Consider the following 133,833-nt stretch of genomic DNA (forward strand, 5'->3'; position numbering starts at 1 on the left):
CCATTTGCGAGGTTTGATTCTTAAACCGGATCGAGCAGGTGCCTAAGCTTTTAAACGCGCTTTTCTAGGGGTCCCATTCCATTCCTTTGGCAAAGGGCCTAACTACAGCTCTGAGTAACTCCTTGTCTCATTGATCCGAAAAGAAAGGCATAAGTCGAAAGAAATCCTCCCGTGGAGGACCTGGTTCGCTGGTGCCACGTGACACTCTTCTCGAGCTTCTAATATAGATGTTTATAATCTCATTAAAAAAAAAATTACAATCTGTAGTTATTAGGATTCGAACACAAGACCTTTGAAATGAAGTGTGAGTGTTAAACCACTAATTCCACTACAATTTTAATATTCAATATTTCAAAGTAAAATATAATAAAAGTCTTATAATTATATGTAATTATAAAGACATAGACAAACTTTTTGATCTCGAACATTTTTATCAAGTAATAACATTCTTTTACCCTAATTTCATTGAAAATGTTATTTTTATCCTCAACTCTTTAGAAGTTTTTTTTTAAAAAATAACTCATCATGCCATAATGTCCATTTTTCAATTTCGTACTAGACAAAATATTACGAAAAGCTAATAAAATCAATTATGAAATTTATGTACAATATTATATTTGATAATTGCAACTGACACGGGACATCGTCCGAGTCAAAATATTAGTTTTACTTGAAACAAAGGAATCTTTCACATTTTTAAAGTTGTGTTGGAATCTCCCCGATTCTAAATAGAAACAACAAAAGAAAACTGTAAGGGTAATAGTTAAAAATATGTAATAACTATCTCTCAAAAAAAAAACTTGTTTGGTTGGGAGAATTTAGCTGTTAAATAAAGAAATGAAAGTATTTAAAGAATTTTCACAAGTTTGGTTTTCTACATTCCTTTTCCTACCCTTTAAGATCAGATAAACTATAAAAAACTGACAATAGATAAAAAATACACTTAGTTAGGTTGCAGAAATCTATTAACTCTTATAAGCTATAACACACACAGTCAAACACTTACATTTCTTGCAACTTTTTTTTAACACCTCAAATTTTTTTTTTCTCAAATTTGTTTCTAAAATATCCTGCTATAACTTATAATAAAAATAAGGAAAAATTGACAATAGAGGTCTGAACTTTGGGCGATAATTTTTAAAAGGTTTAAACTATTGATTAACCTGTGTAGGTCCCAACTTTAAAAGGTCTTAACTTTTAGCGGGACTCGATGACTTAAAACTGACGATTTTTTTTAAAAATCTCACCTAGTTCTTACTTTCCTCCCTCAATTAACTCTTTTGGTGTGACCCAAGTTTTACAAGTTATGACCTATTAAGCTAGTTTCAAGTCACTAAGACCCGCTAAAAGTTAATACCCCTAAAGTTGGGACCTACACAGGTTAATCAATAGTTCAGACCTTTTAAAAATTATCACCCAAAGTTGAGACCTTTATCGTCAATTTTTCCTAAAAATAAAGTATATTATAACTCGTTTGGTTGGGAATATTTGAAAGAAAAAATAACGGAAATGAAACATTTACAGTCAGAAATTCGTTAACTCTTATGCACATAAATCGGACCAATCGGATCGGATTCGGACCGGACCAATTCAGATCGGACCGTTTTCGAATCAAGTTACATTCGGATTGGGATCGGACCGGATCGGAGCGTTTCGGATTGGGTCATCGTTCAAACTATTATTTCGGATCGGAATCGGACCAGACCAATTCAGATCAGACCGTTTTCGGATCAAGTTACATTCGGACCGTGATCGGATCGTTTCGGATTAGGTCATCGTTCGGACTATTATTTCAGATCGTTTCAGATCGGGTTTCGGATTATGGTTTCAGATCATCGTATCGGATTTCGGATTGGGCAAGAAAGATTTTGAGCTCTTTTAGTAGGAAAAGGGTTGTCCACTTGTCCTACGTAAATAAATTTTATTCTATACTAATCTTTTGAGTTATTAATTATATTAATTGTTTAGTAGTTAGTACTCTCTAGTCCCTACATTTTTTTAAATTATTCCGTTTAACTATTTGAGTATTCGTTACATATACTTACATGAAATTCTTCTAAAGTTTTGTTTATTTATTCATAGAAACGTTGTAATATAATTATATAAATTATAAGATTTTGAAAATATGAAGGAAAAATTATAAGATTTTGAAAATTATAAAAAAAAACGGGTAAGTTTCGGGTATTTCGGATCAAAGCCTAATCGAAACCAATAATTTCAGATCGGTTTACCTTCGGATCGGATCGGTTTTAGGTCGGGTCGGTTTCGGATCAGGTAAGATTATATCGGATCATTCGGATTTCGGATGAGTTTCGGATCAAGATTATTTCGGATCGGGATTCGAACCGGATCGGTACCGTTTCGGATTCGGATCAAGGTTCGGACCGTCTCGTTCGGACCCAGATCGGACCACGGATCGGATATTTCGGACCGGATTTTCGGATCAGGATCAACTTTGCCAGGTCTATGCACATACAAACTCCACTATTTTTTCTCAATTTTTTTCCAAAATCTCCAGCTATAACTTATTAAAGTTTAAAATAAATTATGTTATAACTTGTTTGGTTGGGAGCATTTGTATGAAAAAAAAGAAAATGAAAGCATTTAAATATTTTTTTCCCTCATCTTTGAATAAAAAAGAACGGATCCCCTTCGTCTTACATTGAATAAGCCAAAAAAAAAACGCCGTTGCCGGGGATCGAACCCGGGTCACCCGCGTGACAGGCGGGAATACTTACCACTATACTACAACGACTTTGTTGATAAAAAAGTCCTATTAAGTTATTTATTTTAGGCATAACTGGAAATTACGCTACGTCACTGATGACGTAACTCTAAAAGGCAAGGTAAGCATTGTCAACAAGAGAAATAAAATAGAGAATCCTGCCATGCAGATATGACATATCCCGAATGATTATTGACATGTTGAGATAAGAAAAAGGAGTTGCACTTCTATAACGGTATTTCCTTTGAAATTTGAATTACACCAAATTATTTACATGTATTTTTCCACACAGAATTTTGAGAATTAATTATGTCGCAAATTATTTATATGTAAATATAAAATAAGTTGATATTTCAAAGCTACCTATTGAGATAAATCAAACATGTAAACCTATATTACTATACTTTTTTCTTCATGTGAAAAGGACAATTCACAGTAAGAAAATGGTGTAGATAATAAGTAGTGCCAAAATATAAAATGTAATCATGTTTGTAAAACGGAAAGTGGATTAGAAGGTCAATTGCTTCACTCAAAGCCAAGCACAACTTATAAACTTTGTTTGAATCAACTTATTTTTACTTATTGTAGACACCAAATTTTAAACCATGTCGTGGATAAATTTTTTAAAAATCAAGATTTCTGAAAGTAAATAAAAATAACGAAGACTTCATGCATCATGGAGCGTACTCCCCGCCAAAGGCACGTTCCGTCTCAAAGCGTGAGCTTCATTCCTATGGTATTCCATTTTGCGCTTTAATCATATGGTTGTCTACTTGTCTAGCTAATTGAGTAGTAACGTAACGCCATATTAAGTTCTAAGTCATGAGTTCAAATCCGATAAGGTTCTTTTGAGATTTTCATAAAATTCCATTATGTTTGAACAGGAAATATAGAGATGTTTGTTACGTTGATATTTTGAAAGTACAAAGTGAGCAACTTTCCAAGTATAATAAGTTATACTATAGTAATTATAAAGTTGGAATACTATTCAACATATAATAATGATAAGAGAAGTCGTTTCTCGAATCAGCAACTATAACTATATCCCAATAACGAAAAGATCTGAAATCGACAAATGAAAAAGTAAGCGGACTTGTCCTATTGAATCGTGCGCAAAGTCTTATAAAAGACCGTCTCACGTTAACACTAACGTGAGACGAGTATGTTTTTCCTCCAATTCTTAGCCTAGGCCTTTATTTATGGTTTTATGGTTGATAATAATTGTGATTCTGGCTATCAGTTAATGTTTTTTGATAAATAGTTATGGTATTTGGGTATTTAGTTATTATTATTTTCTAAACAGAAAACGCACAAAACTCAGATTATCTCCTGCAATTTCACCACCTTGAATCTCTCTAATGGCGAAAATTTTGAATATGGCGAAAATTTTGAAGAAATTTCAACACTTCTCAAACACAACAATTGGAAAATTTTGATGGGTTCTTCAAACATCACTAAAAAGCTAAACCCATATATTATTCAATATGTTCTTCATCATAATCAGTTTTTTGATCCAACTAAACTTCTGGGTTTCTTCAACTGGTCACATTCTCAATTGGGTATTCATCAATATTTGTTTTCTTTCTCAATTTTGGTTGTTCTTCTTTGATAATAATCATCAATGTTTGTAAGAAAAATAGTTTCTTGATTGAAACTGCTAATGTGTTCTTGTGTGTTAAAGATGGTGATTTTTGCCCTAGTTTGGTTTGTTGCAATTCTTTGTTATTGGAGAAGAGCATGATGGATCTGTTTTGTAGGGTTTATGATAGAATTAGTGCATAAGTTTTTTTTAGAAATACATAATTATTTATGCGTGATATTGAAGTTATCGCCAACAAAATGCATTATAATTTGATTTTTATGATATAACTAATATACTTCATCGCTTAACTAATATGCTTCCGCGATTAACTAATATACTCCAGCGACTAGCTAATATATTTCAACGACTAACTAATATACTTCAATACTTAACTAATTCATCAAGAATCAATTAAGGCCATCATAACTAATAGGTGCAAACACTTAACTAATTCTACTGCTGGTTTGATGCACGCGTGTGATGTCAGCATGACATCACGATCTCAAATTAACACTAACGTGAGACCGTCTCTCCAAAAACGAACTCTGAATCGTGACTATACCTACTATTCTAATATTCAAATTTGATAAGTTTAAAATACCCTGACATTAAGGCGATAATCCAATCATGCTTTCATGGTGACCAAGAAATAAAAAAAGTTGGTTGTATAAATTGTAGTTGGAGCTAGTAAAATAGAGTTTTATCAATTTTCAGGTAAAAGAGTTGAATCTCCTCAATCCTAACACAACATGCTTATCAAACAAGTTATCAATTCTTGATCATAGCCTAACCTATTTATTAAACGAGATATTAGGTATTGTTTATCAAGCACACACATAAATATGAATCAAATAAATCAATCTCGTGTATTTTTAGCCTCTTTCTTTTACACTAATATCTTACCCAGATAAACCAAATAGAACAAAAAAGGTACATGGGTAAAGAAAATAGTTAAAGAATCAATTCACACGCCAAACTAATAATATTGATAGAAGTAAAAGAATTTAATGGAGTGGAAAACTAGATCTGATTATCATGTTTGATTCAAGTTATGAAATGAAAAATAAATTGAATCAAATAAAAGATGTTACCTTAATGAGGTGTCTGGTTTAAACTTAGGGGGGAAGAAAAGGAAATGATTACCATTATCACCAAAAAATAAATTTAGTTACTTGAAGGGGAACAAAATGTAACAAATTAAGAAAGTGTATTACAATTTACAAACAAGAAGAAATTGAATAAATATTTGATCTTTTTTTTTTAAAGGATTTTTGAAGAAGAATAAAACAAATCTTTTCCCGTTTTCTCGTAATAACACAAACTTTTGATTATTTTTTAATAATACAAATTTTTGATCAAAATTCCTCCAGTAGGCAAATACCGGTTGTTAATTTGTTGTAGGAGATAACAAGCTGAGGAAAAGTTCATTTTGTAATTTCTTTTGACTTGTTTTACCGGTTACAAGTCAACTTGACCTACTGTAGAAATTTTGTGTTATTAAAAAATAATCAAAAGTTTGTATTACTAATTACCGCGAGAGAGAAACAAAATTTTATATTATTGTAATTAATTTTTTTTAAAAGCCAATAATATTAAACCAGACATGCTGTAAACAAGTTAAAAAACCTTAAACCAAACCTACTCATTCTAATATCGAGTTTACCACTAGTTAGCAAGTTGTGTTTCGTAGTAGCTGCAGTAAAAATTAAACTTCCAAACATACTTCAATTTTTAGCAGGATGGAAATGGAATATTAGATTGAATTTCAAAAATCAAGTCGATGTGTTATTTCTTTTTGGGTCCCAAGGAAAAGCCAAAAAGAAAAAGTGGCATTTCCGTAATTTAAAAGAAGAAGAAGGGCAATCTAGTTCCCACCCTTGATATTATTTCACCAATTTCCAACCATTCACACCGCACAGAAGACGCGTATACCAATCGAGATACTTCTTTCTTGAGAAACAAACACACCCACTTTTCATCTTCACCACTCATTCCTCCACGTCATCAATCCGCTCCATCTAAATCCTACGGTCATCATTCCTCTACCCAAACCCTAACCCGGCCCGTCAATCCCTCCTCCCTCCCTCCTCCTGGGGTTTATCTCCTAGAGAGAGAGAAATATTTAGAGAGAGAAACTGAAAACAAAAACACAGATAAAACAAACGCATAAGAAATTAAGAACTACTATAGGAGAGAGAGAGAAAAACCAAAAAAAAACTCAAAAGAGGATCATCTTCTTCCCTTGAAAAACCTCTAATTCACAGAGTACGAAAGGTTAGGGTTTCGATTCCTGATTCTGAAACGAAAGAAAAGTTTGTATGAGAGTATTAAAATTGAAATTATAGTTGAATGGACGAGATCTGGGAAAGAGCGGTGGAAACGGCGTTGGACGGACAAACGGAAAACGATTCAATAAAAAGCCTAACCCTAGACGGCGCCGTTAAGTGTGTTCAAGGTCGTTTACCAGCTTCATCAGTGTTAGAGAAGTTCCAGAATCTTCACCATCTTTCTCTTGCAAATATTGGTGTTTCATCTCTTGAGCAATTTCCTAACCTTCCAAGTTTACAGAAGCTTATACTTTCAGACAATCGAATCGCTTCTGGTTTAGAGTATCTTGTTCAAGCGGGTCTTGATTCACTTCGAGACCTTGATTTATCTAATAATCGAATTCAGTTTATAGAGGATCTTGCACCTTTAGCTCAGCTTAAGCTTGTTTCGCTTGATTTGTATGAGTGTCCTGTTACTAGGGTTAAGGATTATAGAGCTAGGGTTTTTGGGTTGATTAAATCGTTGAAGTATTTGGATAAGATGGATGCTGAGGAGAATGAGCGTCCTGAGAGCGATGATGAGGAGGAGGAGGATGAGGATGAAGAGGAGGATGATGATCCTGGGAGTGGGGAAGTTGATGCCGATGCCGATGCTGAGGGTGCGGGTTATAGGATGCCGAATGGGCATAGTAGTGGTGGTGGTGCTGGTGGTGGTGATGGGATTGTAGATGTTGATGAGGATGAGGAGAGTGATGCTGATGAGGAGGAGACGGAGATTGAGGCGTCTAGGAGGAGAGAGAATGGAGGGATGTATCATGGGAGGGAGAACGGGTTTAGAGTTGAGGCGGCTGGGGAGGTGGATGGTGAGGATGAAGATGAGGATGAGAATGAGAATGATGATGGGGAGGAGGAAGAGGATGTGGAGGAGATTGATGAGGATGATGGTGAGGAGGAGGAGGATGTTGTTGAGGTTCATGATATTGTGGATAGTGATGATGATGAAGAGGGGGATGGAGATGAGGAGTTTGAGGATGATGATGATGACGACGATGATGATGAGGATGATGAGGTAGAGGAGGTTGATAATGATGATGTTGTTGATGCTGTGGAGCCAGAGAGTACTGGCAGATTGATTAGCACAGATGGAGAGATTGATGGCCATGAACAAGGGGAAGACGAGGACGATGAGGATGATAATGGTGAGACTGGAGAGGAAGAGCTGGGTGTTGAAGATGAGGGAGAATCAGATGAGGATGATGAGGGTGAGGATGAGGATGAGGTATAACAACACACTAAACCTTTATAATTTTGCTTCTATGCATGTGTTTTACTTATATACTACCTGGTTAGGTTAATTTTTTATGTGAATGTGTGCAAGTGGTTTTGGTTTTCTGATTAGATAAATAATCTGTAAGTAATTGCTTGCCTTTCAGCTGATTCTATTCGCTCTGTAATTTTGCTGGCTGTGTGGTTCTTTACTTTTGAGCAAGTAATTGCTGGTTTCTTTTGAGGGTTATGCATCTGGTGTCCTTTAATTATGGAGATATTGAGCTCCTTGTGTGTATTATGTTTGCAATCTGTCCCTTAAATGTTGTCGAATATGCAGTTTGATCTTGTCACTTCAGGGGCTATTTGGATTAAAGAGGAAAAAGCTATAATTAGCCAGAATGAGAGAATAAGAAAGTAGTATACTGTGGATTGTTCCCTCTCTCTGAAGTCAGTTGTTACTTTATGAACTGCAGGAAATTGTTTTGGTAATTTGTGGTAGAATATTACCCTCATTGTTTCTCTTGCATACTGTCTTGCACACTTGCATGCACTTTTCATTTCTGAAAGCTGACTGGAGTTGTCATATTGCTGAGCTTCGAATGTGGACTATAAAACTCTTTAGAGAAGCCTGACTTGGATGTTTTAGTTAGAATTGGGTTTTCTTTCTATTGATTCATCTGTATTCTCTTCATAGTGGTTCTATTTTTATCTTGTTTGGTAGTTCTCTGGAGGCTTGAGCATGTGTTTACTGGACTGGTAATTTTAGGCTGTATGATTCAGAGTTTTTACTGATGATGCTTTAAGTTTCTTTAGAGCGCTAATTCAGGAGTGCTGTTGGATTTTTAGAATCAGATTGCTGATTAAGGTTCAAGTTATGACTTCCTAGTTTTACATTTGGAGTAAATTTCTAGGTGGTGCTCCTCTTTGTGTTTTTGTGAGGTTACTTTTGGATTTATGCTTGAAAATGCTTAATAGTTTATATTTTTGCGTGGGCTAGTTGTGGCTCTTTGTTGCATCATTTCATCATTTGATCCTTGCTTGATGATGAACTAGTATCACTTATCTATGAACTAGTTGCAGTATTGCTCCTTGTGGTTTATGCTATTTCAGGCTCAGTGGGGAATGAAAAAGTTTGGAGTTACCCTTTATTCTGATTGATGGTTTTATATACTGGATGTCGTTATTGATGTAGCTTGGCCTTTTTTAAAAAAATTATAGATTTTAAAGGTGTGTGTCTTCCTGAGGAAAATTTCTCCTGTCTTGCTATTCTGATATGGTGTTTGGTCACTTTTCACTCTAGATATTACGTTTGCTTTCGTTCTGTGTGCCACATACATTACTGTGTAACCAAGTTGCTGGTATTTTAGTATTTATTGGTCCTTTCTCTGCTCATCCCTTTGAAACCTTGTTCTGGGTATTGATTGTTTTTTTCTTGCAAGGAAAAAGGGGGGGGGGGTATGGGGTTTGATTTTGCATTTTTCCTGTTCTATGGTGCTGGTTTATGTGGGGGAACTCTACTGTATCTTCTGGAAATGTAAAATGGTGGCTGTATATTTCACTTGTTGATTTTTATCTGTTCTTGCTGATAAACTTGTGTGTTACCATGGTCAGGAAGAAGATGGCGAAGAGGGGTACTTGGTTCAGCGGGTTAGACAATCAACAGAGGATGCAGAAGAAAGTGACATGGAGGCTGTAAATGATGCTGGAGAAGGTGAGGAAGTTGAAGATGATGAAGATGATCTTGGGGAAGGGCAGGTGATGGCTCCATCTTCTTCTGAATCAAAGAGGAAGAGAGATGATGCAGATGTAGATGATGAGGAAGATGCGGATGATGCAGAAAGACGGTCCTCAAAAAAGCGTCTGTGAGGAGGAAGAGATGCAGAGAGGAGGTGGGTCCTCGAAGAAGCGTCTGTGAAGAAGAAGATTTTGCTGTAAGGTTCTTCCATGGGTGTGACTGAGAGAAAGGAGATATGGAGAACCTGAATGTATATCTCTGATTGGTAGGCAGTTTTTAAGAGGGTTTTAGGATGTTGTTTTTTTTAGGAGGGAAAACTAACTCCAGATGATGGGTTTTTTTTAAATCTTGTTCAAAAAGTGGTTAGTAATGGTTTTGGCTCCTGCTCTTATAAAATAGCCGTTAGTTTGGTATTTAAATGACAGTTGAATGGAAGGGTTCATTGTCCTGGTGGTTTTCCCCCCAAAATTCCTCAGTATATATTTATTAGGAAAAAGAAAAAAAAAGGGGAAATTAAATTTTATAGTAGGAACTCCAACAGTCTTTGTTAGTTGGTTATACTACCCGGTACCCGCTCAATTGCTAGTTCAAGCAGTTTTCAATTGGAGATACTCAGATGTATAAAAAGGCTTTCTTTTAAGATGCTTTCTTTCTCTCTTTGTTAATGTCACTCTTATATATGGGCATTTTCGACTTTAAACTTTTTTTACTCTTTCTCTCTCTAAACTTGTTTAATTATCTTTTTGTTCATATTCATTATTCCCTGTGTCTGTGTGTGTGCTAGTGGCAATTTCCAACTATAACTCATCGCGTTCCCAGCAGGTATGATTTATCAATCATCATTGCCACATGGAGTTTTAATTTCTGTCTAAATAAAATTGGTGCTACATTTGGCTTCTTTATGCCTATTGCCTACACTACTTGTGGGTCGGACTCATTGGACGTTGTTTTTAATCTATTGCGGCCCATCTCACATGTACATTGATTATTGGGCTAATTAAAGTCTTGTTTTTTCACCAATCAAGGTGAGTGAATGTGATTGGATAAGGTTTTGCATCATACCAAAACTAGTGGATTTGGGAAAAGGAACATTATTCTCTCTCTTCGTTTCTCCCTCCCCTCTTTTTCTTAAGACTTAATAATACAACTATGTTGTTATCTCCATCTTTTACCACACTCATTAGTCCACTAAAAACTCGCAATGGTATTTTCAGAAGGAACCCCTCACCATACTCATCAACTCTCAAGGTGGTTGCCATGGCAAAGGGAACCAGCAACGACACCGAAGATGTCGGGATAGCCGAGAAAGCAGCCATAGTAGGAGGATTGATCTCGTCTCCGGTGATCGGGTGGTCCCTCTTCACCCTTAAGACCACTGGTTGTGGACTGCCTCCAGGGCCTGGTGGGTCCATTGGGGGTCTTGAGGGGGTGAGCTACTTAATTGTAATAGGCATAGTAGGCTGGTCTTTGTACACAAAAACGAAGACAGGTTCAGGCCTACCTAGTGGACCTTTTGGTTTACTGGGTGCTGTTGAAGGCTTATCCTACTTATGCTTGCTTGCCATTCTTCTAGTCTTCGGATTACAGTTTGTGGAGAAAGGTTCTATCCCTGGCCCTCTTCCAGACGACCAGTGTTTCGGCTAACTTTATATATGAATGTATCATGTATGTGGATCACTTTATAACTTTATATTAAGTAGAATCATCAGAAATCTTCCCTACTTTTGTCTCTGTAGGATTTACATTCGAGTTCTCAATTCTGATGCCCTTCAACTTCGGTTTTTGGGCAAATAAAAATCAACAAGTCCTTGAACATAGTATTAATATTTGGGTGATAATTCAATCTAAACAGCTTACAATCTAGTATTCAACATCAATTTAGTTTAAACTTGATTATTGTTCGACTTGGTTCAAACTCAGTCCTAAATCTACCTTGTGTTTACATTGTATTGGACCAATCTATCTTGAAACTTATTTGTCTAAGGTGAAGCGAATGCTCCTTTAACTAGAAGCTACAGAGTAGCAACAAGAACATATACTTCTTAGTTTTCATATAGTTTAACTGGTTAATCCTAAGTATTAACGATCTTTGTTACCAATATTAGCCAATGATTGTAGTAAAAATTGGGAGATATTACAAAATATGCTAATATATATACAACTTCCGAGACCAAACTTATACAAAGGTCTCTGATCAAAATATGATTTGAAAAAATTGTTTCAAGTCTCTAGTTCTACTTGTACGTCTGTTGGTGGCGTAAAGAAGTCAGGATCCAAACCCCAAATGTTAAAACCTACTTCATCAATCTTCCATGTTTCTTCAATCTCCCTTTGATGATTAGCTGAGTGTTCTCCATACCTAAATACTCTAACAGAGGTTTTACCACTGTGAGCTATATTAATCCCATCAACATACCTATAATCTTCTATTACTGATTCTGCACTTGTCTCCCAAAACACTCCATCTCCGTCATCATTTTCAACACTGTTCTTCAAACGCAGCATTCTTGAGTCCTCAAACTGGAGGAGTAGTCCAGATCTTTGGCTGAAGTAGCCCCATAAAGTGTGGTGAATGATTTCAAATTTTGCGCCACTTTGTGCATCTAGAGTTGCTTGGCTTGTCTCAAGCTTCAGGATGAAGCAATCCTCGTTGTTGATGACCTTCTCACCGATACATGTTGCATCTATGAATAAGTTGGCTGTAGCCCTTGGATCCAACCCCTGACAACATTACGGTTCAAACAAACTTCAAAACAACCAATTCATGATACTCCCAAGCTAAGGAAACTATGTACGTAGCACAAAAATAGTTGGTGTTTCGGGATCCAAAGGGGGAAACCTCAATCCCCAGCAAGTTTTGACGTAATTTGCATGAAATTGGTTGAGGTTTTGAAAATGGAGAAACCTGAAATCTCACCCGTTCTTGTGCTTCATAGAAGGATAAAAGAACAACTCCAACATTTTATAGCTTGAAACTATCATTCAACTCATTGATATACTGGTTAAAGCACAAATTTGAGACAGAGGTTTTATCTGAAGGATTGTTACCTCTTCTTTCACATATCAACATGCCTAAGCTAAAGTAAGTGCATATGGGCGACTGGCTCTTCTTAAAAATAAAAACTAGTTATATTTTCTAGTACATGATGATATAGATGCACCAAGTTTTAGACAGGATTGAAGCTACTAACTTACCTGTAGAAATCGGCGTAATGGTCTTGGGGAACCAGTAGTGACACAAGGTTGATTTGATGATTGCCTCCAAGAAAGCTTGCCATTGTTTCCAGAAAAAACTTTGCAGCCAGATACCACAAATTCCAAGCACCACAAGTTTGGATTCTTTTGCCACAGTACGAATCCCCCAGTTTCCTCGGTGTTCTTTCCCTTCACAGCTTGATCACCCAAATGAAAAGCAGTTGCGCCAATCTTAGCATGTCCTATGACACACATGCTTTGTATTGAGCTTATGGCTGCTTGGCCTCCTGTAGCTGCAATATACTGCTGTACGATATACTTTGCAGTCGATGTTTGCTGTATTTGAAACAACTAACTATTTAGCAACCAATCTGTGGGAGCTAGCCCAAGAAAAATATCTGACCATATATATGAAGTGTATATCCATTCTTCTATGAAGATTTTCTTACAAAAACATGCTTTCTTCAAACAGAGTTTTCAAGGCAGTAAATAGATTTCTTTTTTCATTTTTCACTATGTGTCTCAAATATCATAAATCCAAAATCATAATAAACACTGCAGAAAAGATCATGGATGTAATGCAAGTTGGGAAATTAGAGACATTAATGATTCATATATGCTGCCTGCTGATAGAGTTGGCAAACCCTGTTGATGTGTTTTACAGTTTAACCAAACAAATCATCCTGGTAATTTAATTAGCTAGCTCTTTTTGTAAGAAAATCAAATCCAAATAAAGCAGTTACTGCAATGGGTTGTTGACGTACATATTCATTCTTCTAAGTTATAATTGGGTTGGTGACTTGTTCTATGAGTCCGTATTTAATCCATTTAATCAATAGGTCGTGTCAGGTCAACTTAATTATGTTAAAATACCGAACACAAGCCTATTTCAATCTATGTGTCGAGTTGTGGGCTCGTATTTGTAGAATGGGACAAGAATGTGTCAACGAGAGTGTTTAAAACATATATGCATTACAAATTTAAAGGGAAGAATGTATTAAGCAACAACTCACAATGGAACTATCTCTAACAGGGCGATTGATGTTGTCAATATGGACCTGAAGAGGAATGAGAGGGGAGCCAACATGGTAAAGAAGGAAGCGAAGCTCGTTGATTCGGCCTAGTATAACAGGTGATGACCATTTATCCGATGTTTGAGCTTTCATCCATTGTTGCATATTCTGGCAACGCAATGCAACATTGTTGCCCATGTTGTTGAACATCTCCTCTGGAATTGGTACCTCGAGGATCGTCTCGAGGGCATCTTCCTTGTCCAAATTTGGGCATAGTTTCCTCATTCAGACTCACGGAAACAAGATATATAGTTTATATGCTAAACAAAACAAAGAGATAAACCCAAATATGGTGCAGTTTTGAACAATATATCATAAGAGTTTGAATACTACTTTTCAGTATTTGCCTAAATGAGAAATATCAGAAGAAGTGGCATGCACATAAAACTCTGTTTATACAAAGTCAAAATGAAAGATACATAATGTACAAAAACCAAAGAGGCGCAAAAGAGGATCGATGGGTAGGAGAAATAGTCCTACCATATAGAATCATAGTATAGTTGTTTTTGGGTGGGATTAATTTGCGGGAAAGTCAACCAATGAAAGGCTACCCTTGTTTTTAGATATTTCATGGATAGAAATTTTCTTTTGGCCTCCTTTTTTTCCTCATGGATGATCAACATGGAACAGTCAAGAGAAATGCAATAATAATCGTTTGAAATGGGATTATGAATCTATGACCATTTTTATAGTAGTATATATTAATCCCCACATTTCCAAACTTGAAAACCTCATTAAAGGAGACGATATAGCTACATACTATGTTGGTTAAAAATAGAAAAAATATATTTTTTTGAATGGAAGAAATCATGTACATTGATAGGGTTTGGGACTATTGGGAGTTACCAATTTCTTGTTTCTTTAGTCAAATTTTTCAATATGATTTATACTTTAACAACATAATAATAACATCGTGACAATAACTTTTTAAGGGTATGAGCAATGCCCCTCGTAATTAATACTAGCTAATATGCACGCTATGCGTACGGCAACATATCAACATCAATACTAACATTAGAAACGGTTAGAGGCGTTAATATTATTCCACAACAAGAATATCACCCTTTTTCGTCCGCCAAAATCGGACGCTAAAAACGCGAGATCGGACGCTAAAGAGATTAGCGTCCGTCAACAGACGCTAAAAAGCTGATGCAAAACCCCTGGTCGCTAATTCTTCAATTAGGGTCCGCTAAGCGGACGCTAAAAATTTAGCGTCTGAGATTTGAGATTTAGCGTCCGATTCTAAAATCGGACGTTAATTAGCGCCCGGTTAAAAGTCGGACAGTAATTACCGACTGACAAGTCGGTCGGTAATTATCGACTCCCTAAACGGTATGTAATTACCAACTGCCTAAACAGTCGGTTATGTGTATTAACAGTCGGTATTAATGTGTACAATACTTTTTTTTTCTCTTTTATATTCTGTCACTCGCAGTTAGAGGTGATCATGGGCCGGGCCGGGCCGCGGCCAAAAAAATTTGCCCATTGGCCGGGCCGGGCCTAAATTCGGGCCGAATTTTTGTGTCCAAAGCCCGCTATTTCGGGCCGGGCTTAGCGGGCTTTTGCGGGCCAAAACGGGCCGGGCCAAAAAATAGACTAAAAAGTCGTTTTTAGCTTGCCCAAAGCCCCCCAAAAACAAAAAAAAAATGACCGGGCCGGGCCCGGCCCGGCCCGCGGGCCGAAAAATTCTGCCCAAACCCGGCCCAAAAACGGGCCGGGCCAGCGGGCCGGGCCATGTTTGATCACCTCTACTCGCAGTGTAGTCTTTTGTCCTTTGTGTATTGTTTTTTACTTGGAAGATACTAGCAATACAAAAGTACGAAGGAAATGAAAGCACGAAATTACGGAGCAAAAGAAATATTTTTTATAGATTAAAAAAAGTTTTACATACTTTAACTTGCAAAAAATAAAAATTACAGTACATTGTTCCAAAAGAACACAAAAATTACGTTAAAACTACATAAAATTACAGTAAAACTACGCAAAATTACTTTAAAACTACACAAAATTACATAAAACTTCCATAAAATTAACTCGTTTAACTGCTAAGAACAAGTTAGATTTATTAATCACCTGCAAAATCAAACAAACAAAAACAAAATTAGAAATAAAATTAAACCAAAATTATAATTAAATATCACGTTATTAGCGCCCAAAAAAAAAAACAAACAAAACTAAAAAACAATATTATTAGTTTTATTAGAACCCGAAAACCCGATCCACCCGAAAACCTCACACACCACTGCCGAAACCCGCCCACCCCTGCCGCCGACACCCACCAACCCACCCATCCGAAACCCACCCGAAAACCCAACCAACCCGAAAACCTCACCCACCTGAAACAAAACTCATCCACCCACCCCTGCCGAAACCCACCCATCCGAAACATACCCGAAAACCTCACCAACCCCTGCCGAAACGCACCCGCGCACCCACCCCTGCCGAAACCCACCCACCCAAAACCCATCTGACCCACTAATCACTCCCGAAAACCCACCTGACCCACAAACCACCCCCGAAAACCTGAGCCCACAACCACCCCTGAATACCTTAGCCCACAACCACCCCCGAAAACACTGGCCCATAACCACCCCGCAACACCAAAACCCGAAGCTCCCCAAAACCCGCAACCCATCCCACCTGTAAACAGACTCAAAACCCTCAAAACCCGACCCAAAATTGTACCTTGAACAACCAAAATACCTCTAAAATCAAACAGAAAAAAATCCAAAATAAAGATAGATACACTTACTTGTTGAAAATTAGAGAGGATGAGAATTGGATTTAGAGGTTAAAGATGAGAGAAAGAGAGAGAAAGTGTAGAAGAGAAGAGAGAAGAGAGGAGAGAGAATAAGTGGGGGAAGGCGGGCAAAAGGAGAGAGAATTAGTAAGGAATGATTAACAATTTTTTTTAGCAAAATCTTTTTTCAGCGTCCGTTTGACAGACGTTAAATTTTAGATAGCAGACACTAATTAGCGTTCGTTCGAAAAACGGACGCTAATTTTAGAAAAGCGGACGCTAATTAGCGTCCGTTCCAAAAACGGACGCTAATTTTAGAAAAGTGGACACTACTTAGCATCCGTTCAAAACATGGACGCTAATTTTACAAAAACGGACGCCAATTTGCGTCTGATTGTGCCGGACGGTAAATTCAGACGCTAAAAACGCGGATTCTTGTTGTGTTTTATTGTAGATAATTTGATCATTCGCATCAATTTGATAAACAAACATATATCAGAATGTACGTACTATAGGTTGATATTATTAGATAATTTATACTAATATCTTTATATATGTATAATTTATTGCGTATCATCACATTGAGAAATTGGATGGTATAAGCCTATGTATTTTATATATTTAAATTACGAACATATTTTTAAATAATATATCTAATAATCATTTCATATTTCTACATAAAGATAAAATGATAAGGTGTATCATCCCCACTGACACAAACGACTAATACGAACATTTAAATAAATAAAATGATAAAATTATCTTAATCAACACATACGACAATTATAAAAAAAATGAGACTATCTTCTTATTTTTCTTGGTATGTTTATGGATGGTTATTGTATGTTCTTTGAAATTGTAATTGAAATTGGAAGTTTAGGTATATAAGTTCTTCTTTTGTACTACCTCCGTTTCCTAAAGATCTTCCTTGTTACTGTTACTACAAATACAAATGAGAATTAATTTGTGTGGGGTGTGGGGTGGATAAAGTAGGAGAGACAAAGGGGTTAAGATATAAAAACAAATAAAAAGAGGTTAAAGTAGGAGAGAGAAAGGGAGTAAAATTGAATTAATAATGTAATGGTGGACCATATGATAGGGACATGAGAGGGTAAAAAGGGGAAAAAAATTCCAAATAAGAAATAAAGTAAAAGAGGGAAGATCTTTGGGAAACGGAGGTAGTAATTATTTGGAATTGCTTTAGTTATATCAATTAATTTTCAATCGAATATTTCTCATTTTAAGCATTTTTTTTTCCGGAAAGGTATTATGTATGCATAAATTACATCTTACTATAAGTTAGACAATCTTAACTTTTCTTACTACACATAATTGTATATCAAAAAGAAATTGAATATTTTAAAATAAGCATTTAAGTGAAGGTTAGAAAAGTAATTTTATAGGAAGACACCATAGCTCCCTCTTTACTTATATAATACTAGTTGTATATGCACGCGATGCGTGCGTCGACAAACTTATGTAGTTATATACAAATTGACATTTTTTTTATTCAAAATTATTTTGAAGTGATGTAAATTATTGAGGTTCTTTTGTAGATGTTATTATCTTTTTAAATTAAAGGTGAATGATTTTTAACTGTTCAATACCGTCACTGTAAAATTTGGTAGATGATTTAATAATTTTCTTTTCAGCGACTTTAGTATAGTTCATTAACAATTATAGATGTTAATAAACCATGTTGTTTGAACTTTATAAATATGAAATATTATGTTATCACGATATGTTGCTAACTTTTTTTGGTTGAAGTTCTAATTGATTTCGTGAATTGATTGTGTCAATCTAGTTTGTTATTAATAATATTGCGTATTCCATTTTTGATCTACTCATATGGCAAGTTTCATTGATTCTCATTTTCAATTTTTTTATAAAAGAAAAACATTATCTCATATGACAAGTTCCATCATTGATTCTCATTTTCAATTTTTTAAAAAAGAAAAACATTATTTTAAATCACTATTAGAGGGTATTTTTGTCACTTCAAAAGATAATGTCACACCTCATCCATTGGCTTATATAATAGAGATATATAATAGAGATGATAGAAACATTTATCATTTAGAGTTAGGCCCTTATATTAGGACTGGGTTGTTAATACAAATTTACATTAGAAAATTCTCTTATTTGCCCCAAATCAATTCTTATTATATACTTTTTCTAACATATGAATGTATGAGTGTTTAACCCATGTAATGCAAGAAGACATGATATCGTGTGCATGACCTTAACGAGCCATCTATTGCCTATTGTCCCAAAAGTTTTGAAAAAACTCTGAAGTTCCAAAATTTTCTAGTTCAAACAAGCATATAATGACTCTTCTAATAAGAAAAATTTGATAAAAATGAATTATAAACTTTTACTTATACATGCAAATAATACAAACTAAACTACTTAACTATTTACTATTTCATAAATAATATGAACTTTACACTTAATTGTGTAGAATAATATGAGCACTTATTATTTGCATGTACGATGAGGCAGCTAACAACGATGAGGCAGTACGAGGCCAAATAGTGTGGCCTAGAGGAGTCATGAGCATCAAATTGTGAGATGCAAGTCTCGCGTTTAGCATCCAAATTAATTCCAAATACTCTCGCAATTGATCCAAAAAAAACTCAAATGGTAACCAAATGAACGAATGACTGACTAATAGTACTAAAAATATTATTAATTATCATTTGAACATCAATTAATTTATTTTATCTCATTAATATGAAGTGTTAAAGTATGTATAATGGTTTGGTTGGTCTTTGTTAGTCTTTAAGTTTTTGTTATTCTCTCTCCTTTCTTCTTAAACTCCTACCAACTCATCTTCCTTCTTAAACTCCTACCAAAGCTTTGTTCACCAAAAAAAAAAAACTCCTACCAACTCATCTTTTTTTTCTCACAATGGTTTGGTTGGTCTTACTTGATTTTTCTATTTCTTTCTCCTATTTTTAGTTTTTTACCATACTCCACATATACTCTTTCTCCTACGGTCCTACCCAATGTTAAATTTTTATATAAAATAGATGATATAATAAATAAAAATGAATTAGATTCCGTTAAATTAATTACTGTAAATTAAATTAGGATTATTTGAATCCATAATATTGAATTAGTATAATTAGAAAAAAATAAGTCGAGAAGAAGTGTGTTAAAATATATGAGATTTGGGCTCAATTCGTTTCACCAAGGGCCAACATTTCTCTTTGATTTCTCCCTTTTTCTTCAATGCGATGCGTTTTACATGGGTCCAACAAATTTATCTCGCTAGTTGGTTTGCCATGCGGCTGTTTGTCAATCGTCTTGTGCACTCTATCCGAGGTGCATATGGTCTGGAAATCCAGACCAACCAACCCCAACCCAAGAGCCAAGTGTTCCAACAATAAAATTAAGTAAAGCTAGCTTATTATTTGCTAGACCAACTAAAAACTAGACCATTGTACATAAGTTCTCTTCCGTTGGAATAAACTGAATTTAATTTAACTAAGCTGGTCTGAATTTAGTTTGTTAAAACTATACTGAAATAAACTTAATTTGTTAAACTTAACTAAATTGAACTGAATTAAAACTACAAGAGAAAATTAACCTAACTGAATTGAACTGAAGTTAAGTAAATTTTCGTTAATTCGATGTAAAACAACATAGCCTGATAGAGAGATGGCCATATATACAAGTTGTGCATCTCATCTCATGTATAGACGCGGGACTTTCTGCGTAGCCTATGAGCTACGGGTGTTGAGCACTTGAGCTTGTGGAAATTTTAGAAGCTTTAACTGTAGCTCTCTTTTAGTCTGTTATCTCTTAGCTACGAACTCAGAAATCTTTGTGAGTCTCCAATGTCACTCCATTCTTTTCTCACTCTCCCCCCATTTTCTCTCTCCTCTCCTTCATTCTTCCCTCACACCACTTCTTCTTCTTCTCCCCATTTCCCAAAACCCCTTCTTCTCCGCCATTCTCTCTCCTCTCTCCGCACTAAACCTCCTTCCGCCGCCGTCAATTCCTACCCAGACCCGTCCTCCGACGACCCACCTGAAGCTCCAGAAGACACCGCACATGGCGTCTCTAAATTCCGTCAAATCCAACGCCAAGCTGCGCGCGCACGCAAGCTCGAAGAAGAGGACTTCGAGAAGAACCGTTCTGTTTTTCTCGACGCCATTAAAGACGTCGAGGATGCTCCTGATAACGAGGATTATTCAACTGGAGTTAGCAATTCTGGGGATGATTTATTTGGGGATATTGATAAGGCAATTGCCCAGAAAAGGAAGGAGTTTGTCAAGCAAGGGTTGTTGAAACCCAACCCACCCAAAAAAATTGGGGTTGAGCTTCAAGAAGAGGTTGGAGGTGGTGAGTTGCAGCCTGAAGAAGTTGTTGATTTGGAGGAGATTGATGAATTGCAGGGTTTAAGGGCTGTGGATGAAGGCGAAGGCGAAGATGGTGAAGGTTCAGAGGTGGAAGATTATGTTGATGAGAGTGATGAGGTAAGTGAATTGAGTAAGAATGGTTCTAGTTTGTTTGATGATTCATTTGATATTAATTTTGATAGTTTTGGTAATAATAGTAAAGTTAGAATTGTGGAACCTAAGTTTAGAATGACATTAGCTGAGCTTTTAGATGAGTGTAAGGTAGTGCCGATTTCGGTTTATGGAAATTTAGAGGTTGAGATTAGTGGGATTGAGCATGATTCGAGGTTGGTTAATGCTGGGGATTTGTTTGTGTGTTGTGTTGGAAGTGAGAGTGAAAATGATGGACATTTGTATTTAAGTGAGGCTGATAAAAGAGGTGCTGTAGCTGTTGTTGCTAGCAAGGAGATTGATATTGAGGAGACTTTAGGTTGTAAAGCTTTGGTGCTTGTGGAGGATACTAATGCTGCTCTTCCTGCGCTAGCTGCAGCTTTTTTTAGGTGCCCGACGAAGAATATGTCGGTCATAGGGATTACGGGTACTCATGGGAAAACTACTACAGCTTATTTGATCAGGACTATGTATGAAGCCATGGGGTTGAGGACTGGGATGATGAGCTCGGTTGCATATTATGTACATGGTGATAACAAGTTGGAGTCCCCTGAAGCAAACCCAGATGCTGTTTTGGTGCAGAAGTTAATGGCTAAGATGCTTCATAATGGGACTGAAGCGGTTGTTATGGAGGCCTCTTCTAATGAGCTGGTTCATGGGCGTTGTGAGGAAGTTGATTTCGATATTGCTGTTTTCACTAATTTGTCAGGGGATCAATCGGATTTTCAAGGGTCGGAAGAAGAATATAGGCTTACTCAGGCTAAATTGTTCTCTAGGATGGTTGATCCAGACAGACACAGGAAGATTGTCAATATTGATGACCCTAATGCACCCTTCTTTATTGCACAAGGGAACCCAAATGTCCCTGTTTTAACTTTCTCCCTTGACAATAAGGATGCAGATGTTCATCCTTTGAAGTTTGAGCTTTCTCTCTTTGAGACCACAGTTCTAGTCAATACTCCTCAGGGAATATTGGAGATATCATCAGGGCTGCTTGGGAGGCATAACATATATAATATCCTTGCAGCCGTAACTGTAGGGATTGCAGTGGGGGCTCCTTTGGAAGATATTGTGAGGGGTATTGAAGAAGTGGATGCAGTTCCAGGGAGATGTGAGTTAATAGATGAAGAACAGGCTTTTGGGGTGATCGTGGATCATGCCTCTACTCCAGATGCCTTGTCTAGACTTCTTGATTCGGTAAGGGAGCTCAAACCAAGGAGAATAATTACTGGTATGCTTCTTTCCTTTCCAATATATTTTATCACACTAAAGGCATGTTTGGATTGGGGTATTGTATTAAGGGGGTAGTAAAAAAAATTTAATGAGATTGATGATAATGAGGTAATGATTGTGTAAGGACTAAGGATGGGTATGTGAATGTGAATATAACAAAAGTCATAGTGGAGCAATGAAATAAAATGGAGGAAGTATTAGCTAACAGGAGATTTAAAATTTTCAAGTATCTGTTGTTTGATTTTAATGCTATGTATGTTTAGCATGACTTCTCAATTGAGTGTTGTTGATACTAGGAGATACTCATTTACTTTAAGTTGTTGATACTAGGAGATACTCATTTACTTTACAGGAAATGCCGGTGAGTGACACATGTTTCTGTCATCTGACTTCTATTTGTTCATGAGCAGTTATCGGCTCTTGTGGTGAGAAAGAGAGGGGAAAGAGACCCATGCTGACCAAGATAGCAACAGATAAAAGCGACGTGACTATGCTGACATCAGATAATCCAGGAAAGGAAGATCCATGTGAGTATGTTGTAGGCCAAACTGTTTGATTTAAAGAGAGATCATTCTTGTTGAAGATTATTATTATAATACTGCAGGGTAATGCTTGTATTCTTGTATGTTTTATGGAATTTGCATGATGGTGTGAGATTCCCTGTTCAAACCATCACCACCTTGAGCAATTTTGACGTAAACGCATTTATTAGATGTAGATCTAATCATACCAAAAGGAAAGGGTGAAACACGCTACAATATTGAAAATTCTGTTGGCTGGGATCTTATACTTACCTGAAGAGTGGGTTACAAAGCCACTAGATTGCTGGATCTGTATGCATGTAGGATAATTTTGTATACTAACTGGCAGATAATAAAGCATTGTGTTTCTTGATGTATCCATGTATTTACCTAACACTTATGGTGCTTATGTTTCTCTTTGAGTAGTGGATGTATTGGACGACATGTTGACTGGAGTTGGATGGACAATGCAAGATTACCTGAAATATGGGGAGAATGATTATTATCCTCCTCTTTCAAATGGTCACAGACTCTTCCTGCATGATATTAGGCGTGTTGCCGTCCGTTGTGCTGTTGCGATGGGTGAGGAAGGTGATGTGGTGGTAAGTTTCAGTAATTGAGGATGCTTTCATAATCTTCTTTATGTGATTTGATATTCCTGATCTCATGCCTACTTATGTGCCCAAAATGCTGAGAGGGCTTCTCAAGTCATTGTTATACATTTATAAAAAAAAAATATGCTCATAAAGGAAATGATGGGGTTGTCCCAGATAGCTGTAATATTATTGGCTGCATGGCAGCATGGAGGATTTTGTAATTGGATATTTGGATTATGCAGAGGTCGACATGATTTCTGTCTGTCCTTTTGTAACTTCTCTAAGTAATTGGCTGTATCTTACAGGTAGTTGCTGGCAAGGGCCAGGAACCGTATCAGATTGAAGATGACAAAAAGGAGTTTTTTGATGATAGGGAGGAGTGCAGGGAAGCACTACAGTATGTTGATGAGCTTCACCAAGCTGGAATAGACACAAGTGAATTTCCGTGGCGGTATGATGTTCATGGTCATCTGTATTCTTCCTCCCACCCCTGATAAAACTAATCAATGCTATGCTGAAGATAATTATTCGAATCTCTCTCCATCATTGCAGGTTACCTGAGAGCCATTGATTTACGAATTGTGATACAATATCGAAAAAATAAAAACAGACTTCTTAGTGGGTTTTTGTGATGGTGCTTGGAAGTGAGCCTCTTCTGATGGAGTAAAGCGGTGACATTATCAATGATAGATTTCCATGTTACTCTCTGAAGTTAGAAGGGTTCAATGAGCATTCTCATATTTTATATGGAGCCAAGGCACAGTATCAATTTACTGAGGTTATTTTCTCTATTCATCATATTCTTAAAATCATAGCTCTTCTGTCCTTGGTTCTCTTCTGCCATCTGGAAGGTGTTATACAAGGAGATATTAACCCTCCAAGCTGCATAACTGTTTTCTTGTTATATATGTCCTTTGCTTTCCCTGACTCGCAACAGTTTCATTCTCTGAATTCTGTGTGTGGAAAAATATATATCTGTCCTCTCAACTATACCTTTTCTCCACTCCCTTTATAATCGGAGTGAGATGGGAATTGGTGTTAGGAATGAGATTATTGAAGTTAGGGAACACATGGTAATAATTTCTCTTTTGTTGTTTCGTGTTCAATAGATTAGGTGATATTGTCATTTTATCTAACTAGAATTACTTTCTCATTTCTATTCAAAAAAAAAAAAAAAAAGAATTACTTTCTCATTTGGAGAAGAGAGGGTATGGATTGAAAAGGTCTTTACCTAAGATGCTTGCTTTGTTCCAATGAACATTGAGTGAAGTCTATTTTCCATTTAGCCGATGTTATAAGAAAGTGAATTTCCTTTTCCTGATGTTAAGAAGAAAGTGAAAAATCAAAATTAAAACACAAACCTTTTATGTGTCTAGATAAAGATAAAGATAAAAAAGGGGTAAACTTAGTGATTAATGTAGCTCGATGGAACTCATATGCAATGCCTGCATGATGTGAGATATGATATATGCCTTTGCAGTTTCCAATTTGCTATTTTCTTCTTTTATAAACCTTTGCCCTTATTTTAACTTATACCGATATGCAGGCTGCAGGATTTTGCTTATACTTGGACTACGGCAATGCACTCTGCCGTACAGCAAGGCATTTTGCCCAATGCTCTAATACTTTAGGCAGCCATATGGAAACGTCAATTTTGTAACTGAATGACTATATAGGTGTCTGTTGATTGTAGAATGTACATATTGTAATTTATGCCTGCCTTTGGTGTTGGTCATCCTCTCTGTATACTTCAGTGTTTCAAAGTGAAAGTTATGTGATCAGATGCCTCATTTAGTTGGTCTTAAACTCACGTTTGCCTTTTCCTTTTAATCTAGAATAGTATCCCTTGCAGTTAGAATGAGATATGCTTGCTGATGTCGTAATAGACCAAATAAAGAAAATTGATTGCATTTTCTCTCAGGCCAGCAAAATCATATAGTAGCAAATCAGCTGTTGGCGAAGAATCGCAGGTTTGTGGTGTCAGACTACTGCTTTAATTTTTCTGTTCTATACTGCTAAAATCCATTCTCATAAGGTTGGTGCATTGAAGTTTCAGAATTCTTGGCTGAACCATGAAATCATCTGCAAAAGTTAGTATCAGATTTGCATGAAATATTTGCAATATTAGTGGATCAATCTAATGAGGAAGATAGAGGATAGTAACTAAGATTATCTCTTTTCCTACACATCTGTTTAAAAAGCTGAATGATGAGTGTTTGTTGTACATGCAATGTGTCATCTTAAAATGTACTGCTTGATTACATGAATCATTAATATTGTTTCTTCCTTTGTAACCAATTCATTTACTCCTTTATTTCCTTCCAATTATAAATCAAAAGGCTCTGATCCTGTATCCAAAATAAGTAGCAAGTTGCTCATTTTTCACAATTTCCACCCCAAATTACTGAGTATTCAGGTAACTATGATCTCGATAGTAATTACTTTGGCTAACCATAAATGGTTTTAATCCTATCCTTCCATTTGTGGTGAGGTTACATGAATAATTAGATAAATGCAGGGAGAGAGACAGACAGACTTGTCCAGTTTCTAGTGAGGAATGTCTGCTTTGTCTTTTTCATCAATTTTCTAATGGTAAGAAAGCAATCCATATTGCCTCTATTCTTTATTGCTTTTGTTTTGTTTTCTTTTCTTTTCTGCAAAGCATGCTATCAGATTTAGGCTCTCTAACAACTACTACTGATTTCAGGTACTCTTGTCAACAATTGCATTTTATAGAGAAATAAAAATCATGAAACTTATAAATCATGTAAATTGAATATGTATAGCACGGAGTTATACTATAGTAAATATTAGTTCATGATATTTACGCTGTTCTCCCATATATTGGAAGTAGTGTTTATTAAGGAATTCTTTTCAGCTTCAGAATTTAGTAGTTTTGAACTTGTTTCTTTTATTTATTTGTTACTGATGTTGATTAATGTTGAATCTCCATGCATTTTTGTGTCACATTGACAGAGAATAAGCTATGCGTTTTTTTAAGGTTTTCATGTGATCATTACTGATGGAGTGCTGGTAACCCATGTGCTAAGCAGATATAGAACTCATCGGGCATCTGGTTCAGGTAAATTTGGGTAAGAATGAGTACTCCGGATCAGCGGTTCCAGCACAGGTGGGAGTTCAGAAGGACTGAAAATGATTTTGATTCAAGTGATGATGATCACTCGAGACCCGCTTCTGCAAGTGAGCCGAAACTCATAAAGCACAAGCTGGTCACTTGTCTTTTTCCCGAGGAAAATGCCCAGACAACCATGCGAAGCCCTACATCATCACTTCCTAGAGGAGAAAAAGAAAATCACTCGAGTTTTGATGAGCCTAACCAAGCGGGAAAGATGCATGGGAGAGAAGCTAGATCAAGGAAAACTAAGAGAAAGACCTCTGATCATGAGCCTTCAAATGCTGCATTGATCGATTTGAGAGGGTATATGGAATCTTTGGTTGAAGGAATCAAAATCACTAGAGAAGACTTGCTCGCATGGATGAACAAGGAAATGAAACTGTCCTCCAAGGATGATGCCGTTTCCTCTAAGCCTAGTGGGACAAGAAAAGGCCAAAGACAGAGTGCAAAGAGAATCAAAACTCCGAGAAATAATCCAATCACTAGTAGAAAAAAAACAGCCATAGTGACTCAGAATTGTGAAGACGGGTCTTCAGGAAAAAAATCTCCTCAAACCAATGATGCTGATGAGAAAAAGAAGATTGAGAAACCAAAGGGCAAGGTTGCTAGATCGTCTACCAAGAAGCAAAAAATCGCAGGTGTTGTTGAAGCAGGTGAGCAGACTGATAAGGGAGGTAATCATATGACATTACCTACTGTCCTGCCTGAAAAACAGGTTGCAAACAGTGAGATTCCCTTGGAAAATGGTAATGAAAAAGATGTTGGAAAGAGAAATGCATTGAATTCAGGAGTTGATTTAAGCTCTCATCAGCTGAATTTTGATCCAAGATCCCTGCACAACGATGGAATCTTTGCTCAAAGTGGTCTGAGAAATTTGAGTGAATATGAACAGAACGCATGCCCATCTATGGGTAGTGGGATCGAAAATGGAAATGGGAATGGAAATGGAAATGCGTTTCCTTTTCCACTTGCTCCCCAAGTATCAAATGCTGGAATCGGTATGCGAAACATTCCTAGTCAATATGGGCTACAATATCTCACTCAGGGGAACCGGATGCCAGGAATGTATAGGGAACCTTTTAGATTTTCTAATGGAAACCATGCTTTCATGGAAAGCTATGGTTCTTTAAACCAACATCTGAAATTCAATGTTCAACAAGGTGGAGTCATGGCATTACAGTGTCCAGAGATTAGAAGAGGAGCCTTCAACCAGTCTAATATAACAACTCAACAAGTCTTCCATAAACAAGCGGAATAAGTCAGAAATAAAAAAGCATATGACATTGTTCCTTTTCTTTTTTCCAAGAGTGCAAGTTTAATTTTCGAGGTTTTTTTTTTTTTTTTTTTTTTTTTTTTTTTTTTTTATATCATGTTAGAGCAATATCTCATGAGTCATGACTATGAAAAAAAATAAAATAAGAAAGCATCTCATGACAATGCAACCTTCCAGTAGTAGTTGCACCAAGGTTAATCCTTGATAAATCTCTAATTTGATTTCACAATGGAATTGGGTTATTATTATTTGTTCCTTCTTTGGAGTTCATATGTGATGTCCTTATATTTGTCATTTTCATAAGGAAAAATTTCAAAAAACTATCTTTTATAATCAATTTTTTTTCAAAAAATTACCTTTTAAAATTTTTCTTTCAAAAAACTACCTTATACAACATAACCCTTTCCATATACTATCATGTTACGTGTATATTTAATACGAATCAATAAATGATAATCGCTTCAGGTGTTGTTGATGGAGTAGTGAAAAAAGAAGAGGGAAACAATAAGGGAGGAAATAATAGCAATTTACAGTGAGTCAATTATTAGTGATTATTAAACCACATTTATGGTAAAATGGTAACATAATTGAAACAAATTTGTTATATAAGGTAGTTTTCTGAAATAAATTTTTTAAAAGATAGTTTTTTGAAAAAAATAATAATTATAAAAGGTAGTTTTATGAAAATTTCCCGTTTCACAACATATCCTATGGATTGAGAATTGCTCCAGTGATGCACTTAACAGAATGGGTCAACTTAAATGCAATGCAAATTCTAAAACGGTTTAACCCAAATACAATGCAATTTAAAGAGACCAATTCCACCCCAAGTTATAAGAACCAAAAAAAGTTGTTTCTAGCTTATTTTAATTATAAGAACCCAAAGAAAAAAAAAATTGTTTCTAGCTTATTTTCCTGTTATAGTAATAAGTTCGTTGTCCCCTCCTTTCCTTTATTGTCGTGGATGTAACGATTCCTACATGTGAATAATAGGAGTATAAATTATGATTCAGATGCAAAAGCCTATAGTTTAGATAAATGGTGCTTAGCCTTACCTGATTGATTCTCTTTAGATAACATATCTTGTCTTCCTCTTGTCTTTATGGGAACAATATCTTGTCTTCCTTGCGTATGGGGAGGAAGGAAGGCCATCCCTTCAATAAAAAAAATTCTCAAATATTTTATTGCTACATTTTCATTTTAGGAAATCAAACTATCAACTTTGATCGTCTTTTTGATTTTTTTATAAGTAAAAATTATAGTTGTGTCTTCTCTTGTTAGATTCGTCTAGATGTGTTGATTCATAATATTAATTTTTTTTATAATTTTTAAGGGAATAAGAGATATTAAAGGTTTAAAAACATCTTGAAAATGTGTTCAAACAATATAGCAATTATAATAAACAAGAGGGAGTAGATTCCACAACTGAATATATTCACAACATATAGGAGAATTTTGCAATAGTCTATTAGGCCTCAACAAGTTATGCAAGAGTGTAAAGACTGAGATATACTAATCTATATAAAACTATTCACATATTATAGATACACAATATTTTTTCAAGAAATAGACACACCATGTTATGCAATAAAATAAAGTTTAGAAATTAGGTCCACATGCTTTTTTATAGTCTCTTTGTTTTACTATAATTGTTACACTAAGTATTTTGACACTTTTCACATACTCTACTTGACCATTATTTTTTTTATTATTATTATCTATATTTAACTAAAGATTTAAGTAGGTGAGATCCTATTAAATTCGTCTTAAAATATATTTGTAATATAGTTTTAGATTTTTTGAAAAATACAAAATTAAAAATATTAATTGTCAGAGATTTTTGTTAACAATCTTGAAAATATTATAAAGCATGAGTACTTCATTTTGACAGCCACATCTATACCATTTTTTTTTATAAAGAACAACTTATTATCTAACATTGCAAATTCATCGTGAACGTATTTCTAGCTCAAAATTTGGGAATCACTATCATGAAGATGACGTGAAAAACTGATAATAAGCTAAAATTACGAAACTACTATATGTTAATCCATATATTTAAAATATTGAAGTAAGTTGCTAGATAATATAAATTCTTTATGTCTTTGAAATTCTCTTTACTAGATACTATTACTAAAAGTATAGATTTATCTTCAATTGACGAATCCACTTATTTCGCAAAGAGGACAAAAGAAGGTGAAGTACACAACTTTCACAACCTCTATTCTATATTTTCCCCCATAATTAGGAATTTCAATTGCTTCTTTTCCTACATCAATAAAATAAAAAAGTTAAAAAAGATATGTTCTTTTCTCTACTTCAAGTTCAAGTCTTACCCACTTCTGAAAATTTGCTTCTGTTTCTTCATAACTTTGAAGGCTAAAGCTGCGCGCTTTCTGGAAGCATAAAATTAAAAGAGATGGATCTGCAAAGAGTGAGGTTGTTTCTCTTTCTGTGTGCTCTTATAGTGAGTGTTAAAGCTGGGGATATAGTTCACCATGATGATAAAGTTCCCAAGAAACCTGGTTGTGAAAATGATTTCATTCTTGTGAGTTTGAATTTCTTAACTTTCTCTTCTTCCCACTTCCTATTTTGAGTGTTTTTCATCTGGGTATTACTTAATTTTACTCTTTGATTTGTGTTTATTTGTAAGTAAGTAATGTTGTTAACTAAAATAGGTTTTAAATTGAGTATGATATTGTGATCAAATGATTGTATGTTAGTATATGATTTTGGCAGAGGTCAGAGTTATAAACCTTTTTTTTTTTTGCTTTGTTGTGATAAATGCTGGGTGATTATTGTATAATTAAGTCTCTTTTCCAAATTTTGTTGTTTGAGTTTTTTAGCCTATACTTTGGGAGAATTTGTTTTGAGTTTTGATTAATTATGATTGCCTGCTGGAGTGCTGTGTACTGTTTCCAAGGATGATAAGTAGGAGTTTTTTTTAGTGTATTGGCCTGTTTGCTCTAAAGTATGATTGATGGTTTGTGGTGATCACTCTTTGGTTAGGTGAAAGTGCAAACATGGATTGATGGCAAAGAAGATGTAGAATTTGTTGGTGTTGGTGCCAGATTTGGTACCAGGATCGTATCGAAGGAGAAGAATGCTAACTACTCACGTCTTACTCTTTCTGATCCTCGTGATTGTTGCAGTCAGCCAAGGAACAAGGTTGCATTCTATTACCCTATCTATGTTGAATTTGGTGATTACACTATCATTTAGCTCATTTCATGAGCTCTTGGTTAGCTTGCCGGAGATGTCATTATGGTACACCGAGGTCACTGCAGATTCACCACTAAAGCAAATGTTGCAGAAGCTGCTGGTGCTTCAGCAGTTCTCATCATAAATGACCAAAATGGTAATTATTTTCAGATTCAGTTCTTATTATAGGCTCTACAAAGTTAATTGGTGACTTGCACTTTTTCCCTGAATGTCTCAACTCTCAAGTGTTTACAGCTGCTAGAGGCTGCTTGTTAATACACTAGCAAGCCAACTGGAGGGAAGTTATATTAAAACTTTGCTGAAACTTATCAATTATGTAATGTTAGTTGTTTTTCTGATGAGGTCCATATTAAGAACCATATTATTCTTGAGCTCATTCATATTGAACCTGCCGGTTGCCAGTCCAATTCTTTAATAGTTTTACAACAAGATGTAGCAGATTTGGAGGAGCATTGGCATTTTGTAGGTACTTGCGTATATGATGTTAGCTCATAAGCAGCTTCATGTATGAAACCCTCATTCTCACATTGTTTCTGAGCTTTGGGATTTGTGACTTTTAACTTTGTAGGATGAAAGGAGTACTTTGTGGTAGCAACTGCTTCATAGCCCTAGGGGAAGAGAGAAGACATCTTGGCTAAAGAGTTTCTGCTTTAGAGTGACACTGTATGGTATCTAGGAGACATTTAATTACTGGTATTCTGACAGCGATTTAAATCTGCGTAGCATACCAGAATGGCAGAATGTTAGCTTTAAGGGCTCTGCCTATTGAGTTTATATTTTGGAATCTTATTGAATAGTGAGTTGGTAGCTTACAGGTTTTGAAGAGCATGGACTATGGATCTTTTAAGATGTACATTTTCTGGGACTTCACTGGGCACTGGCTAGTGCTGTCACTGGTTTCAGCTCAAGCTAACAAAACTTCATCTATTGTTTCTTATAGGATGTAGGGAATTCTGAGATGTTAGAGATTGTATCAGAAAATAGATACCAAGCTTTGAATTACTATTTGAGAAAGTTGCGATTCTTGACCAGTTAGCCAAATGCTTCTCAGAGACTGGAAAAGGCGACATAGATTAGGGACCTGAGGTTTAAATTATATGTTGAGTTGTTATGACGATTGCTTCTCAGAGACTGGAAAAGGCTCCTAGTCCATACATGTCTTGTCAGATTATATGTATCTGTCTTGCAATTAAGTCTGCTATGTGATTTTATTATTTGAAATTTTCCTCCTTAGTCGGTGTATCCTTTCTAAGAATTTTTTATATAGTTTATAGAACATTGGGTGAAGAAGGCGATATGGTGGTAAATTTCTGGCAGTTAGACATGACATTGAGAAGATGCTAAAGGAAGTAGGGGACATTGTATTTTATTGCTGTTGACCTGTTCTTCAAAGCTAGACCTGGACAACGGAAAGGAAAGAGGATTTACATATTGCAAATCAGATTTGTTTCTGTATTTAAGGACAATCTGTAGTATAAAATCGACTAGTGTTTGGCAATAGTATGTGTCCCATTTTCTACTTGGTTCAGTTACTTCCCTGGGAAAAACTTAATAAAGCAACGTCATATTAATGTATACTCTGGCATGTTGTGTCATAAGCGACCACTAGTTATTCCTCTGTGAGTTTATATGACACCATGAATCTTGAATTTGACCATTTGGGGCTGAAGCAAAAGATAATATTGCTGTGCATTTGGCATCACAAACTTCTTTCTACAGTGATGTACAAGCAGAATGTTTGGAAGCATTCACCTTTGACATGCCTACTTAGATACTTGTATATGTTCATACATACATATGATACAGACACACAAACACAAACATGTGCTCAAGTACATCAACATTCAACTAGATCCCAATATGTGTATACACATACATATGTATATGCAACTTTAATTGTTACAATTATTAAATAACTTGATGAACTATTTTATTTGCTTGTAGAACTTTACAAGATGGTCTGTGAACCAGATGAGACCGCTCTTGATATCCATATCCCTGCAGTTATGCTCCCTCAAGATGCTGGCAGAACGTTGGAGAAAATGCTATCAAATAGTTCTTCAGGTTATCTTTCCTAGTCAGGTTCCTACTACAATGATATTGTTTTTAGAATACTGCCTCTACCCTAAATTTCTGTGCTTACTTCACATTTTCTGTATTTATCAATGTCAACTTGAATTAAAGCCACTATCTGATGATTATGTAACGTGTTTCTAAAACTTGTTTCCCTTGTTCAGTATCTGTTCAGCTATACTCTCCACGGCGACCAGTCGTAGACATTGCCGAAGTATTTTTATGGCTTATGGCAGTCGGTACTATCCTGTGTGCGTCATTTTGGTCGGCCTCGGGTGCCAGAGAAGCAGCTGCTGAACATGAAAACCTATTAAAAGTAAGCGTCCCTTTCAATCTCCAATTAATGTATTAGTGGTATCTTTTATAGGGGATAGTCGGGGTGGGCTTGCACGTATTATTGTTCTGTTGGTCTGAATGATCCTTCTTTTACTTTAAATTGGCTGCTGACTGTTTATTGCAAACTTATTTTTTTAGGATGCTTCGGATGATCTCTCATATACAAGCTCTGGGGGTGTCGTGAACATCAGTACCACATCAGCACTATTGTTTGTTGTTGTAGCTTCATGCTTTCTTGTTATCCTTTACAAACTGATGTCAACTTGGCTCATTGAGCTTTTGGTGGTGCTTTTTTGCATTGGCGGTGCAGAGGTAAGACTTATACATACTCTAGTCGACAGCATCCTTTTTCTATCTTTAGGTTGAATATTATTTGAAATATGCTCGTCCACCTAATAGACGTGAACCACCCTTGTTGGCTTTTGGTGCCAGTACAAGTGAACAACTGTTTTCACAGCAAATCTGTTGGCTATATAATTGCAGTTCCTTTTCAAAAGGATTAGAAGCAGACCAGCCACTTCATCGCTCTAATTGCTGGTTTTGAGTCAGGCAGGCCATTCCCATGATTAAGTGTTAGAAAGAAGTAAGAATTTGCTGGGGATAGAAATTGCATTCCATCAACAAATCTTGCCAGCTACTTCCTGTTTAGTCTGTTCTTGGGAGTGGGATAGCAAAGCAATCTAAATTTTTTAATATATATAACAGAACTTGTGTATGTGCGCAACCTGATCTATGTTTGTGTATGCTTTTAGAAGTCTGAAAATTGTTTATGTCTAGCAAAATCAATTTCTCAAGTATTAACAAAGGCAAGTATTATTACTGTAAGTAGATTCCGATAGAATGGCATCTTCCCCTATTGTGTATTAGTCATTTAAAAAAATATATTGTTATATACTTCCCTTAATGGCGCGTTTGGTAGTTGGTTATAAATGGTGGTAATGGGAATGAATTTGTATGTAAATTTGTGGAGAAAATCATTGCTCATTCCCATGGTAATGCTAATTTATCCTAAATTGTCTATTTTTCTTCTAAAATTTTCATTCCCATACAATACCATCTTGTAGGTGGTAATGAGTGTTAATGAAAGTTGCTTCCCCTTGGAGAAAAAAACACAAGCTTAGGGGTGAAATTGCTTCCCCATGGAGAGGAAAACACAAACTTGGATTACACTTAAAATTCATTCTTACTACCACCAATTATAACGACTACCAAATGGGCCGTATGAGCTATTTCAGCTACCAGTTACACCTATATTTGCAGATATGTAGGCTTATTTGGCAATCCAATGTGGCTGCTAACTGGTTCACTTAAGTTCTTTGACTTGTCACGACTATCTAAATGAGCAGGCATCATTAACTGTTTATAAAATTGTTCTGTAAATCAGTTGCTCGCTTTTAGGCTTTTAGCTATTAGTATGCAAAGTAATACAAAAACTTTACTTTTGGGCAAAACTTTATCTATGAAAAGCCAACTGCCCATGATAATAAGTTTATTTGATTACCTTTTCTGTTTTTAACTGAAAATTAGGCTTTTGAAGCAACTGATATGGCGTTTATCGTGTAATTTTTGTTGATTGTTTGAACAATTTGAAAAACTAGCTGAAAGACATCTACCAAACCAGGCCGTTATGTATGGAGAAAATCCCCCCAATCACAGAAACAAGGAATCATTCCTTCCTAGTCCTTGTGTATACCGTTAAGTTAATAAGCCAGATTTTTCTTATTCGATACGTGGGTTGTGTGGAAAATCATTGTGTGTAATTAATTGATTTGTATGTGTTGATTCCTATCTTGTCATTCATACTTTAACATCATTTCTTACCTCTTATTCAGCCTTTTACCCATCCTTTGTGTTTTTCAGGGATTACAAACATGCTTGGTTGCTTTACTATCAAGGTACATATTCCTAGATGCTTCTAGTTCTGTTCCCAGTGTTAATTGCTGAATGTTACCAGATAATTTTCTGAGTGTTGGAATACTTTGAACATTACTCATGTTAACCTGTCCTTGTATAGTTTTTTTAATACATGGGAGGTTTCTATGGTAATTGTCGTCTATGCATGCTTAACTGATTCCTAATATCCATGAAAATCACGAGAACTATGCATTGATTTCACTGGAGATTATTTTGTTGCTAAGAATGTGCTTCTGTTGTACTTTGATGCTTCACAAATTTCTAATTATGTTCCAGAATAACGGGTCACCTTTCAAATTAGAGTTTAATTGACAGAGTCATATGAATTGAATCTCTTCTTATCACGTAAATTGTTTAACAGCTCTATGTTGCAGATGGTTCAAATTGTTTGCGCACTCATATGTAAAAGTACCTCTATTTGGAGCTGTCTCATACCTTACTATAGCTGTTTCACCATTCTGCATCACATTTGCCGTCCTCTGGGGAGTTTATCGAGATCTCCATTTTGCTTGGATTGGTCAAGATGTGCTTGTAAGGATGAATATTTGTCACATGTATCTTGTATTCAACTTTGCTGGCGTACTTCGGCCATTTGTAACTACTGATATTCACATTATGTATCTCTTTTTGGTGACTCAGGGAATTGCTTTGATAATGACAGTTATTCAGATCGTTCGGATTCCAAATCTTAAGGTAATGACTTCCACCCTCCCTCCCTGTCCAGTGTCCACTAAAAAAGACCATATGCTCTGGTTCAGGCAGATTTAGTGTAAAACTCGATGGGAAAAAAACAAAAAACCCCGAATTGAAGAAAATCGCTGTACTTCTAAACTGATTGTTTTGCTTGGGCTAAACTTCTCTTTGCTTGCTAAGTGAACAGCAAAAGAGGATATAGGGTGCTGTATTTCATGTGCAATATACGCCTCTGCCCCCGAACGGAATTAAGCAATATAGAGAGAGGGCTCACATTACATATGACTCCTAGCACCTCTCTCTCTCTCTCTCTCTACTTATAGAGGGGTCAGTGACCTGGCACATCCAGTGGTAATTACAAATGCCAGGAATCTTTTGTTGTCTCCCTCAAACTATGCATTTTAAGATAAAAAATTAGTTGTGCTTGAGATCATGTATAGTAATATATCAGATTTGCTCAACTTAACAGCTTTTTTTGTGTTGAATTCTATTCATGGCACATTTACCTAACGTAGTTGTCTGTTTTGCACACATGAAGTGCTTTCTTTGATAATTATGACCAATTGGTCTATTAGTGAAATCATTAATCCCTGCTCAAGTTTTATGTAATGTATATGTAACTTTTGCTATGTGAATCAGGTGGGTACAGTTCTTCTCTCTTGTGCCTTGTTGTATGACTTATTTTGGGTATTTCTTTCGAAGAAGCTATTCCATGAGAGTGTGATGATTGTGGTAAGTAAGCCATAGCTACCGCTGTTTAGCTAAAAGGTTCCATTGAAATGCTATATTATATCCATATATTAATGATGGATATCTTCATTTTTAGGTAGCCCGTGGTGATAAAAGTGGGGAGGATGGTATTCCAATGCTGCTAAAGATCCCACGCATGTTTGACCCGTGGGGTGGCTATAGCATCATTGGTTTTGGAGACATCCTTTTACCAGGATTACTAATAGCTTTTTCTCTCAGGTAGGTTTTTATCTTGTTCTTGTCTTAAGGTTTTCTGAGGCAATTTGAGCACTAGGAGAGAGAGGAGGGGGATGGTTGCTAATGTGAATTGATGTCATACATTCATATATGTTTGACAGGTATGACTGGTTAGCAAAGAAGAGTCTTCGAGCTGGATACTTTTTGTGGACAATGATTGCCTACGGATTAGGTATACAAACTCGTTTGCTTTATCTTCCAATTATTCAATCATCCTCTCAAGTTATGGTAGTTAAAGCACGATACATAAAGCTCTGCATTGTGAAATTCTGACAGTTTTGCATCCTTAAGTTCCTCGAGTTGCTGATTCTTGTACAATTTTTGAACATTGCTTACAGGTCTTTTCATTACTTATGTGGCACTAAATTTGATGGATGGACATGGCCAACCTGCCTTGCTTTACATTGTCCCTTTTACTTTAGGTACGTTTTCTGATGTACTCTAAGGGCTTACCTTAAAGACTTCTGCTCTGTTCGGGATTGAAGTAATTAATTTTTCAAAAGTTCGACTTCCTGAATCAGTTCAATTTAGCCATTAATGAAGATACTTTATGGCTGATGCTATAACCAAATGATCAACCCAGTGTGTAAAGCTCTCACTTGTAGAGATGTAAGACAGATCAAGTTCATGCAGTTATACCCCATTAATTTTTATCAAAAAAATGTTTTGCTCCTGCAATTCTAAGGAGGCTGTTATTGCAATTTGCAATAATTACTTGTCAACAAAGAACACGCGCACACACAAACATCAGTAATACATCTAGGAGTTCTTTTCATTATATGGGTTTGCATGAATGTCAGGCACATTATTTATGCTGGGAAGGAAGAGAGGCGATCTCAAGAAGTTATGGACAACGGGTGAACCCGATAGACCTTGCTCTCATATGCATCTGCAAATGTCTGATGAATGGAGTGAAGAAAGATAAACCCTTGATCATTAATTGAATATGAGAGAAAGAGACAATCTTAATATTATGTAATTGCACCATAGTATTATACAGTAAATCACTAATTGTTATAATATCCTTGAAATTCCAAATTCAACAGAGGTGTGATTAGGAGAACACCCTTTAATTTTCTATGGCCTAGGACCAGGAAAGAATGTAATGGTCTGCCTAATATGCTAGATTAGCTAATGTTTAATTTGTATATTTTTCACGATAAGCCGTGTGTAAGACCCCGCTATTGTGTGAGTAATAGAGATGAATTTATTCCTGTGATTCGTGTGAAGATATTATTCATGAATCGTGAGTTAATATCGACTATGTGCCTTTGTTGAACGATAACCTCGAGCAAGATTACAGTAACCAGGCTGCAGCCTAATGCAGTAGCATCATATTTGTCTGAAAAAAGTTTCTTAGCTGGTTTGATTCATATTCTGATAACTAATCTGAAAAGAAAAGAGAGAAGCATGGTGAAGGCAACAAAGTTCTGACCTCAATAACGGCATGGCTTCATCTAAAGATCTTAATAAAGGAGAATTTGGGGAGTTTTAGCCTAGAATCATTTTTTTTGAGGGGTAGCCTAGAATCATTATAGCACGTGATAAAGGTCTTTTCATCAAAATGGGTAGAGTTGTTCAAAAGATAATTTTGCAAAATAGAAAAGGTTACTTTTCCCAAGAGGTGATAAGGGATTCGGGATGCCACTCTAATATTTAAGACTTTTACATTCTAGAGAGAGTAAATAAAGAGGGTTTGGAATACTTTTCTTGATAGTTGTGAGGATGATCCCTTATTTATATAGATTTAAAGGCCGATTAGTTGGGAGACGAGAAAGAGAATAAGTAGACCTCCAATTTCTTAATGTTTCTTGGTTTCACAATGAATTGGAGAGGAAAGGAAAACCTACAATGATTCGGAGTTTAAACGGCCTAAGGATAACAAAAGAAAATAGCCTAAGGATACTACTTAAGAATCTTACTCCAACTTGCATAAATCAATCTACTAAATTACCTGTCTATATGGTATATATTTTTAAGTTAGTAAAGTTGACAAATATATGGATATCGGAGTAAAGTTTTAATATTAAAGTTATTTACACATTGCATTTCGCTCCGATTTACTCATATACTCTCTTCTTGCTATGACCCATTACATTGTGTTCATTGTTTCAACATCATGACCTCATTGCTAGCTTGTCTTTTCTTGCTAAACATCATCTCAATTTCTTCCAAAGATCTCCCCTTTGTCTCAGGCAAGAAGAAGTAGAAGAACAACCATGCCATTATAGCAATCCCACCAAACATTAAGAAAGCACCACCAATTGTAATTGCCTTATAAATGGATATAAAACTCATTGAAACAGCAGCATTCATGGACCTATTGACAGCTACAGCAACTCCTGCCCCAACTGCCCTAAATTTAAGAGGAAATATCTCTGAAGTATATACCCAAGTGATGGGAGAAATGCCAATTGAGAAGAAGGCCATATAGATGTAAGTGGCAGCAATAGATAGTGCTAAAGCCCATGATCCATGCTTCCTCGAATTTTCGCCAACAGAGAACCTACAAATTTTTTGATGCATCTTTGACACCGATGGTGTTGTGCTACCATGAGTGTAACAACTAGAAGCAGTTAGTCCAACTCCTAGCGCAACGAGTGCGCATATTACCCCAGTTGTGCTTGTCAATAACAAAGGTCGTCGACCCACTTTGTCTAACAAGAATGTAGCTACTAAAATGAAAAGGGTCTTAGTCACCCCTAGACCAACATTTGCTAGTAAGAGCTTGTTTTTGCTTGTGATCCCAACGGCCTCGAAAATCCGAGGGCTATAAAGTATGACAGCTTCTACCCCTGTTGCATGTTCAAAGAAATGTATGCCTATAGCAGCATATAGGGCTGGTTTACAAAAAAGTTGTTTCCACAATGAAACTTCATTTTGATCAAGGTTTGTGTTGCTATCTAATGTTATTATTCTTATATCGTCAAGCCTAGCTTCAGCTTCATGTTTAGAGTTGGATACCAAAAGAAGGACCCTTTTAGCATCCTCAAGGCGGCCTTTCATGACGAGCCACCTAGGAGACTCCGGCATCTTAAGGACCCCAAAGGTTAAAAATAGCGAGGGGATGGCCGCCACGCCGAGCATTAACCTCCACCCCAATCCTAAACTTAGTTTCCCGAACAAGTAATTGGAGACATAACCTAATAAAATGCCAAGACTAATGCAAAACTCAGGCAAAGATGCAAGTTTTCCTCTATGTGTTGCTGAAGCAATCTCAGCTGTGTAGATTGGAGCTATCATAAGGGCAAAGCCTACGCCAACCCCAGCAACACATCTCCCAGCCATTAACATGCCATAATTCAAGCTATAACCCATCAAGATTGAGCCCAACAAGAAGAGAATGGACGCTAGGACGATTGTATATCGTCGACCGATGTAGTCGGAAGTTCTCCCGGCTGTTAGGGAGCCAATCAATGCACATAAGTTGAGGACTCCGGCTAGTACTTCGATTTGGGTGTCATTGATCTTGAGGTCTTCTTTTATGAATATCATAGCTCCACTCATAACTCCAGTATCTGACAATAGTGAAATAATAGGCAAATTGTTAAAAATGATTCAATTTTGATACAATCTTTGTGCATAGCATTAATTCGACAATGCAATTTTATTTTTGTTTTGCAATTTGCAAACACTCATTTCCTGAAGTACACTTATGTTTAATGTTAGTTAATCATGTATCAATTTGCTTGAGAATCACTCACATGCTAGATTAACACATCTTTCGTCCTTTTTTTTTTTTAGTACCATGTTAACTTTTAACATTAGACACAAATTTTAATTTGACTCTCTTGTATTATTTCTATATGTTAGAAAATAAAGTAACATAGGATGACTAGGATCTTTATTCTTTATATATATAACCAATTTTCTAATATTAAGATCAAACAATAGCAATCGGAAGAAACATACTTTTTCCGTTTCTTTTTAAATGTAACAAAAGAATAGTTTGTATCTCACAAAAATACCCTTTTATTGTATTAAAAAAACGGAGGGAGTACTTTACGTAACATGAGCTTAGATAAATCAATCTGACATTTACCCCTAATCTTACAAAAACAAGGGAACTTTAAGGGTTTATGCTCAGCTTCTGGTCTTTATCACATGTGAATCACTCTTAAGAAAATGATGTAGAGTGATGCGTAGACTGTAAAGGCCCTAAGATTTTCGGGAAAGTGCTAAATATAGCCTATCAACGAGTATAATGAATCCAAAATCGAAACTATTAAAAAATATTTTTTGATAAGAACTGAATTCTGGTGTAAATAGAATTGATTAGTCTTTTAGGAAGTTACTAGTTTTTACCATAAAATCATTTTTATGGATCAAATCTGACGCCAATTATAAAATGATAATTTTTTATTATTTTTCAGCTGCAGAGAGTAGGGTCTAATTTGATGATGAACTTTTATGTTTAATCTAATGATGAAACTTAGCTTAAAATTACTATGAAAACATTTGCAAACAAAATCAAGCAATATAATTATTATAATTTTTGTCAACGGATTGTTATCTAAGAGTAGCATATAAGTCAAAGTAAGGCTTTATAAAGTAAAAACATCAAACATAAATAATATATGAAGAATTATATTAGTAATATTTTATGTCAATGTGACAATGTCCATACATGCTGCATGCATGTTGCAGAACTTCATCCCAATATGTGCTTTTCTTCAAGAATTTCTTGTATAATCACGGATCACCTAATAACACCTCTAAAACAGTAATGCTTGATAAACAAAATTTGTCATGTACTCATGTATGAGTGAGTCAGTGAGATATAAGAAGTAAACAAGCATTTACAATGGATATTAAATAATAAAAATTATTAAAAGAGATTGTCTAATTTTAATATAAAAGTAGACCTAGTAACTAAATGGATTAAACTAGTCACTGACATAAATTAACCTAGTCACTATTGGGCTTTAATATTGGGTTTACCATCGCCTAATTTTAATTTAAAAGTAGACGATCTCTTAAAAGATAAACTGATTAAATAAATACTTTTTCTTATTAGGAATATGCAATATGCAAATATATCATTATCGTATTACCATCATTTATTGCTACCTATTGAACATGTTAAAGGTCCTTAAGCAAAACTCATTCTTTAGAGTATTATATAAAAGTTGAGTAATTATATAATTGATATGATCTGAATTCCAAAAATTTACGAGAACTAGCTAATTTTAACGCTATACTATAAAAAAAAATAGAAATAGTGTGTTATAGAAAGTGGCATACCATAACCAAAGATGATAGAAATTGTAGAGGCAAGGATAGCAGAAGCACAAGCATATTGATTTAATTTCATCTGTTTTTCTCCTACAACTTTAACAGCGTCCTCCATCGTTCTGTTTTCAACTCTTGGAAAATCAATTATCCAGTCCTCCCTCATTTCTTATATATAGATAGTTAGAAACGGCCAACGGGTGTTTATAAGCCAACACATGGGGGACACCAAAAAATAGAAAAAATGAATAAAAGGGAAAAAAAATAGAGGATAACTAACTATTTTATTTGAATGAAAAGAGGGGGAAAGTAGGATATTTAAACTGAACATTAGTTTTTTGAAAAAACAAAATATAAAAACAGTTTTTCTACCCAATTAATTTATTTTCTACTTCATTTGTTGTCACACATTATCGCACGCATTGCGTGCATGTAAGACTAGTAAGACTTTAATATAACATTAAGGGCATGAAAAAAGAAGTGAAAGACTAAGAAAATTACTAAGATACAGTATTTGCCTATTTGGTAACTTTGCTTTTAATTTTTAATTTATTTTTAATCTATATCACATACATAAAAGTCATAATTTTATTCTTATCATATATAACAATTTCGTATCCTTATCCCATAATCTTTGCCTGATTCAGCATACCATACATTTTCAAAGCGTGGATTATGCACTAGGGTGCACAATGCTCATCGTGCATCCAAAAAGAATATAGCATTTATATAAAAGAACACGAACTTTTTTCAGCAACTTTTCTACTTTAAAAAAGAACACATGATTGAAAATTGAAGAACGTGTAAATTTATATTTATAAAAAAATAAAGGTTATAATGAAAAGAATATATAGAAAATGAACATCTACACTGAAGATACAAATACATATATACCTCTTAAATTTAAATTTGAAAAAGGAATCTTTAGTTGCAAAATTTAAGGAAGCAAATAACAATAACTTTTAAAATTATAGACTTCGAAAAATGATAAAACGACGTAGTTTAGACAAGATGCACCATGCTCTATATGAACTTGGGTGCATGTACTTATTAGCGGTAAATTTTCAACAAAAAGGTGCAAAAGGTAATATCTGATTGTCAAATATCTAAAAGTGAAATAAGAAACATACATAGTTTCATATCTAGTACATTTCCGAATATTTCAATATTTAGAGATCTAACAATCAACCATTTTGAATATATTAACAATAACATCGATACAATTTATATAATGCATTGGAGATCTTTGCAAAAAAGTGATCCAATTGCTCATATAAAATAAAGAGGATATGTATTAGCTTTTATAGTTAGAATATACAAAATGAAGAACATCACATATAAAATATTTGGAGCAGCAGGTGATAGCCTAGTGGTATTGGCATCACCACCGATCCCAGAGGTCACGAGGTCGAATCTCACCTCTTACAAGGATGAATCCCCAGACCCCAATTTCTTCCCTTCCTTGTAAGGGACTTCATCTTACTTTAAAAAAAACATACAAAATATTTGAACCTAAAGGAAATTAGGAACAAGTTTTTCTCTAATAAAGATCCTAATCTCCAAGTTGGTTGCGGAGCCCACGCAAAAGCTTGTAATTATCTGAAAAGCATGCATTTTTTGTAGTACCTGATCACTCGGTTAGGTGTGTGTGTCGACTAAAGAAAGATGTTAGTGGTGGATGCAAAGAAAAAGGGAAGTAAGGAAATTCTTTGGAGCTTCGCTTGTTCATAGAATAACGACGCCATACACAAACTTTACCTTTTGTTTCTTCTAGAGACAAAAGAAGCAAGAAAGTGTTTTGAAAATCGACGTACCTGTAAAGTATAAATGTAGAACTACTTGCATTTTTTGACTTTCGGTGAAGGTTGATCGATATCTAACACTTGGATATATCTAACTTTATTTATAACAAAACTTTAACATAAAACACACATTCATGCCTAAGATTTAACGTTGATTTCATTGAATGATGCATCTACAATTCTACTTTTACAAAGTGATGGTTGAGATGATTTTTTAAAGGAATTAGGATTATCGTTTATCAAGTTTCGTATAATTCTTTTCTTAATAGTAAGTAATTGTATCATTGTATGCACCTCGTCCACGCTAATAAGAACAAAGCTACATATGTGCCATATTGACCTCATTTCTTCTTCAAATAATCATCTTTTCCAACCTATACTTACTCTTATATACTCTCTTTATATATTTTTATATCTTACTCACTTAATCAAAGTTAGAAAGCTTTGATCATGCTAATTTAGTGCCTATTTATATATGAAAAAAATATAGCCATGTGAATCTTGTTAGATTTGTCTCGATATGTTGTTTACGAACATCAACTTCTTATATAAATTTTTACTAATACCTACTTAGAGATACTAATTAAATATGTACGCTGAATACTCTGCAAAATTAGGTAGGCAAGATATAGAAAAAAAAGTACAAGGGAAACACTATTTTCTTTTTTTTTGGACAAAAAGGGGAACACTATTTTCTAATATAGTGACACTTATTTTTCATAGTCACCATTTCTTGCATTAATTTTGCCATGATAAAACTAAACCCTTATAACATATTTTTTTCGTCATATAGTCATCCTCTACAACCTATAATTGCTTATCTTTTATTTTATATTACCTCCGTTTCTTAACAAGTGCGACACTTTTCTTATTTAGAATGAGGAATGATAAATGTCTAATTGGTAGACATTTATCAAACATCTAACATCCATGTGGTAGCACACAAGTGGGTGTAAAGGAATTTGTGGTAGCATACATGTCATGTTGTCATTTGTCCAAAAAATATTACTTTTGCAATTTTCAAATTTGTATATCTCAAATATTATATTTTTAAAAAATTTAAAAATTTAAAAATATACCAATATTCATATATTTTTATTCTCTACAAATAGACATTCATTTTGATATAATTTCATCATATTTTTATTTTTCCCTTCTCTAACTAATATTTAGATATATATAGAAAAAATAATATAAACATTATTTGTTTATACAGAAACAACATATGTTGTGTACACAAACAACATATAGTGTTTGTGTATAAATAGATAGTGTTTATATTATAATGGTTAGAACAGGGTAAAATAAAATTTGATGAAAAATTATATTAATATAGATGTCTATTTGTAGAGAATAAAAATATATAAATATTGATATATTTTTTATTTCCTTAAAAAATATATTTTTTGAGATATACAAATTTCAAATTGCAAAAGTAATATTTTCTGGACAAATAGCAGCATGACATGTGTGCTACTTGTGTGCTGCCACATGAATGTTAGATGTTTCTAAATCTCTACCGGTTAGAGATTTACCATGGCTCATTTAGAATAGTCACAATAAGTGCAACCAAGATTAAAGTGGTAAAAAAAAAGTAAAATATTATTACAAATACGCCACCAAAAAGCAAGAAGGGACCACAACTTTTTTGGTTAATCACTTGAATAACTCTACTTCATTGTGGCCTCAAGTCCCCAATTATCGCTCGCCACATTCCTTGGTATTCCACCACCCTCTCTATGTTGCACTTATTAAGAAACAAAGGACGTATATTTTTTTTTTTGACATAGTGACCCTTATTATAAGTCATATGTGCTATGATTAGGTCTACACTAAATTTTGTTTTTTTTTTCATATAAGTTGTTTTTGTTCTTATTTTTGTTGGTCACCAATAATTGAGTATCCAATGTTATATTTTATTTTTTAGATACTATTATCTTATCCTCGTATTATTTTTAATCGTTATGTTTTAACTTACTGATTATTAAATCATGTATTAAAAAATTTCAAATAAATGTTGTATATTAATTTCTAGATGATGTATAATAGTTTATAAATGTTGTATTAGAATACTTGAAATTTACATAAAAGGCTCGTGATATGCTTTTGATTAAGGTATATCAGTTTGAGATTGTGTAAAACTTTAGCCTAGCCAACCTCAACACCTAAACCAATGACGGCTTTTCGAACACAACAAGGTATTAGGCGTGGTGGTGTCCCAGACTATTAATATTTTCATGTTAAAATAATAGCATCTAAGGTTGTATTGTTTATTAGTTAGAAGTTAGAACTTTATTGTATTAACTTGAGGTCAAGTAGTCGAATCTTATACGGAACATGTTTCTAATTTTTAAAAATGTATGTTGATGACATGAAACGAAACAACTAAATGGATAGTACCGCATAATGTGCAAACTAAACTTGCTTAAAAACGATTTTTCATATATTTATATAGATTAGAGGTTAACACCCGCTACTCTGCAACATATATCCTGTCACAATGAACCCACTCTTATGAAAAGAACGTTGATAGGTCGAATTATAGGAAAAAAAAATCAATTGAAAGATTGTGGAAACGTAGGAATTTGAACAACTTTCTGTTGTTGGAACTTGGAACCCCCTCTCGCTATCAAAGAACCTATTAAAAGCTCTAAAATCCAGTCTTCAAGATTGATGCTTATGGGAATAATATATTTTTCTAGTATGATTATTGCCTTTTGGATTAGGTGAAGAAGAGTGAGGATAGGAGATTACAAGAAGCATATGGATCACTTTGCAATCCAAAATTCCAAATGGTTGGAATAAGATTAACGCTATAAGAGAGTGTGATTTGTCGTGTGATTAATGAACGTTCTTTTCGCAAAATTGTAAAAAACGATGAAATAAACAAAGACTGTATAAGAAAAATTTTTATGAGAAAAAGTTTTTTGGCCCAATAAAAAGAAAAATCTCAACTTTGCGCACTATAATAACCCAACAACTCTGTTAGAAACTACTATAAATAGCTCGAGTTCTCCAACAATAATTCTAATTGTTCTACTCAGATTTCACTTGGAGTTTCTTCTTTTCTCTCTTTGTTCACTCAAAGCCTCACTTACACAAGGATTCACTCAAACTTCCTTAACCCAAACCTGTAATGCAGAATAGTAGAATAGTACTAATTGGAATAAGAACAAGTATGGTAAAGGAATAATGGAACTACAACATTGAGGTGGTACTGACATTCTACTTAAGGATGACAATCCAATCCGGTTTCGACCCTCTCTAATATAAATTTTTTGAGTTGACTCTAACAAAAAAAACAATTTGAATCTAACTCCATTTAAAATGCCCGACTCCGAATTAGAGGAGCGTCGAAGTTGGATCTAATTACCCTCAATCCAATCCGATTCGAAAATTCATTTTTTCAAAAACCTCAATCCGAATCCAACCCAAACACATTTCGAATCCGATCTGAGTAACTGATTCGGATTGGATTAGATTGGATATCAGATTTTATTCGAATAACTTTCACCTATAATGATGGCTTGCTTGGATTTCTCATGTGAGGAGCTTGAAAGGAGGGGGGGGGGGAGATTTGGAGATGACGATTGGAATACTGGGGCAAGAGTTTTGGTTTTTCTTCTCTCTCTTTAGAATTCTCTTGCATCTTTTGTTTCTCTCGCATCTTATTTAGCAAGTTATTTAACATAGTTCTTGTGAGCAACAACTTTGTTGTTTTTCTTCTTTGTATAACGAAAATATATTTTGTACAACCTGTGCTTAAGTGTAGGGTCAGAATATTGCTTTTAAAAAAGTGCAAACACACTTATAATAACATTTTTGAGACCTTTATTATTATAAAGTTCTAATATAATTGAAATAATAGAAGATGAAAATATAACACACTCCCTTCAAAAAAAAAATAACACACATAAAATAAAGAAACCTATCCCTAAAAATTACATGAGAATTCACCCGGATCAAGAAAATAGTTTACAATTAATGAAATGGGAGAAAAGAGAGGCAAAACATGTTAATTAGTAAGTACTCCCTCCGTCTTTTATTAGTTTACCCCTTTCTTTGGGGCACATTTGCCGAGTAACTAATTTGAATCTTAATATCTCTAATTTTCGATAAGCAAAAATTACAAAAAGTTGATATTTGGATAATACACATTGAGACGAATCCAACAAGATCTCACATGACTATATTTTTCCTTAAATACAAATTACAAAAGATAGTCAAAGTCATGTATGTGAATAGTGTCAAAAGTCAAAAGGGGTAAACTAATAAAAGACGGAGGGAGTAGTAACTACTACTAATATCATTCGTATAAAAGAAGGGCAAGACATGTTATTTGAGAGAAGCAGCGAATCTACCCTAATTGTCTTTTTTTTTTTGCCTTCTATAATAAAGCAACCCTCACATTTGAAATTTTGAATCCCTTCCATTTTTTTTTTCTTTCTACAGAAAAGAATCTTTCAAGTTTCATATGTACAACTTCATCTTACCCTAATTGCACAACAAGAACTAATTCAACCCAACAAAGAAATCGAAACAACAATTCAAATTCTCACTGCAACTGAGAAAGAAATTCCCAGAAATTAAAAGTATAATAACATGAAGGATGAAGATTCTCTCCCACCAACAACGTCAAACACAACCTCATGAATAGCAACATCCGCTGCTTCATCAAATAAGAAAGACACCTCCAATGTGAGTCTTTTCGGTAAAGGGCGGTACAAATTCTGGGTATTGGAAGCCATTTTATTGCTCTCCGGTGGTTCGCCGGTAATCTTAACCGTCTTTCCGACGACTTCGACACTCCTTTGAGGGACGATCTCGATGTTATAGAACACCCTTTTCTCTCTCCTCGATTTCTGAATCTGGGTTGGTGTTAATTTTAGTGGGTTTTGATTATTGTAGGAGATGGAGGAGAGAGAAAAAGTGGTGAAGTATATGTGGGATGTTTACATTAATATGATGTAGAACTCAGGGAGCTAACTAGGTGAAGAATAGAAAGTAGCCTCGAGGGTTCAACATTCAACCATGGGAGATATAGAAAGATAAGAGAGATAGAGACAGAGAGAGATAATAGGAGATGATTGTGTTTGAGTTGTTATTAATTCCAGAATGATCCTTGTAATTGGATGTTTACAGCTATTTATAGACAATAGCAGATAACAACTATAACAACTTCTAACAACTTTAACAAACTCCAAACAACATTATGCTGTAACTAACTTTCCCGCCTAAAAATGGGTTTACAACAATCTCTTTATATTTCACACTATATCATATCTCCTCCCTTAAAACAGACTTGTCCTCAAGGCTGTACAGGAAAATCTGGAAATTGAGCTTCAAATATTGTAGCAAAAACCCAACTAGCATCACTGATGGGTTGTCCTTCCCACTGGACTAAGTATTGAACTTCTGCAACATTCTGCCTCTTTACAACTCTTCTATCCAGAATGGCCAAAGGAAGAAGGGTCTGGTCAGCTGCTGTACCTTGTAACCATGTAGGAATATGAGCTGAAGTAGGAAGAAGCCCCTTAAAGGCTTTGAGCTGGGAAACATGAAACACATTGTGGATTTTGACTGAAGTAGGGAAGTTCAACTTGTAAGCAACTGCCCCAACTGTATCTTCCACTTGAAATGGCCCATAATACTTGTGAGCTAACTTCTGATTAGCTCTATGATGAACTGAAGTCTGCCTATAGGGCTGTAACTTCAGCCAAACCCAATCACCCACAGCAAAACTTCTTTCAGATCTACCTTTATCAGCTAGCACCTTCATTCTATTTTGAGCTTGAGCCAAGTGTTGTTTCAAACTGGACATCATAGCATTTCTTCTTTGCATAGTTCTATCTACCACTTCATTGGTTGATTCCCCAGGTAAGTAAGGGAGATATATAGGTGCAGGTTGATTATAGACCACCTCATAAGGAGTCATTTGAGTGGCTGTGTGGTAGGTAGTATTATACCACCATTCTGCTAATGGCAACCAAATAGACCACTCTTTAGGATTAGCTCCACACATACAACGTAGATAAGCTTCCAAGCACCTATTTAAGACTTCAGTTTGACCATCAGTTTGGGATGGTAGGCTGAAGAGAGTAAGAGTTGAGTGCCTTGTAAAGTGAAAAGGGCTTGCCAGAATTGACTGATGAAGATCACATCTCTATCACTCACAATACTCTTTGGCCAACCATGGAGTCGAAACACCCCATCTAGGTAAACCTGAGCAACCTCCATAGCAGTGAAAGGATGACCAAGAGCAAAGAAGTGGGCATACTTGCTTAGCCTATCAACAACAACAAAAATGACTTCCTTGCCTTGAGATTTAGGAAGGCCTGTAATGAAATCCATGGAAATGTCAGCCCACACCTCATGAGGGATAGGAAGGGGTTGCAGAAGGCCAGGATAAGCTGAAGGATCATATTTGCTAGCTTGGCAGGTGATGCAATTTCTCACAAAGGAACTCACATCCTTGTGAAGACCTTTCCAAGTAAAGAAAGATTTAAGTCTCTTAATAGTAGCATCTCTCCCAGAATGTCCTCCTTCTGCTGAGCTATGCATCCAAGAGAGCAAGGTTTGTTTAAGCTGACTATCAGGACCAATCATGATTTTACCATGTTTCTTAAGTAATCCCTGATGCAAGGAATACTTAGCAGGTACTGCTTGTTGATTATGCAAAGCCTGCAGCATTGTAGTGAGTGTAGGATCCAACAAGTAGCTTTGTTGTATTAAAACAGGTAGTTCAGATTCAATTAGTTGACAAAGCCATACACATTATTTCACTCCCAGCCACCCTTGATAAAGCATCAGCCACAAGATTGTCTTTGCCAGCCTTATAGTGTATCTCATAATCAAATCCCATAAGCTTGGACAGCCAAAATTGCTGAAAAGGGTGCTAATCTTTTGCTGTAGTAACCACTTTAAACTCTTTTGATCAGTGTGGATAAAGAATTTATGGCCAGTGAGGTACTGTTCCCACTTCTGTACAGCAAAAACAATAGCAAGAAGCTCCTTCTCATAAACAGAGAGTTTCTGCCATTTAGGTCCCAAAGCCCTACTAATAAAAGCTAAGGAGTGTTGCTCTTGCATAAGAACTGCTCCAATTCCCAGATTGGAAGCATCAGTTTCTAAAACAAAAGTTTTAGAAAAATCTGGGACTCCTAGAACTGGTGCTGACACCATAGCTCTTTTCAAGGCTTCAAAGGCTAGCTGAGCATCTTTTGTCCATAAAAACTCCCCTTTTTAAGCAACTGAGTGAGAGGCTTGCTAATGACAGCATAGTTTCTTACAAACTTTCTGTAATATCCAGATAAGCCTAAGAAACTCCTCAGTTCTTTCACAGTTGTAGGAGTAGGCCATTTCTGAATTGCATCAATCTTAGAGGGATCAGTAGACACACCTGCAGCAGAAATAAAATGGCCAAGATATTCTACCTTAGGCACTGCAAATGCACACTTGCTTGGCTTAGCAAACAAATGGTGATGAGTCATCAACTGAAACACAGCCTCCAAATGTTTCCAATGCAGATCCATACTAGAACTGTACACTAGTATATCATCAAAGAAGACTAGAACACACTTTCTCAAGAGTGGTTTAAAAACATGATTCATCCAAGACTGAAATGAAGCAGGAGCATTTGTTAGCCCAAAGGGCATAACAAGGAATTCAAAATGGCCTGAATGTGTCTTAAAGGCTGTTTTATGTACATCATCAGCATGCATCCTAAGTTGGTGATAACCAGATCTTAAATCCAACTTAGTAAACACTACTGCACCTGCTAGTTCATCAATTAACTCCTCCACTACAGGTATAGGGAACTTATCTCTCACTGTTTTGTTGTTAAGTTCCCTATAATCAACACAAAGTCTCCATGTACCATCTTTCTTCCCCACTAGGATCACAGGGCTTGCAAAAGGGCTTGAACTGTCTTGGATAATGCCATTGTCTAACATTTCCTGGATAGTGTTTTCAATGATATCTTTTTGTTTAATTGGATATCTATAGGGCCTAATATTGACAGGTTGCACATTAGGCATCAAAGGAATTTTGTGATCAAAAAGAGGTCTGCTAGGAGGAAGTGCTTTTGGTTCATCAAAAAGAGGCTGGTATTTGGTTAAGAGGAGCTCTAACTCCGGGGGTTTAACTTCCACCTCATGAGCTAAACAAGATATTAAAGAAGTATCATCATTATTACCCAACTTCAAAAAACAAAGATGAATGGAACTTACACCTGTTTGCATGAGTTTTGTCATTGAAGCTCCTGAAACTGTGGCAGGTGCTTTAGGATGGATTCCCCTCAACACATGAAGTGCCCCATTATAAGTAAATTCCATCCTTAATTGCTGGAAATTCCACTTAACAGTTCCTAAAGACTGTAACCACTGCACACCCAAAACCATATCACACCCTCCCAAGGGAATTAACAAAGCATCAGTTTGAAAAGTGGTGTTCTGCAACCTCCACTGAAATCCTTTGCACATGGATTTGCAAGAGAGAGTGTTACCATCTGCCACAGAAACTGACTGACTGGGCATGGAATCAATTTTACACCCTAACTTCATAGCCAAGGATACATCTAAGAAATTATGTGTACTGCCTGAATCAATGAGTATATGAAGTGGTTTTTTCCCAATGTAACCAGTGACCCTCATTGTATTATAAGCTGTATTTCCAAACAAAGCACTCACAGAGATGTTTGGATCTTTTTGAAACATCTCTAATTCATCTTCTACTGTATTAGATAAATCCATAAGTTCCTCTTCTTCTTCTTCACCTAGAATCTCAATAGCAAACAATTAAGTTTGCTTCAGCTGGCATTTATGACCCATCTCATAAGGATTGAGCATCACAGAAGTAACATAGGCCTTTGGCTTGTTTTTCAGCTCTCTCTGCAGGTGTAAGATATCTAGTAGGTCTGTAATTTCTTGTGGAAGAATGATTGTGGGGGTTAGGGACAGAAGGGGTAGGAAGCAAGGCTGATTTGTTGTAGGTAGGATTAGGCAAATTTAAAGGTTTTTGTGGTTGGAAATTGGATTTGGGCTGAAATCTTGTGGTCTGAATGCTTTCATGTTGTAACCTGGCATACTCAACAGCAGCATTCAAGCTAGTAGGTTTAAAAGCTTTGACAAAAGGTTTCAGATTAGGCTTTAATCCTCCAATAAAACTATCAAGAAAATACTGTTCAGGCAATAGAGGGTTCCTTTGCAGCATCAACCCTTTCAAATTCTCAAAAGCATCTAAGTAATCATCAATAGTGCCAGTCTGATTCAATTTGTTAAATTCCTCAACTACATTACCACCAATTTCCTCCTTAAACCTAGCACATAAATCCACCACCAAATCCTCCCATTCTACACTTCTTCTAACAGCAATATAACTGTTAAACCATGATTCAGCTTTACCCACCAAATACAAACTAGCTAGATCAACTTTCTGGTTATCTAAAATTTTGCATAGTGAAAAATATTTCATGCATTTCTTGATCCAAATACGAGGATTTGCACCTCCAAAAACTGGAAACTCAATTTTAGGAACAAAACCCAATGATTTACCTCCATTAGAAACATTTGATTCTGTCGAATCTTCCTTCTCCTTGTCACGTTCTTGCAACAATTTCAACATTTCTTCCATTTGTGAAGATTGAGTGGCCATTCTTTGCTCCAATTCAAGAAGGCGAGTCTCCATAATTTGTAATTGAGGTACTGTAACTTTGCGAGGCGCCAGATTATCTCAGAATTGAGATAGAATGGTAGAAAATGGTTGAGGTTAGGAGCGTACAGCTCTGATACCAATGATGTAGAACTCAGGGAGCTAACTAGGTGAAGAATAGAAAGTAGCCTCGAGGGTTCAACATTCAACCATGGGAGATATAGAAAGATAAGAGAGATAGAGACAGAGAGAGATAATAGGAGATGATTGTGTTTGAGTTGTTATTAATTCCAGAATGATCCTTGTAATTGGATGTTTACAGCTATTTATATACAATAGCAGATAACAACTATAACAACTTCTAACAACTTTAACAAACTCCAAACAACATTATGCTGTAACTAACTTTCCCGCCTAAAAATGGGTTTACAACAATCTCTTTATATTTCACACTATATCATAATATTCACCGGATGAAATTGCCAAGGTTTCTGGGGTTCGTGAGGCTGCTATTAATGGGATTGCTAAGATGCATGTCGATTCGGTCTATTGATCTTGATCCACCTCCTATTCAGTTGACGGTTAGTATTTGCATCTTGATACTGTTATTGTGTGTTTTTCTCTGTTTTTCTTGTGTTGTTAGGCTAAGTATTATTACTAAATGGGTGACTGGAATATGGGTTGATGAATATTAAATCATTTATGGTAGTTCTTAGTTAAGATGTGTGTACAGTAAGAGGTGATAATCTATCCTAGAGTTGTCTAGTTGTATATGTTACTTATATTTGTGCTGTTGTGTGGAATTGTGGATTGGGAGTTTAGATAGTGGTGGGGGTTATGGCAGTGTAGGGTGGTTAATTCATTGAAATTTTGTATCAGGAAATTCACATTTTAATGGTACATATTATTGATGGTTACGTGGAACTGGATGTGGAAGAATTTAGCCTGAGATGTTCGCCACAAGGCAAATTTAATGAATTTTTTGAATAGTTAGGATGGAATCTCATGTGGGTTTAACCGTATAAGTCAATTTCAGGTTCAAATTAGGAAGTCGAAGAATTTTGCATGAGTTGTTTGCCACAAAACAAAGTTGACGAGTTTATTGAGTAGTTAGGATGAAATGTGATGTGGGTTTAAGTCAATTTTCATGCTCAAATTATTGGGTAAGTGCTGTGATCACCCTAAACCACCTGTGCTGGTGACTTACAAGCAAAAAGAAATGATGCTGAACTCAAATTATTGTGTTTTTCTCTGTTTTTCTTGTGTTGTTATGCTAAGTATTATTGCTTTTGATGACTTTCTCATCATTGCTTATGAAGGTCGGGGATGATAATGTATAAAGTAACTATATTGTGGCCTGCAGATCATTCTAGTAAATCAGATAGTTATCATTCATTAGTTGACGCTTAACAATTAAGTTAATTGTTTTAAGTTAAGCTATATAATCCACTTTGGCTCATGCAACCGACCGCATTTTATGGGATCTAGGTTGTGCTCTTTGGCGTATTGGATACAAAGGTCTACTGACCTATTTTCAATATCTTAGACTCTTGGAGAATCTTGTCCTTAATCTAATATTAAGGGCATGTGCCGTGAAGAATAATATGCAAATTTGGATTATGGATAATTTATGTGATTGCTATGCTTGGTGTGGGGGTGTAAGTTCCAGTAAATCCTGAAGCTTGATTTAACTGCATAATTCTTTAGTGGTGTCAAAATCTTGAATCATGACAAATTTGGTCATAAAGAAGGTTGATTTTGATAAATTCTAAATTTATCCTTTTTAGAGAACCCATTATATAGCCATGCTAAGAGAGGAATACTTTCGATGTGGGTGTATATGTAGGATGCCAGGATTTGAGAGTGCTATGTGCCTATGGCAACATTTTCTTGGGTTTATTAGGAGGAGTTGGTTATGTATTGGCCTCCATGTTCACGTCTTTTAGTCAATAATATGTTAAGGAGTCTACGTTTGTTTGGGGGGTAACTCCTATTTTCCATTAGTACCTTATTCATACGTTTATCAACCGCAGGAAAATGTAATTGGTCAAAGTAAGTGAAAGGATAAAATGATCTATTTAGGTAAACATCAATTCTTGGCAAGTTTAGGCTCTAAAAAGTAACATCAAAATCATAAAGAAAATAATATTGAGTGTCTGTACTATCTCTTAAACGTGAAGGCTCTTTTGTTGTTCCATCTGTTTTTCTGCTTGTACAACCTTGTTTCAAGGGGGGTTATAAGTTGTGGACATATCCTGATGGAAATTTTATTTGTTTGTCTATAATATAAAGGGTAACTCAGTGGCTTGTTATTGTTCATATCTTTCTCGTAGAGATAAGCTGTGCACTTGTACCTTTGTAGAGCACCTAGAAGATGAAAAGAAGTATCGAAAGCTACCTGATGCCATGGAAATAGTTGGATTGCTTTCCTTGAGCTTCTTTCTTCTGTAATACCATGTTTTCTATAGCTGCTTAATTATCAAATCAAGTTGAAAATAGATTTTAGCTTAAGCACGTTGATGATGGATTGATGATGATACTGCTCTTTTGGATGTGACTTGTTTCTCCTACAAATCTTCTGATGGATTAATCTGTTTGTGAAATTATCATCGCAGTTTATTGAAGAAAAGGGTGTCACCATCTGCCAGCAAAGCAGCTTGGGGGAGTGGATACCCGTGAAGTTTCTCGTGTTGCTCTTGAGCTTGGTTCATGAGCTTGAAATTGTGCAGCTAAGCACTGATAATTACTTTAAAGCAGAACTTAAAGCTGGTTCAAAAGCCGAGTTGAATGCCTTAGTACATACGATCTGTCATGTTGCTGAAAAATTTGCTAACGTTTTACTAATCATATTGGTAATAGATTCCATATTATTTTATGGACTATATGTACTGTTTGTGTTTGAGCACTACAATTCTACAAGTCATACCTAATATTGGATATCTCTGTCTTAAGTGCAGGATAAGTTGATCTCTTATTCTGAATCGTCTTGTTCAATATTCTGGTCTCATGCTGCAGTGGACACTAGACTACCTGGTTCTGTAACTGGAAAGTTAGGGGGCCCTAGTCGACGGAGACTATCTTCTCCTGTGACAGCTCTTGTCTTGCAAGCTGTATTCTCTCTTTGCTTTTGTACTCTCTTTATTTGTTGATAATTTTGCTTTTTATACTCTATGGTGCATATTTTCTATGCTTTTGCATTTGCACCCTCCCATGCTGTCTCCCCGTAGGGTGCGTGTTTTATCTACCCTGGAAAGTTTGTTTAGTAAGCTAGTTGTCAACCTTTTATTGCATGGATCTCGGCAATTAAACCCTTATCTGGCAAGTATCTTTGAGACTTTGACTACATGAGAAAAGAGATTAAAAGGACATGTGCTTGTTGTGCAATGTCAAAGTCTACCAAATGCAACTGATAGTTCTATCCACATCAGAGTAAGAGATTTATATGCAAATTCTGTTGGTAATTTGGGTTGTGGATACCGCAGCTCATGTTTGTCTATTATCTGGTCAAAGTGTGTGGTGATTATGTGCTTGTGCAGCTTAAGGTTTCATTGCTATTGCTTAACTCATCATAAGGTTCATAGTCTTGTGAAGGTTCAGCATCTAATTCCTTTTCTCGATGTGTTGACAAATTGTGTCTGTGAAAACTGTTGCAACTGTCTCATCATGGTGCAAACATCTCAAAGACAGTGCTAGACTCAATATTGCTTGCAGTTTCTTCTGGAAATTCTTTGACAAGGTTGTTTCCTCAGCCATCAGTGACTCTGAGGTATGGTAAAATTTCCAAAATAGTTTTCACAAGATGTGTTTTTCTTAAGTTTAATAGTTGGAGTGTTGACCTTAACTCGAACTCCAAGATTTCTATAAATTCTAGGAGGTGCTATATAACCATTAACCATATTTCTAAAGGGAATTGGATCCTCTCCTGTTCTTTAGTTGAGGGATGGTTGGCACCTGGCAATGTGGCATAGTTGGTTGTAAATAGGATGGTGATTTTGTTTCTCTCCTCTCTCCTCTCACCTTCTTTGTGAGGTACACAACAATCTTTGAACTTCATCGCTGCAACCGTCCCAAAATATATTCCTTTTCCATAGTCTTACCATAAAACCACCATTATCAACCAGCAAAGTAGTACCGTCACTGTCCATGGTGGCACAAAGCCGTTGCAATCTTATGAAAAACCCTAAAAAAATAGTGAACCTTTATGGATAATAGGTGAATTTTAGTTTTTAGAGCTGAAAACTATGTCCATTATAGTGAGTGAGATCGAATGAGGAGAGAGGAAAATAATCTTAAATAACTGAAGAGTCTGTATTTGAGTTATCACTGGATAGCATCAAAAGGTTTTCACTAGCTGGGCTGTTGGGAAAGGTGGACAAGGAAAAAGAGAAGAATTAAAACGTTGGATAGTACTGCCAAAGGATCTCTTATTCTTTGAAAACCAGTGCCAAAGCAGTATTACACTTATTGTTACAATTCTCAAATTAAATGTTTTAGCTTTTAGTGATAAATCTTTGTTGATTTCTTCAAAGATGGTTCGTTTACTAACATAAAGTTTTCCTATTTATTCAAGTAGAAAACATTACTTGAAATTGAGTGCAATATTATAGAAGCATCAGGCTAGATCCTTGTGATCAGGTATATAACTGATCGTCTGATGAATAATTCTTTAACGAAAGTTCTAAGTCTTACCATGCACTCTATCATATATGCCTTCTGTTTTTTTATTCCACTCACTACCTTTGATGTCTTCAATCAGACTAGTGCGGAGATTTATCTGGCTGCTTATGAAGCTCTGAGTTTTGCTCTTAAAGCTTCTGTCCCCATGATTTCTTCTTCAGCTGTCAATTGCATTCAAGACATGAGTAATTCGTCAGATCCAGTGGCGACAAATAGGCCTTTTCTTGATTCCATGACTATAAGATTTCTCAATCATATAAATGGTTTCCTTGCTGTCCAGCAATTAGCACGGACAAGGAGGGCGGCATCAATGACCTGGAAGGTATTCCCCTATGTACTTTGTACTTTTTGACTTTGCTACCTCTTCTTAGCCCCCTTTTTTTTTTGTCTTCAAAAGTAATAAAGAGGCATATAGAAAGACACCAAGGAGGGTAAAGGACAAAATCACATGCTGTTGAATACCAAGAGGAAATCTATCCACAAATACAAGAAAAGTCAAATTATCTCTTTGGCCTTTTCGATTTCTATACTTTGAAACTGCATTTCAGGCATGGGACTATTGTTTGAATAACCTTGTACTTATGGCCATAATCTCTGTATTTGCAGTCAAGTGAACAACTGACCATGGTCACAGTAACAGGACCAAAGTCCAACTCAAAGGCAAATATTTAAGTTGATTTATTTACGGACAAGCAACAACTGTTTGTTAGATGTAATTCACAATATTTGCACTTAGCCTTTTCAAAGAACCCATTATATAGCCATGCAAAAAGAGGAATACTTTCGATGTGGGTGAGAGTGCTATGTGCCTATGGTAACATTTTCTTGGGTTTATTAGGAGGAGTTGGTTATGTATTGGCCTCCATGTTCATGTCTTTTAGTCAATAATATGTTAAGGAGTCTACTTATTTGGGGGGTAACTCTTATTTTCCATTAGTACCTTATTTATACGTTTATCAACAGCAGGAAAATGTAATTGGTCAAAGTAAGTGAAAGGATAAAATGATCTATTTAAGTAAACATCAATTCTTGGCAAGTTTAGGCTCTAAAAAGTAACATCAAAATCATAAAGAAAATAATAATGAGTGTCAATACACCATCAAGGTTTTTGGAATGGATTATTGGTCAATATTATCTAAGATAAAAACATTGAGGCTTGAACTTAGATGGTTCACATAAACATATAGGAAAAGAAAGCCTCACAGTGACATCATGATTCTTCTACTTGCTTTATATGTTCTTTCTTTTTTGGGTCAATTGGAAGTTTTGGGTTTTCAACTTGCAAATTTATTGGGTAATTTGCACTTAGCAATTAATAGTTTGCACTTAGTAAAGGGTAGAGGGTAGAGGGGTAAGGGGGTAGGAGGTAAGGGTAGAGGGGGTAAGGAGGTAGGAGTGGGTAGGTGTTAGGGGTAGGAGGGTAGTAGAGGGGGTAGGAGGGTAAGGGATAGATGGTAGGGGGTACCAAGTAGAGGGTAGAAGTAGGTAGGGGTAGGGAGTAGGTGTTAGGGGTAGGAGGAAGGGGTAGGTAGGGGTAGAAGGAGGGTGGTTGGTAGTGTAGGGGGTGGGGGTAGGAGGGTAAGGGGTAGGAGGCAGAAGAGTAGGGGTAGGAGGAGGTAGGGGGTAGGAGGAGGTATGAGTAGGGGCGGGGTGTAGGAGGGTTAGGGGTAGGGTAGGGTAGGGTAGGGAGGGTTAGGGGGTAGGGGTAGGAGTAGGAGGAGGGGGTAGGGGTAGGAGGGTAGTGTAGGGGGTAGAGGGGGGTAGAGGGTATGGGGTAGGGTAGAGGGGGTAGGGAGGGTAGAAGGGTAGGAGGGTAGGGTAGGGGGTAGAGGGTAGGGGGAGGGTAGAGGGGAGGTAAGGAGGGTAGGGTAGGAGGGTAGAGGGGAGGTAAGGAGGGTAGGGTAGGAGGTAGGGTAGAGGGGAGGTAGAGGGGTAGGGTAGAGGGGAGGTAAGGAGGGTAGGGGGTAGGTAAGGAGGGTAGGTAGGGTAGGTGGGGTAGAGGGGTAGAAGGGGTAGGTAGGGTAGGTAGGGGTAGGAGGGTAGGGTAGGGGTAGAGGTAGGGTAGGTAGGGGGTAGAGGGGGGTAGGTAGGATAGAGGGTAGATGGGGTAGGAGAGTAGGGTAGGAGGGTAGGTGGTAGAGGGGTGGGGTAAGTGGGGGTAGGTCGGGAGGATAGGAGGGGGTAGGGGTAGGAGGGGGGGTATGTAGGTGGTAGGGTTAGGAGGTAGGTAGATAGGGTAAGGAGGGGGGTAGGTAGATAAGGTAGGTCGGGGTAGGTAGATAGGGTAGGTTGGGGGTAGGGTATGAGGGGGGTATGTAGGTGTAGGGGGTTAGGGGTACGTAGGGGGGTAGGTGGGGGTAGGAGGGGGTAGGGGTAGGTATAAGGGGAGTAGGTAGGGGTATGGGTAGTAGGAAGGGTATGTAGAAGGGGGGGTATGGGTGGGGGTAGGAGTTCGGGTGGGAGTAGGAGGGGTAGGGTAGGACGAGGGTAGGTAGGACCGTAGGAGGGGGGTATGGGTCGGGGTAGGGTAGGACGGGGGTAGGGGGTAGGAGGGGTAGGAAGGGGTATGTAGGTCGGGTAGGAGGTAGGAAGGGTAGGTAGTCGGGTGGGAGGTAGGGGTAGGGTAGGACGGGTAGAGGTAGGAGGGAGAAGGGGTGGGGTAGGGGTAGGGGTGGACATGGGTAGAGGGTAAGAGGGGGTAGTAGATAGGTAGGTCGGGGGTCGAGGGTAGGAGGGGGGTAGGGGTAAGGGGTAGGAGGGGAGAAGGGTAGAAGGGGTATGGGGTAGGGGTAAGGGAGATGGGTAGGGGTAGGACGGGGTAGAGGGTAAGGGGGTAGGTAGATAGAGTAGTCGGGGTAGGACGGGGTAGGAGAGGGTGAGATGGTGGGGGTAGGGGGTAGGACGGGTAGGAGGGGTAAAGGTAGGACGGGAGAAGGGTAGGAGGGGAGAAGGGGTAGGGGTAAAGGGTAGGAGGGTAGGGGTAGGGGTAGGACGGGGGTAGGACGGGTAGGGGAGGGTAGAGGAGAAAGGGAGGGGAGAAGTAGGGTAAAGGGTAGGAGGGAGAAGGGTAGGCGGGTAGAGGGTAAGGGGGGGTAGGTAGATAGGGTAGGTCGGGGTAAGACGGGGGTAGGGTAAGGAGGGGAGGGTAGGGGGTAAGAGGTTGGAGGGGGTAGAGGGTATGAGGGGAGAAGGGTAGAGGTAGGAGGGGAGAAGGGGTAGGACGGGGGTAGGGGTTGGAGGGGGTAGAGGGTAGGAGGGGTAGAGGGTAGGCGGGGAGAAGGGGAGTATGGGTAGGTAGGGGTAGGGGTAGGGAAGGGGTAGGTAGGTCGGTGGGAGGTAGGAGGGTAGGGTAGGACGAGGGTAGGTAGGAGGGGGGTATGAGTCGGGGGTGGGGGTAGGGAAGGGGTAGGTAGGTCGGGTGGGAGGTAGGAGGGGTAGGGTAGGGGTAGGGGTAGACGGGGAGTAGCGGGTAGGAGGGGGGTAGGTAAGTAAGGTAGGACGAGGGTAGGACGGGGAATAGAGGGTAGGACGGGGGGTAGGGGGTAGGAGGGTAGAAGGGGTAGAGGGTAAGAGGGGGTAGGCAGATAGGATAGGAGGAGGGTAGGGGGTAGGAGGGGTATGGGGTATGGGGTAGGGGGTAGGGGTAGGAGGGGAGAAGGGTAGAAGGGGTATGGGGTAGGGGTAGGAAGGGGGGTAGAGGGGGTAGGTAGATAGGGTAGGAGGGGGGTAGGAGGGCAACAGTGCCAAAATTTGGTAGGCGTGTCGTGCACCTATCAAAAGTATTACCTAACTAACTTCCTAACTATGTAGCAGGGCAAGTCAGGGTCGAATCCACAGGGACAAACAGTATCAAACACTAGGTATTTTGACTCAATCTAACTAAACAAGTGACAAACGATGATGAAAAGGATGTTGAACTAAGACTAATGCTAAACTATGACAATTACTAGAAACACACAAGGTATATCAATTAATTAAAACATCTAGAATTAAGCATCACCACTAGCATGACCAATACATGAATAATTTCAATCCCAAATAAACATAATCAACGGTTCAAGAGGAGTAATGCACCCAACAACTATCAAAGACCTCTCCTGAGTACCAATGGCTACTCTAAACAAGCAATCAAACCTACTCCCGTGGAATCATGCAAGAAAGAGACATTAAGCATAGCATTACAATTAAATTTCTAGCAATCCTATCTACTTATTCCCATAGAAATATTCACACCATTAATTGAATCAACAAAACCATCTAGATTCAATTCCCATTGAAAACAAGATATATGGAGTCAAATCAAAATCATATATCCCTAGTATGATAATGAATATAAGAACAATTCAATCAAACAAGAACAATTGATCACATAAACATGGGATTAATGGAGGAATTCATGTATTAAATCATTGTTAGGGTTTAACTTAACCCTAGATTAATAGACTACTCACTCATAATTGAAATAACAAAACAAATAATGAACAAATTAAAAGACATAATAATAATGAGGGAAAGAAGAGATTAAGAAAACTTAGTCTTTACTTGAAGAAATCAAAGCGTAGTAATCAATGTTCAACAATGGAGTATTAGCAAAAGCTCTCTAAAAAGTTATAAAATGTATTCTCTAGTAAAAAGGCGTAGTTTTTAACTCTAAGAAAATAGTATTTATATGTCTCGTAAAAGTGGCGCAACACGCGCTTAAAACGGCTCAAAGATCGTCTCGCCCGACCGGTCGGGCGGTTTTCGCCCGGTCGGGCGGTTGTCAGGTGTTCTTTTAACTTCGCCGCGCCTGACCGGGCGCCTTTCAGCAGTTCTTCGTTCGCCTTGCCCGACCAACCCGGGCGAATTTCGCCCGATCGGGCTCGCAAGTAAAATCTCCTTGGCTCTTTAAATCGTCTGAAATTGACTAAGTAGAACTCGCCCAGGCGGATCCCGCCCGGTCGGGCGGTTACCAGATTTTTGGAATCTCAACTCGTCATGACTTCCCTTTTCTTGCAGTAGTACCAAAGGGTAAGAAATGTACCAAAATATGGTTATTCCTACAAAAATCAATCTGAAAACACAAACAAACTACAAGACACACATTAGTACTAAAAAGGGCTCCGAAGAGCGCAATTAATACTAATAATTCATGGGCAACGGGGGTAAAATTCTATATAAAATAGACACATCAAACTCCCTCAAGCTAGACTTTTGCTTGTCTCTAAGCAAACCTGTCTGAAAATCAAGAGTTCAAGGCATCAATAGTGGTTTCACCCCATCATAAAATTCTTGAAATGACAATAGATCGAATCCAAACACACCACAAATCATAATCGGTAAAGGCCTACCAAAAAATACCAATCAGGGATAAGAATCAAGAGAGGCCACTAAATATCGCTGCAAATCAATGAGAAGGATCTCACAAGGGGACTCGCACTCATTTGTAAAGCACTCTCCAAGCAGTTAAAATGACTGCTTCTTTCCATCCCCAGTACCCGTCCCTATCTTACTCGTGTGTTTGAAGGGTGATATATGGCGCTCAATTGCTCCACTTCACCAAGTTAGTCCATAGGCTTGTATCATCTCTCCACATCAGGTAGTTATACATGCAAACAAATCATATGACTCAATTAAGGTTGTAATGGGGCTTAAGGTGGTAGGTGTGGCAAATATTTGGGAATGTGGTGCTTAAGGTAGTGAAGTATTACTACAACTTTTGTACGAAACATCCCACAAACATATAATTGCAACACAACTATAACCCATTTTTCTTTCATCTCATCTCCTTTATCTTTTCACATAACCCAAGTAATGACTTCCAATATGACATAATTCACAATGAGTCTTCTCTTAGAATTTTTTTTTTTTCAATTTGATTTTCATAATTGCTCTTGGAAACCTTACTTGTCTTGTTTTTAGGAGTTCTCTACTTTAGCTACTAGCTAATGAGGATAGAGAAGAATTTCTTTTGCACATGTAATCAATCATATTTGTTCTCTTTCTTGCAATCTTTTCATTCATACCAACAACCAATTTCATAATCCACAAGTTAGTCAACCAAAAATTCCTAAATACTTCACTACCAATGGTAAAGAGACGTATTTTTGGAAAATGAGGAGCTCATAATGTAGTTGTCAAAAGAAACAGGCTCAGCTCAGAGTGGTTAACTAGGGGAAATGAATGCAGGGAAGGTTATTTGGTCTTTTGGTGCAAATTCCTACGTGAGTCATAGACATTGTATAACTAATGCATCAATGGAGAGAAAACACAAGTTCTAGCATCCCTCATGAAGTGGGCATACACACAAGAAAAACATGACGTTAAGGCACAAAGCTCACAGTTAAGCCTAAACATGCTTGCAGGACATATAGAGTGCCACAATCTTGATTCTTATCATAGATCTAAGTACAGTTATGCCATGCCTTGGTGATCAATCATTGTTTCGTGTCCATCAACAATCCAAAGTCAAAACAGCATTATGATAGCATGGGGCACAGGGAAACAACTATTCAACCTTGACTTTGATTTTCTCTTCTTTTTTTCTTTTTTTTTTTTTTTTTTTTTTTCAGCAGCTTCACACATCATACACAGTGAAAACAAAACAAACCAAAAGAAAAGAAAGAAAAAGAAAGAAAAGAAAAAAAAACACACAAAACACACCAAACACATAAAAACTATGCTAAACTGAACTACAAAAGCTGTAAACTACCTAAGAAGTGATAGAAGATACCATATGTACAGTGAAGATCCTCCCCTAAGCTGAACTTGGCAATGTCCGCATTGCAACAAGGAGAAGGAAGGAACACGGCCCTCAGTCGGCCATAGAATCAGAAAATCATCAGCAGCAGGATCCTGAGTACCGGTGCCTGCGCCACTCCTCCAGCTCCACCATAGGCGGGGTTCCAGTGTACCAACTGGGTGGGGACCCGCCTGAGCGATCGTACCAAGCCTGCAATAATCATCATACATAGGGAACATAGCAAGGCGCTGGTCATCGTAGATGGTGTCTACGCGGCGCTCTAGGCGCTCTAGAGCTTGAGTGTTGGCAGTCATATTCAGTTCCATACGCTGCAGCACACTCATCATCCCCTCAAAGTCAGCAGTAGGGGGAGGGGGTTGGGTAGAGGGAGGGCATGGAAGAAGAGGAGGGCATGAAGGGGCGGGCTCTCGCCTACGGTATAATGTGGAGGCTCAGGAACGGGACCAGTCTCAGGTGGGTGCCGCATCTCCAACAGGAGGAGATAGGTAGGTGGGCGGCATTCCTGATCGGTATCCTATATAGGAGCGGGCTAATGCGGGTTAGGAGGAAGTATAGATTGCGAGTGGCAATCATCCACCTATAATTGCCTACCACTAGGACAATGTATCTGGCGCAAAGAAGTGGTCAAGGTCGAGGTAGAGGTCCCGGAACAGCATTGGCCCAATCTCAACATGGCCGAAATGACACGCGATGTGGGTGACTAGTCCCCAATGACAATAGGTACGGAGGAACGGACACTGCCGTCCTCCTCAAAAGTGGGTAAGTCGTAGAAATCTTATGCAGATGATGCATAAATGCATACGCAAGATCAAACTGCATAGTCATGGTGACGGGCCACAGATAAGTGCCAAGAGCACTTAGTTCCTCAGTCCTAGAGGTGTTGGGTTCCCACCTCCCAAAAATAGTACTCCCCAAGAATTTAACAGAATCGAATGCTAGGATGATGACGATTGATTGTAAGTGTTGACAGTTGGTGGTCTAACACCAGTGAGGGCTTCCCAAAGTTGGCCTAGCAGAAATGTTTCTGGTTTCTTCCTTTCCCCCCTAACGGTCATACCAAATAGTTGTGCAAATTGGCGAAGGGTCAGTCTCCTATCCACATTGGAAAGCGAAAATACAGACATGGTCATTTTGAGAGTGTTTTCGAATATCTAAGAACTTAGAAATTCTAGGGTGAGGTCCGCATATGTCCGTGGTACATGGTGAGGAATTGTTCTATGCCCATTCCAACAAATAATGTGCGGGTAATTTCAGCAATACCCAAAACATGCAAGAGGTCACATGAACAAATCGGGTAGGGGCAATCATACGATGCTTAAGTTTTTGAAAACGTCTTTTGAGCCTCATTCTTGAAAATTACATGAGGAAATTCAGGATCTACCTCAATTGCTGAGTGCCACGTGTACCTCGTCGACCCGCCATTAGAGAGATGAAAACCTGCAAAAACAGAGCAATGGTGGAGAAGTGAGAATTTCACAAAAATTTGAAGAAAATCATCTCATAATGCACCATAGAGTGTAAAAACACAATTTTCAAGGTTAATCTAGCAAGAATCTCCATAAAAATCAAACCTTTTTCCCCCTCACTCTCTTTCCTCTTCCTTCTTCTTCTCACTCCTCCTTTTTGGGTTTTCTTGAGTAAAGGTTTGATTTTTATGGAGATTCTTGCTAGATTAACCTTGAAAATTGCGTTTTTACACTCTATGGTGCATTATGAGATGATTTTTTTCAAATTTTTGTGAAATTCTCACTTTCTCCACCATTGCTCTGTTTTTGCAGGTTTTCATCTTCTCTAATGGCGGGTCGACGAGGTACACGTGGCACTCAGCAATTGAGGTAGATACTGACTTTCCTCATGTAATTTTCAAGGATGAGGCTCAAAAAGAACGTTTTCAAAAACTTAAGCATCGTATGATTGCCCCTACCCGATTTGTTCATCGTGACCTCTTGCATGTTTTGGGTATTACTGAAATTACCCCCGCACATTATTTGTTGGAATGGGAATAGAACAATTCCTCACCATGTACCATGGCACCTATGCGGACCTCACCCTAGAATTTCTAAGTTTCTTAGATATTCGAAAACACTCTCAGAATGACCGTCATGTATTTTCGCATTGCCAATGTGGATAGGAGACTAACCCTTCGCCAATTTGCACAACTATTTGGTATGACCGTTAGGGGGGAAAGGAAGAAACCAGAAACATTCCTGCTAGGCCAACTTTGGGAAGCCCTCATTGGTGTTAGACCACCAAACTGTCAACACCTACAAATCAAATCTGTGCATAATCCTAGCATTCGCTTTCTTCTGAAATTCTTGGGGAGTACTATTTTTGGGAGGTGGGAACCCAACACCTCTAGGACTGAGGAACTAAGTGCTCTTGGCACTTATATGTGGCCCGTCACCATGACTATGCAGTTTGATCTTGCGTATGCATTTATGCATCATCTGCATAAGATTTTTACGACTTACCCCACTTTTGAGGAGGACGGCAGTGTCCGTTCCTCCGTACCTATTGTCATAGGGGGACTAGTCACCCACATCGCGTGTCATTTCGGCCATGTTGAGAATCGGGCCAATGTTGTTCTTGGACCTACCTACCTCGACCTTGACCACTTCCTCTGCGCCAGATACATTGTGTCTAGCGGTAGGCAATATAGCTGGATGATTGCCACTCGGCAATCTATACTCCTCCCTAACCCCGCCTTAGTCCCGCTACCTATATAGGATACCGAGTCAGTGAATGCCGCCCCACCTACCTATCTCCTCCCTGTTGGAGATGCGGCAAACCCACCTGAGACTGGTCCCGTTCCTGAGCCTCCACATATATACCGTAGGCGAGAGCCCGCCCCCTTCATGCCCTCCTCTTCTTCCATGCCCTCTTCCTCTACCCAACCCCCTCCCCCTACTGCTGACTTTGAGGGGATGATGAGTGTGCTGCAGCGTATGGAACTGAATATGACTGCCAACACTCAAGCTCTAGAGCGCCTAAAGCGCCGCGTAGACACCATCTACGATGACCAGTGCCTTGCCATGTTCCCTATGTATGATGATTATTGCAGGCTTGGTACGATCGCTCAGGCGGGTCCCCACCCCAGTTGGTACAGCTGGAACCCCGCCTATGGTGGAGCTGGAGAGAGTGGCGCAAGCACCGGTACTCAGGATCCTGCTGCTGATGATTCTGATTCTATGGCTGACTGAGGGCCGTGTTCCTTTCCTTCTCCTTGTTGCAATGCGGACATTGCCAAGTTCAGCTTGGGGGAGGATTTTCACTGTACATATGGTATATTCTATCACTTCTTAGGTAGTTTACAGCTTTTGTAGTTCAGTTTAGCATAGATTTTTTTGTGTTTTGTGTGTTTTTTTCTTTTCTTTCTTTTTCTTTCTATTTCTTTTGGTTTGTTTTGTTTTCACTGTGTATGATGTGTGAAGCTTGCTGGAAAAAAAAATAAAAAAATAAAAAAATCTGAGAAAAAAAAGAAGAGAAAAATCAAAGTCAAGGTTGAATAGGTGTTTCCCTGTGCCCCATGCTATCATAATGTTGTTTTGACTTTGGATTGTTGATGGACACGAAACAATGATTGATCACCAAGGCATGGCATAACTGTATATAGATCTATGATAAGAATCAAGATTGTGGCACTCTAAATGTCCTGCAAGCATGTTCAGGCTTAACTGTGAGCTTTTGTGCCTTAACGTCATGTTTTTCTTGTGTGTATGCCCACTTCATGAGGGATGCTAGAACTTGTGTTTTCTCTCCATTGATGCATTAGCTATACAATGTCTGAACAAAAATGATTATGACTCACGTAGGAATTTGCACCAAAAGACCAAATAACATTCCCTGCATTCATTTCCCCTAGTTAACCACTCTGAGCTGAGCCTGTTTCTTTTGACAACTACATTATGAGCTCCTCATTTTCCCAAAAATATGTCTCTTTACCATTGGTAGTGAAGTATTTAGGAATTTTTGGTTGACTAACTTGTGGATTATGCAATTGGTTGTTGGTATGAATGAAAAGATTGCAAGAAAGAGAACAAATATGATTGATTATATGTGCAAAAGAAATTCTTCTCTATTCTCATTAGCTAGTAGCTAAAGTAGAGAACTCCTAAAAACAAGACAAGTAAGGTTTCCAAGAGCAAATATGAAAATCAAATTGAAAAAAAATTCTAAGAGAAAGAGATCTCATTGTGAATTATGTCATATTGGAAGTCATTGCTTGTGTTATGTGAAAAGATAAAGGAGATGAGATGAAAGAAAAATGGGTTATAGTTGTGTTGCAATTTATATGTCTTGTGGGATGTTTCGTACAAAAGTTGTAGTAATACTTCACTACCTTAAGCACCACATTCCCAAATATTTGCCACACCTACCATCTTAAGCCCCATTACAACCTTAATTGAGTCATATGATTTGTTTGCATGTATAACTACCTGATATGGAGAGATAATACAAGCATATGGACTAACATGGTGAAGTGGAGCAATTGAGCGCCATATATCACCCTTCAAACACACGAGTATGAGAGTAGGGACGGGTACTGGGGATGGAAAGAAGCAGTCATTTTAACTGCTTGGAGAGTGCTTTACAAATGAGTAGCGAGTCCCCTTGTGAGATCCTTCTCATTGATTTGCAGCGAATATTTAGTGGCCTCTCTTGATTCTTATCCCTGATTTGTACTTTTTGTCGAACTTTACCGATTATGATTTGTGGTGTGTTTGGATTCAATCTATTGTCATTACAAGAATTTTATGATGGGGTGAAACCACTATTGATGCCTTGAACTCTTGATTTTCAGACAGATTTTGCTTAGGGACAAGCAAAAGTCTAGCTTGGGGGAGTTTGATGTGTCTATTTTATATAAAATTTTACCTCCCCATATTAATTGCGCTAGGGTAGGAGGGGAGAAGGGGTAGAGGGTAGGACGGAGGGTAGAGGGTAAGAGGGGGTAGGTAGATAGGATAGGAGGGGGGTAGGAGGGTAGGGGTAGGAGGGGAGAAGGGTAGAAGGGGTAGGGGGTAGAGGGGAGAAGGGGTATGGGGTAGAGGGTAGGAAGGGGTAGGGGTAGGACGGGGGGTAGAGGGTAAGAGGGGGTAGGTAGATAGGGTAAGAGAGGGGTAGGTCGGGGGTAGGAGGGGGAGAGGTAGGGGGGTAGGATGGGGTAGAGGGACAGGGGTAGAAGGGTGTAGAGGGTATGACGGGGGTAGGGGGTAGGTAGATAGGGTAGGTCGGGGGTAAGAGGGGTAGGACGGGGGGAGAGGGTAGGGGGTAGGAGGTAGGATGTGGGTAGAGGGACGGGGGTAGGAGGGTGTAGAGGATAGGAGGGGAGAAGGGTCAGGACGGGGTAGGGGTAGGACGGGGGTAGAGGTTAAGAGGGGGTAGGAGGGTAGGACGGGGAGAAGGGTAGAGGGTAGGAAGGGGTAGGGGTAGGACGGGGGTAGAGGGTAAGTGGGGGTAGGTAGATTGGGTTGGTCGGGGGTAGGAGGGGGGTAGGAGGGTAGGGGGGTAGGAGGGGGGTAGGAGGGTAGGGGGGATAGGAGGGTAGGATGGGGTAGAGGGACAGGGGTAGAAGGGTGTAGAGGGTAGGACGGGGCAGGGGGTAGGGGGTAGGTAGATAGGGTAGGTCAGGGGTAGGAGGGGAGGAGAGGGTAGGGAGGGTAGGGGGTAGGACGGGGGTAGAGGGACAGGGGTAGGAGGGTGTAGAGGGTAGGACGGGGGCAGGGGGTAGGTGTAGAGAGTAGGAGGGAGTAGCCGAGTAGGTATTCTTCATCATTGAAAAAACGGATTAGTTTTTAATTGTTTGAAGATTGCTAGTTAATATTTTTTGGGGTTAATGATTAAAATTCATGGATTTTTTATTCAAATATTTATACATGAAAAATCGAGATTATCAAGAGATTTCCGTTATTTTTTAAAAATGTATCCCTGAATTTCCTCACTGGTATTGAGTTAAGTACAAGTTGGTGCATTTATCCATGAATTCTTCTATATTCATGTTTGGGGTTTTTCTATATCCACGTATTCTTAATCAGTGGTTGAATTCATCATTTTTTTTAACTTTCAATTTTCTAGAAATTTGCTATTGCATTACCTAAAAAATATTGGCAAGTTATTGATACGAGCATCACCTTATTTGTGACATTACATGATTTAGACATCAGCTAAACCCTCAAATCTTAAATCACCTATGTTTCTTCTCAAGTGGTGGTATATAGCTAATTCAAATCATTTCCTCATACTACTGCCAATTGTAAGGGGGTGGATACTACTCAATTCCTCTAATTTCATATTTGTTGCCCACCTATATGCACATAAAAACATGTATCAAAAAATATTTATTTATCTGATCAATTATATAGCATCCAATATTTAGCTAAATGAAGCACAAGCATACTCTCCCATTCTACCAATATACTTCCTCCGTAATAAAAGAATGCAACAATTTGGTATTATTTGTGAGGTATAAAATATTCAATTGTCGTATTCTTTATATTATGGAGGAAGTATACCACATACACCACATACAACAAAAGTACAAAAACGCTCGATTTTCATAGAACCAGACATCCCAATTTTGCAACCAAAATAAGAATCTGTGATTACTGCAAAATGTTTTGTGAGAGCTAAATTGATAAAACTCGATCAGATAAGAAATGAGATGTTCAACACTGCCATAGATTATCAAATACTTCCTCCGTCCTTTATTATTTACCTCTTTCTTTTGCAGAGAGCTTTAGAAGAAATAATGCTGAACATAAAAAAGAAAGAGAAACCATTATTTTATATTAAAGTTGTATATATGTGTGATAAAAGTTTGTGATCCCATTTCAAAAGCAGCAAAAAAAGAAAGATGTAAACTAATAAGAAACACCCTTAAAAGGAAGTAATTTCTAATAAAAATTAATTCTATAACATTGATCAAAAATCACAAAAGATTGCTCATAATTAAAGAAAAAATTCAATTAACACAAACAAAGATTAAGAATAGTCCTGAAATTTAGTTAGAAAAAAATAAGTAGGAAGAGAGAAAATATCAAAAAGAAAGTGTAAAGTTTCCTTTCAAACATCGAAAAAAAAAACTTCCACCAATTAGGGGACCGAACAGTAAGTATTGCTGTCTTCATGCTAAAAACTAATGTTAAAATTTGAACATATAACTCATCGAGGTTCACATACTACGCTAATTCATAATTTTTGTCAACAATAATTACCCATTTGTAGTCAGCAATATGCCCACAAAAAATCAACAAGGATTTATGATAAAATAAACAATAGCAATATGCCCACAAAAAATCCACAAGGATTTATCATCATTTCGCAATACCAACTATAATAAAGCACATACTTCGAAAACTAATTGTTTCCTAAAGAATTCTTTAACATGCTTACAATAAACCCTGAATACATTACTCCACTTATATCTTGATATAAGCACCTTCCTTTAACACATCACATGATAAACATATCACCAAAAAAGCCCTATACCTTGTATTACCTTTTTATCCCCAAGCTGTACACAATTAATCCAAAACATTTCCTCTGATTTCACTGCAAACCAGTACAGGGTGGACACAACTAAATTCCTTTAGAGTCATCATTATTTGTCACTTGTCAATGCTAATTTCACAATGTTGTCAGCTATATGCCCGTAAAAACATTTAAGATAGAGGCTATATGATGAAGAATTGAACAATGGCATCATTACACTTGCTTCAATATACTAGATCCAAAACCAAATATGATGCAGAGAAGCCAAGACAGAGGTAAACAATCTCTTCAACTACTTCCAGCATGACCATATTATTTCAAGGGAAGTTTTGCATCCGTTCAAAACTCGCATCAAATCACATTCCCACATACCCACAGGCCACATGTCCACAACATACAAAACACATCATCGTATAAACCTCCCTAAGTAAGCTAGTAGACAACAAGCATTGACATCAGCCCATACTTGGAAGTTATACAACACATGGTACCTACCTAACACTGATTTTTTTGGCTTTAAATACTGGAAAACAAAAATATTAGAGCAAAAATGAGTTGTGGAAGTTGTGAGCAAGAAGATTTTCAGTTTAGACTAACATATCTTAATACAATTATTAAGAAAATAAATACACCCACCATGCTACTTCCTATCTATCCTGAATCTTTATTCCAATCTCTCTTCTCTATTGCTATTGAGGACACCTCCAAGTAACTTTTCACGTCACAATACATATAATTCCATCTAAACAAGAATCTCTCTCACTCACTTCATCATACAAGAAACCATAGCCATTCGGTGCTCATCATACCCACTAATTAAACATTTATTCTGAACGAAATTTTCCCACCTCGAAATATCATTAATAACATTCGTGGTCAACCATATATATAAATCCGTCACAAATCTGTTACAGTTAGAGGTAAGTATCCAATTGGCCCAATGAAGTTAACATGACAACAAATCTCCTATTACAAAGTCTCACAAATCTCACTAACAATACCAACCATTATCAATCACATAAACTTGAGAACCCACATATCGCTTCATAAAAAATTCTTAACATGCTTACAATAAACCCTCCAAACTTACTCTGCTTATGCCTTGATTGCAACACCTTAGCCACCGTTTTTTTTTCCGCAAGTGGTATAAAATTAATTCATCACTTTTTTTTGCTAGAATCATAAACGGGGAACAAAACTTAGTTCCACTAAATTCATAATTGTTGTTTGCAGTATTTTCACATTTGTTATCAGCTTTATGCCCATAAAAACTTTTAACAAATAGGCCAATTGGTGAAGCTTAAAATTTAGCATCATTTCGCTTGCTTCATAATACTAGATCGCAAAGTCAATTATGATGCAAGAAGACCATACAAAAACAGCCAATCATACTCCTTCAAGAAGCTTTGTGTCCATTCCAAACTCACATCAAATCAAATACCCACGGACCCACAAGATTATACAAAACTCAGTTTATAAACAATGGTAGCCAGTAGGTTGAGCTATCCTATAGCAAGCATTCAGATTCCCAAATACTTCAGAAATTCACACATAATATGATTTTAGCTACAAAATCTGAACATTTTCATTGCCACAAAGCATCCATTGAAATATTGTTGCCATGTTGGTTTCTATATTTGGCGCATTTGTTGCCAACACTAGTAACGAGTTATAAATGATTGTTGCTAATATCACAACAAATTATTAATATTTTGTTGCTAGACATTACTAACACATTATTGATATTGGTTGCTAAAAATAGAAATAAATTTTTAATTGTTACAGAGTTATACTTTGACTAATGCACTATTCATACAACGTAAGGTTAACCTTATATTTTTTGTTAATTGTTTGATAATTTGATAAACACATTAATGTATATCAATAAAGAGAAGGAGAGTCAGTCCACTTACAATGAATGATATTTGCATACTGATACTAATAAAAATTAATAATAGTGTATGAAACTTCTTAACATATAAGGTGATAGTTTGGCTAAACTTTCTTCGATGTAGGACACATTTTAAGGAAAAACTGATGTTATTTCAGCAAAAAATAATAAAATATATTTTTTCCAACGATAACAAAAAAAAAATCCATATTTGTTTCTAAATAGCAAAAAAAATAAAAATATGATGTCAACTATCAACAAATCATAAAATTAATTATTTCTAATGTGATCAAGCAGATCAACGAATGAAATATTGGCTGTCATAATTTGTTTCTAAATGGCAACAAATTGGAAATATGATGTCATCTAGTAACAATTAGTAAAAATTAATTGTTCCTAATGTCAACATAACCCCAATTGGTTATCGTAGTTTGTTGCTAAATGACAACAAATCGCAAATATGATTCCATCTAGCAACAAATAGTAAAATTAATAGTTTCTAATGATAACAAACCAAATATTTGTTATCGTAGTTTGTTGTTATATGACAACCAATTGAAAATATCATGCTATCTAGCAACAAATAGTAAAACAAGTAGTTTCCGATAGCAACAAATAAAAAATATGTTGTTTTTATTTGTTGAAAAATTAGAGTAAAAAACGTCACTTTATAATAGGTAACAAAAAAATAATATATGCTGCTATCTATCAACAATTTAAAATTTTGTTGCCATAATTTGTTTCTATAATGCTCTAATTTTTGTAGTGATGAGAGTTAATCTTTAAAAATATCTTCACAATATAATCTTTGCGATTTGTCATTGCTACTTAGATGAGTGCATTCTAATTATACAACTTTTAATATGTAGCCCTTTGATTGTGAAATCTTCGTTATTTGCTTTATGACATAAGGCTCGTTTTTAACATTTGGTATAAATTATAAACGAGTCAATTTTAATTTTGTAATAATAGTGCGATAAAAATATTTTATTTTTTGATGGGCTTTGAGTCTAGATAAAGGTAACAACGGACTATATAACATAAATATGCATGGTTATAAAGTAAACTTAATTTTTTGTTACTATGAAAACGTACTAGCTCTATATGCACACCATGCTTGCGAAAGCAAATTTTAGCTTAGTTGCGTAATAATATTATGTGCTAAAAATATTGACATCTTATTTTATTAACATATTGTTACTTTAAGAATTTTTAAATATATTTCTTACAAATTTTTATTAGATATAAATATGTAACTAAATTAGCTGTGAAAACGAGTTCGCACCCATAGCGTGCATATAAGGCTTAGTTCTATATGCCAATGCCATAGCCCATAGGCCCATAATGTGAATACTAATAAGGTCTCGCTCGTCAAGACTGAAATGAACTGAACTAAATTTAATTCTTGTGGAGCTGTGGAGAGTACTCAGTAAAACAAAACTAAATTAAACTTAATGGAGGTGTGAAGGTAGTGATGGGGCGTGAACTCCAACAGGAAAGCACCCAAATATTCAAGGCGAGTTTTTCCTCTTTTAGAATCTAATAATGTTCGAATCTAATGACCATTATTAAAGGTCGGAAATTTGACTTTCTCATCGAAAATATAGTTTTTTGTATCTTTTAACAAAACTTAAATTTAAGGTTGTATATCGAGTTAAGCATACGTTTGCCCCCTAACGTTTGGGATTTTTTAACGTTTGCCCACTAACGTTTAAAAGATAAACATTCACCCCTTAACGTTTGATTTTGCTAACCACAGTTAACTTTTTAATGCGTGATAACTCATAAAATATAATTGTACTTATGAGCATTTATTATTTCATCCGAAATAAAATCACTTCCATCCATTTCAATTTCATTCCTTAATCAAACACACACACAAAAAAGTTCTTTATATGAACTGTTGTTTCATCCAAAAAAGTAAAATAAAAAATTCATTTCCTTCCATTAAAATAATAACTACTCCACAGAACAACAATTAATCCATCAAAATCCAAGAGCCACCAGTATACTCTTTTAATCTTTCAATCCACAACGCCAAAAAAACCATAATCCACAATCAAAACCCTGTAATATTAAAAAAAAAAATCATAAGTAGCTATTGATTATCAAGGGTTTATTTTCGAAAAGCATTTATATTTACGTTATTGTGTGTAATAATTTTGCAATTTTTTCCAAATAAGTTTACGACATACTCAGTCACAAATTGAGATCAAAAGGATTGTTTGTTCTTCTACTTTGTGTTGTTGTGGTAGTAGTATTACTCGCATTCTGCAACAAAAACAAAAACAAAAAAAGTTATTTGCATACGCTCAAATGGATTATTTAAAAAATCGAGTGTATAATTGAATTTACCACAGCTTGTCTTGGTTGGACCACCTTCTGTGGATTTGGGCAGCTCCTCTTATTGTGGCCTTGTCCACCACAATTTCCACATTTCTGTGTTTGACCCTTCCTACTCAACTTGATAGCATCTACTTCCCCAACTGATGGCTTCCTTTTCACTATTGGTCTGTTTCTCAACTTCTTCAGAGGAGGTGCAATTATGGGGTCATAAGGAGAGTCTGGCCACATTTGAGGACCATTCAAAGGCTCCAAAGGGAATTCATAAGCCTTCAAATAATTGACCTTCTTGTAGCAATCTGCCACATAGTGCTCAGGAATTTCATTTGCTTTCCAAATTGCTGCAACGACGTGATTGCATGGGATACCGCTCAATTGCCAAGCATTACAACTGCACGTCTTGTTCCCTAAGTTCACAACATACCTGACTTGTGTCGATCCTTGCCTTACCCCATATGAGAAATTTCCATCCCAAAATGCAAGCCACCCCCTTGCAAAAATCTTTGATTTTTCTAATTTCTCTTGTATTCGAGGGCATAAGTAAACCTGTTTGTTGGCAATGTAATCTCTTTTTTTGTGAATCCTTTCCATTATGCCTTCTCTAATGTCCTCCAACATAGTGATAAGTGGCTTATGCCTAGAAGAAAGAATGTATGAATTAAACACTTCATTCATGTTGTTGTCTACGCTATCACAATTGCTAAAAGGCTCCTGATATGCCCTCACCCACTTTCTATAATTCCTTTTCCTTAAATCTTGTTCTGCTAACTTTGACAGACCACCAAATATTTCCATGTTTGTATTGAAATCATTTTCAGTGGTACTCTTAGCTATTTTCCAAAACACCCTCCTGAATTCTAATCCTCCGCCAAAAACCGATCTAAAATTCATGTATACATGCCTAGCACATACTCTCTTTTCAACCATAGGAAATACCTCAAAAACAGCAGCAAGCAACACTTTTTGTTGGTCTGACATAATAGTAAACCCATTTCCATCACTTGTTTCCAGATCACTTGCCAAGTTTTCCAAAAACCAAACCCAGCTCTCTGTATCTTCAACTTCTACACAGGCCCATGCAATTGGAAACATTTGGTTGTTTCCATCTCTGCCAACAGCTACCAGTAATTGCCCTCCAAAAGGACCTTTCAGAAAACATCCGTCAATGCCAAAAAATGGCCTGCATCCACCCAAATAACCTTTCTTGATAGCATCAAAACAAATGTAAATTCTTTGAAATACACCATTGTTCAGCTTCAGTTTCACATTGTTTCTAGAGTTAGACTTTTTAATTTCTAACACATATCTATGTAAAATAGTATATTGCTCCTTGTACTCTCCAAGTATTTTGTTCTGAGCTATTCTCCTTGCCCTCAATGCTAGAACTAGTGATGCCTTTACCCCATACTCATCCCACAAGGTGTCAACTATTTCTCTGAGTTTAAGGTAAGGGTTCACACTGAACTTCTTATGGAATGTCTCAGCTATCCATTTTGCTCTCAATTTTTTCACTCTTGCAAGTCTGCCACAAGTGTGAGTGGGAATATAGGTTTTGACAGTGAAGGAACCTTTATCCATGCTAGCCCAGATATACCAAGGACAATCAGTGGCAGAACACTTCCCCGATATTCTAGTTTTCTCATTCCTTTTGAAATCCACATCCCTCCCCCTCAACATGCAATAAGTTGTCACGGCTTTCCTAAATTCAGCTGCATTCTCAAATTGTTGCCCTAAATAGAAGTAATCATCATGCATACCCACGACGGTGGAAGATGTATTAGGTGTTTCCCTCATTTTCTTTTTTTTCCTAGGATGTGAAGTGTCCACAAGGTACCCACACTCATCTTCATCATCACTGGAATTAGGGCTATCTAACTCATCAGAGTCACACTCCTCATCATCATAAGAATTTAAAGAAATATTGACACCCTTCCTGTCAGCTATCCTCTGTAATGACCCTAACTCTTGTTGGTAATCTAGCGCTTGTTTCTTATCAAGTATAATTTGTTGCCTAGCCATGATAACCTCCTCATCTTCGTTATCAGTTGCCTCTTCATCATAATCAATATGCTCAAGATTAGGATTACATGGAACATTATTAAGGTCAAAAAAACTACTAGAATCATCCACACCATATGCAAACTTTTCAATTATGTCAACTTCGTCACCTAACTCTACATGATCCACTAAAACAGATTGAGTTGGCTCAACATTTACATTATCATTGTGCTCATCTTCAGCATGCTTAACATAAATATCCATGACCCCATATTTGGAATAAAGTGAGAGAAACTTAGAGAATGTCGTAGAATCATACCACAAGCTTGTGAAACAGAACTCTCTTGTAATTGAAGGATCATTGTAATGAAGTCCGATTACATCATCATAGCCCAACCTCGAAACCAATCTCACAATATCATGGGGGTGTCAATTGAACTGGCATATCGTTATAGATTTCAATTTTTCCGCCAACGTAAGACCATTCTTCAGTGGTCACCCATTTGCCACCATGGTGTAAAATTATGCAGTTTGAAACATTCTCCATATCTACATCGTCCACATAAAAGCATCCATATCACTTTTTAGGTTACATTGGATATACACAACTACAAATAGGAACTAATTAAAGCAAATATACAATGCATTTGAAAATATGACCATCTTCAATGAAGCGATATGCAGTACCAATTTCAAAAATATATATGTAGGCATTGAAGATTTGGATTGTGCACAAAAGTGAGGCATGATACAAACCTGGAAAGAAAAAAATTAATGGCATTCAAAATGCTTAACGCACTTTTCATGGCATTCTAAATACTTTGTTCATTAAACCGCTCACGACCCCGAATTGGAATCACTTGCTCTATGTCATTTTTACAAGTTCAGTGCAGAGAGGGAAAAAGAAAGGTAATTAGTCACACTTTAAGTGAACCAAACAACTAAAAAACGGGTAATGGATATACCATGGGATTCTCATTCTCTAACATTTCATTCAAATTTTCTGAACCAAAAGCCGCCTAAGTGAACCACAAAAAGAAAGGAATGCTATCTGCATGTGCAGGTGCTTACAACTGATTCACTGAATAGATTTATAGACTTAAAAGCATACTGTGAACAGTCTAAACTTCAATAACCTCACAATAATATATCAGCTCGAAAAGTTCCGAGTATGAAAAAAATTAAAATTTGATGGTAACTCACAAAAAGGAAGTGGGAGATGAAAATATAACCTTCATAACCAAGAATTATTTGTTTCACTATGTAAAAGCGAGATGTACAGAATGTTGCATGGCAGTGGTTTGGATGAAAACCACCTCACATCCATAATGCAAAAAACAAAAGAAAGAGCATGTCAAAAGTGAAACTAAGAGGTATAACTATCAAATTATAAGCAAGAGAAGAGAACTACATGTCGCGAAGCGTTTTCCAACTAGAAACAGGGAAGGTAAAATAGATGAATTTGCACTCACACAATCTGTGCCACCTACAAAACACGGCTGAAACCGTACTCACACAATCTGCCCTGTGATAAGTCAAACAGACATCTTCAATGAACATATTCCAATATACAGAAACTCCAAAATCCAAAAACCATAAATCCATAGTTACAACAAAATTCCAAGAATGCAAATTGACATGATTCTTTCTTGATTTTACCCCTTCCAACCCCAAAATAGAAAATTTTCAAGAAAAGAACGAATGTCACAGGAAAGCTAAGAATCACATTCCATCCCAATAAAATTCTTCATATACCACAATTTAATATAACCCTGTTTTACTACATTCTTCAAAAAAAAAATTAAAACCCTAACAAAAGATGATGAATCGATATAAAAGAACAATCAAAACACAACAACAATATCAACAACCATAATTCAACCAAACTATAATAAAATTTACCAGAATTTTCATTATTTCGAAAATAAATTATGACCTTTCAAACCCTATATTTCTTAATAGTATTCAATTAGAAAGGAAAAAACAAGATTTATTATGAGAACAATAGTACCTTTTGTCTCTAGTTCAGTAGTCGCTCGTACTTTGTAGCCGCAAAGGGTGTGTTTTGTGTGCTCTCTTCCTCTTGCTTGGTAAAAGTTCTTAATGGTAAAAGTTTGTGTGAAAATGGGAAGAGGAAAAGATGACAGTCATTTTGGGTGAAAAAAACGCAAAACCCTTTCTAGACTAATTAACAATTAAAATTATTATTTTTTAAATGATGTAATTAGTTGTCAAGCAATACATTTTTAACTAAGGTTAAGTTAAGCAAACATTAAGGGGTGAATGTTTATCTTTTAAACGTTAGTGGGTAAACGTTAAAAAACCCCAAACGTTAGGGGGCAAATGTATGCTTAACTCGTTGTATATCCCCCACAAAAAAAAATAGTGAGGTATATCCCCATAAAATGCCCTATTATCCTGGCATATCCCCGCAAAAGACTCTAAAGATTGGATATACCTTTCTCGTTTTTCGATTAAAGATGAGTTGCCCTTCCAGACTATAACCTCGTGTACAAATCATGACCCTCGAAGTGACCCTTGTGAGAACTGAACTCCCAACATCAAGATTGAAGGACATAATCCCAACCACTAGTCTAAACTTAGCTTGGTTGTGAAAATTGATAATGAAGGGGGTACCGGATATTAAACGTCCACAAACTTAACACGTATAAAATCACGAATACGTGTAAAATGAAACCAAATAAAAAAAAATCAAATTGTTATTTGACACTATTCATCACTCAATTTTATTATGCTATCTCATATCATTATATAAGAAAAAACATAATTAAGTGAGGTATTGTTAGACTTGTCGCGAGCGAGGATTCTAAATATTAAATTGTTATAATTTTTATTTACACCAAATAGGAGATATAACGTATCGGCAAATGTGAAAAAGCAAATGATACAACTAAAAAAATACAGAGGTAGTATTTATGTTAAGTACTACCTCTGTTTTTTTATTGTTCTTACTTAGAACCTTGATACTATTCATATTTAGAGATAATCTTCTCAATTTTTTCAAATTATAAGAAAAAATATAGTCATGTGCGGTCTTGTTTGATTCGTCTCAATTAGTACATTATGAATATTCAATCGTTATACTAATATATAATGAAAAATATTTAAGTTCAAAGATGTGCATTGAGAGATATGCACAGGACAATGAGAAAGATTGGGAGACATACACAGAAAAGTAAGAAAGATAAATAAAAAAAAAAAAAAACAACTAAGGAAGTATAGTATTATGTTTTTGAATGTCCTGAATTTGCAAGAAGGTGTTACTTATATCAATTATTGTCTAATACTTCCTTTGCTTCTATATAAAATTATATGTTTTTATCCCTTCAAAAAAAATACATGTTTTTCTTCGTTTGGAAGTTGTATGTTAAGTTTGTTTTTTACCTCATTTTTGCTACTTTCAGAAAAAACAAGAAATGTTATGGAAAAAAAACAAGAGCTCATTAAAGTTCGTAAAAAAAAAAAAAAAAGAAAAAAAGCAAAGTTTAGAATGGTTAGAAAGAATAGATAATATAAGTTATAAGAGAATATGGTCAAGAGACGTAGCCCAATTGCCCTATTTTCTTTTATATCTGTTTTAAAGATGCGTCTAACTCAAATGGTGCAATTGTGAAGGGGATACTTTCAAATATTTACTTCTATTTTTATTATTAGTTTAAAATATGTTGTAAGTAATGAAGATAGAAGTTAGATTCAAATGTAAATAAGGGTATTTAAAAGTTATATTGTTTATTGAGTGATACTTTTAGGTTTATCTTCAGAGAGAGCTCGAAAACTCACTAGTTACATCAACATCCATATATCAAGTTTCGTAATTCGTAAAGAGTAACAATTTTTTCGTGAATACTTATATAGGAATATTATGTTCCTTCTTCAGCGACTTAGAAAACCCTCAAGGTGGCGAGTTACCAATTTGCATGTGTTATCTCTATTATATAAGGGAAGGGGGGAGCTATGATATCCTTCAATAAATTTACTTAATTACCCCTTAGTAAATCAACTACTCTACCAAAAAAAGATGAAAGAAAATCAAACTCATATATAGCGTAAAAAAATAACAAAGAAAATTATATCAATCAAATATTTGATCAATCAATACACAATCAAGTAGTAAATCAAAAAGGGAAATACAATCAATTAACAAAGTGAAATGATTTAATTAAAACAAAATACTTTTTTGATAAAAATATAAGAAATCCTTAATAAATCTGCGTAAATTTTTTTATTGCTCATCAGTTTTAACTCTAAAAATATTAAAGAAAGTATAAATAAAATAAATAATAAATGACGGGTTTGGTTAAGTGATATAGGCTTAATCAACAAAATTGGCTACCCCAAAAAATATGTCTAATATTCAAAGTTTACCTTTGTTGATGCCCAAAAAAGTTATAAATTATGTTTTAAAAATATAAGACATGCATCGCGTGCATCAATTGCTAGTAGATTTATAGTGATTCTCTATGCTGCTGGGCTCTTCTCTCCTTAGTTTAATTCCATCAACAACGTATGAAAGTACCAGGCCATCATTAGCTTGTTAGTAGATCAAAGCCTCCCTTCCCCTTTTTTCTCTCTTCTCTCATCTCTTCCACAAAACCCTAATTTTCAACCTAAGGGTTATCGCTATCCTTTTGGACGCTGGTATTTTCTCCTCTTGTTACTAGTTCTTTTTTTTATGTTAATGTTCCTAATAAACTTCATTCTCTCTCTATGGAGAGTTTTTATACCCGTATATTAGGTCATATCTACCCATATAAATTATAAATCTCTCTCCATGTAAAAGTTTGGAGACTTTAGTTCTGATCTTTTGTGTAATTCAAAAGGTTGATTTGTTGGTCGAAATTTGTGCGGGGTTGCAACAAATGTCAATACTTCGTTTACAATCACTTGAATTGAATCCAGTTATATTTCAAAACTACAGAATATCGACAGACCCCCTTGTAGAAGGTTGCAGACGAGGATTTTCAGAAGTGTTAGATTTATTGAATGATTGTGGTTTTATCATATTAGAATTGTATTTATTTCATTTTGATATGTATTTGTTTAGTTTTGACTTCTATAGTAAATGTCGCGTGACTTTGAATCAATGAATTATTTTTAATTTTTTTTAAAAATACCATCATTAGTTTTGCGTTTCACATACAGGTTAACAGCGTCCTAGGTAGTTATTATAGATTTGTATGTCACGTGTCATGTGATCATTTGTTATTACCCAAGATATATATATATCTCCTTTTTATTTTTCTTTTATTTAAAGAACCTTCAACATGTAAATTAGATTTTAAGGGTGGGTCGTGGTGAAGCTCAAGACTGATAAAATAGCAATAAAAAAAAATTGAATTAATATATTGCCAAGAAAATAAAAATTGAAACTTCAAACTCTTTCAATTTGGAAATCATTAAGGCCATTTTTAAAGTCCCAACTTAAAATAAATGGACGACAAGGCACAACCAAATAAAAGTTGATGAAAAAAGGCTTCACAAGTCCAAATATAATCTTTTTAACTAGTACTTAAAACCTATAAATTTTACTCATCATCTAACCACTATCATACAATATATATTATTTAATTTTCAATAATATGATCCATTAATAATTAATGATAAGTATATATAAAAAAGTTAAATACATAATTTGCGTATTTATCATTAACTAAATTAAATGCACAATGATATTTTTTTTTAAGTGTAAAAATGGAAGATATTTCATATAATTTAAGCAAAATTAGAGGAAATTACTAAAATAGATGAAAAAAATATTTGTCCGAAATATTGTAAAATGGGTTTCTATTTATAGACTCGGAAAGATAGAGCCATTGACATTTTTTTTACTTTGTATTTTTAAAAATATAACCTTGCAAATTTTGCAACAATTAAAATTTCAAACCCAGTCAGTAAATGACACTTGACAGCTTACAACTAGCGCTGACACGCGTGTCTGGTGCCAATCGTAGGTAATTTATTTTGGATTTGCGTCAGTCAAAACACATCGTTTTGACTTGAGCTATTTCACAACTCTAACCAAAACGATATCGTTTTGTTTGAGGGAAATCCAAAAAAATGCTTTTGAAAGATCAGAAAGGGGTGTTATTAACGCCTAATCGTCAATTCACTCATCTCAACCCAAATTTCTTCTTTAATCACCCCATAATCTTATTTTTACTCATGATTAAGGGACCGAAAAATAAAATTATGTACAATCTTTATTTTCACTCATGAATAAGGGTGAACACAATTGTTAAACACACAATACAAAATACAAACAAATCAATTACGTATTTTTAGAGGAAGAAATCAACTATACCGAGTATACGCTCATCCTACAAGTATGTTAATGTAATAACATTATCATGCATTGTATAATTGTACATGTATCACCCCGAAAACCAAACAAGTATACTTTTTAAAACAATTTGTGATTTTGAGTAGGCCTTTGGTAAGACGGTCTAACATTAAGCTTAACGTCAGACCAGTTAACAATAATAACTAATTGAACAAAAATGTATACCAATCTAATCACGACAATATAGTTCAACAATACTTGGATTGAGGTTCGAATAACTAGAGTATTTCGCCAATCCTTGGTCAGGCATTAACAACTCTTGAATTAATATATGTCAGTACGTCGCTCAACATAATCAAATCTACCTATTGCAACAAGCCTCTAATGAATATGATCTTTCGATTCTAATTCTTATTAGCTAAACATAACTCATGATATTGCGCAATTACATGAATTGAACAACCATAACAAATCAACATGAATTATTCTAGTTCAATCTAATTATCGAAGAACATCCAACCACAATCTAAAAGGTATAAACATGGCTTCCCTCTCTAAGCCCTATAAATAGACTACTCACTCATGATAATAATAAACTCAATAAACATAATCAAAGTAAAAGAATTCATTAAATTAAACTAAGTAAAGAAGAATACCGAATGATTGAAGAACAATGAAAAGGAAATCAACGATTTCTATCTTCAAATGTAAAAGTTCATACAAAACTAGAGAGAGAAAAACTAAGTGTTTAGCCCTAAAAATGTAGAAAATAAGATAGTCTAATCGAAAATACTAAAAATCTATTTATACTTTTTACAAAACCGGCTAAAAAAGGCAAAAAAACCCGTCTCGAAAAACCGCCCGGTCGAGCGACGGTGATTCAACTTCTACGACAAAAAAGTGAATCCGCCCGGTTGGGCGCGCAAGCGATTTTGGATCTTTTCTTGCCTGATTGATCGGGCTAACATGCCTTGCATCCTAGTGAAATTTTTATTTCGCCCGGTCGACCGGGCGGGAAAACTGTAATTTTGCGTCAACTTGTGAACGTTGTATCTCTCAAAATCATTGGAAAGATCTTGAAGTCTAGTTTCCAACCCAACTGGAATTTCTTGATTATTAATTTTTTTTTATCAAAAGTTATGATCAAAATAGTGAACAGGTGTCAGTTTTGATACTTCTTTCACTAACTCTTTGCTTCATTCTAACTCGAAATTGTCCCAAACGGACGCATTTTGATCCTTGTGCAAGATATCTTCATCTTCAATGATTAATAGGATTGATCTTAGGTAATCATAATCAATTTGCATCAAAGTAACCTGAAAATCATCAAAACACGCAAACGGGGAGTAGGCAAACGGGGAGTAGTAGAGCACAACTTACGTAATTCATGCCATTATGCACCTAAATGCTCTAAAAGGAGTTCTAAACGCAATCAAAATGCATCTAAAAACTATATACAAATGTGACATATCATGAACCAAACGCCCCCTAAAGGTTTAAGTGGTATCAAAGTTGGCTTATTCCAGGATAATCCAGTGGTTAACTTATTAAAAAAAGACTGGTTAAAGGTTAACTTATTTTTAACAATTTTTCCAATATAAAACACCAAAACATAGGTTTATCATACAACTGATCAAAGTCTGTCGAACCTGCCAGTCCGAATAATGTCCGAGCATGTTGCAGATTTTTTGAGCCCGATTACGGGCCTTTTTTTTTTTTTTTTTTTTGATTTGGGACGGGTTTCGGGCAAGCAAAAACTAACTTTTTAATCTAAAATATGACTTGACTTGCTATATTTGGTCCGAAAAAGTGAACTTTGGACAACAAAAATTGACCTGTTATGCAGATCAATTTTTTAATAATGGCGGTTCGGCCCTATTTTGATCACCTCCAGTTTATCAACGAGGATTTCCCTTAACAAATTGTCCGGCCCAGCCCGGCCCATTGTAATTGAAAATCCTTAACTCCATATCCATTTTGTAATGGACTTGAGAACAAGGCAAACATATAGTTGTGTTGTGTTTGGCACCATACAAACACAAACTTTTATCCTCTCCATCTTCCCTTCACTTCAATTCACTCTTTGCTCCTTTTCTGTTTCTTCCTCTCACTCTCTCTCTCTCTCATCCCATCTTCCAAATTTGACAACCATTTTATCTGTAGTTTCCTCATTTCTCTTCTTTTGTTCTCACACGTGTGTAATTCTTGAGCACCAGAAGTTTAATGGAAACTTGACTATCATCAACTTCTCCTGTTTTGGGATTTCTGGAGTTTGACTGAATGAACTCCCCATGCCTTTATTAGGTTCTCCCTCTCTCTCTCTCTCTCTCTCTCTCTCTTTCTCTCTGTGTGTGTTTCTTCTCCTTCGCTATGTGTTTTTTTCTTGATAATGTTGATAATGAAGTTCAGTTTATATGACCTATGAAATTATAATTCATATTATGAAGATAGCATATTCAATTAGTACTAATATTCAAATGGGCAATTAGGCATATTTGGGAATTTGTAGGGAAGTCGTAAATTTTAATTAAATTGTACTTCTTCCCTTCAAGTTTGGATTTTTGTTTGGATTTAATCTCTGGGTGAGTTGAGTAATTGACAGCATAAAGCTTAGGGCTTGTTATCGCACTTTGCAAAAGGGTGATTTCCATATTAGTAGTTCCATTTTTGCTAAATCTTCAAGTGAAGTAGTCACTTACAGACAAATTAACAATTTAGGGTGCAGAATTTGTGATAATGAAGCTGCTTCCAAGTCTTGCCAAATCTCTTCTTGGGAATTTGTGTCTTTGTTTGTTTTGTTTTATTGTTGCCATACTTTTTACAATTTGTGATGCTTTTGGCTTCTCGTGGTCTTTAATGGTTGGAATTACAAGACATTATGCAAGAAATTTGAACAGAATAACTAGTTCAGGATAATACTTGTCCTCTATAGTATCAATTCAATATCTGTTATTCCGAAAACAAGCAAAGTAAACAGAAAGGACAAATAACCAACACATAGATCTATGTGGCTCACCAACAATGTGTTGGATAATCTGTGTCTGGAGGAGGGAACACATTTTATTAGGTTATGAGGGGAGAGAGTACATATTGCTGAATAAGCGCCAAATTCTAGTCATCCCAACAATATCCAATTTCCATTTGAAAAATCTGTCTGAATTATAATTTGAGATATGTGGAATCCTCTTTGTTGAAGACATATCGATAGGTGTTAGAGCATGTCCATTACCTTTCAGTCTGCTTGGGCCGTTCTATAGGAATATGATTGTCATTTGTTTCATCTACAATTGCAGAGAATGCAATAAGACACTAGTATGCTAAGTTGCTCATATCGTTCACTATGAGGGTCCATTCTCTCTGTCCAAAATTCAAAAAATGATAACATATACTTCATTTAATGGAGTAGTGGAGGGAGGTGAGAAGAAGACCACTATTATAAAGGTAATTTTAGTACATTCGGACTGAATTTTATTATATATATGTGTTGGGTCAATGTGTCCATTTACTCCAGACGAAGAGGGAGAACATTGCTTATTAATAGGTTATAATTGATAGGATTTACTTATTTTCCATAGATTCCTTCTGTTTGAACCACCTTCACCATGCTAATCACCTATCGTCTAAATTACTCACTTCTATTTCCACACGAGAACTTAGAGTTACTGTACTGCACACTTGAGTTCTGATGTCAGTTTGACTTTTGTTGAATAATTGCTCCTACTTTTACCCTCTCGCCTGTGAAGTAAATCATCGCACCCTACGGTCTAACCAATTTGGAGAGAATCAATAGATTCCTTTTCGAAAGCGATTCATCCTTCCGGAACGCATACTCTTTTTTTTTTTTTTTTTTTTTTTTTGAGAAACTTAAGGTGTCATGTTTGATACTAATCAAGTCTTAATTATGATAAATTATGCCAGATATTGCTATTCCGCAGTCTTCCTTCCAGAACTATTTGGAGCAATCAAGGGTGCAGCCATCTATTTTTTGTAATATACACAACTCTTGTCTGTTACAGCATGAGGACAGATGGGCATCATTTCGAAAGGCCTTTCAGAATTCAAGAAACTTAAACTTTAATTCAAGTCATTTTCATAAGAAATCGCACCGTAAGTTTTTGGTTAAAGCTGTCGCCACTCTTGAACCAAAGTGTTCTGTTGAAAGTAAAGATGCGGAGAAGCAAAGCAATGTATTGTCAATTACCATCGAATCACATGGAGATTCAGAGGAACTTGATGAGAGAGAAAAATTGAGACGTATACGGATTTCTAAAGCAAATAAAGGAAACACACCATGGAACAAAGGCAGAAAGCACAGTCCTGGTAAATTGCTGTACATCAGCAGCCTTCCTTTTTTTCTGATATGGAAAGGGATACTGAATATTGATGATTGCTTTGGTAATTTACAGAAACTCGCCAACGTATCAAGGAGCGGACAAGACTTGCTATGCAAAACCCTAAGGTGAAGTCATGTAAGAATTAATGGATTATGTTTTTATGTTTGAGGGCAGCCATAGATGAATAAATTAATAATAACCGGAAACCTTATCTAAGTTTAATCCTTTGTTATGATAAATGATCAAATTGCAATTTTTGGTTATCTCATCCTTTTACTTGGTAACAATTTGATCTTTTGGATATTGGTCGATCCATCGATGGTGCTGAACTGCATCTTAGTCCCTTTAAACTACTTCACTTTTTTGGATATAGGAAGAAGACTAGCTTAAATCTTAATCAAATGATTGTCATATGTTTTGTTGTTTCATCCTCTACTTGCCGCCTTATTGTCTGATTTCTTCGTTTTACACCCCATAACATAGTTGGATGTATTCAGGTTTGTGATATCCTGCCATCGCATATTTGTACTTTTTTAAAATTTTCAAAATTAGGAACTTCTGTCCGTCATCCTTGGACATAAGGAAATCTATTGACAGCCTGTTCACATACGATGGTTCCTGTTTGTCCTTAGTCCTCTCCATTGTTCTGCTCAGATGCTGATCATAATTTAAATGAATATTACAAGATTCATATTAATGAGAATTTATGTTCAGGTGAAAATGAAGTTGGCAAATATTGGTCATGCACAAAGGTGGGTCCAGATCAGGTCCTGTTCTGATTTCTTCAAGTACCCTATTGTAACTTTGTCTTAACCTTTATAATCAACTAGCTTCCCTCTGTAATGTGTATGCGCTTCTTGCAGTCAAGAGACAAGGGAAAAAATTGCTGCTGGAGTGCGGATTGGCTGGCAAAAACGTCGTGAAAAGCTATTGGTTCAGGAAACCTGCCTCTTTGATTGGCAGCACATGATTGCTGAAGCTGCTCGGAAAGGTCTTGAAGATGAGGAAGAGTTGCAGTGGGATTCCTACGAGATCATCAATGAGAAATTGCAGCAGGAGTGGTTGGCTAGCATTGAGTACAGGAAATTGACTCCCAGAACCAAAGGTAGCAAGAGAGCACCAAAATCTCTTCAGCAACGGAGAAAAATTGCTGAGGCCATTGCTGCTAAATGGGCGGATCCTGTAAGCTTTTGTCCTAATACATAAAAGCATATTCATCCCTTTTGAGTTTTTTAAAGAGAAATTATGTGCTGCCTATTGTCCTAATCTAGAGTATGGATTATGGAATGAAGTTCTTGCTCGAAATTTGAATTATCTGCTTAAGTGCTGCTTTTCTGCTCAAATGAGATCTTGTTCATCTAACGCAATATTTTGGTATTTTTATTGTCGATGCTCTGGCTCAATTCTTAACTTTAATCACCGTTCAAAGTTTAGAAACAATCTGATCATTGCTTTGGTACAACCATTTCTTGCCTATGAGACCAAGTTGTGTGTATTTGACGAGCTTTATTGAGCTATTTCCTTTTTGTTTAGCATGCATTTTATTATCCTTGGCTTTTTTTTACTGTTTTTGCAGGAATACCGTTCGAGAGTGACTAGTGGCTTGGCTAAATATCATGGAATACAAGAGGGAGCTGAGAGAAAGGTAAGAAAGAAATCGCAGTCCCCAAGAACTCCTAAGAAAAAGATCAGCACTGCAGAAGGGTCCACTGCATCTGAAATAAAGGGAAAGACTCAACAACCCAAGCTGAAGAAGAGAACCACTCCTAAGTACAAGGATCCTTTGGCAAATTCCAAATTGGAAATGTTGAAGAACCTCAGGGCACAGAGACTGGCATCAGAAGCAATGAAGAACGAAGCCTTGGAACGAGCAAAGTGAGCCTTGTAGCTTTTACAACTTGCCCGTCTCTCTTTTTTGGTGAATTTTTTTTTTCCTGCTTTTTTTCTTCTCATTATGGTAAAAAATAAATACAGGCTCCTGATAGCAGAAGCAGAGAAGGCTGCGAAGGCCCTCGAGATTGCTGCAACGAGAAGCCCAGTTGCTCGAGCTTCCCTTATTGAGGCAAGAAAGCTCATCCTGGAAGCTACTCAATCTATTGAATCAATAGAGAACGAACAGATTACATCTGTAGATGATCTGACATTGGGGCCACAAAATCATGCTCAGAAGAACGAACATCCCCTCACAAATGGCGGATCGGTGCAAAAATCTGATGGCCAAAATCCAGATAGCAGTGTCTATAAGATGCCTATGCTGGAAGAACTAGACATGAATCACCATAAAGGGGTGAATGGCACCAGCACTGGGTATGTACAAAGAACAAGGAGCCAACATCCAGATATTGATTACTATAAGATACCTATGCTAGAAGATATGAACGTGAATCACCCGCTTCCAAGACAAGTTGGTGGGTATGAGTTTTCAAAACTTGATATTGGGAGTTTCATGGGTAAATCTGAGTTAAGAGAGCTCATTGATCAACAACTTCTGCATGAACTAAATGGTGCGACCAAATTGAATGGTATCTCTTCGCACGACCACATAACAAAATTGCAAAATCATGAAGAACAAGTACCTCCTGCTTCTGCAGAGACCGTTACCAAAAAATGGGTCTGTGGAAGACTGGTTGAAATAGGGGAAGGTGAGTGAAAATACAGTGCAAATTCGGTAAAGTTATCATGAAAACTAGTGTTCCTTCAAAACTTCAAGAGGAGAGCTAGCAGAGAATGCGGGAGATCTGAAGGCGCTCCAGGTAGAATTCTTGTTTAAGTAGGCGACCAAGAAAAATTTACATAGCACCACATTTTCTTTTGTATTATCCATTGGTTATTATTATTACTGTAGTTTGAAGAATTTTGTAGTCGCAGGATCATGATTGTATATGTTGTATTGGACGAAATAATTTGGTTCGAGATAATCTTCTTACTATGCTGGTGGTTTTTTAAGCGTACTTGCTGTATATACCCAAGTTAATTAAAAGCCACTGTAATTAGACAATATCAGATTACCACTCTTATAAGAAAAGAATAATTGCCAAAATCTAAAATGCATAACTACACTTTTATATGTTAACTAGCTTTTAACCCGTGCAAAATGCACGGGAGGTTTTATATAGATATGATTTGGTCACGTGCATAATCTATGTGTTTCATTTTGTTTATTAAGTAGTGTTTTTATTATTCCAATTTATCTAATTCATAATTATTAGAATCCAAGAAGTTAAAGTTGAAGATTATAAAATGTAAAATTATATATCACGATATTTGTTACAACATTTTAAAGTTTGAAAATCTTATAATTGTGATATATAAATTGATAAATACGTTATGAAACAATATATACACATCAACATGCACATAAATTTTTTGTTTTATAAATTTAATATTTTAGGATGGTTTCGTAAAATTATAGTTTGAATATTAGCTCGTGATTTAAAGTTTTTATAATAATATCGTGTATTAAGAATACATTTTAAAATCGGTTTTAGACTTGTGCCACTTGCACAGGAAGTTTTTGTTTTAATAAATTTAAGATTTTATATTATCTCTCCTAAAATCATGGTGGAAGTATTTAACCCGTTAATCTATAAAAATGATAATATAAAAATTAAGAATGTAAAAAATGAAACATACATATAAGTTTGAAAAAGTAAATTTTAATTTGCTATTCCCATATACAGGTTTTCTAAAGTATGAGTGGTCAGCTATAGGAAATCAATGGTTGAATTCATGATTATTTACTTACATAGAAGAAAAAAATTGTTCAATACTTTTGAATTGGTATGAAATACTTTTGACATATTATTATCAATTTCAATGATTATAGTCAATGCTTTAAGATTTTAAGAACTCATGAGATAATTCTATCTAAATTTTAAAACTAATAATATGTGTTTTAAATTTTATGATCTTGTATCGAGAGTATTAAATGTGGCTATGACCCGTATGTTATATAGTTATGATTTTTGTAAAATGGCCTTGATATCTGAAAATTTTGCTCATACTCTTAAACTGGCAATATAAAATACTTTTACATGTTTCCATCAATGTTATTGACTATACCGTCCGTGCTTTTAGACTTTGAGAACTACATTAGAACAATTCTATCTAAATTGTAAAACTAATAACTTGTGATTTAAATTTTATAATCTTGTGTTAAAAATAATTAAAACCTGGTACGGTGAATAGTTACAATTTTAGGGAGAAGTGCTTGTTATTGTAATGATTACTTAGCTTGTGTTCAATCAATTCTTGTATTAAGAATAATTAAAATTGCCTTATGACCGGTACATTATACAGTTATGGTTTAAAGATGTATGGATTATATTATACAATGAATATTAACTATACGATTTTCGTAACTCATATAAATATACTATCTAGTATTGCAAGTGTTCCGATTAAAATATAATATAATTTTCAGTTATTAAAAGATTTATGCATAATATGATGTAACTGATAATTTTTAGCAAGAAATCGTAGTGATTTGATTGTGCTTTTTAATAGTATTTTATTGAAAAACGTGAATAATAAATAAATGGTGACATATATGATTTTCGTTTTTAACAATTTTTTGAAAAAAAAAGATAGATAACTGAGATCATTTCCAAAAAAAAATAAAAAAAATAAATTCAAAGTCCTTTTTCAATTTTGAATTTCAAATTTCAACAATTGTAAAAATTACAGCTAACATAAAAATATTAGCTGGTGATTTAAATTTTATGATTTTGTATTTAGAATACTCGAAAATTAGCTTGCAACCCATGTGTTGAACTATGACTTATGACATTCATGTTATATCCATGTTATATTATACAATGTCAACGATCCTGGAGTATTTACTAACAATGTTATATGAAAAACTTTTTAGTGCTCGCAAAGGTAATATAATAGTGTTATATCCTTGTTATATCGTACAACATATATTATGGTAATAACTAATAATTAAAGATGTAATATAATTTTGGAAATAGTTTCATTTTTCTTTGCTCAAGTTAAAGATTTTTTTTAAAATCTCTATTCTCTTCACGTGGCTAAAATAATTTTGCTTTTAGATAAATATATAGATTACTCATACTTTTAAAATAATGTTTGCTTGAAATAGTGACACTTCATTGTTTCAATACTTGGAGAAAATATTTTCTAAACTTTCCTTATAAATAGTGTAGATATCATATCATCATACAAATTTGGTTTGGTCAAATTATCTATATATATTTGCCTAATGAAATGTTTTAAAAAACATGGTCCAAAAAATTATACCCTAATTTTATGTAACTAAGTTGTTAATCTTATTTTTTCTTTAAAATTAAAGTCTTTCTACCCGCATCTACTATATAACTTTGTAGATAACAATATTTATAACTTAAAATATACCATTTTCCCCCTTTTGTTTAAGTGACGTTATATTAATCGATGCAATGGATTAATGTATTATGATTTTTGTATTGATGGAGCAATGAACTCAGCAAATGGTATAACAATATTTTATGATCATTTGAGACTGATGGACATGAACTCAAGATGTAGTATTATGATTTTTGTATTGATGGAGCAAATGATTTAAGGATGATAACAAATAATTCTTCCAATAAATTTCCTTAATTCTTGTACATAAATCTTTTATATGTTTATTTGCTTGATTTAAGGATGATTATAATACTCTTTCCAAATAAAGAGGATTGTAATTGATTAACTTAATATTCTTTCCTAGCTTTAAATATTATGGCACACGCCTTAAAGTAATATGCAAACGACACATAAGCAATAGATTTCCTCCAATTTACACGTGGCATATGGATTGTGAGAAGGCATGAGAATTTGACATTTGGCGAATTAATTGTGAGGGTGACACATAGGATTTATGTACCCAGCTTTATATAGATATATAGATAACCATATACTAACATAAAGATTGAGTTCAGAGCTAAAAGCCCGAGTTCAGAGCTAAAAGCTTGAGTATTGTTATTGAACAAAGAAAATATTTATAGTACATATAGTCCTAACTTAAATAGAACTAAGAAATAAAATCCCAAACAAAATATATTATCTAACTATAATTGGACTAGGCGATATATTAGGAGTCATAAATGTTTTTTCATGGACTATCCCAATGGCAAAAAGGGATGGAAATTGTTTGGTGTAGAAAATAAGGAATTTTTAATTCCCACGACGTGAATTTTTTTGAGGATGTTTTCCCTATTGCAACTCCTAACGATACAAACATCAACCCAGCAAAAAGATTCATTATGTAAATGAGAAAGGTAATCTATCTCATCATGCTATCAAGTATGAATGGAAGCCAGTGAGATGTACAGATTGTGGAGGGTTTGGGCATAATGCAGAGGAATGCAGGAAGAAAAGGATTGAGGTGGCAATGAGGAAGATACAACCCAGGAAACAATGGATTCCTAAGGTTAATCAACCAATGCAAGGGAAGCAGACTACAGTTGGACCTTCCAGGCTTGATACAATAGATGAAAACCAAGCTGAAAATACTGTAGTAGAGGTTGTACTGGGTGAAGCAGGGGGTGGTGAAAAAGGAAGCTCTGAGAAGGACACATGACAAATAAAGGAAAAAGAGACAGGGGCAGTAGAGAGACAGGAGAATAGACAGGATGGCAAGGAGGATAAGGGAAATGAAGAAGGGATCACAAACTTAGTCTTGCCTGATCCAGTTAGTGAAGGAACATAGGGGGGTAATAGGGACATTGGTCCAAATGGATAGCATTGGATTTTGGAATGTGAGGGGCATAAATAGCCCTCAAAACATGGTGATATTAGTTGGTTTTTAAATCATCATGTTTGTGGCTTGTTTGGACTGTTAGAAACAAGAGTGAAGGCTGGCAATTTTCGTAAAATGTTTCCTAGAATTTGCAGCAATTGGAGTATGGTGACAAACTACACTTGTCATAAAGGTGGGAGGATCTGGTTAGTATGGTTACCTAGTAGATTTGTGGTGGATGTTATAGTAAGTCATGCTCAATTGATACGCTGTAAAGTGTTGGATAAGGGCACATGGAAGATTTTCTAGTATACTGTGGTTTATGGGCTTAATTCTGCGGAGGAAAGGAAGCTATTATGGAGAGTATTGGAAACTATTAGTAGGGAGATTACAGGTTCATAGATTGTATGTGGTGATTTCAATAATGTGCTACACTTGAATGAAAGAATAGGCTCCACTGTTACATTAGATGAAGTGGAACCTTTTAGAATGTGCCTAAGGAGATGTGGGTTACAGGAACAAGCCAGTCAAGGGCCTTTTTATACCTGGTCCAATAAACAAGATGGTGAAGACAGGGTGTTCTCGAAGATTGATAGGGTGTTAATGAATGATAGGTGGGAGGATCAATATGGTTCTTCAATTGTTACCTTTTATCCTGAAGTAATTTCTGATCATAGTCCATGTGTGATCAGATTTGATCACAATATAGTGGCTAAGCCACGTCCATTTAAATTTTTTAATATGTGGACTATGTCTAGTATGTTTCTGGAGGTGGTGCAGAGAGAATGGCATATGCAAGTAGAAGGCCGTGCTATGTTCAAGGTGGTTACAAAGTTGAAAAATTTGAAGGAGTTGAAGAAGCTGAATCTGGACCAATTTTCATATATTGAACAACAAGCTGATGTTGCAAAGAAGGAGCTGGAGGCTATTCAGGAGAGTATTCATGGAGACCCTAGTAATGTGGAGCTGCATAAAGCTGAAGAGAGGGCTAGAGAAAGGTATAACCTGACTAATAAAGCTAGAATGAGTTTTCTGCATCGAAAAGTGAAGAATGAATGGATCAAAGGTGGAGATGTTAATACAGCATACTTTCATGCTTGCTTGAAGAAAAGAAGAGGCAACAATCACATATGTCGAGTGAAGAATGTTCAGGGTGATTGGATGGAAAATCAACAGGAAGTGCAAGCTGCATTCTTGCAGTATTATGAGATGTTGCTTGGACAAGAGGAGATACTTCCTGCAAAAGTAAGCTCAATTGTGATAAATGCAGGGAAGATGCTTAACATGATCAGAAGGCAGCAATGTGTAGAAGTGTTTCTAAAATGATCACTGAGGCTGATGGGTATACTAGTGGGTTTTTCAAGAAAGCATGGCAATGTGTATGAGCAGATATCACTGAGGCTGTCCTTGATTTTTTTCAACTCAGGTAAACTACTAAAGCAAGTGAATGCTACTACTTTGTGTTTAATACCTAAAGTAGAGCAACCTATAGATGTTACTCAGTTCAGGCCAATAGCTTGTTGCAACATTTTGTATAAGGTCATTTCTAAAATGATCTGCAGTAGATTGACTAAGGTTCTGCCCAATATAGTGAATCAAGTCCAGAGTGCCTTTGTGCAGAATAGGAAAATACTTCATAATATTTTCCTATGTCAAGACATTATGAAGCAGTATAGAAGAAGAAATGGACCTGTTAGATGCACTATCAAAGTGGACTTGAGAAAGGCCTATGACTCTCTAAATTGGGCTTTTCTCAAGGAGTTGTTAAGTGCTTTGAATTTTCCATCAAAATTCATTAACTGGGTGATGGTTTGTGTCTCTTCACCTGCTTTCACACTGAGTATAAATGGAGGGCTATGTGATTTTTTTAAGGGGAAGAAAGGCATTAGACAAGGGGATCCTATGTCTCCTCTATTATTGTTTGTGCTAGCAATGGAGTATTTCTCTAGGCTTATGTGTTTGATGAGTAAGAAGCCTCAATTCTCCTTTCATTCTAGATGCACTCAGCTTAAAATCAATCACTTGATTTTTGCTGATGACCTCATGTTATTTTTGCAAAGGAGATCTTCACTATACTGTATTAATGAAAAGGGATCTAGTAGCTTTTGCAGAAGTGTCAGGGTTGCATGCTAGTCCAGAGAAGACTGCAATTTACTTTAGGAATGTTCCTACTGAAACTCAAAGTATAATTCTTCAACTTATTGGATTTCAGAAAGGGACCTTTCCCTTCAGATACTTGGGAATACCTATTACTGCCAGAAGACTGTTAAAGGCAGACTGTGATGTACTTGTTGATAAAATGATGAAGAGAATTTTATGTTGGAGTTCAAGGCATTTATCATATGCTGCGAGAGTGACTTTGGTTAATGCAGTCCTAATGAGTCTTCATACATATTGGACTCATATATTTTTGCTGCCTAAGCAAGTGCTACAGAAGATCACACAATAATTATGCAGGGCCTTCTTATGGGAAGGCAAGGAGTACATTAATAAACCACCTCCTATTGCATGGAGTCAGGGGCTGATCTACTAGGTAACAAGGGGTAGCATATGCTACCCCTCAAAAAAAAATAAAAAAAAAAGGCTGGGAGAAAAAAAAATAGAAACAGAATATATACAAAATCTAGCAAGATGATATTGATGTTTTGCGCTTGCCGCAGTGGTAAGTGTACTATCTTGAAGACAAGGGAGGTCTTAGGTTCGATTACATGTGTAACATTTTTTCGTTTTTAGTTTTTTCCTTTTTCTTTTTTCCTTTTTCTTTTTTCCTTTTTCATTTTTCCTTTTTCTTTAATTTCTCCTATGCCCCAAATCTTTTCCATCTTCTACAATTATACTTGTAATTTTAAATAATTAATACTTCATATAACAACAAACTTTATTTTAATTATAGTTGCTGTTCATTATATTATAAATACATTACACTCCTCTAATTTCGAATAAAAAGGTTCAACCTTTTATAAATCACATATTATAAAGAGAATCTTTTTTGATAAAGTACCCATGTAACTTTCCATTTCCTACGTTATATTCTGAATATTTTTTTCATTTCAAATTGTAGCTTTGAGATTTTTTATTCTATATTGTACCCCTCTTTTAAATCAACTTTAAGTTTTACATTAGTTTCTTATTTTTAGTTCTTCAGACTGACATTATACGGGAGAGAAAATTCTTCGGCTTTAAAATGGATGGATACGATAAAGTAATAGGCTACGTAGAGTTTTTTATGGGAAGAACTTTCTCATAATGTACGTCTAAAGAATATAGTATTATGAACCATATAATAATATAGTGTCGTACAAAAGGGTTATAAGGGTAGGTTAACGTGAATTATATATTCTACTATTATAAACCGTTATTTGGTTAGTTATATTATGGTACCCCTGATTGAAAACCCCGGCTCCGCCACTGCATGGAGTAAGGTTTGTTTGCCTAGGAAACATGGAGGATTGGGGCTAAGGGACTGTGTGGTGTGGAATTATGCTGCCATAGGCACGTATGTTTGGCAGGTTGCTCAGAAGGCTGATTTGTTATGGATCAAATGGGTACACAATGTGTACATTAAAGACATGGATTGGTGGAGATACAAACCTCCACAATCTGCTAGCTGGGGTTGGAGAAATATCTGCAAGGTGAAGGAGATGATGAAAGAAGGTTATGACTCTAATAGTAAATGGCTAGATGGTAGCAAAGATTATAGCATCAAAGGGGGATCTGGATGGCTGAAAGGGCAGTATGAGCAGGTGAACTGGCACAACTGGGTATGGTCCTCCTATAATGTTCCAAAGCATTGTTTTATAGTCTGGATGGTAGCTCTAGGAAGGGTTAGAATAAAGGACAGACTACGTGTTGCTGGTATATGTAGTGATGATTAGTGTATGATGTGTGTGAATGGCACAGATGCTTGTCTTTATTTATTTTTTCGATGTCAATTTAGTAGGAGTGTCTGTATAGGCATTATGAGATGGCTAAACATCAAGCATGGCTCTGATGAATGTTTATATGTCACATGGAGGAAATGGGGCAGAAAGTACTATAAGAGTAGGAGATTGCAACAGGTGTGTTATTGTGCCCTGGCTGCCACTGTCTACTATGTATGGAGAGCTCGAAACTTAGCCTTATGGTAGCAGAGTGTTCCTAGAGTAGAAGTGTGGGTGGAAGAGATTAAAAATGTTGTGTATAGGAGAGTTAGATCCAGGGTGAATAGCAAATGGCGTGCTAGTGAATTGGCATTGGCTGAATGAACTAGCACAGAATATTAAGTAGGGTGGTTTTTTGGGTGGTCTTTGGTTGTATCTTATAATGTGGTTGGATGTTTTAGATGCATTGCATAGGTTGTAATGGTGGAGCTAAATTGCTTTTTTGGTAATAAATCTCTTACATTTTACAAAAAAAAAAAAATGGAAGAAAGTTTGAGAGTATGTGGGGAGATGGGTATTGGGAGGTATTGGGATGTTTTTTGTGTTTTTTTTTTTTTTTGGACAAATTCAATTGATCAAATTTGAATGAAGATCAGGTTAAAAAAAACTTTTGTGGATCAAATTTTTGTTGTTTTTATCGAGGATGTTAACTCGCTTTTGATATCATGTAAAGATTAATTGAGAGCTAAAAGCTTGAGTATTGTTATTGGAGAAAGAGAATATTTATAGTAAATATAGTCATAACTTAGATAGAATTAGGATAATCCTAAACAAAATATATTATCTAAATACAATTGGAATAAGGAATATATTATCTCTACAACTACCATTGCTCTTTAATACTTACCACTAATGGAGAGAAACGCAAGGGCTGCGTAATCTGTCAGCAATCCTTTTTGTAGCAGCCCTTTACTAATAAACCTCAACCTTCTTTGTACAAAGGGCTACGGTTTTGACCATAACCACAACCCTTTTGATCCAATTTTCTTTTTTTGCATTTTCTTACTCCTAAATATGAAATTTACAACGCTTAAGTAATCAAACAAAACGAAATTATAAATTACAGTCGATATTATAAATTATAAACAAAACAAAACGAAATTTACCGTCGAAAAAACAAACAAAACGAAATGAAATTATAAATTAACGAATCAACAAGAACATCAAATTAATTCCACAAAATAAAATAAAATAAAAACCTAAAATGCAAAATAAACGCTTAACTAAACCTCAAATATCACAAGTAACAAATAAATTACAAAAAAAATGATAAAAACTAGATCAAACCCTAGACTTGATGCAGCGACCACGAAGGCAATGCTCAACTCCTTGTCGCCGAAAATTCGAAGGAATAAAAAAGAAAGCCTTATTGGAGATCATCGTCGACATTATTTCATCCACTGGAAACCGACTGAACACCGCTCGAATTTCGAGACCAAAGCCGACACGGAGATAAGCACGAACCACACCTACAACCTCGTCTGAAAACGCACAAAGCAAGTCAATATGGGTTCGAAAACTTCGAACTCTAAAACACCAAATAAACGCACAAAAATCAAAGCGAGGTATAAATAAATCACTCTCTCACTCAGACCTGAGAAAATTAGAAGTTTTTAGGCGACAACCGGCGAAGAAATGAGAGGAGAGAGAAAGTCATATGTCGCCTCGTTGCGAACCATCGCCGGCGAAGAAATGAGAGGAGAGAGAAAGTCGTCTGTCGCCTCGTTGCGAACCATCGCCGGCGAAGAAATGGGATGAGAGGAGAGAGATGCGCTGACTGGTTTGTGGTGGTGAGGAGAGGAACGAGGAAGGAGGAGAGGAGAGGGAGGAAAGAGAATGAAGGAGATGCGCTGTCTACTTCATGAGATTTGTTTAACCTAGCGCTGAGTTGAACCATTTAATAGCCCACCTATCAAAATAAAACCCGCGAATTAATGATAAAGGGCAGCAGTAGTTAGTGCAAAAATCGAAGCACTTCACTAAAAGGTCTGCGGTATTTGGGCTAATTCCAACCCTTTTGTTTTTTTCCATACTAGTGAACGGTTTGTTTCTTTGGATAATAATTTTTCATACAAGAAAAGCCTTATCATATTGTGAATCACATGGGTTAGGTTTCATTCTCTGTCTTTCCCTTTATTGATGTGTAATTTCCACGGCGTGTTTCAAGTATTATGGCTTTGTGTGGCAGCACATTAAGTCATCTTGAATGATTAGGTGCTAAAAGTTTAAGTCACCTTAAATAAATAGTTGTGTTAGGGGTAAGAGTTTAAATAAAATATATGCTCAAAAACTGACTCAAATTAAGTTATTATCAAATATATCATATCAATTTAAGGTGCTGAAAATTTCAGCTACATTATCAGTTCAGCTCCTTTCAACTATCTTATTAGTTCAGCTATGTTATCAGTTTCATTCTATTTTAGCTTATGTTCTCAAACATAGCCTAAGAAACAGTTGTGACATATTTCACACCTTCTAGCCCACAACGGCTCATACTCAAGGGTTATTACATGAGCGTTCTTTTGAATGTTCAACTGTGACACTTTTGTACAATTGATCAGAGAACTTGTAGTAGTTTTCATGGCACCTCTCTTCCCATAATATGTGTGCAACTCTTCTTTCTCCCAGTCATCTCTCGAGTGTTTCCCTTACTTAATTAGCGATTACTCATCTCTTGCTTTTCTACCTTCTAAGATCCTTGTGTTAAGCCTAGAACACTAATTTTCTATGTTTTCAACATTGGGATTGAGCTCTTTATTAGGAGACATCCATTTGCAAGCTAATCTTCCCTTCAACTATTGTGGATGCTCTTAGCTTGTACATTTTTGACAATCTCTATTATTTCTTGAGAGCCTACAAATCTGTGAATGAGATTGCCCTATTCACTCGCGGAGATTGGAATAAAGTGTTCAGCAAGTACTGCAGAATGGCACCATGTTTCAAAATCTTGAATATATAAAAGTGATATGTTAGAACGTGACTAGTATTTTTTATTGAAAATGATGAATTTGTATTTGTGAGGGGAAAATGTCGCCGTATGCAGTGCCAAATTATTTCAAGAGAGAAACTTTTTGTATTATTTATGAGGTAAAATTGTTACATTTATATAACTGGTATGAGGTTGGTTGCACAAATACACACATAAACTAACCTTCAGAGGTAATCGAAAAAATCCTCTCAAATGGCTATCTAAGTTATCTTAGAGAGAATGATATATTATGATCTTTCTAGAGAATCCAGTGATAGATTACATCAAACTCTACTAGCTAAGTTCGAGGCCAAAATATACATCCTATATATTTTGATACTTCCTTCCATTTTTAAAGTTCGTACCAAATACTATTGCGTTATGACTATGTTTTTTTATGTTTTTGTTTCTTGGACCATTATTATTATTATTATTATTATTATTATTATTATTATTATATTAAGGCATCTCCATCCCAGGTTAGATAGTCCAAATCCTTCCCACCCAAATTTCTATTTATCATTGGAAAAACAAATAATACGCTCGTGAATCGAATACAAAACCTCTCAATATGATTATCTTATGACAAATTCGTATAAAAAATGTGACTATATTAGGAATATTGGACAAAGGATACGATGTACAATTTGGTGTTAAGTTGTAAACCCTATAGTATACAATTACAGTCTTATCCTTTCTATTATATTCAAGTGCAAGTATATTCATACCACAAGTGCATGATGTATATAAAGATGATGCCACCCCTTGTAGAGTGGTAGTTTTGTATCATATCGTTCTTCCCTATTATCTCAGTTGCTATAGAAAGAGAGAGAGAGTGAAAAATGGGAAAAGGTTTCAAGTTCCGGGTATCCCAAGTAATCCCCACCTTCCATTCCTGCCGTTCAAAAGACCCTTCTACTCTCCCAACCAATCCTGTCCCTTCATTCCTCCACCACTCTTCCACTTCCACCACCACTAAATTAAACATCACTACTCCTTTACCCCATCGTTTCTCTCTAAAGCGCCACGTGTCTTCATGCGGTTGTTTAAGATCACGCGCTTCCCCTGAGGTCTCCCACACCAAAATAAATCCACACCATAATTACGACTCTACCCCTCCTCGTCGTAAGATTTACAATTCCGCTGCTTCAGACACCGACCTCGAAAACGACGTCGTCTTCCTCCCTCCTCCACCGACAAAGTCACGAGCTAGGAAAAGTCGTCGACGTCAGAGAAGATTAAGCTTCCAGAAGGTTCGAAATAGTACTTCTTCTGACAGCGGCTTATTCAGCGAAGAGGAGAGAGAAACACTCGTCTCCACCGACTCTGCAGCTAGCTCAATGAGTCAGCGCCACCGTCGCCACATCATCAAGTCAAAGGAGAGAGAAAACAACAACAAAACAAGAATATCGTTCGACTCCGGAAACACATCGCCGGCGAGATTATCGGCGTTTATGAGAAAAATGGCCCCGTGTAGAGCGGTGGCGGACGGAAAAGTGCGAGAGAGTTTCGCAGTGGTAAAAAGATCGGAAGATCCGTACGATGATTTCAGGAAATCAATGGTGGAAATGGTGGTGGAGAAGAAGATGTTCGAGGAGAGAGAATTAGAAGAGTTGTTACGTTGTTTTCTCTCTCTTAATTCTAAACATCACCATGAAACCATTGTTAGAGCTTTTACTCAGATTTGGGAGACCTTATTTTCTCAGTCACCGTCACCAGAATACTAATAAGTATGTACGTCGAGTATTTTATTAGTATGTTGTATAATACAAAGCTAGTAGCTAGTAGTAGTATTATATTTGTTTAATCCATCTGCTGACCGTAATTAATTAATTAATTACTTAATAAGGTGTTAGATCTTGACCTTATTATAAACAGCCTAGTGTAAGTTTTAATTAAATGTTTAGAATCTTCTTATATGATTATGATCCCGATTTCTCGAGTTCCATGCTAGTTTTTACTTAGTATACAAGTATGGTCGTAGAGTTTGACATATGATTATGAATGAATTCAGGAACTTGTTGGAAGACTTGCTTACATTACAATATTACATGCTTGCATAGTTGCATGGATAGGAAAAGTCTTTTTTTTTTTTTTTGTATCTTGCTGTTTAGAATTTAGTGTTTAGTACTCTTATCTGTTTCTTTTTATAACTCACGAGCAATATTTAAGGAAGGTTGTATTTTGATGATAAGTACTCTCAATATATATTGTTAAACCATTATGATGTTGATGTAAACTTATCAAAAGATTAATCTGAGTGACATGTTTTATCTTTCTTTCGTTTTCAAATATATATATCTGTTTTAATCTTTTGCATGAACAATTTCCCAGTTTAATTACCTTCTTACATTTTTAGTAAAGAATATTCTTTTTCTATTTTCTGTAATTGCATGTAATGCTTTTACTTTCATATTTACAAATACAATATTTCGCTTTTAATATTTTCAATTATTAATTAGGGAAAAATAGAAAAAAGTTATTGTTTTGTAAATGTATTGATCTAATTGACATAAATCGAGTCTAATTCTTTGTGAAACAAAGGGAGTATAGTGATGAACATATGTCATATACAAAATTTTGCTCAACTCTTATCCATGATATAGCATTTACTTGAACCATATATATTTTTTATCAAATTTTTGATACTCCATAAATTAGATGTAAAAGCGTTCTTCTTAATTGAAGCTACATCACGCCTTAACACCTAATGGCTTTGTAAGTATGTCATTTAATCATATGATCTTTGTAATAATTAATTAGAACATTGTTAGCTTGTGATACTGTTAGTTTCTTGAAGCTTTATTTTCTTTTAACGGGCATCATTGTCTAATAGATAAAAAAGTGGAGTCCCCACTTTGTTTCATTTCTAATAATCACGCCTATAAGGCTAAGCAGCTAAACCTGTTAAAAGTTAGACCAAGTTGAGTATTCAATCATGCTTAATTAATTTACTAGAATAATTTTAATCTATTATAACTTCTATTATATAACGGAAATATTAGTTATCAATAATAAAATTAAGTTACCACACAAAAAACACGCTCTGTATTGAAGTTGACTTTTATACACGGCTGATTCGGAAAAACTTGATATGAAAATTAGAATAAACTGTATATGTTTTGGTTTGGAATGTTCTGGTTATAAAATAAAAGTTTGTGACTATATATTCACCAGATTATAGAAAAAAACATATATGTGCTAATAATACTTATACTTTGCGAACTAAAAATCTAAAACCTAAATTCTTGCCAAAAATAAGGGAGTATTCCCTGGAAATTAAGATTAGAAGACTGTAAACAACCCTAATCAACCTGTCGGATAGAAAAGACAAAGCAGATGTGAAACGATGTCTAGAAAACATAAGATTCTGATTGGAGGCCGTTGTCCGCATTTTACGCAATTTACTTACAAAGTAAAATCATGCAATTAAAAAAGAGTTGGTCCACCATGTCTACACTTTGATTGTTTTAGGAAGCAGCAATAATAATAGTAGTACTGCAGTAGCAACTAGCAATATGATGGGTAATGGATTGGCACTGAACCCCCCCCCCCCCCCCCAGTCATGAAGTCATTGCTACTGTTGATTGATTTACGCGTGTGTTACTCATGTTTTGATCAGAGCAATCCAAACAAGCCCTGAAGTTAAGGGTCAGGACTCAGGCCAATTAATGATCAAATCTATAAGATAGAAGTCAACAAGTCAAACGATGGTCAAACTTCCACGAGTATCGACAGCAAAATAACAAGGCAATAAGCAATTACTTACCAACCAGTTATGTTCTTTTAGACATATTTTTAGTTCAGTTCAATCCTACTTGTATCAGTTTAGTTCAATTTAGCTATTAATCTCTTATAAAATTACAGTTTTATTTTAGTTTAATTCAATCATTTCAATTTAATTAGGTTCAGCCAAAAAAAAAAAGGCTACAAAGCCAATCTCCTGGGCAATTAAAAAAAGAAGTTACAAGCATTTCAAATATAACACCAAGTTAGAAGTTGAGTACATGAACGTGATTTTGAAGAGATTGTCTTGCATATTTTCTAGAAATAGAAGGATTGACTACTCCAGAAAGAATATTATTTAGGATTATATTAAGAAAACTTTGTTAATAAGTAACATATCTAGATTTAGGGCACTTTTTTCAAATAAATATTTACTTTGTTTGAAATTTTATATAAATACTAACTTTCTGCCATTTTGTTAGAATATTAGAATATTTGTTAAGATATTCTGATATTATGTATCCATATTTATTTTGTAAAGAATATTTTAGTGCCTAATTATAGCTAGTCATTACCTTAATCTTAGGCTAATTATCCTACTGTACATTGTATATATTCTGACATATGATAATGAGAAAAGGCAAGAATTGAGATTCTATCATGGTATCAGTTTAGGTAACGCTCCTAAATCTCTAACACCCACCTTCTTCCTTCCTTCTTCTTCGTGCCTTCTTCCGCTGCATGTTCTCCATGGCCGACACACCAAAGTATCATCCTGCTTTGACCATCACAAATGTAAAGTCCCTCATTCCCATTACATTAGATGTGGAGCACGGCATGTATCACTCTTGGGCGGCCTTATTCAAGGTACTTGTTAGAGTTCATGATCTGCACCACCACATCATCCCTCCTACGGATGAAACGGAGGTTGCCGCGTATGCCGCCTCGAAAGCCGCTGACCCAGCCTTATGGAAGCGTCTCGATGCGGCAGTCCTTCAATGGATATACGGGACTATATCCATGGATCTTCTTCAAGCTATTCTACTAAAAAATGACACTGCCCATGGTGCGTGGGCTCGTCTCGAATCCATGTTTCAGGATAACAAGGTTTCCCGCGCTACTCATCTTGAAGATGAACTTGCTGCTCTTGATTTTGAGAACTTTTCCTCCCTTGATCACTATTGTAATCACATCAAGTCGTTAGCCGATCGACTTGCCGATGTTGATGCCCCTCTCTCAAACTCACGGTTAGTTCTCAAGCTTACCGTTGGCTTACCTGAAGCCTACGCCGGGACGGTGGATTTTATACAAAATCAGGAACCCTTGCCTTCCTTTGAGAGTTGTCGCTCTCGACTTAAACTCGCTGAACGTACCATTAAAAATCGTTTGGCAAAGGAAGGAGGTTTGGGCACCCGTTCTAACACCACCCTCATCACCAGCTCCGGCGGCCACAGTCCGGACCGCACCACTGCTCCCGTATCATCTTCAGGCCAGCCTTCCAAAAATGGTAAGTCCAAAAAGTCTAACTCTAAGCCTCCTGGAAAAGGGCGCCATAATGCTGGGCAGGGAGTTCAAAATCCACCTGGGCCCAATTCTCTAAATTGGCACCAGCAACATTGGGCCTCTTGGGCTCCGTGGCTTCATCAGTGGCCCACGCCACCCCCATGTCCCTATCCTGCTGCTTCTTGGGCTCCACGGCCTGCTGTGCAGCATGCTAGCTCTAGGCCTACTGGACCGGGTCTCTTAGGTCCTCGTCCGCAAGCTTATAATGCCGTGGCTCCATCTTACAACTATACTCCCACTGACATTGAAGCCGCGATGAATGCTCTCACTGTTTCTCAACCAGACGGAAATTATTACATGGACACTGGTGCTACATCTCATATGACTGCGGACCCAGGTATTCTCTCTAATTATGTCAATTCGAGCATTAAAAATAATAACATTGTTGTTGGTAGTGGACATTTATTCCGATTCTTGGTCACGGTAGTACTACATTACCCGCTCCCTACCCTCCCTTGACTTTAAAAAATGTGTTACATGCTCCTAAATTGATTAAAAATCTCATATCCGTCCGTAAATTCACCACCGATAATTCTGTTTTCCTTGAATTTGATCCCTTTGGTTTTTCTGTTAATGATTTACAGACGGGGGCCAGACTAATGAGATGTGACAGTACCGGGGACCTTTATCCTATTTTCTCAAATACTCAAGCCACCTCTCCAGTCAAAAATTCTGCCTTGCTTATTGCTTCCTCAGATCTTTGGCATAATCGCTTAGGACATCCTGGTGATGCTGTTCTTAGATCATTATGTAGTAAAAATTTTATTGATTGTAATAAGGCTTGCAGTTCTTATTGTTCTTCGTGTCCCTTAGGGAAACACTCTAAATTACCTTTTTATAATTCTGTATCGCACACTACTCTTCCGTTTGATATTATTCATAGTGATCTTTTGGACTTCTCCTGTTATTAGTTCTTCTGGCCATCGTTATTATGTTTTGTTTCTTGATGATTACAGCAAATTTTTATGGACTTTTCCTATTGCAAAGAAATCCCAAGTTAAACACTTGTTTAACTTTAAATCTTTTCACACTCTTGTCCATACTCAATTTGAACGTAACATTAAAACCTTTCAATTTGACAATGGCACGGAATATATTAATGGCACTTTTCAAGATTTTTTTGATCACCATGGCATGCTATTTCGTCTCTCTTGTCCCCACACTTCTCCTCAAAACGGAAAATCTGAACGACACATTCAATCAATCAATAACATCATTCGGACCTTACTTGCTCATGCTTCTTTGCCATTATCTTTTTGGCACCATGCTTTAGCAATGGCCACATATCTCTTAAACATTCTTCCAACTAAAGTTTTAGGATTTCAGTCCCCAACTCAAATTCTATATCAATGTGATCCTATATATTCGGATTTACGTGTCTTTGGTTGTCTATGTTTTCCCCTATTTCCCTCCTTCTATACACAAATTACAAGAAAGATCCACACCTTGTGTCTATCTTGGTCCTGCCCCACATCACCGAGGTTCTAAATGCTATGATTTATCTAGTGGAAAAATACTCATTTGTCGTCATGTAAAATTTGTTGAAGCTGAATTCCCATTCTCTAAGCTTCACACCCCTCACAAAGATGCCTATGATTTCTTGGATCAAAATCCTACTCTTCACTACTTACATCACCTAAATAGCGCCCCTCCTGCCCCATTACCGCAGCCCACTAACCCCTCTTCTCCTCCTGGGCCTACCGGTTCAGCTGGGCCATCCTCACTCGGTACCGTCACTATTAGTGCTCCTTTACATCAGCACATTTCGCCCCTCTCCTCTCCCATACGGACTGGGCCCAGTTCGCCCCCCTCTTCTCCCTTACGGACTGGGCCAGATTCTCCCTCCCCCTCCACATCAGCCCATGACCCCCCTCATTCCACTTCCCCCTCACAGCTAGGTCCCATCCCCCACCACATGTCCACAAGAGCTAAAAATGGTATTTTCAAACCCAACTCTAAATATTTTTGCAACTTTAACACCATGACTGCACCTAATATCTCTCCTCTTCCAAAAGATCCTGTTAGTGCTATTCGTGACCCAAATTGGAAAAATGCAATGTTAGATGAATTTAATGCTCTTATTGACAATAAAACATGGGAATTGGTACCTCGGCCTCAGGATGTGAATGTCATTAGGTCTATGTGGATTTTTCGTCATAAACAAAAATCTGATGGTTATTTTTGAGAGGCATAAAGCCCGTCTTGTAGGTGCTGGGAAGACTCAACAGCATAGGGTTGATTGTGATGAGACATTTAGTTCGGTCGTCAAACCGGCCACTATTCGTACTGTTCTTAGCATTGCTCTCTCTAAATCTTGGCCTATTCACCAGTTGGATGTCAAGAATGCTTTCTTACATGGCTATCTCAATGAAACAGTGTATATGCATCAGCCCATGGGTTTTCGCGACCCAAGTCGCCCTGATCATGTGTGTTTACTGAAGAAATCCCTCTATGGCCTAAAACAAGCTCCTCGGGCCTGGTATCAGCGATTTGCAGATTTTGTTGCCACTATTGGTTTTTCTCACAGTCTATCTGATCATTCTTTGTTTATTTACAGACAGGGCTCAGATATGGCTTATATTCTGTTATATGTTGATGATATCATTCTTACAGCATCCTCTGATCACTTAAGAAAGCAGTTTATGGCCCTGTTAAGTACTGAATTTGCTATGAAAGATCTTGGTCCTCTGAGTTTCTTTTTGGGGATTGCTGTGACCCGCAATGCTACTGGCATCTTCTTGTCTCAGAAACAGTATGCTACCGAGATCATTGAGCGAGCTGGCATGACTAATTGCAGCTCTTGTTCCACACCAGTTGACACTAAACCTAAACTAAGTGCCTCTAAGGACTCACCTTATGAGGATGCCACTAAGTATCGTAGTCTTGCTGGTGCTCTCCAATATCTTACATTCACTCGTCCTGACATTTCTTATGCAGTTCAACAGGTTTGCCTGCACATGCATGATCCACGGAACGAGCATATGAATGCTCTTAAGCGTATTTTACGCTATCTTCAGGGGACATTATCATATGGGCTTCACTTATATAAATCCTCTCTTAATAAGCTCATATCTTACACTGATGCTGATTGGGGCGGATGCCTGGATACTAGACGGTCTACTTCAGGTTATTGTGTTTTTCTGGGTGACAACTTACTTTCTTGGTCGTCTAAAAGACAACCAACATTGTCCCGCTCTAGTGCTGAAGCTGAATACCAGGGGGTAGCTAATGTCGTTTCTGATTCCTGTTGGCTTCGGAATATACTACTTGAACTACATTGTCCCATTCATAAAGCTACCTTGGTTTATTGTGACAATGTGAGTGCCATTTATTTATCCGGCAATCCAGTGCAACATCAACGTACCAAGCATATTGAAATGGACATTCATTTTGTCCGTGAAAAGGTTGCTAAAGGCGAAGTCCGAGTTCTCCATGTTCCCTCTCGCTATCAGATCGCCGACATCTTTACCAAAGGCCATCCGTGTATCTACTTCAGGTTATTGTGTTTTTCTGGGTGACAACTTACTTTCTTGGTCGTCTAAAAGACAACCAACATTGTCCCGCTCTAGTGCTGAAGCTGAATACCGGGGGGTAGCTAATGTCGTTTCTGATTCCTGTTGGCTTCGGAATCTACTACTTGAACTACATTGTCCCATTCATAAAGCTACCTTGGTTTATTGTGACAATGTGAGTGCCATTTATTTATCCGGCAATCCAGTGCAACATCAACGTACCAAGCATATTAAAATGGACATTCATTTTGTCCGTGAAAAGGTTGCTAAAGGCGAAGTCCGAGTTCTCCATGTTCCCTCTGGCTATCAGATCGCCGACATCTTTACCAAAGGCCTTCCGCGTATCTTATTTGATGATTTTCGGGACAGTCTTAGCGTTCGTGAGCCTCCTGTTTCGACTGCGGGGGAGTGTTAGAATATTAGAATATTTGTTAAGATATTCTGATATTATGTATCCATATTTATTTTGTAAAGAATATTTTAGTGCCTAATTATAGCTAGTCATTACCTTAATCTTAGGCTAATTATCCTACTGTACATTGTATATATTCTGACATATGATAATGAGAAAAGGCAAGAATTGAGATTCTATCACATTTCTTTTGGAATCACTACCACTTAATAAAATTTCGCAAAATCGTTAGTTTTGCTCCGTTAGTGACATGTTTAATTCCCTTATTACATTTCATTAATCTCCTCCACCAGACCACCATCACCACCGCCACCTCCAAAACCCCACGAAACTCACTACCTTTATGATCCCCTTCTCTCTCATGACCACCATTTATGAGGTGGTGCTGGTTATTTCATAATTGCTCAGATTGTGGGATAGCTCGTTTTTTTGGTGGGTGGAGGTGATGGTGGTGGTTTCGTAGTTGGTTAGGATGGTGGAGTGGGATGATTTTGAGTGGGTGGAGGTGGTAGTGGTTTGTAGATTGTTGTGGTTGTGGGTGGGTCTATTATTTTTGGGTGGGTGGCTGGTGGTGGTGGAGGCAACGGTGGCAAGTATGATTGTTGCATGTGGTGGGGGCGATATGGTGGTGGTGGAAGAAGGGTAAAATCGTAATTTCAAGTGCCACTAACGGAGCAAAATTGACTTTGTTGCAAGATTTCGTTAAGTGATAGTGATTCCAATAAAAATATTTGTCAGGCTTTGTATTTATATAAAATTCCAAATAATAGAGGTATTTATTTCAAAAACGTGTCCAAAGTGTGGTGTTTTTTATAAAAAAATTCCTTTTGTTAATTGTCTTAGTTATTTAGCCTAAACTAGTTTAGCATGTTTGATATAAGCTTTTTTTTATGTTTGAGTGTTCATAACAAGAAAATAATCCTTCACCGATGGCCTAAATCCGTCGGTAAAAACACGGAGGCCGTCGGTAAACCGTTTACCGAAGGCCAACCGTCGCTAAAGGACTGTTGATAATACCTTGGTCGATAAATATCAAAATACCGACGGATTGGCAGTCGGTAAATTATACCGACGGAAAAAAGCGTCAAAATTACCGTCGGCAAAAAGCGTCGGTAATTTTTTGAATTTACAGACGTCTAAAACCGTCGGTAAAAATGAACGACGCTTTTTCCCGTCGGTATTTTTTGAATTTTGGCAAATAGTTTTGTTTTACCGTCGGTAAGTGTCACTTTTGAAAAAATTTAAAATTATGTATTTTTTTATATTTATTTTTCTCAAATTCTGGAACGCAAGCAATTTAGCACTGAGAATTGAAGATGCAATTGAAATAATTTAGCACTGAGATTGAGGAGGAAATTGAGAAGAAAATCTTATTATTAATAATAAAAATTTAATACAAGTATTATTCCAAATAATACAAGAACAATTTATAATAAAAAAATCCAATCTAACACCTGAAAATCTGCCATCAAATCTTCAAGCTTCATCTTCATTCATACTTCATCTTCAAGCTTCAACTTGAACATCAACATCTGCAATCGAAAAAATCAAATTTTTTTTTTTAAAATATTAAACCCTAATGAAACCACCAGAAAACAATTATAACCACCCCCAAACAACCTAGAAACCCATCCCCAACCGAAAAAAAAGCCAAAAATCCAAAATAATACAATATCAAAACCACATCCCCCCACACCCTACCCAACAACCCGACCCTCCCAAAACCCGGAACACCCAAAAACCGCCCCAACACAGAACCCGAATATGCAACCCTTAACCCAGAACCCCACAACCGAAACCCCCCAACCGAAACCCCCCAACCATACCCCTCAACCTAGAACTCCGACCCGTAAACCCTTATCCCATAAAACCCAAAACCCCAACCCGTGAACCCCACCCCGAAAACCCCCCAACCCGTACCCCTCAACCCAGAATCCCAACCCGTAACCCCCGTACCCCCTAAAACCCAGAACCCCAACCTGTAAATCCCACCCGAAAACCCCCTCAAAAACCAGATCTAAAAACCACCCACCTAGAAAACATAACCCCCCCCCCCCTCCCCAAAAAACAAAAAAAACCAGAACTCTAGATCCGAAAACCCAGAATAACAAAACTCACCTGAAATCCCCCGCCCCCAAACTGGATTTGAAAACCCAGAAAAAAAAATAAACCACCCCATAAACCACCGAAAACCACCCCATAACCACCGAAGACCACCCCCTAAACCACCCCAAAACTAAATCCTTCAAAATTTCCAAAAGTTCGAACAAAAACCCCCTAAAATTCAAAAATAAAATCCCAAAAATTAGAACTCAAAAACCCCCCAAAAATTCCAAGAAAACCGTACCTTAAAATCCCCGTATTCGACTCAAAATCCGGTGGTGATAGAGAAAAATAAGAAAGAAATAGAAGGATAGAGAGAGAATGATGGGAGCGGCGGTGGTGAAAGAGAAAAATAAGAAAGAAATGAAAAGATAGAGAAATGGAAAGATAGAGAGAGAATAGAGAGAAAATGGGAGGATAGAGAGAGAATGGGAGGACAGAGAGATGAGGGAGGATAGAGAATGAGTGGATGAGAAAGTATGGGAGGATGAGAAAGTGAGATTCGTATTAGTTTAATATGGGAAAGTATGAGAGGAAGAGAATCGTCGTATTATTACCGACGGCTGACCTATCGGTAATATGACCAAACCATCGGTAATTACCGATGGTTTTCAATATCCGTCGGTAAATTTTCTTAGGTCCGTCGGTAAAATCCCGTCGGTATTTTTTATTTTACCGACGGATATTTTGTCTGTCGGTAAAATCCGTCGGCAAAAACGCGAATTCTTGTTGTGCTTGTTCAATCAATCTCACATTGCAATTGAGGCACATTTGTGTGTTGCAATGAAAATTTATTTTCGCCTTCTTGCTATTTGTTTTTCAATTCATAACTTGTGGTTTCATTCCTTTAATTTGTGCTAGTTGCAATGATTTCTCCTATTCTCGCCTCTTTCCTTATTTCTATTCAAATTGCTAATTGCATAGATTCATTGTTAACTTCCTTTTTGTGGGCTAATAAGGGTAACACAAGCATTCATTGGATGAACAAGGATATCATCCACCTTCCCAAAGGAATGGGAGGACTAGGAATACGCTCTATAGACACGTTAAACAATGTGTTTCTCATGAAAAAATCTAGAATGATCATGCTAACCCTAATTCCTTGTTAGCAAAGGTTTATACAAGTTTCAAGCCACTCTCCCTCACCACTAGTAGGTTTGCACCTAGGAAGGAAAGTGGTCATTTGTGGGATTTTACGGGTTTACAAAAAGGTTAGCAACTTTTGTTCAAAGGTTGTTCTTGGAAGATAGGTAACGAGTGTCGAGTAAAGTCTTCCTCTTCCTTCTGTGTTCGAGGTACCACTCCAAGAGCAAAAGAATCTATTACCCTTTAAAACATTCAGACTTCTGATATGTCACATTTATATATAGTTTTTAGATGCATTTTGATTGCATTTAGAACTCCTTTTAGAGCATTTAGGTGTATAATGGAATGAATTACGTAAGTTGTGCTTTACTACTCCCCGTTTGCGTGTTTTGATCATTTTCAGGTTACTTTGATGCAAATTGATTATGATTACCTAAGATCAAGCCTATTAATCATTTAAGATGAAGATATCTTGCACAAGGATCACAATGCATCATTTCGGGACAATTTCGAGTTAAAATGAAGCAAAGAGTTGGTGAAAGAAGTGTCAAAACTGACACTTATTCACTATTTTGGCCATAACTTTTGATATACAATTGATAATCAATAAATTTCAGTTGGGTTGGAAACTAGACTTGAAGGGCTTTCCAATGATAGGTCACACGCCCCAATCCGACATCTGGTTAGAGAGATACAGCCTTCACAAGTTAACGCAAAATCACTGTTTCTCCGCCCGGTCGACCGCGCGGTTTTGCCCGACCGGGCGAAATCAATTTTTCACCAAAATGCAAGGAATGTTAGCCCGGTCAACCGGGTGAGAAAAGATCCAAAATCGCTTGCGCGCCCGACCGGGCGGAATGGCTTTTTTTGTCGTAGAAGTTGAATGACCGTCGCCCGACCAGGCGGTTTCTCGGGACGCGTTTTTTCGGGTTTTTTAGCCAGTTTTGTAAGAAGTATAAATAGGTTTTTTTATATTTTCGGAAGTATCATCTTATTTTCTACGTTTTTTAGAGCAAAACACTTAGTTTATTCTCTCTAGTTTTGTTGAACCTTTACATTTGAAGATTATATAGATCGTCGATTTCCTTTTTCATCGTTCTTCAATCATTTGGTATTCTTCTCTACTTAGTTTAATTTCATGAATTCTTTTACTTTGATTATGTTTATCGTTTTCAATATCATCATGAGTGAGTAGTCTATTTCTAGGGTTTAGAGAGGGAAGCCATGTTTATACCTTTTTTATTGTGGTTTGATGTTCTTCAATAATTGGATTGAATTAGAATAAGTCCTATTGATTTGTTATACTTGTTTAATTCATGTAATTGCGCAATATCATGAGTTATGTTTAGCTAATAAGAATTAGAATCGAAAGATCATATTCATTAGAGGCTTGTTACAATAGGTAGATTTGATTATGTTGAGCGACCGTACTGGCATATGTTAATCTAGGAGTTGTTAATGCCTGACCAAGGATTAGCGAAATACTTCATTTATTCGAACCTCAATCCAAGTGTTGTTGAACTATATTATATTGATTAAACTGGTATAAGCATGGTGGACCGATCGATTGCCCTAGGCTTTTAATTATTTGATAAATTCCCATTTTTCTGCGTTCTAGTTTAGTTATTAATTACTCAATCATTTCCTCTCTGGAAGTAGTTAGATAATTGAACATAAATCTGTAGAGCTCCTCTCCCTGTGGATCGACCCGTATTTGCCAGTTTCTGCTAAACAGACACCGTGCACTTGCGGTATATTTTAAAACCCATCAACTTCTAAGGTTTTCGATTTTATTGATATCAATATATATAATCATGTGTGCACTACAAGAAAATGCCCAGTCAACGACAGCTATTCAGCGACGGCCACAAAAACAGACGTTAAACATGTAATCAGCGACGGTTTATAGCCGACGTCTCTACCGACGGTTTTTTTAAAATCCAACGTTGGCTTAAACGGTCGCTAAAATCAACGACCGTGTTAAACCGTCGGTGATAAGATTTTTTTAATTTCAGAAATTGAAGGGCTTGGGCGACGGCTGGAAACCGTCGGTGAATTTAGTGTAGCCGTCGCTAATGTGGACGACTTAAACCCACTCCCATCCAAACTCCCACTCATATTATAGTCGTTACAACCTCCCAGCATTATTCTCTCAAACAACCTCCCACGCATCAAGAAAACTCCCACGCATTATTCTCTCAAGCCTCGCCGGCGAAACTGCGACTAAACACCGGCGAACGGCGACTCGACACCGGCGACTAAATACCGGCGACTTCTCATGCACTCAGAAACTTCTTTCGCTCTCTTTCCCACGCACGCATTCCAAAAAAAATCGCCGGTGGATCTACCTTGAAGTCCATTCCGGCGAATGGCGACTTGAGACCGGCGACAGAAACATCTTGCCGGCGGTAATTCCTACAGCTCTATGTTTTTTTTTTTTAATTTCTATTACCCTAAAAATTGAGTTTTTGGGATTGAAGGGACCCTGCCGCCGCGTGATTCACTCCGCCCTTCCGCCGCTACTACGTAATTCAGCCCTTCCGCCGCTGACTCTGCCGCCTGCCGCCGTAACTTCTCTCTTCAATCTCAAGTTTGTTGTTGTTTGTTAGTTTGAGTTTAAATTGATGTTGGCTGCTCTGTTTTATTATTGTAATTTTTGATAACAAGCTAAAACCCACAAAATTGAACTCGTGATTAGAACGATCAAATTGTGATGTTGGTTGTTCAATTCATGTTATTGTTGTAATTTATGTTGTTGGTTGTTCTGTCCATAAATCATATAACTTTTGCTTTTAGGATGGTTAATAATTGAAATTTGAATGAATAGAAGAGTATTACTCCTCATATGGAAGAAGTTTAGGGAGGAAATGGGTGAAATGTTGGAGGAAATAAGAAATTGTAGTTGATCACAGCGAAATTTCTCACTTCTAAAGGAGGGAAAGAGATAATGAAGTGAGAAGAGAAGAGAAGAGTTCTGAAGTTGATGTTGGTCTAAATTGTTTCAATGCTTTAAATCTGTAGTGTAGATTTAGTTTGTACTTTGTAGCACTAACTCACATATCAATAGTTCTTATTTATAGTAGTAATATGGCTAGCAGGTAGTGATCAGTAGTTTTGGGATATGGTTGAAACCCAAAGGCGAACTGACGTTGTTCTAAACTTTTTGGAGACCAACTTGTTGATCATATGTATGAAGTATTGATTTCACTAGAAGCTGAGATTAGGTTGTCAAAGAAATAAAAAAAAAAAAAGAAGCTGAGATGACTTTTCAACTATCAATTCCAAGAGTGAAGTATGGTTGTTTACTTATTCAAACTGTTGACTAGTTCTTAGCAAATGTTTTCACATTTTAATTACTTCCCCCTTTGTTTTTACAATAACTTTTTTTTTATGAACTAGGGACACGATAAATCAATTGTAAACCCATGTTTAAGTTACATTTTTATGTTCTCAATGAGTTCTTTTTTAAGTACTCATATTGGAATTACTCTTTTATATATTAGTTTTACCATTCTAAAATGGTAACATTTAGTAGTAAAACATTGAGTTTAATGACAACAAGATACTATATATAAAAATGAATGTGATCCCCAATGAATAGATCGAAAAACCATAGGAGATTTTTCACAGCTCTAGTTCATTTTTTTTATCAAGGTGATTGTAAGTTTGTAACTCAGACTGATTTTGTGACATTTAGATTACTAAGAAAAAGAAACCATCTGAAACCGTTCAGACTGATTTTTGTCAAGCTATTCATGTCATTCAATTGGTATAATTTTACATTGGTTTTGTGAGTTTACGACTCGTTTGGTTGGTGGATTTCATGAGAGGAAAAGAGAATCATTGATTTTTTTTAGATGGAATCATTTATCTAATTCCGTTTAAGTGAGTGTTTGCTTTGTGAATGTAGGTGACCACACTCAACTGTCTCCTTGCCGTCAGACAGTATCGTCTCTCTACTGTGTCCTTGCCGTTGGACTGCCCGCCCCTCTAGGTATGCTTTAATTTATTAGTTTATAATACTTTGAAGTTTAAGTTAGTGTATTAATTATCACAATAATTTATATGATGGTTTCTTTATTAAATGTTACAAAAGTTAAAAACTATATTATTATCACAATAATTAATTTATTGCACATTCCTTTATTTGTTACACTATTTGAAATATTTATATTTTTTTTGACATATTTGTTTTCGTGGAAAAACTTTGGATAATGTTATAAATTTTATTTAAGTATTTAAATAAATATGTTTGCATCATCATGTATTTAGAATTGTAGAATTGTACGTATGTGGGTTGTTAATGACTATTATGATTGAAATGATTTAGAATTGTAGAATTAGGCACCATGAAACGGAAGGAGCGTTGGTGGATGTATGATAGATATGCAATGGGCGTAACTTGAGGCCCGAGTTCTTGAGGGGGGTTGATGAATTCATTGAATTTTGCAAAGCAAATCCTGAAAGCCCAGGTTTGGATGAAGTTAGATGCCCGTGTCCGAAATGCAAGAACAGACGTATGCATGACGCAGACACGGTTAAAGTGCACGTGTATAGAAAGGGATTTATACCTGATTACTACGATTGGTATTCTCATGGTGAAGAGTTACCTCGATCCGCACATGAGCCATCTAATCCATACCGTGAAATGATTTTCGATGCTCTTGGGAATAACTCAGAACCGTCCAATGTTGAAGAGCCTAGTGGAATGGACGAGGAGCCTAATCCTCAAGCAAAGGTGTTTCTTGACCTATTAAAGGCTTCTGAGGAACCATTGTACGAAGGGAGCTCCATGTCCGTGTTGGAAATGGCATCTAGAATAGTATCTCTGAAATGTGAGTATAATTTGCCACATAGGTGTGTTGATGCGTTTGCTTCATTAGTGAAAGAAGCAATACCTAACAACAACAACATGAGTAACACATTTTACGATACGAAGAAGATTTTGGAGGGATTAGAGCTTCCCCACGAGAGGATTCATGCGTGCCCCAAAGGTTGTATGTTATTTTGGAGAACTGATGCACACTTGGACAGATGTACAGTGTGCGATAGCGACAGATACAAAAGGACTTCTAAGGGGTCTTTAGTTCCAATGAAAGTTCAGATTTATTTATAGCCCGAACCTTGGCTCTGAGACACAACGAGATGATTCACAGGCACGTGACATTGGTGACCATGTACCGGAGACGCCGAGCAGCCAGAGGGAGGAAGCTGAAGGGTCAAACCGTGCATCAAAAAGGGTTTTGAGCCCTACTGGATTGTGGTAAATTTCTAAATTAATATATGATTCATAATATTTATATTTTCCATGATATTGACAATTTAAGTGTTTTTTTTGAATTCAGGTTTGATGATAACAAAGTTAGCGGGTCCATCACTGACATTTTCCAGGGTCATTTCCGAGAACCTTGGTTTAACTACCGTGAGGTGGACGATGCAACAAAGACGCATTGGTGGAACTCATTCACGGTATGTATGAATCAAATTATGAAGAATTAAATTTATTATATTAGTTTATTAACAACTTGTTTTAATGTTTGTTAAAGGGTCTTTACGAATGGGCTCCTGAGTTAGATGGCCAAGTGAGAAAAGCATACCAGATGAAAGCTGGAACTCGTTTGAGAGATTTGCGGTATTGGGTGCTAACAAAGCTAAAGAAAGGCCAAAATGGTTGGGGAAAACCATTTATGAAACTATGAAAAAGAAAAGTCAGGAGCCCGCATTCCTCGAGAAATCTGAGAAGGCAAAGAAGAACCGAAGAGGTGGCTCCCTCTCTAATCCAGTTGAGCCGTCGCACTTTCAGGGTTCCATCTCGGCGGCACAACATGCTAAAAAGATGGTAAGAATGTTTCATATGTATTACTTAGTTTGAATTTCATGATTTTTTCTGTATATGTAAAAAATAAAGTCTATGTTCAACAATGTGTACAGGCAAAGAGTAGAGGAGGAGTACTCCCTACCGCCCCCGAGTTGTTCTTGAAGACTCATTTCAAAACTGTTGCTGGAAAAGGAGAAATTGCAGCAAACAAGAGAGCAAAACAAATTTCGGTACATACCTTTAAACATATATTTAAGTCATTATAGGCTATTTTATTTGCAAAATGAATGAACTTGAGTAGTTTTAAGTTAGTTTGAATCATAAACACCTCAAACATCCTATATATACTTAGTTAAATGTGTTAGATTGTAGTTTTGATTGAAATTACAAAATATAGGCAAGTTAGAACCAAATTAGGTCATTTAGCTCTTTTAGGCCATATTGCTTGAAAATGAATGAACTTGAGTAGTTTTAACTTAGTTTGAATCATAAACACCTCAAACATCCTATATATACTTAGTTAAATGTGTTAGTTTGTAGTTTTTATTGAAATAACAAAATATAGGCAAGTTAGAACCAAATATAGGTCATTTAGCTCATTTTAGGCCCTATTGCTTGAAAATGAATGAATTGAGTAGTTTTAACTTAGTTTTGACAAAACATCATATATATACTTAGTTAAATGTGTTAGATTGTAGTTTTGATTGAAATTACAAAATATAGGCAAGTTAGAAACAAATGTAGGTCATTTAGCTAATTTTAGGCCATATTGCTTGAAAATGAATGAACTTGAGTATTTTAACTTAGTTTGAATCATAAACACCTCAAACATCCTATATATACTTAGTTAAATGTGTTAGTTGTAGTTTTTATTGAAAAACAAAATATAGGCAAGTTAAACCAAATATAGGTCATTTAGCTCATTTTAGGCCCTATTGCTTGAAAATGAATGAACTTGAGTATTTAATTATTTGAATCATAAACACCTCAAACATCATATATATTAGTTAAATTAGGTTGTAGTTTTTAAAAAACAAAATATAGGCAAGTTAGAACCAAATATAGGCATTTAGCTCATTTTAGGCCCTATTGCTTGAAAATGAATGAACTTGAGTAGTTTTAACTTAGTTTGAATCATAAACACCTCAAACATCCTATATATACTTAGTTAAATGTGTTAGTTGTATTTTTATTGAAATAACAAAATATAGGCAAGTTAGAACCAAATATAGGTCATTTAGCTCATTTTAGGCCCTATTGCTTGAAAATGAATGAACTTGAGTAGTTTTAAGTTAGTTTGAATCATAAACACCTCAAACATCCTATATATACTTAGTTAAATGTGTTAGATTGTAGTTTTATTGAAATTACAAAATATAGGCAAGTTAGAACCAAATATAGGTCATTTAGCTCATTTTAGGCCATATTGCTTGAAAATGAATGAACTTGAGTAGTTTTAATTAGTTTGAATCATAAACACCTCAAACATCCTATATATACTTAGTTAAATGTGTTAGTTGTAGTTTTTATTGAAAACAAAATATAGGCAAGTTAGAACCAAATATAGGTCATTTAGCTCATTTTAGGCCCTATTGCTTGAAAATGAATGAACTTGAGTAGTTTTAACTTAGTTTGAATCATAAACACCTCAAACATCCTATATATACTTAGTTAAATGTGTTAGTTTGTAGTTTTATTGAAATTACAAAATATAGGCAAGTTAGAACCAAATATAGGTCATTTAGCTCATTTTAGGCCTATTGCTTGAAAATGAATGAACTTGAGTAGTTTTAACTTAGTTTGAATCATAAACACCTCAAACATCCTATATAATACTTAGTTAAATGTGTTAGTTGTAGTTTTTATTGAAATAACAAAATATAGGCAAGTTAGAACCAAATATAGGTCATTTAGCTCATTTTAGGCCCTATTGCTTGAAAATGAATGAACTTGAGTAGTTTTAACTTAGTTTGAATCATGAACACCTCAAACATCATATATATACTTAGTTAAATGTGTTATATTGTAGTTTTGATTGGAATTACAAAATATAGGCAAGTTAGAACCAAATGTAGGTCATTTAGCTCATTTTAGGCCATATTGCTTGAAAATGAATGAACTTGAGTAGTTTTAACTTAGTTTGAATCATAAACACCTCAAACATCCAATATACTTAGTTAAATGTGTTGGTTGTAGTTTTTATTGAAATAACAAAATATAGGCAAGTTAGAACCAAATATTACATTTAGCTCATTTTAGGCCCTATTGCTTGAAAATGAATGAACTTGAGTAGTTTTAACTTAGTTTGAATCATAAACACCTCAAACAGTCTATATATACTTAGTTAAATGTGTTATGTTGTAGTTTTTATTGAAATAACAAAATATAGGCAAGTTAGAACCAAATATAGGTCATTTAGCTCATTTTAGGCCCTATTGCTTGAAAATGAATGAACTTGAGTAGTTTTAACTTAATTTGAATCAAAACACCTCAAACATCTATATATAGTTAGTTAAATGTGTTTGATTGTAGTTTTTATTGAAATAACAAAAATAGGCAAGTTAGAACCAAATATAAGTTGTTTTTGCTCATTTTAAACCATATTGTTTGAATATGCGTGCATAAGAGTATATTATTTAACCAAATGCAGGAGACGTACAACAAGAATGGATGATTGTAGCACTCAAGGGTCACACCAAACCCTGATTTGTTGTATTGGGAGACAGTTGGTGGGAGGAACAGAGGAAAAGTGCAGGGGTTAGGTCAGGGAGATTATTTGTACTACAACTCTTCATCTGGGCAGAGGAGGAATGGCTCTTCACAACCATATGAGCCATCGATTTTTTCTCAGCTAGAGGCGCAGGTGGAGGCCAAGGTCGCTGCACGGATGGTAGAAGTGGAGGCAAAGGTTGCAGCACGTCTGGAAGAGTCAAACCGGGCCCTCGTGCAGGAAATGATGCGGAACATGACTAATTTTGGTCACTTGTTCTCAGGTTGCAACACAGGACCCTCTCCACAACGCAGACCAGAGGATGACCCGGGGTTTGGTGGTGGCGGCACTACACAGACACCAACCACAATGTAGTTTGTTTGGTTTTGACAACTAGCTAGATTACTAACGTATAGTTTGTTCATACTTAGTCTAATTTTATATATGCACTTAGTGTCTATATTTATCGGCATATATCTAGTTTTGTTTTTAGGTGTCTCGGTATATTTTTTTGGAACTCCACTTTTACTCGATTTCCTGACACCGAGGATTTATTTTGCGTATTAAGGTAGTTTGTTTAACTATAGACATTTAGTGTCTAAATTTCCCGACATTGGATGTATTTTGTGTACATAAATCTAATCTATTTCATTTTTAAGTTGCATATTTCTTTAGTTTAAAATATAGAATGCGATGGAGGCGACGCAGGAACATGTTTAATGTAGTAATGTCGATGTTGGCGTGCAGTACAGGTTTAAGTATAATTTTGGAAAACATTATTAAATTATTTAATATAATTAATAAAAATAACGACGGCTAAACTTGAACCAACGACGGCTTAGCAGTCGTTGAACAGAGAGCAATGACTGCCAAGGAAGTACAGAGCAACGACGGCTTAAGGATATCGACGGTTAAGAGCCGTCGGTGAAACAACGACAGCTTCAAAGCGTCGTCTACTCACCGACGGTCCCACACCGTCGTTGATACACCGACGGCTCCAAACCGTAGGTGCTAAATTCTTAACGACGGCTAGCCAATCACACGTAGAAAACCGTCGCTGATCCATCACCGACGGCCAAACGGTCGCTATTTGCTAATTCAACGACCAAAACTGCAACGTCAGTGAGTTAGCGACCGTTGGCCGTCGGTATTTATATTAGCGACGACTTTAAGAGAATCAGCGACGGCTTTAAGCGGTCGTTGACTGGGCCTTTTCTTGTAGTGGTGGAAGGCGGTTTGAGGTACCACTCCATGGTTGGCGGGCAGGTGACGGGTATGGAAAATTTAGGTGGAGGTGGGGTATGGATTTAGGGGTATCCGCATCCGCCCCGCCCATTTGCCATCCCTACCCTCATAGCTGGTGTTAAATATTCCCTTGAGAAAGAAGGGGTGGATGAGATTCGAACCCGTGACCTTATTGTCATGTTGGCTCTTGATACCATGCATGTCAAAGGACCAATTCAATCAAAAGTTTAAGCTGATGGTTGAAGCCTTAGAAATAAATTTATACTCTATCATATAGAACTCATAAGCAAAGTTTAGAAAAAAAAATGTGGTTAGAAAAAAAATGTGGCAGCCAACTCATCCAAAGAAGACTAACTAAACGTCAAATTCACATGAATTAGACATAAACAAAACTACATGGACTATGTCAGATTGATTTGAGTAACATAAACCTTGAAAGTAAAAGAAAAAAATATAGTTTCCAGCAAAGTCATATGTTAAGGCTATGTTCAGTTCATCTTATTTTTGCTTATTTCAGATTTAATCAGATAAGATAAGATAAGATCAGATCAGATCAGATCAGAAAAAAAAGTTCAGATTAAATAAGATCAGATCAGAAAAAATAAGTTCAGATTAGATCAGATCAGATCAGATTTAAAAATCATTATTACTATTAAATATCTTTCATTACATATTAGTAAAAATTATAATAATTGAATATTTATAAAGTACTCATTGAGACGAATCAAACAAGATCCCACATGACTATATTTTTTCTTATATATTGAGAAAAATCTAAAAGATAAGATCTTGTAATCAGATCAGATCAGATCAGAAAAAATAAGTTCAGATCAGATCAGATCAAAAAATTTCAGGTGAACTAAACATAGCCTAAACCCATACTACTCCATATAGAAGCATCATTACAATAAAGACTTCAATAAAGAGGTTAACATAAAGCCATAAAAAAACACGAAATACCAAACCGCCATACTCATAAACCGACAAAAATTCCCAATGAACAAAACACATACCCAAAAAAACTTTACGTACACAATCGACACAAATCAGTGTAAATTACAAACTATTTTGTACAAAAAGAAAAAAAAAAACTTGCGGCAATATACCAAATGATCGAATGACTCAAAAAAAAAAACATACGAATCAACAAATTAACAGAAACTTAATAACCAACTATTTTAATATGAAGTCTTAATCGTGAATTATATGTAACAATTGGTATACATATAATAATAATTAACACTTCATACTAAATTAATTGGTATACATAATTGTGAAAGCATACCTTGATCCATTGAATAATTTGGTGCTGGGTTGTGGATGTTCCTACTCCTTATGGTGTTCCTTTAGATTCTATTGAAGATGGGATTAGAAAGAATTAGAAACAATATGAATTGCCCTAACCCTAATATGTATATGTAGGGTATTATATGTCTCCTACTTGGCCAATTATAAAATAAGAGACAATAATGGGTCCTACACATTATTGTATGAACAATAGTCCATACAACTTTAGATACCTAATAAGCCCAATAAAGAAATGACAAATTTGTCGGAAACCATCTTTTATAACCACTTTTTTGTGAGAAACCACCCTTTAAAAAAAATGGTTAATTAGCCACCTTTTTTATTCTTTTTTTTGTTGGAAGCCACCACTTGTCAGAATCCGGTGGTTGACCTCGATTTTCCGGCGTTAACCACCAGATTTTCGCCATTCTTCCCCTTTATACTTCTCCCCCTCCCCCTCCCCCTCCCCCCTCCCATCCCCTGACAACCCACCCTCGCAACCCCTGACAACCCCCCTCCTCCTCGCATCCCCCAGCAACCATCCCCCCAACGACTATCCCCACCCTCCAATTTTCCGCGAATTCCCCCCCCCCAACCCATCATCTTCCTTCATCCCTCTCTTTCTCACTCTCTCTCTCTATCTCTCTTTCTTCCTTCATTTCATCTGTGCATTTGAAATTCTTAGAGCTATATAATAAGATTTGAACTTGGAACCAACTTGAAATTACTGAAATTGAAACACAAAAGGTGGCTAATTGAAACACAAAATAGGTAGATAAATCGAAGGAAGAGAGGGAGAGATGGATTGAATGAGTTTAGTGGGGAAATTGGGTAAAAAGGAAAAAAGAAGGGTGTTATGACATCACGTGCCATGCACGTGATGGTCAACGCCGTAAAGCGTTAGTCAATGCCAATATTCCGGCAAGTGGTGGCTTCCAACAAAAAAAAAGAACCAAAAAGGTGGCTAATTAACAATTTTTTTTAAAAAAAGTGGTTATAAAAGATGGTTTCTGACAAATTTTCCTAAATAAATCTATAATACCGATTATTTTACGGGATAACTTTTAGATAGTTTTTATACGCATATAATTATACATGTAGACCCATATTAGATTATTTTTTCTAACACTAAATTCTCAAGGACTTTAAAAGTACTTTGATCAGATACGAAGAGGTGTATTTTTTAGGTATCGTGTAAGGAAATTTGAGCTCTAACTTCTACTGCATAGCATTTTTTTCTCTAAAATTTTGCATATGAATCAAGTATCAGATTTTTGTTAATTTGAATTTATGTATCATTCAAGTTATTCTTTGATGAGTAATGGCATTTATTTTTGTTTTTAAGTAATATTTATTCATTTTAATGTGTTATAGTGTTTTTTTTCATTGATACTTCCATAAGTTGGTTGGATGAATTGTGAGTATGGAGAGACCAAATCCTACTTCATGACCCATGAGTATGGAGAGACCTACGGAAAGAAACAAACGAGCGAAGAAGATCTGTAGGAGCGAGATAAAGATTACTTTCATAGGCTCTATATCTCATGAGGGAGAGGTGAGATAGGGACTTATTGCTTTTTTTTTTTTTAAAAAAAAAGAGGCCCCTACTTGATAAGATTCGTTTCAATTCATTTCATCTTATTTCATTTTTAAGAAAGTAGGATTGTTCTTGATCGTATATTTAGATAGACGCACGCAATTTAAATCCTTTTAACTCCACCAACAAATAGAGTTTTTTTAACGTCGTCGTATCTAGATCAACATAATTGGGACAAAAGCAAAGCAATGAGGTCACTGGAACGGCTAATACGCCAGGGACGGGGGTAGGTGGCGCCTGGCCACCAGTTGAGCCCTCTCTCTCTATAAAACAAAGCATTACTCCCCTTAAACAAGGGGATTGTTGTTCATGTCTCACTGTGAAAGGGGTGCAATTGTACAAATGGGCTCAGCCGCATAATCTTTTTCTATTCACATATTTTATCTAGGCAACCAAGTGATGAAGCGTCCCTTGAAATATTAGGGGAAAACCTTTTTCTCTCCGTCATATATATAGATTAATTGGCTACGGTTGTTAGTGTTCAAAGGATACTCTCACCAGCTCAATTTTTTAGCTTATATGGCTAATTAATCACCCGATCAATGATGAACCATGTCCATGTTCATTGGAGGAAGTTTTGATCCGCAACTATTAGTCCCCCTCAGCCCTCACTTATTGTTCAATAACTAGTTATTAGGCCCAGACTATGGCCCGGGTACGAAAAAATTTCATTTATTAATATTGTACTTTGATATGATAACACTAAATACAACTTGGTCTAGTGGTTAAAACTTTAGTACATGAACTTGAGGTCACGGGATCAAAACCTATACTATGCAATTTCTAATTTTTTTTTATTGTACATTGTACATGGATTACATGAACTAAAATTCCTTAGAGAGAGCGCCACGTGACACTGTTCCTGGTTTATGCACGCCTTTTAATATATTAGTATAGATAATAATAATAATAATAATAATAATAATAATAATAATAATAATAATAATAATAATAATAATAATAATATCAACGATGATACTCTCTCTATTCTAAAACATTCTTGATACTTTCTTTTATGCTTGTTCCAAATTAATTCGAACATTTTTATTTTTGACATGATTCTTGTATTATCATATTAGTTATATTATATCTCTTTGACCAACAATCAATCTTTATCCATAAAAAAAAGCTACTCAACTAATCTATCTCTCCTTCAATATAAAAATATATGAGCACCAACTCGATCTTATAACATCTATTCCTAAATAAAATAACATTTGCCTTATTGTTATTATCATAATAAAATATAAATTGAGTTGTATTAAATTAAATTAAATCTATTGGATTTAAAGATAAATCTAATCCAAGGTAGCCGATGAATAACGCAATCAAGTCAAAAGAAATGCGATTACGTACAACATCTTCCTACTGCAAGTCACACCAAATGTTGATTGACGTAAAGTGGTGGCTTTTTGGGCCTAGTATAAAGTGATATTATGCTCAAATTGCTCACTGATTATTAGCTTGGACCTATAGTTGGGTTTGTGAAAATCAAAATACTCCTACATAAACATTTATTAATTTTTAGCCTTAGCTTTTCTCTCTTTGTTTTATTATGTTTGTCTGTTTCTGTGATTGTGGCAAGTAAAACAAGTTGATATTACATATTAAGTATTAACCCTTTCTCGTGAATAGAGTCTGTCCTCAGGTTCTGCAATGTAACCCACCTGCACAATACACAATTCTATTTCTAGCATATTTTTAGTCATGTTTCAAATACATACAGATAAGAGTCCTTTATATAGGACCATGCATGGCCGGCTTTATTTTGTACATTACTTTATATAATACTCTATAGAGAAGTGGAGTAGTCCATTGTGTTCAATTAGAACCATTAATTGTAACTTCATTCCAACAGCCAACAGTCGTATGAAATGACCATGCGAACTCCTGCATGCATGCAAACAACCATCTCTAAACCAACAAATTAAAACCCTACTCATCTGTACTCTTCATATGCCTTACCCATAGGGGAATCAACCTACTATTCTCTATGTGGACTGTGGACTGTGGACAATCATCTGATCTATCCCACAATTTCTTCCTCCATCATTATTCATGAATCATTTGTATTTATATGATTAAAGACTAAAGTAGTTGTACACACCCTGAGCTTACTCTTATATATGGAGTTTGCCGATTGAAGAAAATTAGGTGGTTATTTTAAATTATTATTAATAACTGAAAAATTGTTAGATTCCACCTTTAAGCAACTTTTGTAGGAATCAGTATCAACTTTTGTAGGAATGATTGGCTTTGTTTACCAAAAAAAGTATCATCTCTCAAAATAACACTAAACCACCTTTCATCACATTTTTTTTTTGTTTGTAGCCAGATGGACAGCCCTTGCTTGAACTTGCCATTGACCTAGAATAATCTTCGCGTAGACTTATAAAATGCCCTTTTTCCTCTTTTCCCACCATTCCAACCCATACTTGTTCTTTGATCTTTTTTTCTTCATGCTTGTGGCACTAACCAGATGGTTAAGCTCTCGATCAATTTTTATGCGTGAAGAAAGAAGAACATGTGTGGAGTAATAAAAGGGGGAACTTGGGAAAAATGGTCTTATTCTGGTATAGAATAAGTGGTAGGGTGTGAACTGGTATGTCCTTCATATATAAGCCGGTTTGGTTTCCTGCAAAAGAGTACACGTAAGCTAATCTCGGGGGTTGATCCGAGGAACGCCCCTTTAATGCCTAAGTCAGTAATGGGTAAACTGTAGCTTTCAAGTAGAGTATAATTGCGTTTGTGAACGTACCTTATGACTCAGATCAACGAGGTATTTATAGGAGCCGGTAAGAGTCATTGTTCAAGTAGGACTCTACTCCTATTGGTTGGATGTATGTATATTCCTTTGGGATATACTTTTATCCTCTACTGATGTTTATCTTTAGGCCCGTAGACGCAATTAGATAGAAATTGGATCAAGCTTAGGTCCATAGATAATGGCCCAGGGAGGGATACCGTCTTGGTATCCTAATGAAACAGGTATGATGAAGTCAACGGTTCTGTAGTAAGTGTATTGACCATGACGATACATATCGGTCTAGGTGGACCGGTATGGAACTTGGTGAGCCTCCATACAGGTGTTATAGTGGGTCAACGTCCAAGGCATGCCTAAGCCAACACTGGAGATTCTAGGTTAATGGCAAGATTCCGACATTAGATGGCTGCAAATAAAAAAAATTAATACAATGTCAATTTATTTTAAAGGTGGTTTCCTAAAAAAAGTTGATTGTAAAATATTGTTTTAGATGAATTTCCCTTAATAACATGACCACGAGCAATCTAATGGTATAAAAAAATTAGAGTAAAATGTGGCTTCAAATTATTTTGGATTGCTTGATTTATATAGTCAAATTTAGTATGAGGACCTAAGAATCATCCTTACAAAGTCACAACATTCAGGATAAGGACCTTTAAATGATTTTTGACTAATTTCGAAAGCTTGATAAACCATGCATAATTGATATTTATAAGTTATTTTTAAGGAAAATAATAAATTTATTAGATCTATATATATATATATATATATATATATATATATATATATACGTTTTATAGTGTTTGATCCATATGAACTAGGGGTGTAAGCGGACTACGAAAAGTCCAGAGTCCAATCCAGTCCAATCCAAACTTGTCGGACTGGACTGGACTGAAAATTTTTCGGACTGGACTCAGACTCTAATTTTCGAGTCCAAATATTTTTGGACTGGATTTGGACTCATCCCTTTGGAGTCCAATAAGTCCAGTCTAGTCCAAAAATATATTTTATATATAATATATATTTAATACATATATAATATAATATATATTTAATACATATATAATGTATATATTAAAAAAATTGATACTATTTTCAAAATTTTGGAGTTTTCAACCTTCCCTCTCTAAATATTTCAACTGGCGCTAGACAATTTTACTTGGCGTCACACTATTGCACTTAGCTCCATTTGTTAAATAAGTAAATTATACTAGCAGTACTGCATTAGTAGGATAGTAGCCGACTAATTCTATCTCACTTCACTCCTCAGTCCTTACTACTCACTTCCTCTTACTCTTCATTTTCTTTCTACCTAGCTCGCTGTCTCGACTCTCGCATTCTCAATTTCTCCCTCAAATTAATTCTCAGCCTCTCTGCTTCCTCTCGACTTAGATCAAGGTAAGCATCTAATTCAACTTTTTATTCAAAGTATTTTACTTTAATTTAAGCTTTCAATCTAATTTGTGGATATTGATAATTGAATCAGATGTCAAATGCTCAAGCATCTCAAAAAACGTTGTAAATCATTGAATCTAAATCGGGAAAAAAGATATAATAATCGGACTGGACTGGATTCGGACTCAAGAAAAAATTATCGGACTTGATTGGACTGGACTCAAAAAATATTTGGATCGGACTTGGACTCAATTTCTCGAGTCCAAAAAACTTTGGACTGGATTTGGATTTGGCAAAGTCCAATCCAGTCCAATCCACTTACACCCCTAATATGAACAAGGGTCAATAATGTCTTCATATTGCAATAATTAATTATCTCAAGTAGTACGTATGTACATTTACAATTGTGTATTCTTTTAGAGTCCTACTACTTGTTACTTGAACTGTCTGGAGATTAAAGTAAATAGACCACCAAGTGTCTCAGACGAGATTCTGCCAAGTAAATAAATCTATGTCATATTATATATCATATTTTCAGTTAATAAATAGGTTATCAGTTTAAGATTATTTTGTATTAATTTTTATATATTTGTTACTATTTTATTCATATTTCCTATTAGTTTATACATATATTATGTTATTTTTCAGTATATATTTCCTTCGTTACAAAAAAAATTTAACGCTTAAGTTTTCACGATCTCCAATAATACAATACTTTAACCCTGAATATCTTTAATTATGTATTAAAGAATATAATCAAAAGATTATATTTTACAACTACTCCATATAAATTTAACAAGATCTCATATGACTATTTTTTTTTTTTTATAATATAGAAGGAATTCGTAGTTAAAATTTGTATAGTTTGATTTCTAAAAATGCAAATGTTGCTTTATTTTCGAAAAGGAGAAAGTATATTTTTTTTTTCAACTTCGAGTTAGATAGTTTTTTAGTATAGTTAAAATTGGCCGATCCATTCTATTTGAGTTAGGAGACGTCTTTTCAAGTAAATCCGACCTTGAGTAATCGTGTATGCCTCGGACCAACATGAATGGAAACATGGAAAGAGAGAGATTAAAGAGGTATCGTATGAATAATATCTCATAAACTTGATAAAAAGCACGCCAAATTTCTGGTTTGTAATTGTTACGTTCTTTTTGTGCTAAAGGTCCTGCTTTTACAGCCTTGTGTCATTCCTTGCTGCAGTGCGATTAGTCATAGCAATGTTTGCTGGGGAAACGCCCGGATAATTTTGAAACGCACGGCATCAGATGATCAGAGGCTCACCAGTCACCCATATGCATATCCCATCCTCCGATCCCTTCAATCCAGCTCCATATTTGACTTGTCCTTTGTGCGAATGTGAAGCGTTTATCTGATATCTCAGTTCCCAAAATTGATGCACTAATCTTCCCTTTTCTATATGACGTCCTTTCATCTTTTTCTCAACTTTTTTC

General features: G+C 36.1%; 14 protein-coding genes, 1 long non-coding RNA gene and 1 other non-coding gene across 18 annotated transcripts; 11 read left to right on the forward strand and 5 right to left on the reverse strand.

Moving 5' to 3' along the window:
- Positions 1 to 2,683: 2,683 nt before the first annotated feature.
- TRNAD-GUC (transfer RNA aspartic acid (anticodon GUC)) lies at positions 2,684 to 2,755 on the reverse strand. The gene has a single exon. It is a non-coding gene; the product is annotated as a tRNA-Asp (tRNA).
- Positions 2,756 to 6,407: 3,652 nt separating this feature from the next.
- On the forward strand, positions 6,408 to 10,218 carry LOC104895868 (acidic leucine-rich nuclear phosphoprotein 32-related protein). Its single transcript, XM_048645850.2, has 2 exons — positions 6,408 to 7,853; positions 9,455 to 10,218. Exons 1-2 carry the CDS (start codon positions 6,657 to 6,659, stop codon positions 9,707 to 9,709), a joined length of 1,452 nt encoding a protein of 483 aa, XP_048501807.2. The 5' UTR covers positions 6,408 to 6,656; the 3' UTR covers positions 9,710 to 10,218.
- Positions 10,219 to 10,514: 296 nt separating this feature from the next.
- LOC104895869 (hypothetical protein) lies at positions 10,515 to 11,398 on the forward strand. The gene has a single exon (XM_010682508.4). The coding sequence runs from the start codon at positions 10,728 to 10,730 to the stop codon at positions 11,220 to 11,222; it is 495 nt and encodes a 164-aa protein (XP_010680810.2). The 5' UTR covers positions 10,515 to 10,727; the 3' UTR covers positions 11,223 to 11,398.
- A 229-nt stretch (positions 11,399 to 11,627) lies between these two features.
- On the reverse strand, positions 11,628 to 14,486 carry LOC104895870 (hypothetical protein). The gene is made up of 3 exons (XM_010682509.4): positions 13,787 to 14,486; positions 12,774 to 13,109; positions 11,628 to 12,299 (listed from the first exon to the last, which is right to left on the reverse strand). The coding sequence occupies exons 1-3, from the start codon at positions 14,069 to 14,071 to the stop codon at positions 11,799 to 11,801; spliced, it is 1,122 nt and encodes a 373-aa protein (XP_010680811.1). The 5' UTR covers positions 14,072 to 14,486; the 3' UTR covers positions 11,628 to 11,798.
- A 5,803-nt stretch (positions 14,487 to 20,289) lies between these two features.
- Positions 20,290 to 25,259, forward strand: LOC104895871 (hypothetical protein). 2 transcript variants are annotated; one of them, XM_010682510.4, is made up of 6 exons: positions 20,292 to 22,334; positions 22,747 to 22,863; positions 23,284 to 23,459; positions 23,759 to 23,904; positions 24,006 to 24,231; positions 25,000 to 25,259. In XM_010682510.4, the coding sequence occupies exons 1-5, from the start codon at positions 20,429 to 20,431 to the stop codon at positions 24,022 to 24,024; spliced, it is 2,364 nt and encodes a 787-aa protein (XP_010680812.2). In that variant the 5' UTR covers positions 20,292 to 20,428; the 3' UTR covers positions 24,025 to 24,231; positions 25,000 to 25,259. The 2 variants fall into 2 exon arrangements, with proteins under 2 accessions (XP_048501806.1, XP_010680812.2); XM_048645849.2 differs by lacking the exons at positions 24,006 to 24,231; positions 25,000 to 25,259 and having other exon boundaries at positions 20,290 to 22,334; positions 22,747 to 22,867; positions 23,759 to 23,899.
- A 4,843-nt stretch (positions 25,260 to 30,102) lies between these two features.
- Positions 30,103 to 38,306, forward strand: LOC104895872 (signal peptide peptidase-like 2). The gene is made up of 14 exons (XM_057395560.1): positions 30,103 to 30,410; positions 30,872 to 31,030; positions 31,109 to 31,220; positions 33,029 to 33,148; positions 33,322 to 33,473; positions 33,632 to 33,805; positions 35,354 to 35,388; positions 35,782 to 35,938; positions 36,047 to 36,100; positions 36,740 to 36,832; positions 36,927 to 37,069; positions 37,189 to 37,259; positions 37,426 to 37,509; positions 37,888 to 38,306. Exons 1-14 carry the CDS (start codon positions 30,282 to 30,284, stop codon positions 38,010 to 38,012), a joined length of 1,608 nt encoding a protein of 535 aa, XP_057251543.1. The 5' UTR covers positions 30,103 to 30,281; the 3' UTR covers positions 38,013 to 38,306.
- Positions 38,307 to 38,932: 626 nt separating this feature from the next.
- On the reverse strand, positions 38,933 to 42,750 carry LOC104895873 (probable polyol transporter 6). The gene is made up of 2 exons (XM_048647319.2): positions 42,332 to 42,750; positions 38,933 to 40,605 (listed from the first exon to the last, which is right to left on the reverse strand). Exons 1-2 carry the CDS (start codon positions 42,483 to 42,485, stop codon positions 39,191 to 39,193), a joined length of 1,569 nt encoding a protein of 522 aa, XP_048503276.1. The 5' UTR covers positions 42,486 to 42,750; the 3' UTR covers positions 38,933 to 39,190.
- An 8,576-nt stretch (positions 42,751 to 51,326) lies between these two features.
- LOC125498867 (uncharacterized) lies at positions 51,327 to 53,805 on the reverse strand. Its single transcript, XM_048647172.1, has 2 exons — positions 52,980 to 53,805; positions 51,327 to 52,894 (listed from the first exon to the last, which is right to left on the reverse strand). Exons 1-2 carry the CDS (start codon positions 53,803 to 53,805, stop codon positions 51,327 to 51,329), a joined length of 2,394 nt encoding a protein of 797 aa, XP_048503129.1.
- Positions 53,806 to 54,271: 466 nt separating this feature from the next.
- LOC125498188 (uncharacterized) lies at positions 54,272 to 58,664 on the forward strand. Its single transcript, XM_057396006.1, has 4 exons — positions 54,272 to 54,350; positions 56,385 to 56,621; positions 56,727 to 57,535; positions 58,526 to 58,664. The coding sequence occupies exons 1-3, from the start codon at positions 54,285 to 54,287 to the stop codon at positions 56,916 to 56,918; spliced, it is 495 nt and encodes a 164-aa protein (XP_057251989.1). The 5' UTR covers positions 54,272 to 54,284; the 3' UTR covers positions 56,919 to 57,535; positions 58,526 to 58,664.
- Positions 57,547 to 59,178, forward strand: LOC130591981 (uncharacterized). The gene is made up of 2 exons (XM_057396007.1): positions 57,547 to 58,768; positions 59,053 to 59,178. Exons 1-2 carry the CDS (start codon positions 58,424 to 58,426, stop codon positions 59,116 to 59,118), a joined length of 411 nt encoding a protein of 136 aa, XP_057251990.1. The 5' UTR covers positions 57,547 to 58,423; the 3' UTR covers positions 59,119 to 59,178.
- Positions 59,179 to 76,769: 17,591 nt separating this feature from the next.
- LOC125498866 (uncharacterized) lies at positions 76,770 to 79,175 on the reverse strand. The gene is made up of 2 exons (XM_048647171.1): positions 76,926 to 79,175; positions 76,770 to 76,841 (listed from the first exon to the last, which is right to left on the reverse strand). The coding sequence occupies exons 1-2, from the start codon at positions 79,173 to 79,175 to the stop codon at positions 76,770 to 76,772; spliced, it is 2,322 nt and encodes a 773-aa protein (XP_048503128.1).
- An 8,046-nt stretch (positions 79,176 to 87,221) lies between these two features.
- LOC104895876 (uncharacterized) lies at positions 87,222 to 92,475 on the forward strand. 2 transcript variants are annotated; one of them, XM_010682515.4, is made up of 7 exons: positions 87,222 to 87,516; positions 89,131 to 89,532; positions 89,619 to 89,671; positions 90,261 to 90,313; positions 90,410 to 90,728; positions 91,123 to 91,421; positions 91,521 to 92,475. In XM_010682515.4, exons 1-7 carry the CDS (start codon positions 87,504 to 87,506, stop codon positions 92,194 to 92,196), a joined length of 1,815 nt encoding a protein of 604 aa, XP_010680817.2. In that variant the 5' UTR covers positions 87,222 to 87,503; the 3' UTR covers positions 92,197 to 92,475. The 2 variants fall into 2 exon arrangements, with proteins under 2 accessions (XP_010680817.2, XP_010680818.2); XM_010682516.4 differs by having other exon boundaries at positions 87,223 to 87,516; positions 90,261 to 90,298.
- Positions 92,476 to 96,759: 4,284 nt separating this feature from the next.
- On the forward strand, positions 96,760 to 97,596 carry LOC125498865 (uncharacterized). Its single transcript, XM_048647170.1, has one exon. It carries the CDS (start codon positions 96,760 to 96,762, stop codon positions 97,594 to 97,596), a length of 837 nt encoding a protein of 278 aa, XP_048503127.1.
- A 6,328-nt stretch (positions 97,597 to 103,924) lies between these two features.
- On the forward strand, positions 103,925 to 107,041 carry LOC104895877 (transcription repressor OFP7). The gene is made up of 2 exons (XM_010682517.4): positions 103,925 to 104,888; positions 106,781 to 107,041. Exon 1 carries the CDS (start codon positions 104,001 to 104,003, stop codon positions 104,883 to 104,885), a length of 885 nt encoding a protein of 294 aa, XP_010680819.2. The 5' UTR covers positions 103,925 to 104,000; the 3' UTR covers positions 104,886 to 104,888; positions 106,781 to 107,041.
- A 593-nt stretch (positions 107,042 to 107,634) lies between these two features.
- LOC104895941 (uncharacterized) lies at positions 107,635 to 109,057 on the forward strand. The gene is made up of 2 exons (XM_048647169.1): positions 107,635 to 108,784; positions 109,032 to 109,057. The coding sequence occupies exons 1-2, from the start codon at positions 107,635 to 107,637 to the stop codon at positions 109,055 to 109,057; spliced, it is 1,176 nt and encodes a 391-aa protein (XP_048503126.1).
- A 10,906-nt stretch (positions 109,058 to 119,963) lies between these two features.
- On the forward strand, positions 119,964 to 124,045 carry LOC104895879 (uncharacterized). The gene is made up of 5 exons (XR_008969855.1): positions 119,964 to 120,823; positions 120,906 to 121,029; positions 121,107 to 121,399; positions 121,492 to 121,608; positions 124,029 to 124,045. It is a non-coding gene; the product is annotated as an uncharacterized LOC104895879 (long non-coding RNA).
- Positions 124,046 to 133,833: the final 9,788 nt, after the last annotated feature.

The sequence above is a fragment of the Beta vulgaris genome, chromosome 6 (genome assembly GCF_026745355.1).
Source record: "Beta vulgaris subsp. vulgaris cultivar EL10 chromosome 6, EL10.2, whole genome shotgun sequence".
Lineage (NCBI taxonomy): Eukaryota > Viridiplantae > Streptophyta > Magnoliopsida > Caryophyllales > Amaranthaceae > Beta > Beta vulgaris.

Excerpts from the sequence above, each read along its gene's own strand:
- LOC125498188 (XM_057396006.1), top strand. The coding sequence starts at position 54,285 with ATGGGATTGCTAAGATGCATGTCGATTCGGTCTATTGATCTTGATCCA. Across the intron at positions 54,351-56,384 it reads CACCTCCTATTCAGTTGACG|TTTATTGAAGAAAAGGGTGT; the intron begins GTTAGTATTTGC and ends TTATCATCGCAG. Across the intron at positions 56,622-56,726 it reads ACGTTTTACTAATCATATTG|GATAAGTTGATCTCTTATTC; the intron begins GTAATAGATTCC and ends TCTTAAGTGCAG.
- LOC104895869 (XM_010682508.4), top strand. The coding sequence starts at position 10,728 with ATGTTGTTATCTCCATCTTTTACCACACTCATTAGTCCACTAAAAACT.
- LOC125498865 (XM_048647170.1), top strand. The coding sequence starts at position 96,760 with ATGTGCCTAAGGAGATGTGGGTTACAGGAACAAGCCAGTCAAGGGCCT.
- LOC104895872 (XM_057395560.1), top strand. The coding sequence starts at position 30,282 with ATGGATCTGCAAAGAGTGAGGTTGTTTCTCTTTCTGTGTGCTCTTATA. Across the intron at positions 30,411-30,871 it reads GTGAAAATGATTTCATTCTT|GTGAAAGTGCAAACATGGAT; the intron begins GTGAGTTTGAAT and ends CTCTTTGGTTAG. Across the intron at positions 35,389-35,781 it reads TTGGTTGCTTTACTATCAAG|ATGGTTCAAATTGTTTGCGC; the intron begins GTACATATTCCT and ends TCTATGTTGCAG.
- LOC104895876 (XM_010682515.4), top strand. Across the intron at positions 89,533-89,618 it reads AGGCAGAAAGCACAGTCCTG|AAACTCGCCAACGTATCAAG; the intron begins GTAAATTGCTGT and ends GGTAATTTACAG. Across the intron at positions 89,672-90,260 it reads TTGCTATGCAAAACCCTAAG|GTGAAAATGAAGTTGGCAAA; the intron begins GTGAAGTCATGT and ends ATTTATGTTCAG.
- LOC104895873 (XM_048647319.2), bottom strand. The coding sequence starts at position 42,485 with ATGAGGGAGGACTGGATAATTGATTTTCCAAGAGTTGAAAACAGAACG. Across the intron at positions 40,606-42,331 it reads TTCTATCATCTTTGGTTATG|ATACTGGAGTTATGAGTGGA; the intron begins GTATGCCACTTT and ends CACTATTGTCAG.
- LOC104895871 (XM_010682510.4), top strand. The coding sequence starts at position 20,429 with ATGTCACTCCATTCTTTTCTCACTCTCCCCCCATTTTCTCTCTCCTCT. Across the intron at positions 22,335-22,746 it reads ACCAAGGAGAATAATTACTG|TTATCGGCTCTTGTGGTGAG; the intron begins GTATGCTTCTTT and ends GTTCATGAGCAG. Across the intron at positions 23,460-23,758 it reads GTGAGGAAGGTGATGTGGTG|GTAGTTGCTGGCAAGGGCCA; the intron begins GTAAGTTTCAGT and ends TGTATCTTACAG.
- LOC104895877 (XM_010682517.4), top strand. The coding sequence starts at position 104,001 with ATGGGAAAAGGTTTCAAGTTCCGGGTATCCCAAGTAATCCCCACCTTC.
- LOC104895870 (XM_010682509.4), bottom strand. The coding sequence starts at position 14,071 with ATGAGGAAACTATGCCCAAATTTGGACAAGGAAGATGCCCTCGAGACG. Across the intron at positions 13,110-13,786 it reads CTGTTAGAGATAGTTCCATT|CAAACATCGACTGCAAAGTA; the intron begins GTGAGTTGTTGC and ends TTTCAAATACAG. Across the intron at positions 12,300-12,773 it reads CATTACGCCGATTTCTACAG|GGGTTGGATCCAAGGGCTAC; the intron begins GTAAGTTAGTAG and ends TAATGTTGTCAG.
- LOC104895868 (XM_048645850.2), top strand. The coding sequence starts at position 6,657 with ATGGACGAGATCTGGGAAAGAGCGGTGGAAACGGCGTTGGACGGACAA. Across the intron at positions 7,854-9,454 it reads AGGGTGAGGATGAGGATGAG|GAAGAAGATGGCGAAGAGGG; the intron begins GTATAACAACAC and ends TACCATGGTCAG.
- LOC125498867 (XM_048647172.1), bottom strand. The coding sequence starts at position 53,805 with ATGGAGACTCGCCTTCTTGAATTGGAGCAAAGAATGGCCACTCAATCT. Across the intron at positions 52,895-52,979 it reads AAAACAAGCCAAAGGCCTAT|GTGAAGAAGAAGAAGAGGAA; the intron begins GTTACTTCTGTG and ends TTGAGATTCTAG.
- LOC125498866 (XM_048647171.1), bottom strand. The coding sequence starts at position 79,175 with ATGGATATTTATGTTAAGCATGCTGAAGATGAGCACAATGATAATGTA. Across the intron at positions 76,842-76,925 it reads TCCAACCAAGACAAGCTGTG|AATGCGAGTAATACTACTAC; the intron begins GTAAATTCAATT and ends TTTTTGTTGCAG.
- LOC104895941 (XM_048647169.1), top strand. The coding sequence starts at position 107,635 with ATGGCCGACACACCAAAGTATCATCCTGCTTTGACCATCACAAATGTA. Across the intron at positions 108,785-109,031 it reads TCATATGACTGCGGACCCAG|ACGGGGGCCAGACTAATGAG; the intron begins GTATTCTCTCTA and ends AATGATTTACAG.
- LOC130591981 (XM_057396007.1), top strand. The coding sequence starts at position 58,424 with ATGAATAATTCTTTAACGAAAGTTCTAAGTCTTACCATGCACTCTATC. Across the intron at positions 58,769-59,052 it reads CGGCATCAATGACCTGGAAG|TCAAGTGAACAACTGACCAT; the intron begins GTATTCCCCTAT and ends CTGTATTTGCAG.